The sequence below is a fragment of the Urocampus carinirostris genome, chromosome 14 (genome assembly GCF_059441175.1).
Source record: "Urocampus carinirostris isolate Australia breed hairy pipefish chromosome 14, RoL_Ucar_1.0, whole genome shotgun sequence".
Taxonomy (NCBI): Eukaryota; Metazoa; Chordata; class Actinopteri; order Syngnathiformes; family Syngnathidae; genus Urocampus; species Urocampus carinirostris.
In genome coordinates, this window is record NC_142362.1 from 20,236,877 (window position 1) to 20,381,055 (window position 144,179).

The window sequence follows — 144,179 nt, forward strand, 5'->3', positions numbered from 1 at the left end:
GCCGCTGCAAGCCAGCAGCCCGCAGTACGCATGAATACTACATTTCCCACAATGCAACGGGGACGCGCCGAGCGGGAGCAAAGCGGGAGGCGGTTTGATTTATTCAGCAGTCGATCAGCAGCAGTCATTAGCATAACAGCAAAAATTAGCCCACAGATACCCATCAACAATGGCTAAACGGAAGGTGGACACTGAAAACCGGGGCTTTCAAACAAGGTGGGAGTTGGAGTACATGTTCACGGAGGTAGCTGGAAAAGTATCAGCGTCAGCCTCAAACAAGTAATGTAGAGTTGTAGTAATACAGTACTGTATATAAATGTATGTAAATACAGTAATAATACAGTAATGTTTCCTGTGCAATTACACATTTGAAGTTTTTACTCCGTTCAAGTTTAAAAGTTAAATATGCACATAAAGAAGGTCTTGTTTTTTGTTGTTCCCCTCGGGAATTTTAAAGCTTTATTGTCTATGTTGACTATGTTGTTTTTGTTTGCCGACTCTGTCCTGGGAGTGTTTCTTGTTTTTCGGCTTTTCATGGAAAATAGATCTTGATGTGGACAACAGTCTTTTGATAAAATTGTCCTTTAGCAGAGAAAATGACTTTTGATTGTTATTATTTGTTAATCAGTAATTCCTTTTTTTCACACTAACCCAGAGAAAGCCCAGAAAGGAAAGTCAATGTACATTTGAGCAGGACAGATGAGGTCCAGTGTGTTGATTGCTATTGGTTTTAAGTAACAAGATATTTTTGCACTTTATTTTATTGTATTTCAAGGCAATATTTCTTTTTAATAATTTCAGATGATTGAATGATAGAAAATGGTTATGAGTTGTTGTTATGAGATATGTTATGAGTTTTTTATATAAAGGACATTTGTATTTTGTGCCTGCTGAAATTAAAAATGACTGACAGAGTCATAAGAAAATATTGCTTCATTTATACAATCATATTGTAATATATTTGTTGTGTTTTCAGTAGGTTAAATCTTGGTTTCAGTAAAGATTGGACAGTCCGGCCCTCGGCTTGTAGCCAAATGTTTTATTTGGCCCTCCGTCCATTTGACTTTGACACCCCTGTTTTAGGCCAACTTTCTGTACATGATTTCCGACGTGTCTTTCCAAAAATTTCAAAGTGTATATCAACATTTATTCTGTTTTTGCATTTAGAAGTCATTCTAATCTCCCAGTTGTGTGCATTGAGGTTTTTATTTATTTATTTTTATTCACGCAGACCTTACGTAGGAAATATTGCCTAAAATTATTCCAGGCCAACATTTTTGTGCATTATCTCATACGTATGTTTTAATCTAAATATAATAATATCATTATTGTCATTATTGTTGTTGTCATTACTATGCGTTTGAAATTGATCCTCATCTGCCAGATGTGCGCATTGGAAGAATTCACATCGCTTTTATGTGGGAAAAACACGTACAGTATATTTATTTTAGGCCTTTTTTTGCGCATTATTTCTTACGTATCTTTTTTTTTTTACTTGAGATGTATGGTACAGTGGGGGAAATACCTTAAAGAGGCTGCTTAGGGTCCTACAACCACTAGGGGGCCCACAAGAGAGGTGCCAACATTGTACACAATATCACTCAAAAATACTTCTACAGAAATACAACAAAAATTCTACACAAGAACTACAAAACTAAGTATCAAATATAGTGCTTGAAAACAGGGAGCTCATATATTATTTTGCTTTCATTTTGAAAATCCCAAAATAGTATAAAATTACTACAAAAATACTATTACAGTAATACTATATTACAAAATGCTACTACTGAAATATTTACTCCAAAAAATACTATAAAAAATGAAATATGAAAAAAATACTTCTGTGGAAACTGTACAAACATACTACTAAAATACTGCTTTGGAAATATATAAATTATACTTCTACTGAAATACTAAAAAAAATCTCGTACATAATACTATAGTACAAACAACTACTAGAGTTTCTTCCCCAGAGCTATCACCACCCTTAACACACACCGCACAAAAAACTGAAACTCTTGCAAACACACTACCTCATACAGATGTAAAATTGTATTCATGCCTATGCTCACTTTGCACAATGTTGACTATTTTTCACTATCACATATTGCACTAATACAATCCCAAAACTGTATTTAAACACCCAATTTAAATATCTTCTGCCTCTACATGCCCACACTTTCGTGTGTAAATATTGTGTAAATTATAACCTTTAGCTTCCTTGTTCCTTTATCTTCTTTGTTATCTTTTATCCTCACTGTAAAATGTGAACCTGGAGTGCCACGTCCAATTTCGTTGTCACAATATGTTCAACCCATTTTGTTAAAATGACAATAAAGGTATATTCTATTCTATTATATTCTATTCTATTCTATTCTAGAGAAATCTTACTACAAAATACCACTACAAGAGGATTACAACAGAATTATTGCAAATTACACTTATGGCGATACTACAAAAATTCTCCCATGGAAATATCGCAACAATATTACAAAAACAAAACTACAGTAACACTGTGCTACAAAAATGCTACAGAACACTCCAGATACACAAAAAAAAACATTCTAATATGGAAATTCTACAAAATACAACAGAAATAGTACCAAAAACTAAAAAAAAAAAAAAAACAATACTACAGTAATACTACAAAAATGATATAACTATGAAACTACTGTAATAATAAAAAAATACGACAGATATACAACAAAATTCGACGTCGAAATACAACAAAAGTACGACAGAAACACTACAAAAAATACTACTGTGGAAATACTACATAAAACTACTTCAGAAATACGACAAAAACTACAGCAACACTGCAAAAAACTACAGAGCTTCAACAAAAATCAGACTTCAGAAATAATGAAAAAAAAACTACAGTAATACTTCAAAACTAAATAACAAATGGAGTGCTTAAAACAAATATTTTTCTCTAGCATTATCGCAAACGTTGCTTAATTCAAATGTATTTTCTAAAATCGTTGCAGATTTTTTTGCTAACTTTCTGTTGTTTATTGTTTATTTTTAAATATATATCAAATGCATTTGCAATTCCTCGCTCTACGGGTTCTCTTTTTTACTATTTTATTGTAAAACTCCTCAAATCCACCGGCTTTATTTTTGTAACGATTCCTGCCAGCCACGAGAGGGCGACAACTGACACATATATTCTTAAAAGAAAACGAGATATTTCTTCAGAAGTGAAAGCATTGTTTTTACTGCAGTTAAGTGCTCGATTTGGACAAAAGAAAAAAGAATTAACAATAACTCTTTCAAAAAAACCTCCAAGAGGATGACCATATACATATTTTCTCTGAAGTATTAAAAATAAATGAGTGATACATTCATTTTACAGCGTATAACAGTCGTCCTTGTTTCAGTCATATTTGTACATAAACAAAATACACGCGAGAGCAACAAGCAGCAAAGCAAAAAACAAAAAACAAAAAACACAATAAATATTTTCACTGAAAGTGTTTTTCATATATATTTGGACCTGTAAATGTAATCTAGCTTACTTTTGGGTAGCAAGTAAATGGCCGCCTTTTGGCGAGCTTGTGCAGAAATAAAATCATCAAGCGATCGTGGCACAGTGCTTTTTCTCCAAAAACAACTTGGTTAAAGGGACAGTGTGTTTTAAATAGTAAGCAAACATACATACATAAACGTGCACGTTTTAAAATACTTGTAATTGGAGAAGCTTGCGTTTTTTTGACATAATATGAGCTGACAAGCTTACAACAAAAATGTTGCAGTTTGGTCACTTCGAGTCTCCGTAGTTTGTCTTCTTTTTTTTGCATTGTTTTTGGTTGCAGGTCAAAAACAGTGACATCTGGTGGTCAAATCATACACACTGTCCCTTTAATCCCAGATGGATGTTTGTGTTTTGTCCGAGTCGTAATCATTAAAAAATAGGTTTTGTAAAAGAACTGCAGGCACCAGAAGTCAAACAGTCCTATCTGTGAACAGAAAAATATTTACAAACAGTACATCATAATAATAAAAATAATAAAAAGACCCCTGTAACAATTGTCAATGACTACGTTTCCGTACAGGCAATAATCCGACTGCTAAGGGATTTGCGAAGAAATCCGAATTCATCGACGACATGCCTTCCAACAAATGAGTAAATAATCAAAGAACAAGGTCGAAAAGGAAATAGATGTTGTTTTTCTTTAAATATAAATTTTGATATTAAATCGAAAAGGATTTCATTCCTGTAACTCACTAAATTCACTAAAGTATCGTGCTAACAAAATAACATGCTCGTTTGTTGCACTCGCTTGTGGGGACCGGGAATCATAGGTTTACACTATATAGGGATGGATACAACAGTGGCATTCACTATAAGTAGATGCTTAACCATGCTTTACACAAAATAGGGGATTGTGCAATAATAGCGAGGGATAATTCCGTTCTTTATTTTAATTTAATTTCAAATATTATTACCCTTTACAAAGCTACCATATCTTATGTAGTTAATTACTGCAGTTAACTACAAATTACTGAATGGGAATCATTTACAAAAACTATGGGGAAAAAAAATAAAAAAATTTTGTTACTGAAATTGTATACTAAATTTGTACGATATAGTTATTAATGATAACTAATCTGTTTTTTTAAAGTGATAACATCATCTAAGATTCCAAAAAATGTCGCTTCTAAATGCTAAAATGAAGTAAAAATCTCAATCTGGAAAATTCTCTTAATCGATTCTGAAAGATGAATTTCATGTGCTCGTATGTTACTTGCCAGAAGTATGGACTTACTCTATATATGGATGGATACAACTGTAGCATTTTTGCCATGGTGGAAGAAAATAAAGGAGAGATAGCCCCTAGAAATTAGCTGATACACACAGCACTTTTTTTAGCAAGTCAGCTGGAGCTTGTGATCTCTGGACTCCCAGTCCCATAATGCTTTGCGACATTAAATATCCTAGATAAGGAAAATCGGAATACTGTCGATATCGTTTCATTTTCAAAGATTATTGCCTGCGTGGAAACATATCCAATGTTGACCGACCGTATCAGTACACACAAGCCCCCCCAAAAATCCAGCAGCCACGTTTTTGTTTGGACAAAAAAAAAGATGACATTTTGCAAAATAACAGGCAAATTAAAAAAAAACAACAACCCTGTCTTTGGTTGACGCTTCACAACTTGACTTTTTTTCCCTTTTTCAGGTAAAATAACCTCAGGCGTGACATTAAAGGGGACATGACCCTAAAGAATGTTCTTCTTTTTTTGTTCCTTTTCTGTAGTGCCCCGAATTTCCAATAGATGGTGCTAAAGCTCATGAAGTTTGGTGTCAACTTAAGTAGGGGTCGTTATGGAGTCTTCAACTAGCGTTGACGCCTAAAAAAGCCTCAGGTGTGACATTGAAGGGGGTTCCTAATGGATACCATTTTACGTTATTACTGTAGTGACACAAATAACCACTAGGTGGTGCCAAAGCCTTGGCTCATGGAGTTCGGTGTTAATTTTAGCCTGGGTCAGTAGTCTTCAATGAGCGTTGAAGCTACTGATATACATTTTTGGGGAAAATCATATTTTCAGTACTGGAAGTTGTTTACGTTTCGGATAAAATCATTTGTTTATCCAGAGCTAGTTTATTGCCAAGTTGATTGAATAATTAAAGACCTTGTTTGACTCTGGGAGGAAAACATATTTTACAACAAACAACACAAATGTTTGACGATGAATGAATCATTTTCATTATTTACAAAAGAAATCGGATACTTTCTTTATCCTGTAGTGTGGCCCGGGCTAAAATGAATGTTTTATGCACCCGTCTTTCGGTGTGCCAAATTGCCACTAGGTGGTGCCAAAGCCTTGGCTCATGTTGTCGAATTTAGCTTGGGTCCTTATGCAGTTTTCAACTAGCGTTCATGTTTGTAGTTCAGTTCTAGAAATTGTTTTAAATTACACAATCTATTATTGATTCCACTGCTAGTTAATTACAGAGTTAACTTGTTAATTTTAATACTTTTTGACTCTGCATGGAGAAAAAAACATATTTTTTTGCAACCAACCCGACAAAATTGTCTTTGTTGGAGTACAAATCAGATACTTCTTATCCTTGACGTTCCATCTGGACCAAAACGAAATGCAAATGTTTGTCATTCGTTTGAAGGCCACGCCTCTGTTTTCCCTTAGCCCCTCCTCTTTTTCCGCACTTCCACAAGTCCATTCTGGATTCCGTTCCGAAAGAAGCCGCCAAAATCGTTGCTAGCAAAGGCGTGTCAGGCATAGGGACAGGAAAAAGCAGAAAATAAGTCTTTCGGAAAGCGCTCATGGCTTTTGCAAAGTTAGCATCCTGGTGACGAAGCTAACGATAGCGCTAGCGGGCTGCTCGGGATCCATCTCGGCGAAAAGATGGCTGACGTTGTCCGTTGTGCTTCCTTGCTTGCGCGCCACAAAACCGAACAACCTACAAAACATCAAAATAAGTCAAACGGCGCCTTTGCGAAATTTGAAAACTAATTTGTCGCGAGAACTTACTTTGCCGTGCCCCCTTCTGGTTTGTTCCACCTAGGAAAAGGCATAAAATCAAGTTAAAATTAAAAATAACTGGAGTGAGACGTCCTTAAGAAGGGGATTACTTTTTATGGTTTAAGCAAAAACATCTGTCATTAAAAGTACAGCTTTGGCTTCTCTTTACATGACTAAGAAGGATCTCCGCATTGACAATTTGTAGCAGAAGTAGGAGCATCTGTCATCAATAGCACAGCTTTGGTGTCTATACGTGCCAAAGAACGTTCTCCCCATTCACAATTTTCAGCACAACCAAGAGTATCTTTTCTTAATAGTACAGCTTTAGTGTGCCTTTTCATCTCCAACATCTTCCCTAGTCAAGATTTTCAGTGAAAGCGAGGGACTCTGTCATTGATGGTACAGCTTTGATGTATTGCTTAAGAACGTTCTTCCCATTCACAATTTTTGGCGCTAACAACAGTGTTCATTTTACCTCTGAAAAGTGATGGGTCCTGGGGACTCGCATGCTCAAAAATCTATGGGTCCCAACAGAGATCTATGGGTCCCCAAGATTTTGTGTTATCGGGGTTAAAATTGTAAATCAGCGACAAATATATAATACAAATCGATACAGTATATTCATTCAGTTTTAATCATCACAGTTTATTGGTATTACAATTGAGTTATCAGTTCAAGATTTTTCAGTTCACAACAATATTGCACATTATACAAAATATTATTGCTGAAATAATTATATTAATCTATATTTTCATTCAGTTTTAATAATCACAGTTAATTGGTAATGCAAAGCAGTTATCACTTCAGATTTTTCAGTTCACAATATTGTACATTATAGATAATAATATTGCTGAAATACTGTATTATTCATGCAGTTTTAATCATCACAGTTAATTGGTAATACAAAGCAGTTTTTACTTCAGATTTTTCAGTTCATATATTCTTCGTGGTTTGCTGTCCCGCCACAGTTGTAATGCCTTCTCAAGGTCCAATCTATTATCATCCTCCTCATAGCGTCACCAGGAATATAATTGAGTCCATTTTGGCAGAAAAGTCCTTTTGTTGCTAGGAGTATTTTTTTGTTTATTTTCTTTCGTCGAATCGTTCGCTTTAACACACGTGTTTTCCTGCCTCCGCGATCTTCCAAAGAATTTCTCTGCCGTTTTTTCGTGCCGGCGTTATTGCCGTTGTTATCACTTTCTGCATTATGTTTCAACTTATTACTGACAGTGAAGAAATTACCAATTTTGTGTTGATTTTACTTAGCCTTTAGCTTCCTTCGACTACAAACACCAAAACAATGACGTAATCTCGAAGCGACGAGATCTCGTTTGCCGAGATCGGCTTGCAGACGAAAACTCAAACCGCAAGACCAAAACAACAATGGCGGATCTGCCTGACGAAGAGTTTGGAGTGCGGTAAATCCTTGTTTAAAAAAAAAGGTAATCGGATAATAATGTATATTTTGTGTCAAAAAAGTTGCGTCCCGGGGACGCACGTTGATTTGACACTATGCGTCCCCAGCAAAAATGATGCGTCCAAGATGCAGGGACGCGGGCAAACGGGAACACTGAAACAAGAGCTTTTCATCAATAGTGCAGCTTTGTCTTCTCTTTACGTGACTGAGGAATGTGTCCCCATTGACAAATTTCTTTGCAAGCAAGAGCATCTGCCGTTTAAAAGTACAGCTTTGGCCTCTCATTATGTCCCTTTAAGAACGATAACCCCATTGATGCTTTATCTACAAAAGCAAAAGCATCTGTTGGTCAATAGTGCAGCTTTGGGTTCTCTTGACAGGGTTAAGGACAGTATCCGTTAAGGATTTCCCGTACAAAAAAGCGAATCTGTCTCAAAATGGTACAGCTTTGCCTTCTCTGCGTGACTGAGGATGACCCAATTGACGATTTTAATCAAGCAAGAGCATCTGTCGTTTAATAGTGCAGCTTTGGCTTCTACTTACACGGCCATAAAAGCTTTTCCTATTGATTTTCATCTTAAGCAAGAGCATCTGTCAATCAATAGTACAGCTCTGGCTTCGTGTTAAGCTAAGGATAAACTTTGTGTAACCGTCTAAGTTTTGTGTTCTATTTGTACCTTACTAGCTACTGCTAAGCTAACATAACGCAACTGCTAAGCTAACGCTAAGCTAAAGTTAAGCCAACTGCGTGTAACTGTGATTTTTTGTCTTTTTTTGTACCTTGAAAGTTTACAGTTACCGCAAAGCTGACATGAAGCTACTACTTAGCTTATGTCAAACTAACGCAAAGCTAAAGCTAACAGTATGTGTAACTGTCAACACAAAACTAACACCAAGCTAATGCTCAGCTAAGGTTACACCAAATGCGTGTAACTGTTCATTTTTTTGTAGCGCAAAGGTCTGCGGCTACTGCCAAGCTAATATGAAGCTACTAACGCTAAGCTAACTGTGTGTATGTGAATCATTAACGTGAATGTAACGCTCAGCTAACTGTGTGTATGTGGACCTGTAGCGCTAAAGTAACCGTGTGTATGTTGGACTGTTGACTCAAAGCTAACACTAAGCTAACTGCGTGTACATGGAACTATTAACACAAAACTAATATTATTCTAACCATGTGTATGTACGACTATTAACACAAATCCCACCTTAAGCTGACAGTGTTATGTAGAACTCTAATGCAAAAGCTAACCTTGTGTAGCTGGAACTGTAATGCTATGCTAACGCTAGTCTAACCATGTGTATGCCGGACTGTCAACATGAAGCTTACGCTAAGCTACCGTATTCGTCTTATTCCTCTATTATAAACAAAGGGCACGAGCAGTTATTTATTTTATTTTTTAAACTATGAGCACTTATGAGACTGAAATTATATATTCTTTTACTCACTTTCTGTCCTGAGGGTCAAGATCACAGAAAGTGACAGTGTTGCAGGGGTAGTGACGTCGGAAAAAAACTCTGCAAAAGACAAATTACAATTACTCATATTCTGACTTAAACAGATGTCTATATAGACACATATATTTTGGGAAAAGCAGCATGAATTTGAGTGGGCAGAGTTTCACGCACTTCCTGTGATTGTCGGTTAGAGTGATGCCTTGCGCCGACACCTTGAAGTGAACCACTGTGGCCCCCGACGTGGAAGCGGCGCTAGTTAGCGTCTCCGATATAGCCTTAGCAATAGCTTGGGGGCCTGTTAGGGACTCCATGTCCACAGAGTTGATGTACAGCACATTGCAAGCTGCCGGAAAAAAAACAGAATACCAAAATACAGAGGCGTGTTCAGGAGAGTAATCAGACATGTAGTCGCTTGTTAATCGCTTGCCGCGCACTGCTGAACGTTTTGTAATCGCTCACTGTGATTGCCTTACTGATCCAAAATGGCCGACGACAGTACAATGGATTTCGTTCTACAGCTTGCTTTGAGCGAGTTGGCTTATATGAGCGACAGTTCGCATATTGACACAGTTAAGGTTATCCTAAACGCAGTGGAAGGGTCATACCTGTCTTGCATTGTTCACAAACATTACCAGGCAATGTAAGACGATATATTACATCGCCAACAGCACTCGTCAGGGTGAGATCCTCCATCTTCTGCACTGTCGACGCCATGTTGGAAATCAAAGTAAGCGGTCTTTCTCCCGTGATTACTCGGGCACGCGAGCGCTCAATAATCATTGGCCGTTCAGAAGCTAGCGATAGCTAGCGATAGCAATCGCTCACTCTCCTGAACACGCCTCGGGTGAGATTCTTTGATGCTGCAAAGCACTGTGGGACTTGTAGTACAGGATGGTCAATGCAAACTCTGTCTAACCTGCTAAAAAGCCTCTTTTGTATTGGTTGCTTTCTTCGAGACGGTCCCATTTTTTTAAGCACCCTCGGGGAAAACACCAGATATAGAGTATATCCGGGATATTTTGTTGCCGTAAAGCACTGTGGGGCTTGGAGTCCAGAGATAAATGATACACCCAAACTCCTGCTAACTCGCTAAAAAAGGCTCATGTTGATTGGTTGATTTCATTAAGACATTTTTATTTTATTTGCTGCCCCCACGATGGAAATGCCACAGTTGTATACATAAATATATTGTGTATATCCAGGACATTTCGATGGAGCAAAGTACTGTGGGACTTGTAGTACAGAAATGAATAATACACTCAAACTCTGGCTTACCCACTAAAAAGGACAGTTACGTTTTTTTAGCCCCCTCGGTGAAAATACTAAAGTTGTATCCATCTTTTTATAGTGTGTATCCAGAATATTTGGATGTGGGCCTTGTAGTCCAGACAAAAATAATCCACACAAACTCTAGTTTATGCACTAAAATAGCCACATGCTATTTGTTAATTTCTCCAGGACATGTATACGGGGTTATTTGTTCATCTCTAGTCATGTAAATGATTCATTTTGATTTGTCCTGGAAACAGAAGGCAGTTTTCCGAATGGTTCAAGTGTATGGCACCCTTAAAGTGACACCTGTACGCATGAATCTGCAGAAGTATTCAATAAAGAACAATTTGCGATGCATTGACGACATCAAACCCCGATATGGCTAGGGAACACTGTACCACTTGTCAGAGTGATTCAGAAGCCACAGTAAAGGGTTATTTGTAGCAAAAGGTCCAAGTGTCAGCTGTTTACCTGCTCCTTGTTTAAGGCGATCAGTCACAGGGTTGCTTTTGGCCACCTCTGGTTCTTGCTCCACGAGATCTACCGGAAAGTAACAAAAACATAGAAAAAGCGTCAATTAAGACCAAAATCCGAAATGTGACCAATGTCACCTGGTGGACCAAACAAGCCAACCTGTGGTAGGGATAAGCAGCTTGCAGGGCAGAGCCAGTGGTGTGATAGCGTGTTGGTACACCAATGCCGACAGGCAACCTGAAAGCAGACAACACGCGTTCAGGACATATTAAGAAGGCTGTGTGTCCTGAACACTCACCAAAGTAGGGTTCATTAGGACAACCCTTGAGCTTGACACCTTTGGGGCTGCTCTCGATCAGGAAGTGCCTCACCAGTTCGTTGCTGAGATCACCTGGCAGACCCACATAAATCAAAATTTAATTTTGATCCGACAAAAAAGTCATTTTGATTGGTACCTTTCTTTTGGGGATGCACGGAAGGTGGCGGGCAGGCAACTTTCATGGCCAGGCCGTAAGCCCCCTTGAAGGAATGGCTATCCCGGATAACGAAAGCACCAGGTTCTCGGTCTCTTAGCACGCTGATGGCTTGAAAGCACAGTTTTTTTGACAATCATTTTGAAGCTCCACAGTTAAAGCTTAAATCAAACATACCTTGCTCTCTGGATATGTTGGGCTTGTACCAGAACTTGGACGTGTCTTGGACAAACTTCACATTGAGTCTGCTATCGGGTCCAGCATCTGCAAGTCAACGGAAGAGCAAGCATGTGTAAAGTATATGTTCCGTCTGGCCAAGTTTTCATACAGACGGAACAATCCAGGTGGGCAAACATACATGAACCATGCTTCCTAATAACAAGAATGTCAACCTGTATTGGGGAGCCTGATGGAGCAGGTCAAAGGACTAACAGCTGTTTAGGTCTTGCTGCATGCACTAGCAAAAGCTAGTCAGCCTTTTAAGCTCTAAACAAATGTTAATTATTTTGTTTGATTTTTGAACAGTCTGCTTATTGTTTATATACATATTTCCTTTGGGCCACACAAAGGAACACATGCTGCCAGAAGACAACTTACAGTTATAGAAAATAAGACCCACCAATTGTCATCTTAAGCTGTGATTCTGGTCTCAGCCAGTCCATGGGACTCCACAATTGCCATTGTCCACCTGGAATGATTTTTTTCCTTCTAGAGACTGCCTTCTGTCCTGACTTTTTTTTCTTTATACTTTCACCAAAACCTCCCTTTCCGGACCGACTTCCTACCATTCATTCACAAGACCACTGACGCATCCTAGTATGTGATTAGATTTACATTGGTGTGATTACAGGGAATAATGATCTGATAAGAATAATGCCCAATTGTTTATCTGCCCTCAGACAGTTGTACCTTATGTAAGTTCAAGCAAACTGTGTAGTTTTCCCCTCTTTATGGTCAGCCAAGCCCCAGCATATCCATCCCTGTTTCTCTCCTATATCATACCTTTGAGTATTTAAGTGTGTGTTTGTGTTGATTAAAATGTAATGAACCTCTAAAACGGTACAAATAAGTCACGTTTTAATTGTGTGTGTAGCCATACATTAGATTATGTGATTATTTTATTCCAAGGTTTACCATCAGTTTTTTTGATAAAACTATATAAAACAGGTAGAAGGTTGAGTCAAAATAATCCAAGTAATTGATCTGTATATGAGAGACCCATTTGGAATTTGTTTTCACTAAACCATTTTTAGTATGTAACAAATTTGTTTTCAGTAAAGGTCCTTACCCGTCGTGTTGAAGCGCGAGAAGTCCGAGAGGGTGTGGAAGTAGCCGGGATTGTTTCCCAGGCTGGCCGGTGACACAACTTTCGCGTTGAGCGAGCCGTACCCTAACATTCCGTTTGGTCTGTCGCCGCTAGACATGCGCCGCTTTTCCGGAAGCTGAGGTTGGCCGCCAGGTGAGGCGCTTCCCAGCCGGAAGCCGACCGTACCTGTCATTTCACCGTCCTGGTATACGGCAGGAGAGACAGGGAAGGAAGGGGTGGGTGGTCCCTGGTAGCCTGAAGAACTGCTCTGTCTGGACAGGTTGCCATGACGCTCATCTGGCGTGGCATAGCCACTGTGCGTAAGTTGCCGATCTAGACTGGGGCTCCTTTGAGAAACTTGCGACAGCGAAGGGTGGCGGCCCAATACCGGACTTCCTTGGGGCTGCGAGATGGACGGATGTCGGCTCAGCACGGGACTGCTTGGCACAGACGGTCGTATGCTCCGTTGTTCCGTGGAGTTCTGCCTGAAGAACGCCTGTTGAATTGGACTTCCCTGCGACAACCGGCGGGCAAGAATGGGACTGCCAGCTGAGCCTCCTGACTCCAAGCCGTTCAATGCCGATCCTTTCTGGGCTACTACGTAAGCTTCTGGATAAGAACTTGGCAGCCTTTCTGAAACATCCCGGTTCTGCAACCAGGGACTCATCTCGAAAGCTTCCGGTGGGTTTCGATCGGAGGTAACAGAACTCTTTGTAGGGCCGCTGGGGCCTGAACTGCACGGTGTTGGAGTGGCAAGGCCAAGGTAAGAACAGGTGACCGGAACTGAATCCGGTTCAGAGTGATTGGGAGATGCCGAAGCCACGCTGGTTGGCGTCTGACCGTGAAAACTGAAATTGGTAGTGACTTGTGACAGACTGCTGCAGTTGCTCTCTTCCGAGGCCCCGTCACTAAAAGGAAATCAAACATTTTGTCATTGGGCAGGGCAGGCTTCAAATTAGTTTCTCCTCTGGTAGCTAAAGAAGTACGATGGCCTATGACTAAAATACTGAATACATACCCCCTTGAGCCCAGACGGCTACTGGACAACTTAGGATTCAGTGAGTGGGAGACAGGACCTGGACTCGATGCTTTCTCTGTGAGTTCTCCTTGAGGACTGAGGCTTCGGGGTATGCTAACTTGCTCTCCGTCACTGATGGCCGACCTTGCGACTGATTCCACGTAACTTCTCGGTACTGAAAATGACAGAGAAAGGAGTCATCATGAGCCCCGGACAACTTTGTAGGAAGGGATCATGAAACGTGGCAGCGGTCTAGGGCAGGGGTTGGCAACCTATGACACGCGAGCGCACGGCAAAATAATAATGATTATATTTTAAAAATGCACATTTTTACCTGAAATTTAGACAATTTCAGTTGTGCGCCGTGTTACTTAGAGGCTTTACGTTAGCACCCCTCCTCTGCTCTCTCCTCTCCTCTGCTCTGCGCGGTGCAGAGGAGAGATCCGTGTTTTAACACACGCGCCCGATAAATGAACAAATCATGACGGCTCCTCGAGCAAAAACTTCTCGTTATTTCCATCCATCATGGACAGACGGTTGGGGCTTTATGCATTATGCCTCGAGAGCGTGTTTTTTGTGTATGCGTGCAAGTGCCTTTTGCTTTGCTGCTGTTATTTCAAATTTTGATATTTTTTGCAACAAGATATCATTGATGGATGGTATGGTAGCTGTCCATAGCACTTGTTTTTGATTGTAGTTCATTCTGAATGAAGAATGGTTGATTGTGGTTAATTGTTGTGGCAAAAAGTTGAAGTCATGGATGGCTACAGGCCTTTCCACTTGTTATTCACATTCATTTTTTAGTTGATTGATGAACAAGAATAGTGGTAGATAAATTGGTCAGTTATACCAGTGTTTTTCAACCAACCGGGGCACAATAGTGTGCCATGAGACCTTGTCTGGTGTGCCGCTGGAATTTGCCCAATTTTATCCATTATTCCAAAAAAGCAGGCCATTATTCAGTATTTTTGCAATCTTCAGACAAGGAACTGTAATAGTCATCCATATCAGTAGGTGGCAGTAGATTTTTATGTACTTTTTATGCACTAATTATGTGCTCTTGAGGTAGCACGGTACTTTTAATAACTTAATTCGTTTAACAAAGCGGTTTAAGATTGCACTGTAAAAATAAAAACATAAAGCACATCATTCTTTTTTAAATATTATTTTTTTTTATTTTTATATACTAATTATCTGCTTATGAGGTAGTACAGTGAAATATTTGACACAACCTTTCAAATTTTCAAACATTTTCGACGGACGGTCTGCCTTGCAACTTTTTCATAAAGTGTACCTTGGTTCAAAAAGGGTTGAAAAACACTGAGTTATACGATTAAAATGTTTTCCATGTTGTAAATTTAGACTGGTGTAAAATGACAGCTCTGTTGGATATTAAAAAATTGTTGTGCGAGTCATTAATCATGGTGTGGCACACTGATTTACAAGGAAATTTGAAAATGGCACTCCACACCAAAAAGGTTGCTGACCCTTGGTCTAGAGATTGAGCCAATGATGAATGTGGGTAGGTGGGAGGCGTAGGTGACCATGTGAGCATCTCATCTACGATGCTTACCTTCTTGGTCTTCATCATCTGAGATGCATTGTTGGATAAAATTCAGAGAAATAATAGTTTAAGAGTGTATTACAAGAGCCAAGTGAGGGAATCAGAGTTTCTCAAACAGATGGCCCTGCTTTTACTCACGCCAAATCAAATCAATGTGTCACCAACCTGAGCCTGTTTGATTGAGTTGTAGATTGGCTGGATTGTGAGGTTTGAGTCCGAGGGCCGACAGGGGAGTCTTGGCGAGGCCTGGAGGTGAGCGACCTAAAATACAGGAATACAGTTCAAAGCACGTTGGTGGTTCGACCATCCCTGCACCTGGTACCAACTCCAAAATTATTTGCCTTGGTTCTGGGGTCATGCTTCATGCTTAGATCAGGGCAGTAAAACATGCATTAGTCGTGAAACCAAATCAAAATCAGCACCAAATGACTTTAGTGTCTTCCTTAAAGGTATTATTGCCTTTAATCAGTCGTTCTATGAGTTCAAAAGAGTAAGCGTGAATAAAAATGAAAAGAAACTTTGAATCTGAACTCCAATGTTCGTCAGGATCTGGAACGCCAACGCTGAACTGCGCACACTGGCTTCTAATCATTGTCTTAATTCTGGCAGTATACTCCGCGCTTTGAGACACCCACCCGCCCCACAAACGTAACAAAAGTATATGTATTGTTTTACAGTTTTAGGTCTAGTTCAACACAGCAGCAAATACTTGTAGCAGGGGGAGGGCTGGGGAAAGAGGGGCGGGCGTAACTGACAGGACACATGCATGCCTCACCAACCAAATGTGTTTCCAAGCAATTCCCGGACTCTTAAACAAATTGACCAAAACATGGTGCACCACTTGCTCATTGCCCAACATTAACAAGTTGAGCTATTTCCAGCAAAACTCTTTAGCGTTAACTCATGTTAACTACGTTTGCTCAAGAAAATCAAGGCCCTTGTTCCTTAACGGTGGCAGAGCATCACATGAGACAAATGAAGGTTGTTTGTGTAATCTAATAAAAATCTAGAAATAGTTCCAACTAACTAACTAAGAGTAGAAAAAGCTTACAAAAAAAGCAGGGGTCTCAAATTTAATCAAGGCCCTTACCAATAGTTTGCCTTAATATGAATGTTCATTTTCAGTGCGCCCCGTGCGAGTTTGAAACGGATGCTATGTCAGTACTAATTAGTTGGGCATGGCTCAAAATTAGGAAACATTTACGCACAAATATGGCTCCAACCACAGTTCGTGCGGGTGAAAAAAATATTAGTTCGCAAAACAAGAGTTTCATCTGCAGTGTGTTTTAAATGCGGTATTTGAAAGTCAGTGTACTTGGCCTGTCGCTGGAGTTCGGAACCACTGCTTAAAGCTTTAATGTAAAGCTTGATTTTCAGACCTACAGGAAGTGAGCGAAGCCGGAATGCTCCGGCGCCGCACAGCCAGTGGGCAAACTTACACAAATTGAAGTAAGGGGTTTGCGGGGAGCTGGGGAGGGCAGGGCTTAAGGGAAGCGCCTCACCACCGACTGTGTGGGTGCCGGACTCCATCTCCTCGAAGGCTTCCCGGTAACTGTGCATGTGTCTCTGACAAAACAAAAACACACATTAGAAAACTAGCGTTCAACCTGGGGACAAAATCGAAAAATCCTTCTCTACCTCTTTAGGCCGCCCGCCGGGGTTCATGGCGATGGCGTTGACAAACTCTGGCGAAACGCAACGCACGGGGGAGCAAAGCGGGACGTCGGGGGATGTGGTGTCATCTGGATCGGCATTCATGATATTACGCTGGGGCTCATCCACGGAGATGGTGCGAGAACAGACACCTGCCATGATAGCCAGGTGAGTGCAGGTTAGTACATATTCACATGTGTAGTGCTAATTATATTCTAATTTTGTACTTTTATCTGGGGCACTATTAGCCCATTAGCATAGGTTTTTCTCCCCCGCTCTCCAGCAATTTCAGGATCCCCACGTCAGAACAAAATCATGTTGTATCCCGGTGGTGCATTGCACTAAGGAAGTTAGTCAAAGGACTAACACAAACACACACTAGCTTTTTCGAATTAAATGCTATTTCAACACATAACATTTCTGAGGATTAGCATGCCTGCAGATTTAAACATGTGATGCGCAATCAGATGTTAGGCCACACGTTTCCATAGCAACGGGTCACGACAAAAGGCAGAAACACTGCACACATCTTGCAATCGGACGAGGCCACAAACCCGGAAACGGGAAAGAATGAGAAGATGAGCGTGTTCTGGAAGTGAGCCTTTGAATGCGGGACGAGAATTCTGGCAGAAGAAATGAGCTATGTTAACAATAAAATTCTGACGAAATAGGAACTGCCGTGAAAGTGACTGCTGAAAAGTCCTAACCGGCATGCAAAGAATCGGTACTTCTCGAAAGTATGTGACAGAAAAGTGTTTTGAGCTCTTACCTTCAACTCTTTGCGCCACAAGTCCTTTAACGTTAAAGACCTCCTCAGGCTGAGAGTCCCACAGAGTGGCCAAGGGGGCATCTTGGCACCTTCTATGGGCTCCAACCCCCTCATTAGAGTTGGCGTCGACCGACGTGTGGTCAACTGATGAAGAAGGACCAGTTCCGGTGCTTTTCAAGTCCAAGACTGAGGAGGGTTCTGCTATGCTAGCATGGATGGGTGACGAACGACCAACTTTGCCGGGAGTCGGAGGAGTGTCCACCTCATAGATCGTGCTACTCTGGCTTTGAGTGAAAGATGGCTGGTTTGTGACCACCTGCTTTTCCCACAATGGAGCGCTTTGCGACTTTGGTACAAAGGAACGTCCTGGCTCCAGGTCCAGCATGAGAAGGTTGAGCGTTTCGATTGATTTCTCAATTTCTTCTTGCGAAGCGCTATGTTGATTGGGAAACTGCGGAAGCGGCGTGCTCCCAACGGAAGGCAGTGTCCCAAAAGTTAGTCCGCGGGTGACGGGTTCTTCAGGGACGCCGAAGCGCTGCCAGATATTAAAACCGCGCTGGACCGCCTCCCTGCTGCTGGTGGACCGGGCAGGAGCTGGTGGCATTGCTTGTGCGTCACCACCAAGGGACTGCGAAAGGTACAGATTGTGAGTCGTCGGATCATTTGAGGTCCGGAGTAAAACGTCCTTAGTCAGCGTAACAGGTTTGTCCGTCAAACAGATCTGCGAAGGCACGGTTTCCACTGGGATTTCTGCAACACTGCGCTCTAGGTACGGCACATGGTCCTGGCTGTTTCCAGCCAATTCCGCCTGGTAGTAGAGATCAGCAGGCGTGGCCCGGCCCTCGTTGGACGAGAAGGTCCCCAGGCTGTCCACGCTGTTTGCCTTCTGGCTGCTCGGTAGCTCATCATCTAAAATGTCAGTTTCCCGGTCAACTGTATGGTGACCGTTCACGTGTATCTGAGCGGGTACCCGGTGGAGTATTCCACCAACAGCAGAGCTAGGGGAGGTCTGATATCCCTGAGGATGCATGGGCCCCTCCAAGCCACCCAAGAGCTGTTCTAGCTGCTGTTTCTCTTGAGGGCTGAGGTCTTGCTGGTCTTGGTGTCGAACCTGCGGCACTTCTTCAACAGTGGGGACACTTGGAAGGGTGATGGCGGTATGTCCAGCCGTCGCTTCATCCGTTTTGTCAGTTTTAATAGAGGTCGTGGAGTTTCCCGAGTCGCTGCTCACCGACAAGGCGTGGTCGACGGCTGTAAGGGAGTGTTCGACAGTGCTGGGTGGGATCCCGTTAACCGTCACCGTCCCATCGGACAACTCTTTTTTGCGCACTTTGGCATACAGACTCCCATCCAAAGGTCCTTGGGTGTGGATAACTTCTGCAAGAACAATAATGGAAGACATTCAAGATAAAGTTATCAAATGTTCTAAGACTGTCAAAGGTATAAGATACAAACTGTTAACATTGCCAGAACAGCTCGTGATTATTTACATCGTCTAATTGCTGTTTCTTTTCACAAGTCTTTTCTGTTCACAAGTAAAGCATTTTTATAGGTGCTTGATCGTGATAGGTAGACTCTTTTCCTGATGAGTTCAAACAATCGCAGCAAAAATTAAAAGCACGTTTAAGGCGATTGGAATTTGGGAACCTCGGTTCTGTTTGTGGGTCTAGTTTTGTTTTGGGTTTGTGTTCACACCCCTTTTTAAATCAGGTCAAATTCTGGATCACGTCTACTCATTCTACTGACTGCCGGAAATGAGCAAGCCCCGTGGCACAGAGTGCGGAAAAACTATTACATTATAGGAGTTGGCATTGTTGTTTTGCCAAACCGTTTCTGAATAAAATGGGGGTCGCCTAACCATCCCTAGGGTTGGGACCGCCTCTCAGTTTCACTTGGATCAAGTGAGGCATCACATCCCGGATTAGAAAAATCAGATCATGTCATTTGTTTTCAATAAATATAATGGCCAAGGGCGTATGTTTGGTCCTGGCATTGGTGGGGACATCATTTTTTTCTAACGATCACATAATATAGGTGGGGAAAAAAACAATGATTCCTCTATGTTGGAGGGGAGCCGTCCCCTTCATTCAAGCCAAAACTATGCCCCCTAATAGTGACTGTGTATATAGTGCCATTTTTAAACAAGATCTAAACCAAAACAATTGAAGGTTTTGTTAGATTTTTGGATATTGTGTCTATTCATTTAAATTTAAGGCCTTAAAATTAATGAATACTGATACAAAGCAAAATTTGTAGCACCTTCTTCAATTTACCTTAACCAACCAACACTGCCACAAAATTAAGCTGTACTAATTTAATCCTCCAAATGATTATAAATGGGTGCATTGAGCATGAAATTCAACACAGAGCTGACATTTGACATCAATCAAAGAGCATATGAATCTTCTAACCGGTTCCTTGCAAACAAAACGTTTCATTGAACATTTTGTGTTTGTACTTAAGGGCAAAAACAATCCGAACAAGGAAAACACTTCAATGTGATTTATGGAATAAACTCTGCGACGGAAGGTTGTGGCCACTCAAGCTGAGAACCGTGCAATTTAGCAAGCCAGATTTCAAGGAGCTTGTAAATAATATCTATGAATCAAATTAGGGATACAAGATAAAAGTTATTAATTCATTTCCCAGACACTTATTCCCACTAGGGTTTGCTGTCTTTAGGGAGTGGGCAGGGGACACCCTTAACCAGTTGACAGCCAGTTGCACGGCACACAGATTCAGACAACCATTCATCCACGAATCAACCTTTCAAACATGTTTTGAACGTGGGAGGAAACCCGAGCACCCAGAAAAAAACCCACTCAGGCACAGAGAGAACATCTGAACTCCACACATGGTATCTGTCATTGAACCCAGGACCTCTGAACTGTGAAACAGACATGCTAACCAGTCATTTGCCATGGCGTCTGCACTATAAAACATTTGATTAATTAAGAATGAAGTTTGGAACCAGATTTGGTTTGGGGAATTGAGACTGCATCACCAATGGATTGAAACAAGCCTCACTTTGTCTGAAAAGAATCTTAGACGTTACTGGAGCAGATCTCCAATTTAGGCTGTGAAAAAATTTCGGATTCCCTAAACTCGTTGCAAAACCTCGCAATCATATCCTATTGGATTGACGTTACCCTACCTCTTAAAGGCGTTCCTGAATAAAGTATTGAAAGTCTTACGCTGGAGTCCTCAGTGAGGATCATGCAGTAAGATCACACTCTTTGCGTTGTAGTCCTTGTACTGTCTCCTTGTCCCAGCCCACCTTGAACTGTCTGCAACTACAACTCTCACTTACTGCTGTACGACTCGGGCTGCTTTACTTGTGTGGGAGGTCCCTGACACCGAAGGGGGCTGTAGAAATGGAGGGGAGGGGTTCTATTTCACAGAAAGTAAAGTGCCTTGAGAAGAACACAAGTCCCTTGAGGTCTTGTAAAGACACATCCTAATGCCAGCATTGACATTTCCACAAGTGTTAACGTTTCCCTTCCGAGCGTAGACGGCGGAGGCCATTCGTATCTCGGCAACCGAATGACGAAGAACGCCGTCTATCTTGGTCAATACAGATGGAGAATACTGTACCCTCCCTCTTGTCACCTTTATTCTTTGGGACCACGATTTATGTGTTGGATTAGTTAGACCCTGGCACTTGTTGTCTGGAATTTTATCACTGAGACAAAAACGAAGGATCACAATGTTTGAAAGGCACTCGAACTTCTTTGGGTTGGGTCCCCGCCCCAGGAACTGTCAAAATAACAGTTAAGTGTTTGACTTGGGGCACCAATCAATCACCATGCAAGAATGTTGCAGTTGTGTGCAGAACAGCATAGTAAGGGTTTGCCCTAATCGGTCATTTCATGATAAAGGACTATTTTAAGACAATTACCTAAGAAAATATTACTCTGAAATAATGTAAATCGTGCCTGTCTTAGTATATAACAATAGTGTGAAATTCTTTCTTCCCGAAGGTCATCTTTTCTCTTGCAGTTGTCCTTGTTATTATTTTTTTCAGTATGACATTATTCAGGACTGACCACTGAAAATTTTCGTAATTGAAAGAAATCATATTGGAACTTCCAAGTCAAGTGATGTCACATTTTTTACATAACCCTTCATGGAAGAAAGTCTCAAAGGGCTGCAATACGTCCAATCCCCTGATCTGAAACCTACATGAAGGCAAGGAAAATACGTCCTGACATAATGTGTGTAGATGTATGGTTTACCATGTGCATATCAGCCAAGAGGTGATCATCACAGCACTGAAAATTGCAGACTGCCCCTTACCCTCGCTTAATGAACTGTACGGAGCTTGCTGTGTTAAGAGAGCAGACTTTTGTCCTGGCTACTCAACATGCCAAGCAGCTCAAGCTAATCAAGTGTTGTACACACCTTGTAGCAGTACCTGAGGTACAGAGATCCCAAAGAACGATATCTACAGATAGTCGAGAATTGCATCTTTCGACAAGTGACAGTTAGTTTCTACAGCAAGTGGGCTTAACAACCATTTGATAGCCAGGCGGTGTGGATAAAGTTAGCTGGTTAGCTTGGATCAATTCAAGTTCAATGATTTCCTTTCTCTGTGTGACGTGAACTCCTTTACTTAAGAGATTTTCAGCCATTCTCATCCTTTAACAGACTACAAGTGGAGTGGATAGACAGTGAAGGCCTCAGTAGTAGTGCCCACTGATTACGCATATTTTTCATACAGGATGGGGGGGGATTCAGGTAAAAAATGTATTGAATATTTTCAGAAAAGCTTCCATATCCTCACGTCTCGACAGATAGATACAGATGAAACCCGAACCGAAGCACAACTCGGGATTATGGACCAACAACAAACACAGAAATCCTGGAAGTTGTGGCAGATATTTGAAGGGTGAAAGTGCACCCATGTTGCGTGACCTTTTAATCCATGACCTGTGAACTCTGACCTGGAAGGCAACTGAACCCTCTTGGGGTGCGGAAATAGCACGCGTCTCAAAACCTGAGGACGGGGTCTTGGGGGTCCAACTGTTGTCTACCAAGCACTAGAGTTACACTTATCACACTGATTTGCCAGTCTGAGTAGTGTGATTACAAGCTCAGGAATCAAATGGCTTCAAGGAAGAGGAGATACAGTTGATCTCATCGATATGGTGTCCCAAATCTAAGATGTTTTCACTATACTGTTTTAGGTACGATTTTTTTTTTTGGCTTCTTTTTATAGCATTATCCCCACTATACCACATCTACAACCATTGATTTCAAGAGTCTGAAAACTCCGCGGTGTTGGTGCGTATGACGAGTTACTTTTTAAGATGCCTGTCTGCTATTGGAAACGTCATATAAAATGTTGGTATGCTATTTATTAGGGTCACGGCATCATGAAACCCTTTTTTCAATTCAGAATCTTGTAAAGACTCAAGGAGGCAGCAATACAAAACCATATTTTTTGTTCTGTATTTATTTGCTTTGTGTCACAAGGCTTACATGATAATCATGGATAAGAAGCTTGCGTCCATCAAATGTATGAAAATTGTTACCCTTGCTAAGGAATATGGCCGTAACTAATGAACAAACGGGACTATTATTAAAAGTAATGCAGGGACATTTTCTAAGGCAGGTGTGTGAAACTATGTTTCACTGGGGACCATATCGGTGTAATCACTGTCCTCAAAGGGCCTGATGAAACTTATGAAGTTGATTTAATGTAATAAAGTGGCATGTTAAATTAATGTAACTACGGTTATACAGTACGTAAGATAACTCATTACAAACATCATGTTTGCATTGAAGATACATGTCACTACACATACATCATTACTACGGTATATCCTAAATATATAAAAGTAGCAAAATCTTTGGACATTATTGGAATAATTTCATTCTCAATTTAACTCATTGGCATGGATATAAAAACACTGTTGAATAACTTATTTTTAATGTTCAAAAATGTTAAGCTCTCGCAGGCCACATAAAATGACGTGTCGGGCCCCATATGACCTTTCGCCTATGAGTGTGACACATGTATTCTAAGGGTATTACACTGTTTGCAAGTAAACGTTTTAAAATCTGTTTTGTTTATAATCTGCCCTTGGCGTCTTCATCCACCTCCTACTCCACTCGACCAGCTCAAGTCACATCACACCGAAGATAGATAAAAAAAAATTTTTTTCACATGTATATTTATCTATGAGTTTATTTCATCATACTTAATATATACCATTTTTTTTCAATTAATTTATCTGAGGTACCAGGAATTTCACAATCCCCACCTCATGTCATATCCCAGGGTGTACCGTTTCGACTTTTGACAGTTTTATTGCCCATGTAAAAAGCGCCCACTCATTGAGTGGGAATCAATAACAAGCTTAAAAACATGGTAGAATTTAGCTTGGCAAATGTAAATACAAAAAGCTTATTGGCCTCTTTGAGTTTATTAAATATTCATCAACATACGAGTCAATATTTCTGAGTGCACTTCGATTTGGACTGAAGGTTACGCTCAAAGTGGGCAAGAGAAGAAAGGTAAACGGGATTAACATTGAGCAAAAACAGATGTTTTTTTGTGCCGGTATGGAGTTTCCAAAATTAGCATTCAGTGTCTGGAAAGAAATGGATGCAGTGTTGCTAGAAAATTACGGGGCACAGAGAAATATTTGCAGTCACATTGTCAAATCACTGACCATTTTTGGGCTTCAATATGTCCTGTATATCTCTAGACAGAATATAGATAGCACAATGTCTGCACCTTCATGGCAATATTACTTGACAACTTATAAGAAAATAATCTTAAGTTTATGATACATTTGCTGAAATTAGCAGTACATTTGTTTTTATTTTGCTTGCAAAGAAGAATGCATGTGTTGCCAGGCTAGTTCTACTTTGACTGTTTAACGCTTTATACAAAGAATGATTTCAATGACAGGTTTGGTTTATTTCTTTGTGTTCCAAAATAAACAGTGGTAATATGATAAGAAAATAATTTAAAATGTATTTACACTTGTTTTTATTTTGCTTACTAAGAGTAGTCCTTTTATTGACAGGTTTAGTTTATTGCTATGTTTTTGTCAAATAAACAGTGGGTAATATGATAATAAAATCGTTAAACATTCTTTTACACTTGTTTTTATTTTGCTTGCAACGATGGATGCTTTTAATGCCAGGTTTGGTTTATTTCTTTGTTTTTATCAAATAAAAAGTGGGGAATATAATGAATAATTTATGTTCATTTACACTTGTTTTTAATCAGCTTTCAATGAAGAATTCTTAAAATTCCAGGGTTTGTTTATTTTGACAATATTTGAGTGCTTGCACACTCTTCGCATCATCGTCACTGTTCTTTATATGACTCATGGCTTTGGGTTGGTTTATTTTTAGTATTTAATACTTGCAAAAAAGATTGTTTATTTTGACTGTGACTAAGCGCTTCATTGTCACAGTCTGCCATCTTGCTGTTCTTTGATATCGGCACCCTTGAGGGTTGATCTGCTTTTTGTAGCCCAAGAGATTTTAATAAAAAGAAAATACTCAGGGGCGGACCTCTAGAACAGGTTAAATTTTTACATCTTGAGTGTTTTACACTGTCAAACTCAAAATTCCTTGATGTCTTCCCTCCTTGTTTTGAGTGTCTATTAAACTATAATCTTGTGAATAGAACATAGATAGAACAACTTCTACCCCTCAAGACCGGTGGGATGGGGCCCAGACTCTTTGATGACAAAGACCAGCCTCACAGTCCAAAGTTCTGCATGGTCTCCCTTTGGCATTTCCAGAGCGATCGGCCGAGTAAAGACAAACAACAGCGCAAAACGAAACCGGGCGGAGGTGAAGAATGTCTGGCCCACAGCTGGCTTTAAGACGTGTCCCCGTAGAAGCCACAGACCGACCACTTTTGCATTCCTAACATATAGGAAAAAACCTTTTGGTCAAAACAAACCCGCATCTTGGTATAACTCTCAAAATAAATATCATATATCGGCCAAAAGGCTTACCATACAATTTCTTAAAAAAGGATTTGCAATTGAGCAAGAACAACAACAAGAACAAGTGTCTGGTTTGTTCAATTTGGCCTCAAAAGCACTTTTATTTTATAGACTTGGCTTCCCTCAAAATCTCAACAAGTTGAAATTGATTGGCAACCACAAAAAGCCAGACATTTTGACTCAGAACCTCTTTGGGGTGAGGTCATGTTAAGAGCTAAATTTAACAATCTATAGAGATCCTTGTAAGGAAAGGAACAGAACCTGAGCCGATGCCAAAAAGCCAGTCTCGTTGGCCTGGTAACACTGCAGCCATTAGGAACATTTTTGCACAGTCAGTGCGAAGACAGAAAGGTTTTGCTTAGAAATGAGTGTTGAACAAAAGACAATACCAATTCTAAGAGTTATGATCCATTCCACGTGAAGGGCTTCCAAAATAACATATTATAATGTTCTACACAGGAAGAAAGCATTATGCAAACAGCAAACTAAATGCAATCATACAATGAAAACAAAATTGTAGTCATACTTTTGCTTACTCTTCAAAATTATTCAGTGATTCAAGACATTATTACATCTGATTACTTCGGGTTGATTGGAGTTCCAGCTGCTACAATATTCAATAGGAAATACTTTATTTGGATACGTGTCGCTGACTTAAATTCCAAAATATTGTACACAACGGTAATTGAACCCGGGTCCCGGCAGTAAGAGCGCCAACCCGTAACAACCAGGCAACCAGTGGACAAATAATATACAGAAAGGCATGGGATCTCATTGGTGCATTTTGTTCTGCATTTTGATAGGTTAAAGTCTCTCCATTTCTTCACCTGTGCTCTAATAACATTGTGGTTTAATATGTATATGTGCCTAATGACTTTCTTCTTTCTCCATCCTCTACCTATGGCTCTGTGAGTAAAAATGGTGTGAGCATGGGATCAAATCTAATGTCTCTTTGTGAGTCATCTGTACCACTAGTAGTCTCGTGGTGAAGTGTTCGCTTTCACATCAGATCCCAATCCTGTTGCATACAATAATTTCCAAGCAAGGAATTTTATCAATTGATCAATCATACGGCTGTATACTGTAAAACCTTGTGTGGTAAGGCACAACTCTAAATACTTTGTTATGTAAGGCACACAAAGTTATAAGGCCCGCTTTCAAATTTCTGGCCAATTTTGGGTTTAACGGTGTGCCTTATAGCCATACAATGACAACAAAATGATAGTCATGTTTTTGCTTACTTAAAATTAATTATGTATTCAAGACTTTATTCCATATCATTACTTCAGGTTGTTTGGAGTTCCATCTGCAACATCATTCAACACAAAGATAAAACCCCTGATCCTGTTGTGCGTGTGTTTGTCAGCATTGGGGTCAGGATGAATAACTTGGAAATACTCCAGCAGGGATATTGATACTCTACTCCAGGGGTCGGGAACCTTTTTGATCAAAGGAGCTATTTTTTAGAGAGCAACACCAGATATTTTAAAAAAACTCCGAACTCGTTCTCTAGATAAAAGCTAATTCTTCAGCGCATTTCATTCCACTGTTTAAGGTTTAATGATTTCATAAAATCTATGAATGCCAGAGCTTGTAAGAAAGTTGAGGCTTAATTTGTCTGTCACTTTTGTCCTAAATAATGCTTTCGAAACAGAGTACAAGCAAAGTTCTTTTGTAAAAATGTCACAAAATACTGCAAACGAGGATATCAACGTCAGTGCAGACGGCGCTGGGCAAAGGAGAAAGAGTGTACGCGTCATGTCCTGTGTATAGCTTCGGCCATTCATACCGCTACCCAAACAAATTGCTTTAGGTGCTTTGCTTGAGCTTCTGGGTTAAACATTTGTTTTGGGTTAAAGTTGGTTCTGTAAGTTTTCATCACAAAGTTTCTCAACAGTCAAACTAAATTGTTTAATGAGCTTCCATATAAAGGATGATTTAGTGATTTACAGCCAAAACGGGGTCCGCTGGTGTGACACCCCGACTGTATACTGTAGTTAAAGTTGTGTCCTATATAAATTGGACTAAACCCCTTGGATATTAGTTTTCGGTGTTGCATGTATGACACTTGGCTCAGCATGAAGCTGTATAAGAGAAATTTCGTATTACCTGTTTTATCTCCGAGCCATATGTACTCATGAAAAGAGCCATACATGGCTCACGAGCCAAAGGTTACCGACCCCTGCTCTACTCCTTTTAGCATATGAAGGGTTATGCCTATGCAAAAAATAAATGTTGTGCGCAATGAATGCACCCCCATGTTAGCGTCTAAATGCGGACTGCGTTTTCAGTAAAGAGAGCTTCAAATACCTAGTCTTGAGTGGAAGTTGAGAACTGACGTCACAAAGTCGCCTAAAAGCCCTGTGCAAGCACTTTCTCTTTTCCAGGGCACCAGAATCGCAATTGCCGTACTCTTGCCACATGCACCAAAAACCGTCTCAAAGACGAATCCTCTCCTAAACACATCGCTCTCTCGACCGAAGCAAGCCGGGGCTACCCTGTCTCTTTCTCTGAGAGAAAAAACTCCAGCTTATTGGAACAAACACTACGTTGCTCTCTGTCTCAAGGTATTTGTAGCAACTAAACAAAGGAAAAAATATAACTGCCGATTTAGTGCTGGCCCAAACACTACTACTAATTTTTTTCACAAGCTATTTTCACTTTACACAATATACCCGCCATTCCAGAAAACCCATCTTATTCCAATTTCCATCTTGCTGAAATGCTTGATTATTGCCTTTAGTTTGAATTACGTTAGTTTTTTGTTATCCATTGAGTGCTTGTCTTTGATTGAATTATTAACTCATCATCAAATCAATAAACTGCGTATTAATAAATAAAAGTGAAGCTCCTTCAAAATGATTAGACTGATCGTTATTTTGTAGAGTGGAGATCTGGCGTCCTCTCTTGGTAATCCTGATGTAACGGCAAGTGGCACTCAAAAATTCTAAAAGAAATATGTGATTCTAAAGATAAAAATGTGACGCAGACTTATATTTGATTTTAATCAAAATATCTCATGTTATATGTGGACTGTAGCATCAATGACAGAGTAAAGGTTATTGCTATAAAAGACAGCAAAGCATCCAGGAGTGCATAGGCCAAAAGACCGGACGTGTTTCTCACCCCTTAATGCTAAGAACCGAGAAAAAAGGTCTCATGTTTCAAAACAAAACACAGCAGCAGCAACTGACAAAAGACAAATGCTGTCCTCCAGGCCAACATCTACTTGGAACTCGAGAAAGGAATCTGCATGCCAAAAAGGTAAAACCAAAGAGCAAAACAGCAATGTCATTTGAGGTCCTTTGGTTGGATGAGATACAAGCGTGGGAAAGGGGACGTCCCGAATGTACCCTAATGTGAACTGAAGCAAAAATGAAAGGAGAAAGAAACAGAAAGCTTCTTGACTCTGCAAATTATTCCTGTTTTTTGGCTAAACAATAACTCTGACAACTTAATCTTCACCTTGCTAGCACACTTATAACTTGCCTTCTTATAACTTGGAACGCTATGTGACACACAGGCTTTGCAATTCCAATGATCATGTAGTAATTGAGCACAAGTTGTGACCCATTTCACATTAGGAAATTCTGAAGGCTCCTGAAGGATTTTATACATTTTACTATAAAGGATTTTCGACGATCAAATACAAGTTACATTTATTGAGTGCAATAAAGATTTTCGGGCAGCACGGCGGCGCAGTGGTTAGCGCATGTGTGGCACAGTTCATGTCATGAGTTGTCTGTCCCCGTGTGCCCTGCGATTGGCTGGCAACCAGTTCAGGGTGTCCCCTGCCCACTGCCCGATGATTGCTGGGATGGGCTCCAGCACCCCCCGACCCTACTGAGGATAAGCGGTGCAGCTAATGAGATGAGATGAGATGGGAATAAAGATTTTCACTGAGTGGGCTTTAGGTCACGCTGTTCCAAATGCGGAACGTTTTGACTAGGGAATTTTGATAACAGGACTCTGACGGACGACGGCAGGCGATGTTTGGAACAAGGCCCTGATGTCATGATGTTGTTTTGAGTTTTTCCAGACATGGAGGTGAGGTGGTGGAGCCGTGGAGCCCAGGTGGGGGCTTTCCTGGCATGCCCTCGGGAGGAGCCGCCACACCAGCTTGCAGAAAAAACGTGGGCCGAGAGAAGGAAGAGAAGATCGAGAGAGGAGGCTTGACAGAGACTCGAGCGATACTAATCCGACTAATTCCGCCATATTCGATTAAGTTAGCTTAGTTAAATTGTTTAAGAAATTAAATCAGCCCCCGTGAGAAAAGGTCGGCTATTCTTGTCCATCTTTCATCAAGAATCGAGCATGCATTGTTAGGTGAATGTAGGTTGTGTTTGGTTAATGGAGTCAGATAACTAATTCGAACAATTTGGTAAACGATACATTTTAATAATTAAAACCTAACACTCCCAAAATAACATATAACTATGTTCTACACAGAAGCAACTATTACACAATCAGCAATGTAAGGTAAATGCAGTCATAAAATGATAGCAACATCATGTTTTTGCTTACTCTTCAAAATATTTTGGTGATTCAAGACTTGGTTGCATTAGATAACTACATCAGGCTGCAACATTATTCAACATGGTAACAAAGATAAAATCCCTGATCCCAATGCTTCTTGACATTGCAATTCCTACTGGACTTTAGCTAAACAATAAGAGTTGCAACTGGCTAGATTAACACTGCAGTGCTTAATGTTCGAACGATTTTTTTTCATGAACTCCAATGTTTTGTGAGTTTTTTTTCATGAAATCCAATGTTTTGTGAGTTCATAAACATTTCCAATTTATGCAACTTGTATGCAGCTTTCTCTTCTGTGTGAACGCCACAAGTGTTCTGCATGCACAGAAGAGGACACACAATGCGCTCAGTCTTTATGGAAGTACTCATGGATGTTAGCGGAGCATTGTCTCCCCATAAATTAATTAAATCTAAAACCTTAATTGAATGCTCTTCGTGTGGCGTGATTTTAATGTAAATATTGTTAACTACCACTAGAGCTCGGTGGCCTTGGGGGTAGGGCGCCCGCTCCGAGACTGGGAGGTTGCTGGTTCAAGCCTCGGCCGAGTCATACTAAGACTTACAACATTGGTACTCATTGCCTCCCTGCTTGGCGCTCGGCATTAGGGTTGGAATTGGGGGTTTGGTCACCAAATGACTCCAAACACATCAGTTGGGTTGAGCGAGGGGGCTGGGAATCCCCTCCTCTGTATCAATCTCCCAGAAAGAGTCAGAAATATGTTCTTGACTCTAGCCACCTCCCCTAGGGGGATATGGCTCCGGAATATATATATATATATATATATATATATATATATATATATATATATATATATATATATATATATATATATATATATATATAATATAATATAATATAAAACCACTAGATAAGACTATTGCTTTAAGAATGAACTTGAACATGTTGTGAATTCAGTCAAATGTGATGCGATGTAGGTTGTTCCATGAATAAACAAGTGTTCATTTTTCACGAATGTGTGAATTCGTGACACTTTGTATTTTGGTCCGCCGTGGTTGTTGATTTTTCAGCTTTCTTAGACCTCGTTGAACGCAGAATAATGACATCTGTCGCCTATTGATGACGTGCGTGACATGAATGCATCTCGACCATTCACACAGAAGTTTGATTCCAAAAGATCAGATATGAATCGGATTCAAGACCAAACATGAAAGTGGCATGAGTCTGTTGTAACAAAATCGGAAATAAGCCTTCCAGACGGTCTTTCACTGATCGGTTACAGGTTATGTCCGTGCAAAAAAATCTGTCATATACCGGCAGTGTGAACCTAGCCCAAATCTTTACCTTGCTAACTTGCTAACTTTGCTAACTCAGTGTTTTGTGGCACACATAATTCACAATTGCAGTGATCATGTCCTTGTTGAGCATGACAGTTGTACTTCTACAAGTTATGATCCAGTCTACATTCAAAAGCTTCCGAAATAACACATAATTACGTTCTACAGAAGAAGCAAGCATTATGCAATCAGGAATAATACGTCAATACGTAAATCCAGAATGACAGCATCATTGTAGTCATCATGATTTTGCTTACTCTTCAAAATAGTTCAGTGATTCCAAAATGTATTGCATATCATTAATTCAGGTTAATTAGAGATCCAGATGCAACATTAATAAACACAGTAACAGAGCTTGAATCCCCAATTCCACTGCTTCTTAACACTGACAATTCTTCCTGGACTTCGGCTAAACAATAACAGTAGCAACTTAATTTTTACCTTACAAACTCTTTAACTTTGTGACGACTTGGAGCATTCTGTGTTTTGTGACACACACAATTTGCAATTTCCAATGATCACGTCCTTGTTGAGCACGAGACAATTTCAGTTCTACAAGTTACATTCTGGTACACAGAGGCTTCTGAAATTAAAAATAATAAAAGTCTACACAGGATGCAAGCATTATGCAATCACCATTGTAATCAAAGGTCAGTTGTGATTCAGGACCAGAGGTGGGTGGGTAGAGAGGCCAAGAATTTTACTCAAGTAAAAGTACAGTTACTTCAGAATAATATTACTCAGGTAGACGTAAAAGTAGTCATCCAAATATTACTTAAGTAAAAGTAAAAAAGTAGTGATTTTTTTAAAACAACCATCAGATCATCCAATTATCAAAGTGCATCCATTTAATAAGAAAAACAACATTTAATTTAAAAGTAGATTATCAACGTAAATTCAAGTACTTAAAAAACAATGAAATAAAAATAGGATAAATTAAATACATGAATTAAGCACATGTAGCCTTAAGTAGCACATTTAAAGCCCCAAACTGACAGTATCTCAACAGGCTCTGCAAGCGGAAAACCAAGCTAGCCCATGAACTCGAACAAAGGAGACATTGCATGTTGTAGCTGGTGTTTGGCACCCTTTAAGGGGAACATGCTTTTGAGGTGAGGCCAGGGGTGCTCCTCCTCTTCTGTGTTTTCATAGTCGGTATTGCTAAGCGACATTTTCCATTTGTTTTATCCATATACAAAATTTCCCCTGCTGAAGTTGGCTGCTACGTTTGAGTGGTTAAAGGTGGCAGGGCCTGGCGGAGTTCTGCGTCAAAATAAAGGATTTCAATGCGCCTTAGCGGAGACAGACAGACGCGAACCTACGTTTATTGATTAATGAAGTAACAGCTCCAATGTTGCCTAATGTAGCAGAGTAAAAGTACATTTTTTTCTTTATGAATTTACTAAAGTAAAAATAAAAGTATAGGGATTTAAAAAGTAAGAAGTACGAATCTTCCCAGAACTTACTCAAGTAAATGTAACGCCATTACTATCCACCTCTGTTCAGGACAGACAGAAGTTGACATAAATGTACATCATACACTGTATACTCACCATCACTAAAGCCTTACAGATTAGACTACTGCTTTTCTCCACTCTTTCAAATAAAAATAAAAGACTCAAGACTAGTATCTAAATTTATGGTTGTTTTATGAATAACCCACTCTAACCATTTTGGTAAAAATTATCCACCAACGGTTTTGAACAAGCAAATATTGTTTATTTGTCTTTAATATTCTGGAGTCAGATTGTGTTTTGCGCAATGAAATCAGGATTCATACATATTTTTCACGGCCAAATTCAAGCACTTGTTGAAGACTGTCAAAGCAAGTTTTTCAATACTATTAAAATAAGAAATCCAGAGTGAATATTATATTTTGCAGAGCCTCACATATATCTACTTTTTACATATGCAAGTTTTAATAATGCCTGTTAATTTATCAAGACATATGATTTTTAGATCTTGAATAAAGCCCAAAAATATTTGTGGATCCGAACGATACGTTTCTAAATATTTTTGAGACAAATCTCTTTTCGCGTATACAGATTACGGTAATATGTGGGAAACTTTACCTTCATGTTTTGCATGGCCCATAATAAATGTCTATAATTCATACATAATCCTTCGGTTAATACACATTTCATAGTGCCCTGTTTAAGTGTAGCACGCGCCTGTCCCATAGGGGCAATATTGTTTCATAGGACAAAGCTATTCAAATCAATGTCAGCTGCCGTTAATCAGGAGGGAGGAAACAATGCAATGGTAAAGAGAAGCCACCAGAGAGCAGTGTCAGCCTCATTTATATAGCAACAATTTCAAGCCTTTACAAGCACTTCACCAAAAATGCAACCACTTTTTAAACCTTAAAAACACAACATAAAACTTCAAGGACTTTCAAGGATTTCAAGCACCCATACAAATTCAGAAAAATAGAGTGGGCAATAAAATCTACTGTTTTTTTAATGTAGAAAGGTTGGTATGTATAGATTGCTAGCAGCTAGCTGGCTAATTGTCCGAATTATCAACACACTTTCAGGTTTATTGCAATAAAGGTTCTGGAATTTGACCCAGATATCGTTCCGATCAGTTATGTTCCTGAAATGTCATAATTTGACGATCAAACAAGTGATTCATTCCATACACAGTTGAACTTTTGAAACCAAAGTCAAATTCCAGGAGGTTTGGGTTTTAGAAGGGCACGTTTTAAAGCTTAAAAAAATATTTTGAGGCGACTTGTGCAACGTTGGCACGGTCCGACCGCAGCTGCAGCTGTTGCACATTTCGGAAAAATGCACCGTGAAGCTCGAAATACAGTTGCCCAAACCAGAAAGCATCCAGGCGGCACAACAATAAAAAATATTCAAACTATGAAAGAATAGTAGAAATAAGAAAAAATCCAGCCTTATAATGAATGTTCTTTTTGGTCATGATAGAAAATTGTAAAGGCATCTTTTTTCAGTACAAGTAAAATTAAGAGAAAAAGGGATGGATTGTTCAAAAGAAGAAAATAAAATAAAAAATACAATAGATTAATTATAGAAAATAAATATGTACATAATTGTATTATCACTATTGTTATGTGGTTTAAATTGGTTTCATTTCATTTGGAATCATTTTAAACTATTTTTTTAACTTTAAACTGTCGCTTATTATTTTTGGGTGGAAAAAAATATATGTATTCACAGAAAAAAACATTCAAATAAAATTTGAAAAGAAAGTAAAAATGCTTTACTTCTATATACCCTCTATTACTTCAAAATATAAGAATACATCCAATTTATGTTGGCGGGACAGTGGGAGGGTGGGGTATTTCACCCATATTTTCTGGAATTGCCCTGTGATATTCAATTTCTGGAGAAGTATTTGGACATTTATTTTCTAAGGCAAAGAAAATGATCACTGTTTACTGGTTGAAATTACAACCTCCTGACATAAAGCAATGGAGAGATAGGTTAAAGCAAATGTACATTATGAAAAAAATCATTGCAAGTCTTCAACTGAAACTAGATGAATATATTATCATTTTTTTGTTGTTTCTTTTGCAATTTCTGGGAATGTCAATTGTATAAATTTTTTGTTCGTGTTGCTGTATGGTGGGTGACTCAACCCTCTGTCAAATTGTGTGTGAGAAATAAAAAGTAAGAGATGAGATATGAGAGGAAAACATATTTTCAATATTTTTGAAACATGTTACCTTTTTTTAAATTTAACAATTTAATTAATATTCAATACACAAAAAACATCAAACCTTGTTGTGGAGGCAAGTTTTACAATTATTTTTTTACAGAACAAAAATGTAAAATTGAAATGTAAATGTTATCCTTAAATTATACAGGAACCTTAAAAACAATGAAAAATTATGATGCTAGAATTATTTTATTCATGTATTTACTTTTAGGAATTTTGGAAGTTTTTAAAACATGTTTTCACTCTTAAAAATATATTCCCCCCCCAAAAAAAATCAAAGTTTCAACATTGCTAAAAATAAATCAGAATTCTGTTGAGGAGGCGAGTCTTGAACATATTGTTTTGAAAGGAATCCAAAATTTAAATTTCAAAAGTTAATAAATTCCCCAAATGGCTCAAATGTTAATTCCCCATTAAGTTTTTTCTTTTCTTTCATTTTTCTTAACTAATATTTTAATTTTGCCTAAAAAAAAAACAACAACATCAAACAAGCTTTATTTTGACCAATCAAAAGAGAAAAATACTGTCTCGAAAGGAACTGGCTCTCGATTGGTGGTTCACAAGGTTTCTTCATTTATCTCGAGTTTTTCCTTGCCCTCATGTAGGTTTTAGATCAGGGGATGCTGAAATAATAGTCTGCGGTTTGCAATAGTCTGTGCAGCCTTTTGAGACTCCTTGTGATTAAGGGCTAATAAACATGACTTGACTTGACTTTACTTTCCACAAAGCCAAACAAGATCCAACATTTAGGGAGGTGCTTGCCCAGGATTCTCTTGTATAACGTCTTGTTTTAGCGTGCCAGGTCAGCAATGTCAATTAGCTCTCAATGGCTGTACTTAAATAAACCATGAGTAAATATGTGGAACCCAAAATCACGACAATAAAATACTTGAATTCCAGTTTTATAGACTGCCAGACAAGCAAAGCAGACATCGAAAACAAATCGCGTTGTGTGTTTTGGCCCAATAAATGCTGGACAATAAACGTGGAGTCATTATATCGAATTCGTCTGGCAGGAGCTTGTGGTTCGCAACCCAAAAAACGACAATGGCCAGTTTAAGCAAATTGTCTGAGCGCTGCAGGACGCGTTTTACTGGTTTTCCACACGTTATTTTTGCTACGTATTGTTTTCTGAGACAACACTCGACGAGCTTTTTCGGTCATTCTACAGAAACGGTCCATTGTTTTTCTTTTTTTAATTAGTATTTGGACGGCACGGCGGGTAGGTGGTTAGCGCGTAGCTCCTCGATGCGCGGATTCAGGGTTCAATTCCGGCTACCATAGCCTCCCCAAGTGGAATTTGAACAACCCCAGTAAGGATAAGCGGTGCAGAAAATGGATGGATAATTATTATTTTGGGTTCAGATCAAAATTTAAACGAAAGATGGAATTTAAGATGCCATATTGTCTGGACTATAAGGCTCACTGGATTATAAAGCGCACTTACGGATTTTGCTGCAAATGTTTGGGTTTTAGGTGTGCCTTATAGTCCGTACGATAAGGCAAACCTAAATAAACCAAAATTGTCCAGAAATTCTAATAATAATTTGGTGCGCTGTATAGACCGGAAATAGGAAAATGCAGTTACAATAAAATTCTTCAACATACCGTAACCACAATGAATGAATGAATGAATCAATTTAGTTTTGAAACCAGATTTTCCTAAATTTATGTCGTATGTTTTTAGTTTTTATTTAAGTTACTTTTGATAGATTAGCCCGGGCTGCTGTATTTATAAAAAATAAATACAAGTAAAGTCTCATAAAGGAATATTTTGAGAGTGCACCGTAAAATCAAGTGCACCTTATAGTCCAGTAAATACGGTAATCTAAGTCAAGGCTGGGTTTTACAGTCAAAATACTTAAATGTGGATTTTCTCATCCAGTCTAAATGATTATAAGTTCATCGACTTTTAACCTTAATTCAATAAAATAAATGATTTAACAGAATTTCAGAGTTACAATATTTTCAAAAATTGTTAAAAAAGAGACAAATTGATAACCTATTGAATGAACAACTTCAGCGTTTGGTTGCTCAAATTTAGCTAAAAAAATCTGTAATAATACTTTGTCAAATATATTTCGTATTTGTCTGAAATGTTCAGACCTTGATATTTTCTATACACAGTGTGAAAAAAATCTTACACATAATCTTGTTATGGGCCTTGTTTTCCCCCAGAGGGAGTTATATTTAGGAGGCCGGGAAAGACAGGGGTGATTGGATCAATTTAGGTGGGAGAGGGGGGCAGCTCTCTTTAATTTTTGATGTTCCTAAACACACTGTAAATGATTCTTACAATTGTTCTCGAAATAGGCTTTGTTTTCTTCTGAAGGGAGTTATATTAAGGGGGCCGGGAAAGACAGGGCGAATTGGATCCATTTAGGTAGAAGAGTGGGGCAGCTCTGTATGCATCTTTGATGTTGCTATACACATAGTCTACCTATGATTTCGCGATTTAGTATGCAAGATCAAAACAGTGCCGCGAGCGGCAGCCGTTCCAGCAGCTCCGTGTTGAATCGCACTTTTTGTGATTTATTGTTTTAAGTGTCTACTTCTATCTTCTGTGTTTTTTGTCCCGTTTGACAACGACACTTTGGATTACTTTCTATCCTATTGTTATGGAATCAACTCCTTGCCCTGAAGAATTCTCGTGTCGGCGTGATGAAGGGGGCCCTATCGCGGATGCAGAATTGGAGCTAGCTAAGCGGCTAGCGGCCTTATAAGTCTTCGGTACCATCCGTAATCATGGTAAATGTGAACTCTCTACCAAATAAGACCGACAAACTGGCTGTCCTGGCGAAAAACATCAAAGCGCACAGGGAGTGCAGTTGCTGTGTTTTACGGAAACGTGGCTCAAGTCTAGCATCCCAGACGCTAACTTGGCGCTACACGGAGCTACCCGGAGCTATCCGGCTTCAGCGCTGTTAGACAGAGACACGAAAGCCTGCGGGAAGCGGAGAGGAGGTGGACTCGCTAACACGAGGTGGTGTATCCCTTGGTACAAAGATTTCCATCTGCTGCAGGGACGTCGAACTTTTGGACTAGCGTGTGACGTCATCTACTCCGCTGTGGCTAAACTACAACAAAGCACCCCGAGGGCATCCTGTGAATCTGTTAATAAACAACACAGGAGACAGCTGGAAGTGTGAATTTACCTACTGGGATGAATAAAGTATCTATCTATCTATCTATCTATCTATCTATCTATCTATCTATCTATCTATCTATCTATCTATCTATCTATCTATCTATCTATCTATCTATCTATCTATCTATCTATCTAAGATGCCAAGCTCCATAGACTTTTCCAAGTACTATAAAACTTGAATTTTGCGATTGTATTAAAAAATAAAACCCATGTCCACAATGCAGTAGTCGTTCACTCACCATCCGCGACGTCCTCGTGATTCTCGTTGAAGTTCTCGTACGAGTCCCAACGAATGAGCGGATCTTGGGTGTTGTAGTCCACCGAGACGCTAGGCCCGTTCTCCAGGTGATTCATACCTTGACCAGCGGTACCGAAAGGCACAGCCGGAACGTGAATGCTCCACACACAACGGGAAACAACGTGCACGATGGAAGAAACAATCACTCGATCCTTACCATACATTTTTTCCGGGCCGAAAGAAAAAATGAACTCCACTTTGCCGTATTCGGGGAATCTCTCATCTGTAAAGAAAAAAAAGAGGATTTCAGTTCATGGTGGATGACAAAAACCCTCCATCCATCCATTTATTATCTGAAACGCCTATCCCAGCTATCTCCGGGCAGTGGACACCCTGAACTGGTTGCATACAGAGACCCCTAGTTCTGGAATTCTTCTAAATTGGAAGTTTTAGATCTAAACAGGCATCTGGTATGGTAGACCCTGGTATACGGCGTTCCGCTTTACAATATTTTCACTTTAGTTTAGGGGGCTGTCTTTGGCCCCTCTTTATAATAATAATAATAATAATAATTTCCTGGTATTGTCATTCTGTGTAACAATGTACACAGAACGAAATGTCGATTGCACCTGACCCGTTGTAGCGAGCCGATGCAGCCGCAGCCAACAGAGGGCGCGCCGACCACTTTTTAAGTCTGGCATTGTCCTCACTATACGACATCAACAAAAATCATTTAGCGTGCCCAAAATATTCCAACTTTGCAGTTATCATGAGGAAATGAGTCTCTCAGATGCCTCATTTCTATTGGACAACTCCATAAAATGCCGGTCTGGTATTGGTTGACCTCCTTCCTGTCACAAGCCAGAAACTGAGACAGGCCCCAATAGCGTTCGTTTTACTCAGTTTTTTTGATAGAGAGCTGTGCTTGCTTCCACGATCCAATGATCGTTGGACACGGGTAGCTGGTGGCAGGAACGCGGAAGTGGCACTTCCATGTCGAGCGAGGGTAGTCATAGGCAGCGGGAAAACAGGTCGATGGCCGGGACGGAGGAGCAAGGCAGAAACGGGTCCAGAAACAGGTCGGCAACCGGTATCAGGCAGGAAAAAACAGGGCAGGAGAATGTCGGAGAGTGCAGAGCTTGCCTAGCTGAAAGCATAGGTTTGCAGACGGTCTGACCGCTTCCTCTTGGGAGATGGGGGTTTAAAAAGAGTCAGGGAACCAATCAGAGATCAGGGCTGTTGGCGCCAACGGGGCAGCCGCAGGTGCCCTGAATCAGTAATCATGAAACTTCACACAATTGATTTTCTCTTCAGCGACTGTATTTTTTATACTGTACTATGTGTCCCAAAGATGTAAAAGGGAAAAGCAAAAATAAAATAACCATGTAAGTAAAGCTTTCGAAGATCAAGACATCTGAAGAATACACTCAAATTGCTACCCTCGCTTAGTGACGTGGCTGTAACCAATCGATAATCGAAAATATTAATAAAAATAGAGAGGCCATTAAAAAAACAAAATCTTCCAAAGGCTATGCTAGTGTAATTTTTAAAATAAGTTTTTGTTTGATTTGAATGACCATAGGTTTCTATCCCCCGCTTTATGGAAATGTCACCTTACAATCGGGACTATTATTAAAAATAAGGAGCTGTTTAAAGCAAGGAAGTCTTCTAAGGGTATTGAAGTTCAAGGACTCCTCCCCCACCTTTTACATCCACCTGTTACCTCAGTGCACCGGCTTAAGTCACTTTACACCAAAGGTAAATAAAAACTAATTTGTCCTTTTCGTGTATATTTATTTATTCATACTGTATACTATTTTTTTTCATGATTTCTTTTTAAATCTGGGGTACTGGGGTTTGGAGCTAATTATCATCACATTCTTGCCCCTGCTATACGTCTATATCCCTTTGTAATGCCCACTTTGGAACGGATTTACGTTGTATCCCCGGGGTTACTTTATAACTACCTTTTTTGTGTTTCCTCCTAAGTTTGATTATTCAATGTTTAAATGAATAAACAAAGAGATGTGGATCTGAATTTACCTTTGAAGGTCTCATCAAGTTGATCTTTCCCAAAGACGATGCCCAGGTCGTGAACGGCGCAAGTGTGGAACTGAACCCGGAAAATCACGTCCCGACACGGACCTCGATAACGTTTGTGGTAGCACTTGAGCTGTAGGGACAGAAAGATTGGATGAGATTTATGAGCAATATAAAATTTATAAGTATTAAAGGCAAATTTCCCTAAAGTGACAGTGCGAAATAATTCACGACTAGAGGTAATTGTAGCTTAGATTGTGTGTATTGGAAGACAACACTCCAAATAATCCCCAAGTATTCCACCTGGAAAAAAAATCCCAAACCTACTTTGAGATTTTCTGAATTTTGGCCAGCAAAAAGACACGGAAGCTGCTGTAAATTCCAGTGAAAATAAAAGCCCGAGAGAGCTGGTTACAACTGAAGCGGCTGAAAAGAACCCATAGCTGGAGTTGGTCCCATCAAGAGGCTAGCAGAATAAGCTACTGAAAATGCCAGTTAAGGGAAAGCTTCCTTTTCGCGGAGCAACCAACAATATTAATTCCAGCCGATAAATATCCCAGAATAATAAATAGCCTGCAGTCAAACGACTAAAATGCTAAAAAAGGAAACAGTGGAGTAAAAAGCAGACTATGCCAGAATCACAAGACTCAGTTGCTTTCATTAACAGCTGTGGAAAGCGAGTGACACTGAAGAACAAAGGACAATGGCGGTAAGCCATAGCTCCAGCTAAGCTGCTAACATGAGTGGCTAGAGAGGGAAACAGTGAGAAAAAAAGTAGATTCCTGAATCACAGGTCTTAGCAAAGTTTACTTGCATGATCGGCTGAAAAACAGTGGGAAAAGGTTGAAGATACATGCATCACGGAACTCAGCTGTGGAAGGTTGGTGACACTGAAGGACGAAACAGCTCACAATAACAATAGAAGTGAACTGAAGCCTTCAGCCAAGTGGCTAGAGAAGAAAACAGTGGGTTAAAAAAGCAAAGATCCCTGAATCACAGGTTTAAGCAAAGTTTGCTTGCATGATCAGCTGTGGAAGGCGAGTGACACTTAAAGACCAAGCAGGAACAGCTAACAATAACAGTAAGCCATAGTCTACAGCTCAGTGGCTAGAGAAGAAAACAGTGGGAAAAAGTTGAAGATACATGCATCACGGGACCCAGCTGTGTAAGGTTGCTGACACTGAAGGACTAAGCAGCTCACAATAACAATAGAAGTGAACTAAAGCCTACAGCCATGTGGCCGGAGAAGGAAACAGTGGGGGAAAATGCAAAGATGCCTGGATCAGAAATCTCAGCTGTGGAAGGCGAGTGACACTAAAGGAGGAGGTTGTAACAATAGCAGCTAGTGGCGAGCTATAGCCTGAAACCATGTGGCTAACATGGGTGGCAAGAGAAGGAAACAGTGGGGAAAATGCTAAGACGCCTGAATCATTGAATTCAGCTGTGGAAGGCGAGTGACACTAAAGAACAAAACAGGAGTAGCTAACAATAACAGTAGCGGCTGGTGTCAAGCCAAATCCTGCAGCCAGGAGACTAACAAGAGTAACTAGAGAAGGAGACAGTGAAAAAAATGGAAAATTTCTTTATTACAGGACCAACTGTATGCAGTATTTGGCCATTTGCTGCCAAAAGGAGCACCGTCAAAAGCTAGCTTAGCAAATCCTCATTTGGGCTTCCGTAGTAGCGAGATGGCAAGTTGTGTAACATAACTACACAATCTTCAACCAAAGAAGTCCTTTCACACCACGAGGCGTCGCTCTATTTTACACACTGGACCTTTAATGGAGGATTAAACCGGGAAAAAAATAAGAATGAGTTCTTTGTTTTCCAAGATATGTTTTTAGCATTTAAAGGAGTGATGCTAACTTATAGAACAAACTCGGGGGCGGGGTTACTTAACCTTCTTTTATAGCTGTTATATTAACAACAGACGCTCCACTCGTTTTTTTTAACAGGATTTTCTTATTACCAAGATGTCTCCTTTAAGAAGTAGTCCGGGTTCGATAGTGATGCAGATACTGGTCTGGCTGTCCCCTTGTACGTTACTGCAAGAGAAAAAAAAAAGTTATTACTGTACATCATCTTAGTATTTTTGAAGTATTTTTGTAGTATTACGGTAATTGTATTTTTGTTGTATTTCTGTAGTAGTATTTGTGTAAAATATTGTACTATTTACATAGTAGTATTTTTGTAGTATTTCTGTTGTATTTATATAGTAGTATTATTCCTTTTATAATATTACTGCAGCTGTAGTATTTTTGCAGAATTTTGTACTATTTACATAGTAGTATTTTTGGAGTATTTCTGTAGTAGTATTTGTGTAATATTTTGTACTACTTACATAGTAGTATTTTTGTAGTATTTCTGTAGTAGTATTTGTGTAAAATTGTGTACTATTTACATAGCAGTATTTTTGTAGTATTTCTGTTGTATTCATATGGTAGTATTATTCCTTTTATAATATTACTGCAGTAGTAGTATTTTTGTAGAATTTTGTACTATTTACATAGTCGTATTTTTGTAGTTTTTCTGTAGTAGTATTTGTGTAATATTTTGTACTATTTACATGGTAGTATTTTTGTTGTATTTCTGTTGTATTCATATAGTAGTATTATTCCTTTTATAATATTACTGCAGTAGTAGTATTTTTGTAGAATTTTGTACTATTACATAGTAGTATTTTTGTAGTATTTCTGTAGTATTTCTGTAGTAGTATTTGTTTAAAATTTTGTACTATTTACATGATAGTATTTTGGTAGTATTTCTGTTGTATTCATATAGTAGTATTATTCCTTTTATGATATTACTGCAGTAGTAGTATTTTTGTAGAATTTTGTACTATTTACATAGTAGTATTTTTGTAGTATTTTTGTAGTATTTCTGTAGTAGTATTTGTGTAAAATGTTGTACTATTTACATAGTAGTATTTTTGTATTATTTCTGTTGTATTCATATAGTAGTATTATTCATTTTATAATAATACTGCAGTAATAATATTTTTGTAGAATTTTGTACTGTTTACATATTAGTATTTTTGTAGTATTTCTGAAGTATTTCTGTAGTAGTCTTTGTGTAAAAATTTGTACTTTTTACATGGTAGTATTTTTGTAGTATTTATGTTGTATTCATATAGTAGTATTATTCCTTTTATAATATTGCTGCAGTAGCAGTATTTTTGTAGAATTGTGTGCTATTTACATAGTAGTATTTTTGTAGTATTTCTGTAGGAGTATTTGTGTAAAATTTTGTACTATTTAAATAGTAGTATTTTTGTAGTTTTTCTGTGGTATTCATATAGTAGTATTACTGCAGTAGTAGTATTTTTGTAGAATTTCTGAAGTACATTATGATTTTTATTTTCAACATTGAAGCAAACTAGTGTATTAGGTCCCTGTTTTGAGCACTGAATTTAATGTAAGTTTTTCTCTTCTATTTATGTAGTAGTACAGTTTTGTTGGCCTGGAGAGGGATGAGCGCCACCGGGCTGTACTTGCCCAAGACACAGCACAGGAAATGGGGCCCCTACAAACCTAGTGGTTAAGGGATCCACCCACCCCCCACTGCAGTAGTACTTTTGTAGAGGTATTTTTGTAGTATTTTCGTAGGTCCCCTATTTCAAGCACTAAACTGGGTATTTAGTTTTGTAGTAGTTTTGTAGTATTTCTGTAGTATTTAGGTAGTATTGTTTTTGTTGTACTTTTGTAGTATTCTTGTAGAATTACTGCAATAGTATTTTTGTAGCATTTCTGTAGTAATATTTCTGTAATGTATTTGCAGTGTTTCTGTGGTAGTTGTTTTTGTAGTATTACTGTAGTAGTGGTTCTGTTGTATTATTTTTGCAGTATTCATTTAGTATTATGTTTTGATTACAGGATTACTTTAATAGTATTTTCTGTATAATGTCTTTAGTATTTCTGTATCCTTTTCAGAATAAAAGCAACATAATACATTATGTCCCCCGTTTTAAGCACTAAATTTAATTTTGTAGTATTTTGTTAGTAGTAATTAAGTAGTACTGAAGTAGTGTTTTTGTTGGGGTATGTTTTTTGTTTTTTCCATAGTATTATTTTTGTTGTACTTCTTTAGTATTCTTGTAGTATTACTGTAATTTTATTTTTGTCGCATTTCTGTAAAAGTATTTCTGGAGTGTATTTGTAGTATTTTTGTGGCAGTTTTTGTAGTGTTACTGTTGTAGTTTTACTGTTGCAGTCTTTCTGTAATATTCATTTGTAATATTTTTGGATTAAAGTATTACTCTAGTAGTATTTTTTTTTTGTATAATTTATCCAGTATTTATGTTTTATTTTCAGAATAAAAGCAAAAGAATACATTAGGTCCCTATTTTAAGCACTAAATTGGGTTTTGTAGTATTTCTGTAGTAGTACGGAAGTAGTGTTCTTGTTGGGGTATTTTTGTAGTATTTCCGTAGTAGTGTAGTATTTTTGTAGTATTAATGTAGGTATTACTCTGTTGTAGTAGTCTTTGTACATAACTACTGGCTTTCATGTTCTGTGAAGCGTTGCTCCTCATCTGCTCCCAATTTCAAAGCTCTGTAATGGCAACTTCGAACCAATTTGTCGAGCGCTAATAGCGAGCATGTGTCGCTAGCAGAAAAAAGGGGTTCCATCCCAGGAATTTATAGAACAGTTTTTGCATGTACTGGTACGTATGATTTTGGGTTTCCCATCAGAAAGTTGCTTCCTAGGAAAGTTGGTTTCAATAGAGTATTCTATCTATCCACCAGGGGGTAGGGTTAAGGGGGAAGGGTTTAGGGTTAGGGTTTTGGGTTCAGGATTCAGGGTTTAGGGTTAAGATTAGGGATTAGGATTAGGGTTAGGGTTAAGGCTCTCTCTCTTTCTTAATATTTTTTCCCTCACTCTCTATACCTCCCTCTTTCACTCTCTCTGTCTCGCTGTCACTCTCTCTCTATCTTTGTCTCTCTCTCTCTTTCTCTCTCTTTCTATCTCTCTGTCTCTCTAACTCCCTCTCTCTCTCTGTCTTTCTTAATCTTTTTTTTTCTTTAACTCTCTATACCTCCCTCTCTCTCTCTCTCTCTCTCTGTCTCTCTAACTCCCTCTCTCTCTCTGTCTTTCTTAATCTTTTATTTTCTTTAACTCTCCATACCTCCCTCTCTCTCTCTCTCTCTCTCTCTCTCTCTCTCTCTCTCTCTCTCTCTCTCTCTCTGCCCTAATCTTTTTTTTTCTCTAACTCTCTATACCTCCCTCTTTCACTCTCTCTGGCTCTCTGTCACTCTTTCTCTCTCTCTGTCTCTCTTTCTCTCTCGCTCTCTCTCTCTCTCTCTGCCCTAATCTTTTTTTTCTCTAACTCTCTATACCTCCCTCTTTCACTCTCTCTGGCTCTCTGTCACTCTTTCTCTCTCTCTGTCTCTCTTTCTCTCTCGCTCTCTCTCTCTCCGCTCTTTTCTCAATCTCTGTCTCTCTCTCTCTCTCTCTGTCTTTCTCCCTCTCTCTCTCTCTATCCCCTAATCTTTTTTTCTCTCACTCTCTATACCTCCCTTTTTCACTCTCTCTGTCTCTTTGTCACTCTCTCTCTATCTCTTTGTCTCTCTCTCTCTCTCTCTCTCTCTCTCTCTCTCTCTCTCTCTCTCTCTCTCTCTCTCTCTCTCTCTCTCTCTGAGCCAAATGAGTTTGACACCCCTGCACTCAATAAGGCGCATGCGACGGGTTTTCTGTCGGGCATCATGAACAATTCCTGGGGGGAGGGGCCAAATCTGATTGGTTGGGCTAAACACGTCCCCATTTTTCAGACGAAAATGACCAAATTCAAGGCAAAATCTCAATATGATTCTTTGGAGCTACTCATGTGCGGTCCCTTCTCAAGGTTTCTTCATTTTCCTCATGTTGAGGTTTTTGAGTTTTTCCTTGCCCTCATGTCGGTTTTAGATCAGGTGTCATAAGATTCTGCGGTCTGTGCTGTCATTTGAGACTCTTGACTACTCACTAGATTCCTGACGTGTAGACGGGCTGCATGGCCTGGTAGATCTTGAGGAAAGGACGGCAGCCTAGCGGGTCCAAAACGAGATGTTAGAGCAGCTAGCTAGCGTGTCGCTACTAGCAAAAGCATGGCGCTAGCGCGTGTTTGTGTTTCTTACCGCCTTTGGACTCAAAGTGCGGGATGCCGTGCATGATGACGTGATGAAGGAAGAGCGGTTTGTTGTTGATCTTGATGTGGCCGCTCAGGAGGCCGCTAAAGTAGTCCACATACCTGAAAAAGGAGCGGCGCAAGCTAAGCTAAGTGGCAACAGTCCCGTGTAGTTGACTAAATATAGGCATCTTCTTTGGAAACTGTGAAAGTGGAAATAATATCAAGCACTGTTCGTTTTGCGTTGAAAATATGAAATCATGATATTCACCTTCCCACATTTTCCCTTTACTCTTTTTTATTCTCTTGTTTATTTCTCCCTCTCTTTTCCCCTTTTTCCCCTTTTTTATTCTGTTTTCATTTTTCTCCCGCCTGTTTTCTGTCATGATTGCTGATTCAGGGCACATGTGACTGCCCAATTGGCGCCGACAGCCCTGAGCGCTGATTGGTTCAAAGACTCTTCCAAGAGGAAGCCGTCAGACCGTTTGCGAACCTATGCTCCCAGCTAAGCAAGCTCCATACCTTACGACATTTTCCTGCCCTGTTTTCTCGTGCCTGATACCTGTTGCCGACCTGTTTCTGGACCCGTTTCTGCCCTGCTCTTCCATCCCGACCATTGACCTGTTTTGCCCTGTTTCCTGCCTGATTCCTGTTGCCGACCTCTTTTCTGGACTCAATACCGCCCTGGCTCTCCCGTCCCGGCTATCGACCAGTATCCCTGCTGTCTACGATTATCCTCGCTCGACACAGAAGTGCCACTTCCGCGTTCCTGCTACCAGCTGGCCGTGTCCGTCGATCATCGGATCGTGGAAGCAAGCCCTTCTCTCCCTCTTATTAATAAAACTGAGTAAACGAACGCTACTGGGTCCTGTCTCCATTTCTCGCTTGTGACATTTTCTCTTTTGCTTTTTCTCCATTTTTTTCCCCTTCTTTTCATTGTAAGTGCAGCGGGTTTTCTGTCGGGCATCATGAACAATTCCTGAGGGGGAGGAGGCCAAATCTGATTGGATAGGCTAAACACGTCCCCATTTTCAGACTCTACTATATAGAAAACGAAAAGGACCAAATTCAAGCCTTCTGTTTTCCTCTTTTCTTTTTTCCCATTCTTCCCTTTTTATCCTTTTCATTTTTACTCTTTTTTCCCTTTTTTCAATGTTCTCCCTTTTTTCTCTCCATTTTCTTTTTCCTTTATCTTCTTTTAAATGCCCTTCACACCCTGTTTCCTAGTTTTCAGTTTCTTTTTTTCCCTTGTGTCTCCTTTTTTTGCTGGTTTCCTTTTCTTTCTTTTCATTTTATTGATTTTATCTTTTTTTCAGTTTTCCCCCTTCTCCACCTTCTTTTATTCTTTTTTTATCTTTTCTCTCTTATCCCTGTTCCCCATTTTTCTTATATTTTTCGTTTCTCCCCTTCTTATTCTTTTGCCATTTCTCCCTTTTCATCCCTTTCCTTTTCACTCTTTTTCATTTTTTTTCAATGTTCTCCTTTTTAACTCCTTTTCTTTTTTTTAATCTATTTTCTTTTTTTGCCCTCAACACCCTGTTTTCTAATTTTCCTTTCCTTTTTTCTTTTTATCTTTTTTTGCTGTTTTCCTTTCCTTTTTCCTTTCTTTTCCTTTTACTGATTCGATCTTTTTTAATTTTTCCACCTTCTCCACCTTTTTTTCTCATTATGTTTTCATCTTTTCTCTCTTCCCCATTTTCCATTTTTCCCCTTTTTTATTTTTTACCATTTACCCCTTTTTCTCCTTTTCCTTTTTTAATTCTTTTCTCTTCATGGCCTTCATACCCTGTGTTTAATTTTTTTTTCCTTTTTTCTCTTATCCTTTTTTTGTCGTTTTTTTGTCCTCTTTCTTACATCCTTCCTTTTTTCTTGTATTTTCACTTTTAGTTATTTGATCCTTTTCTTGTTTCTCCCCTCATTATTTTATTTCATGTTTTCTCTCTTTCCCCCCCTCTTCCCTTTTTTCTCAATTTCTTTTCTTTTCTTTTTCTTCTTTCCTTTTTTATGTTGTTTCCCTTTCTTATCTATTTTTTAAGGTGATAACCTTGTCAAAGAACTACTTTCAACCTAAAAACAGCTCTCTTAAATGTTACCAAGGACCTCTTTCTCATTTCTAAAATAGAATTTTCAACATTTGACAGCTACGAGGACAGAACCTCTGTGGCATACTTCGACGTAGTGGTTCTCGGAAACTGACCTTCTTTGAGAGGGTTGTCCCACAGGGAGAACTTTGTCTTCGTAGTAGCGTTTCATGGCAAAGCGGTCCAGGGCTTGGTCGGCACTGCTTTGGACACATTTTCATAGTCAAGGTATGGGATGTGGAAGAAGACCAGGATTTCGAGAAGACCCACCTGGCCGAGATGTTGCTGTAATGCATGTAGGCGGCCACCACAACTCCGGTTCGGCCTCGGTTGCCCTGAAAAATCAACAGATTAAAGATTTCTCCTGAACTGGTTGCCAGCCAGTCGCAGGGCACACAGGGACAATTTGCATGCTCATTCACACCTAGGGACAATTTGGACCCGCCAATTAACCTGACAAGTATGTTTTTGGAATGTGGGAGGAAACTGGAGTGCCCGGAGGAAACCCATGCAAGCATGGGGAGAACCCGCAATGCCACACAAGAAGGTTTGATCTAATGACCTCATAACTGTGCTGCCTCTTTCGCTTGCATCCACCGGCTACTCCAATTAACCAGCTCAAGTCACGTCGATAAAATCGTATTTTTACTCTACTTGTATATTTATTTCTAAGTTTATATAATCATACACACGTATACTACACATACATGGGACTTGTCATATATTAGTTCTATTTATGGTTTGTTTGGGGTACCGGGGGTTTGTATTAGCTGAATAGCATAAGTTTATATCCTTCCCTGTTGGGTCTTTCATGTCAATATGACGTCGTTTTTTGTAAGCTCAATCCAAAAGACGTCAATCTTCGGTTTTGTCGGGATACATCTGGCATGACGAGGCGGGGGCGCCTTAGTTACAAGTAACGGAAAACCCTGTTCTTCAAAATAACAACAGTTGCCATAGCAACCGCCTTGTTTGCAACCTCCCAAGAGCGTATTTCTCGGAAGGCGGTTAGCGATGCCGCTCCGGAGGCTCATGCTAGCCGTGTCATCGCTCAATCAAACGTAAAAACGAAAGCTTCCGGAAAAAAAAACACGGGGAAAAAAATGTCTCCCGCAATGAGCGTGGCGGGCCGCAGGAATCGGGAACAGGAAAAGACTTGTTGGCTGGTTTGTCGAGAGGAAACTTCGCGGTAGGCCACAAAGTTTTGCCTTAAGGCTTCAAGGAGAGAGTCACTGAGCAGGGGGTCGCAGGTTCGATTCCCAGCTCCTCTTTTTTATATGTCAAAGTGTCCTTGGACACTGAATCCCCAGTGCCCCCGATAGGCAGGGAGTTGCCTTGCATGGCTGTCCTTGCTATTGGTGTGTGAGTGTGTGTGTGAATGGGTAAGTGTGAAGCACATTGTAAAGCGCTTTGGGAGGTCTTGACTTGAAAAGCGCTATATAAATGCAGACCATTTACCATTTGTGATTAAGGGCTGCACAAATATAATTTGACTTTTCCTTGTATTCTTTATTCCTCTTTTCTCATTTTTCTTTTTTCCTTTCTCCTACTCTATTCCTTTTTTTCCTTTATTTCCCTTTTGCTTTTCCTTTTTTTGATTTTGACTTCCCTTTTTCCTTTCCCGTCTTCTTATCTTTTTTCTTCATATTTCACTTTCTGTGGTATTTTTTTCCCTTTCCCCCCCTTTCTTTTTTCTTTTCCTTAGCTCAGGAGGTAGAGGGCTCGTCTTGGGATCTAGAGGTTGCAGGTTAGATTCCCGGATCCTCCGTGTTATATGTCTTGGTGTCCTTGGGAAAGACACATTCATTTACTTGACTTTACAGTACACCCCGGGATACCTTATAATGTTTTCACATTACGTTGTGGTTTCCATGTTTTTCTAACTTTTTCCCCCCATTACTGTAATTTGGGGATGTCGGACTCCTTTGGTCTCTGGGGCCGGATCTAGACTTTCTAGTCCGAAGTGGGCCGGATCAGTAAAAGTCAAGTCATGTTTATTCGTATAGCCCTTAATCTTAAGGAGTCTCAAAGGGCTGCACAGACTACAGATTAGTGCAAACTACAGACTATCAGTACACCATCCCCTGATCTAAAACCTACATGAGGGCAAGGAACAACTCAAAAACTTTATCAAATACATTTTTGACCGAAATCCTATTTTAAAACATTTAAGTTAATTAAAAGCTTTTTTTCAAATGTATTATATTTTATAAAACAAAATATATACATTGCGTATGCTAGCATAGCGATGCTTTGGCACACAAGTTAATTCGCCAATAGTTGCCTGTTGACACGGTTGTGCCCGAAGGTAATGCATAGAGGTATCAAGTCTTCCAAGTTAATTGTTTTAGATAGATAGATAGATAGATAGATAGATAGATAGATAGATAGATAGATAGATAGATAGATAGATAGATAGATAGATAGATAGATAGATAGATAGATAGATAGATAGATACTTTATTCATCCCCATAGGGAAATTCACACTTCCAGCAGTATCCTTTTGTTGTTTATTAACAGATTAAGAGGATGGGCTTGGGGTGCTGTGTTGTAATTTAGCCACAGCGGAGTGGATGACGTCACACGCTAGTCCAAAACTTCGACGTCCCTGCAGCAGATGGAAATCTTTGTGCCCAGGGTTACACCACCTCGTGTTCACGTAGATAGCGGGTCCACCTTCTCTCCACGTCTTGCAGGCTTTTGTGTCTCTGTCTAACAGTGCTGAAGCCGGGTAGCTCCCGGTAGCTACGGGTAGCTCCACGTTAGCGTCCAAGATGCTAGACGTGAGCCACGTTTTCGTAAAAAGCAGCAAACTGCACTCCCTCTGCTCTTTGATGTTTTTCACCAGCACAGCCAGTTCGTCTGTCTCATTTGGTAGGGAGTTCACATTTACCATGATTACGGACTGCACCGAAGACTTATAACGCCGCAAGCCGCTTAGCTAGCTCCGGCTCTCCATCCCCTCATCACGCCGGCATGATAATTCTTCAGGGCAAGGAGTTGATTCCTCGAATAAACGCATTTTTGTGCTTTAAAACCCATAACGATAGGATAAAAAGTAATCCAAAGTGTAGTTGTCGAACGGGACGAAAAACCCCGAAGATAGAAGCAGACACTAACGCGGAGCTGATGGAAAGGCTTCCGCTCACGGCGGCGCAGCTTTGATGTCTTTGTGCCCAGAATATTCTGTAATAAAAACCTGGAATGGGGCAGGGTTTCACCTTATTATGTATGACCACCACGTTGCGGGCATCGGCGCTCATCCAGGTGTCCATGGCCTTGCAAATGGCGCATATCTTCTCCAGCGCGGGCGCGTGATAATCCGGCCAACCAAAATCAAGAACTTTGGGATGAAGCTCGGCGATGTCGTAACGTTTCTCGCTCAGGTTGAAGAGCTGAGGCGAGGAGACGGCCGATGAATGGCTTATTTTGACGAAGGAGGCGGAGCTTAGCTCACCAGGTAGTGGTGTCCGTGTTTGGAGCGCAGCATGGACGCCACCTGCTGGAGGTCGGCGGCGTAACTCGCTTCCTCAACGCCGGCAGGGAAGGAAACGGAAATGATCCTCTCGGTGATGTAGAGGAGGTCCAATTGGCAACTCTCGTCCGGCGACTGCAGAAAACTGGCGCTCCTGAACACAAAAAGAAAAGGGAATATTTGTTTTTCACTGCCATGTATTAAACTCATGGCCTACGGGCCAAATGTGGCCCAATACATCGATTTATGTGGTCCGTGAGAAAATATTGAGGAGGCATAAAAGAAAAGCGAGGAGTTTTAAATATGTCCGCTGGATGTCGCCAAAATCAGCTGCCACTTGCAAAGCACCCACTTTGGCTGTATTTTATAATTACTATTAAATAGAGGTACAGTGCCTAGCGAAAGTATTGCCCCCCCCAAAAAAAAAACTTTTTGTCATATTGGCTGATTTCAAGCTTTAAAAAAACTGAAAAAAAATATACTGGACTGTCTCAGAAAATTAGAATATTGTGATAAAGTTCTTTATCTTCTGTAATGCAATTAAAAAAACAAAAATGTCATACATTCTGGATTCATTACACATCAACTGAACTATTTCAAGCCTTTTATTATTTGAATATTGCTGATTTTGGCTTACAGCTGAAAAAAACTCAAAAATCCTATCTCAAAATATTAGAATACTTTCTCAGACCAAGTAAAAAAATAATTTTATAACAGCAAAACTAAATCAAACATTTGAAAATGTCCATTGATGCACTCAGTACTTGGTTGGGAATCCTTTTGCACGGATTACTGCATCAATCCGGCGTGGCATGGAGGCAATCAGCCTGTGGCATTGCTGAGGTGTTATTGATGCCCAGGATGCTTCGATAGCGGCCTTCAGCTCATTTGCATTTGTAGGTCTGGTGTCTTTCATCTTCTTCTTAACTATACCCCACAAATTCTCAATGGGGTTCAGGTCAGGGGAATTAGCAGGCCAATCAAGGACAGTGATGCCATGGTCAGTGCACCAGTTACTGGTGGTTTTGGCACTGTGGGCAGGTGCCAGATCATGCTGGAAAATGAAATCCTCATCTCCATAGAGCTTTTCAGCAGATGGAAGCATGTAGTGCTCTAAAATCTCTTGGTACACAGTTGCATTTACTCTGGACTTGATGAAACACAGTGGACCAACACCAGCAGCTGACATGGCTCCCCAAACCATTGCTGACTGTGGGAACTTCACACTGGATTTCAAGCAACTTGGATTTTGCTCCTCTCCAGCCTTTCTTCAGACTCTGGCGCCTTGACTTCCAAATGAAATGCAAAACTTGCTTTCGTCTGAAAAGAGGACTTTGGACCACTCTGCAACTGTCCAGTGCTTCTTCTCCATAGCCCAAGTCAGACGCTTCTTCCGTTGTCTTGAGTTCTGAAGTGGCTTGACCATGGGAATACGGCTATTGTAGCCCATTTCCCGGACACGTCTGTGAACTGTGGCTTTTGATACCTGGACTCCAGCTTCAGCCCACTGTCTTTGAAGCTCCCCCAAATTCTGGAAGCGGCTCTTCACAATTTTGTTAAGGCTGCGGTCATCTCTCTTGGTTGTGCAGCGTTTCCGGCCACATTTTTCCCTTCCAACAGACTTTTTGTGGATATGCTTTGAAACTGCACTCTGTGAACAGCCTGCTCTTTGAGAAATTTCTTTTTGTGTCTTACCCTCCTGATGGAGGATATCAATGATGGTCCTCTGGACAGCAGTCAGATCAGCAGTGATTTAGTTTACTGAACCAAGCTGAGTGTTTTTAAGGCTCAGGAAACCCTCGCAAGGTGTTTCGAGTTAATTAGATGATTCAGGTGATTAGTTGAATAGCCTACTTGTATACTTTTTCATGATATTCTAATATTTTGAGATAGGATTTTTGAGTTTTCTTAAGCTGTAAGCCAAATTCAGCAATATTCAAATAATAAAAGGCTTGAAATAGTTCAGTTGATGTGTAATGAATCCAGAATGTATGACATTTTTGTTTTTTTAATTGCATTACAGAAAATAAAGAACTTTATCACAATATTCTAATTTTCTGAGACAGTCCAGTATTCTTTGAGTCAACATCATGTGAGACACCATTGTGAAGGGCAACCACATTTTTTCAACATTTTATATTATGTTTACAACGAAAAATACTGAAAAGTAGCTGTTGCAAATATATTCTGTTCTCTCAGCTCAGCCAACCGTTCTCTGGGTACAAGGAGCGCGATCCGCACAAAATGTTAAGTCTTTAGTGACATGGAGTTTTAAGAGAGAAAACAACAATGATGCCAGGTGAAAAATAAAAATAAAAAGTCAGCCTTACCCTAATGTAATGATTGACATTTTAGGCCCGAACTTCGGGTCGGGATCAAGATCTTGCCTCTACCATTAATCAACCAGATAACATCGAGGAAACACATTAAAATATTATTTTAGTTAAAATAAAATTTCCGTTTAAGGCAATACGAAATATTTAAAATAAAAAAATAAAATAGCACATGGGTGTCTTTGCCAAAGTTTAAAGGATCGTTAGCTCCTTTCTATAATAGATAATAGCAAAGTTACCATAGTTTATTAAACATTTTCATCAAAAAAGAAAAATATGAATGACTTTGAAATCATTCATACAAAACATTGAAATGACAATTTGCATGCTATTTTGTGCAGTTTAAATAAAGAGGAGTGGAAATTAAAGCACTTATTCTTTTGCCTTTAATTATTACAAAAGTACAGTTGATAAACACTACAACAGATTCAATCTTAGCAAAGGAAAAACATACTGAAGAAAAACTGCTAAGGCACACTTTTTACGCCATTCACTGATTAGTATGGCCCCAATGAGATACATTTTTCTACCATGTGGCCCCTGAGTTAAAATGAGACACCCCTGCCATTAACGCAGAAAATTGTTCCTTGATTTTGGAACGTGACCCACAAAATGACTTTGGGGTCAATTAGTATGATAATAAATAATACATTATAATAGTAAAATTGGGAAAACAATCCTTAAAAGGACACTGTGTAGTTAATTTGACCAATAGAGGTCAATGTATTTGGTAGGGCAGGTAAAAATGAGTGCCACAAAGCAAACAGATGAATACAAACTACGGAGACTCCCACTGCCATTTTTTATACTTTTTTTTTCTTTTCTTTTTTTTGGGGAGTGAAAGAAACAAAGACGCCAGGAGGGTTAACACAAAAGTGGCCGGCCCGTTGCAAAATATTGGGCTGCATTGTCATTGTTCGTCTCCTTTTTTATCTGTCTTGATTCCGCTTTTTTGTCTATTTTATTATTTATTTGGTAGTGAAAGATCCAAACACGCAAAGATTTAAAAAAAAATGTGTTCGTCTTTCCTTTTTTGTTTTAATTATTCTTCTTCTTTATTTTTTTTTGTTTTTTGGGGTGAAAGAAACAAACAAACCAAGACTATCAACGGAAAAGTGTCCGGCTCTGAGATGCATATCGTCGTTCCTCCCCCTGCCTTTTTAATTTATTTATGTATTTATTTGTCGTGAAAGAAACAAACGGGCCAAGAGGACTTACACAAACGTGTCTGTTCCGTTGCAAAACCTGAGTTTAACTGTTGTCGTTCCTCCCCTTTTTTGTTTCTATTCTGCTTTTTGTCGTTTTTTTGTGTAGTGAAAGAAAAAAAGAAGTTTAACAGAAGAGTGTCCGTCGTCGTTCCTTCCCCACTCTTTTGTTTTATTTCCGCTTTTGTTATTTTTTGTGTGGTGAAAGAAAGAAACAGGCCAAGAGGGTTAACAGTCAGTGTCCTGTTGCAAAACGAAGAGTTAAACTGTCGTCGTTCCTCCCCTTTTTAGTTTTGATTCTGCTTTCTGTCGTTTTTTGTGTAGTGAAATAAACAAGGAAGTTTAACAGAAGAGTGTCCGTCGTCGTTCCTCCCCCTCTCTTTCATTTTATTTCCACTTTTTGTTATTTTTTGTGTAGTGAAACAAACAAACAAACAAACAAAGAAAAGTGCTTGTCCAGTTGGAAACTATTGAGTTGCCCTGTCGTCGTTCCTCTCCCTCCCTTTTGTATTTGTTTATTTGTAGTGAAAGAAACAAACAGGTTAACAGAAAAGTGTCTGTTCCGTTGCAAAACCCAAGTTAAACTTTCTTGGTTCCTCTCCTTTTTTTGTTTTAATTCTGATTTTTATAATTTAACGAAGAAAATTGTCCCTCCAGTTAGAAAATATTGAGTTGCACTGTCGTCGTTCCTCCCCCTTCCCTTTTTTATTTTTTTTCTGCTTTTTTGTTATTTTTTGTATAGTGAAAGAAAGAAACAAACGAAGAAAATTGTACGTCCTGTTGCAAAATATTGAGTTAAACTGTCGTTCCTCTCCTTATTTTGTTTTAATTCGGCTTTTTGTTATTCTTTTGTTTAGTGAAAGAAAAAAACATACTAAGAAAAGTATTGAGTTGTACCGTTGTCGTTCCTCCCCCTTCTCTTTTAGTGAAGGAATGAAAGAAGCCAGGAGGTTTAAGAGAAAAGTGTCTTGCCCATCGCAAGTCAAGCATCAGACTGTAAAAAAATCGGTGGAAATAATCCAGTTCATGTGATTTTGTTGCATGTGCTTGTGGAGAGAAGAAAAAAAGTCACATTGTTTTATCTACTGTGTGACAAAAACACGGAACATTAGTTTGAAAGGACAAAAGTTCAGCATATTTATATTATATACATAAGTCCCATGGTTAAGAAAACAAATCACTGTACTGACTATATCTTAGCTGTAGACATTGTTTGCAAGAATGATTTATCAGGCGACCAATAAAGATAAATAGATGAATACATTCAAGGAATCAACAACCAAAAATTCAAAATCTTTTTCCGTAAGAAAAAAAAAACAAAAACAAATGTAACCGTGAGACTTTTTATGACTTGTGGAAAAATAATCGTTATCATTTATTATTTAATGTGATCAAAACCTTACAGTAGAAATATAATGAGAAACGTTTTATTATTATTTTATCATTTGTATTTCATATATTCTTTATCAACATGACACTTCATTAATCAAGTAATAAAGACAAAATATAATCTTTAGAATTCATATTTCTTTGATGAATATATATATATATATATATATATATATATATATATATATATATATATATATATATATATATATATATATATATATATATATATATATATACATTTTTCATTTGATTCTTGTTGAACATAGTGAGCATCAGCAGAGAGGCTTTGGCACGAGGTATGAACAATAGTTATAGAACCATCCATCCATCCATTCATTATCTGCACCGCTTATCCTCAGCAGGGTCACGAGGGTGCTGGTGCCCATCCGAGCTGTCTTCGTGCAGTGGGCAGGGGAGACCCTGAACTGGTTGCCAGTCAGTCGCAGGGCACACAGAGACAGACAACTTACTCGCTCATTCACACCAAGGGACAATTTGGACCGGCCAATTGACCTGACATGCATGTTTTTTGGAATGTGGGAGAAAACCGGAGTGCTCGGAAAAAAAACACACAAGCACGGGGAGAACATGCAAACTCCACACAAGAAGGTTAGATTTCATTACCTCAGAACAGTGCGGCACATGCGCTAACCACTGCGCTGCCATGCTGCTCAGTTATAGTACCAAGTACAGGTAAATATGACGTCACATTATTCCCGCCCGAAACATAGGGATTTAAAATCGTGTCACAGATATCAGCTCAATAACTGAAAAAATAAATTAAAATAAGGGATTCATGATAATTATACATCCAAAACTGTGCAAATATAATGTCACAGTAGTTGGCACAGTAAGAAGAAGAAAACCTAGTGATGCACGGTAGTTATAGAACCAAAAATGGATAGAGATGGTGTCACATTTATCAGCCTGATAGAGAAAAAAACTTAGTAGTTGTAGATCCAAAAACCAGCAAGTGGGGTTTTTAAGGGTTATTGATCTATCTTCGTTATTCATTATCCATTATCCGTTATCGGTCAGTTCATAATACGCTACAAAGCCTAGGAGCCGGGACACTTACTCTCAGCCAAAAGGCCAAGCTAAGGTCCTAGTCCTAAAGCCATGCTGCGATCATTGCGAATGCACCGTTCCCGGAGGTACTGCAATACCGGGCCGATGCGTGGAGTGGACAGAGCAAGCTCATATTCCATCTCCGAAATGCAAAAATCAAAGTTTACCGTGCTTGTTACAAGCACGATATGAAGTATGACGTCACAGTTATTGGTCCACTCACTGAAAAAAATGACTAGGGATGCACGATAGTTATAGAACCAAAGATGGGCAAATATGGCGTCGGTTATCAGCTCGATAGAAAACCTAAAAATAGCTACTCACAATAGTTGTAGACCTAGAAAACGGCCAAATATGTCGTCAGTTATCAGCCAGATAGGTAAAAAAATTAGGGATGAACAATAGTTATAGATCCAAAAACGTACAAATATGATGTCACGGTTATTGGCTTCATGGGAAAAAAAAACTAAGGAAGCACAATAATAAGAGAACCAAAAACGGGCAAATATGACATCACAGTTATCTGTGTGATATACAAAAAACAGCTAGGAAAAGTTGTACAATGAAAAATATGACAATTCGACATTAAAGTTATCAGCCCGAGAATTGGAAAAAAAACTATTGTGCCCGCTAGTTGTAGAACCAAAAGCAAGAAAAAATGACGTCGGTTATGAGCCTGATAAGAAAGAAAATAGGGATGCACAATAATTATAGAACCAAAAACAGTCAAATATGCCGTCGCATTTATCAGCCCTAGGAGAAAAAAACAAACTAGTAATGCATTGTGCACGATAGTTATAGAACTGAAAACAACTGTTGCACTCCTCTTATATTTACAAGGTTACAAGTGAAGGGGCCCGGGGTGTGGGGGGTTCAGGTTTTGAGACTTTACACTCTGCAAGCTTGATATTTCCCACATTGGTCAGGAAATTGCTCATAACGTGGGAGAGGAGACCCCCTCCCTTTGAAAAACACCCACCCCCTTCTCTTTTTCTCTTTTTTTACAGTATGCCGTCCACATATGGAGCTTCTCGAATTGCACTCTGGAGATTTTTCATCCAAGTTTTGGGGAGATATTTGTTTTTTTAGGGGCGTCATGTGTGATTTTCAACCCCCCCTTAAAAGGAATCCCGAGCATTTACTGTATTTGGCGGCTAGCATAAATGCTATAAAAGGCAATGGGGAGAGCGTGGAAGGTTACATAAGAGGCAGCTGCCGTCCGTTTATTTTGCTTCGCTCCGCTCGGGATACAATACACTTGTTCTGGAGACGGCAGGAAAATGAGGAAGTGTCAGATGCTCGCCACGTTTTGTGTTTATGAGTCATGGCGAGCGGGTCGTTTACAGGTCTGTCTAGGGCTTTTTTTGGACTTGAAGATACATTTTGAGTAGGTAAATGAGAAATGCATTATCGCTGTGAAAACAAAAATATCCCGTTAGAAAAAAATTGCATGATAGATAAAGGATGCACAACCAAAAACTCACAAAAATGACGTCACAGTTACTAACTTGATAGTTCAGAAAAATAAGGAAAAATAATGAGGGATGCACGGTTGTTATAGAACCAAAACCCGGCAAATATGATATCAGTTATCAGCCTATTGGGAAAACAAACTTGATATGCACAACAGTTATAGAACCAAGAACAGTCCGTTATCGGACCACTAAGAAAATAAATAGCGGTATATGATATTTGTGGAACCAAAAACAGGCAAATATGGAGTCAGTTATCAGCCCAATGCAAAATAGACTAGAGATATTTATGGAACCAAAATTAATATAGCATCACAATTATCAGCACGCTAGAGAGAGAAAAATAGAGATCCACCAACATAAAACAGGAAAATGTTACGTCACAGTTGTCAGGCTGAATGGAAAAAAACTACGAATGCACAGTAGTTATAGAACCAAAATCTTGAAATATGACATCAGTTATCAACCTGATAGTAAAAAAGAAGACGCACAACTATTATAGAGCCAAAAACGGGCGGTTATCAGTTCGATAATAAAAAAAAAACGCACAATAGCTATAGAACCAAAACTAGGCAAATATGGCATCACAATTATCAGCCCGTTAGAGGAAAAATACAGATCCATGATAGTTATAGAATAAAAAACAGGAAAAAGTTACGTCACAGTTGTCCCGTTTGAGAAAAAAAACTACGGATGCACGGTAGATATATAACCAAAATCTTGTAAATATGACCAGTTATCAACCGGATAGGGAAAGAGGAGACTTGCAACTGTAATAGAACCAAAAACGGGCGGTTATCAACTTGATAATAAACCAAAGAAATAGGAATGCACGATGGCTATAGAACCTAAATTGGGCAAATGTGGCATCACAATTATTGGCCCATTAAAGAAAAAATAGAGATCCACGATAGTTATAGAATATAAAACAGGAAAATGTTACGTCACAGGTATCAGCCGAATAGGGACAAAAGATTACGGATGCACAACTGTTATAGGACCAAAAACGGGCTCCATAATAAAAAAATAAAAATAAAAATCTAGGAATGCATGATAGATATCTAAACAAAATAGGCAAGTATGGCGTCATAGTTATCAGCTGGATAAGAAAAATAACCACATATGCACGGTAGTTATAGAACCAAAATGTTATAAACATGATGTCACTTATCAGCCTTATAGCAAGAAAGGAGATGCACAACTGTTATAGAACCAAAAACGGGCAGTTATCAGCGTTATAATAGAAAAAAATCTAGCAATGCACAATAGCTGTAGAAACAAAATGGGCAAGTATAGCGTCACAGGTATCAGCGAAACTGGAAAAATAACCTTGGATGCACGGTAGTTATAGAACCAAAATGACGTAAATATAATGCCAGTTATCAGCCTGATAGGAAAAATGGAGATGCACAACTGTTACAGAACCTAAAACCGGCAGTTATCATAAATTATAAGAATGCACGATAGCTGTAGAAACAAAATGATCAAGTATGGCATCACAGGTATCAGCCACATAGGAAAAAAACTAACTGGACGCACAACAGTTATGCATCCGAAAACGGGCAAAAATAATGCCACAATCATCAAACTGGTATAAAAAGAAAATCGGAGCAGTACATTATCAGTATCGATAGGAAAAGAATCAGCGTACATTCTCAATATTAAGCCTATAATTCTTATATAAGATGTTTTGTTTCGGGCTCAATGTACCCTAAAAAAGAAAATGTACCTGGAAGGTCTCCGGTGCGACTCCATGCTTTTTGAGGATTTGGTTGAACTCTGAAAAACAAAAATCGAGGAGAGAATAGTCAATTCCAATCGATAAAATGTCCTCATTCTATAATATTAATATATAATTATTTTCCTTCTTTCAACTTGCATTTATTGTCGTTTGTAATGAAGGATTTTATACATTTTACTATAAAAGATTTTATACGATTAAATACAAGTTACATTTATTGAGTGCACTGAATATTTTCACTGAGTGGGCTTCAGGTCACTCTGTTCCAAATGCGGAATGTTTTGACTAGGGAATTTTGATAACAGGACTCTGACGGAGGACGGCAGGCGATGTTTGGAGAACAAGGCCCTGATGACGTAGAAACGCTCTGTGTTGTTTTGAGTTTTTCTATACATAAAGGCGAGGTGGTGGAGCCATGGAGCCCACGTGAGGGCTTTCCTGGCACACCCATGGGAGGAGCCGGCACACCAGCTTGCGTAAAAAACGTGGGCCGAGAGAAAGAAGAGGGAGATTGAGAGAGCAGGCTTGACAGGGACTCGAGCGACACTTATTCGACTAATTCGGCCATATTCGATGGAGTTCACTTAGTTAAATTGTCTAAGAAATTAAATCTGCTCCTGTGTGAAAATGCTGGTCTCTTGTTCATTTTTCCATCAAAAAACAAGTGCGCATTGTTAGGGGAATGTAGGTGGTGTTTGGTTAATAGAGTCGGATAACTAATTCGTACAATTTGGTAAACGGTACATTTTATTATTTAATTCGTAACAATAAGCATGCACATATCGAACTAATTGACCAAAATTCCAACTTTGCGTTTTTGTGCAAATTATGTTGGGTTCTGGTGCAAAAAACGAGGGATTACGTTAGTCTGGGAAATAGAGAGCCATTTTCCTATTTGCTTTGACAAATGTTAGATGTGGTAGGGGGGATTTCTCTATGCTTGATCAGAAGCAGCTTATATTTGGGGGAGGGGTTAAATAGGGTTAGGGGCCAAAGTGCCTGGGGCTGGGCCCCCTCCCCCGCGGTCTTTCGGTCCTGTTATCAATCAAGTGGACCAGCGAAGAGTCCAAATGGTCTTGCAGGTGGAGCATTTTTGGTTTTGTGAACCTGTCGAGAGGCATTTTGTATGTATTTGTGAAGAAAGCACATGACAAATGTCCACGTTGTGTCACTAGAGAAAGAATTTCATATGCCAGGAAAAAAAAGACCCGCAGAACCCTGTGCAACGGAGCGTTTTCATTGGTCCGCTTACACTTCGATACCTTCCAATTTGGGTCACAATAGAGCGGGAGGACATTTTGAACAGAAGCTAGAAGGTCATTGGGAATTTCCTCAAGATTCGATAGCTTGATGGCGAGAAATCAGGATAACTTATGTCTTTTGTCTTTCCCTCTTTACCTTACTGTTTCACTTTTCTTTATCTTTCTTCTTTCTATAGCTCTCTTGCTCTCTCTATTCTTTCTTTCTTTCTTTCTTTCTTTCTTTCTTTCTTTCTGTCTTTCTTTTTTTCTTTCTCTCTTTCTTTTTTTCTTTCTTTCTTTCTTGCTTTCTTTCTTTCTTGCTTTCTTTCTTTATTTCCATCTCTCTCTTTTTCTCTCATTCTTTCTCTCTCCCCTTTCCTCTCTTTCTGTCTTAAATGAGAATATTGGTAAAAAGAGCAAAATTACATGCCCTTGGGGTTTCACTTTTTTCCTTTGTGTATAAATTAAATTTCACTATGTTTTTTTTTCATTCAACTTTTCAAGTCCTTGTTTTTCTTTCTTTCTCTTTGAGTCTCAGTCTTTCTCTCCCTCTCTATCTTTTCTCATCTCTTTCCTCCTTGCTCTCACTGACTCTCTTTGACTCTCTCTCACTCTCGGTGTTTCTTTATTTATTTTGCTTTATTTTGTTTTTTTCTGTCTTGCTCTCTATTACTCTCTCTTTCTTTGTCTCCATGTTTCTTTCTCTTTTCTTTCTTTCTTTTTCTGTCTCTCTCAAGCCCTCTTTCTGACTATCTCTCTTGATCGGTCTTTCTTTTCTCTAGCCTCCTGTCTCTCTCTTTCTTTTTTTCTCTCTATCCACCTTTTGCCCTCTCCATTCTTCTCTCTTACTTAGTAATAATAACATAGTAATAACATGATAAAAATGAGCCCGACCATTCAAAAAGGTCGCTGTGCCCTGATTTTTCAAATAAGAAGTGTTTTTTTTCCTCCCTTTCCCACACTTTGCCTTCACACAGAGCAAAATGAGGCAACATGCACGCTCGCCTCCCTTGGGCTTCGCCTAAACGTTCCCGTCTGCCACTCGGGGCTAACAAGGACCAGAAGGCTCGCTGGAGGTCAACCGTCATCAACGAGCCGAGAATAAGAAAGGGGTTGCCAAAATGGTGCCTTTTTGCACAATTCTCTCAATAACAATCACGTTTTGACATATTAGATAGATAGATAGATACTTTATTCATCCCCGAAGGGAAATTCACATTTGGCACTAGGCGGTGCTGAAGTCGATTTTGTAAAGAATAGACAGAAAGCTCAAAGAAAAAAAAACAGATTAGAAGAGTCATTGAAGAAATTGGGAGGTAGAAGGCCTTTTTGGGGGGTTGAGGATCTTAAAAGCCGGTTTCCAGATGTGAAGCATCTGTGGACACGAATTTTACGAGAAGGACGTCTAAATGAACCCTGGAAAGTGGCAGGCAGGGAAAGTCAAGTCAAGTCAAAAGTTTTTTGAAAGCTTTTTTGACAAACTATAATATAAAAATATGTCATTTAAATCGTATTTATTTATTTATTGAGAATTGTGTTTTGATTTAGCTTCATTTGTTTTTTTAAATGTAACTTTATTTTGCATTGAGTTTTATTTTTACTTTTTAAATTTGTATTTTTTGTTTGACTTTATTTATCTTAATTCGTATTCATTTGATTTTATTTTGCTTTATTTCTCTAATATATATTCATTTAATCCATCCATTATCTTCATCCTCAGTAGGGTCGCGGGGGTGCTGGAGCCCATGCCAGCCAACTTTGGGCAGTAGGCAGGGGAGACCCTGAACTGGTTGCCACCCACAGAGACAGACAACTCACTCGCTCATTCACAGCTAGGGACAATTTTGACCGGCCAATTAACCTGACATGCATGTTTTTGGAATGTGGAGAAAACCGGAGTGCCAGGAGGAAACCCACGCAAGCACAGGGAGAACATGCAAACTCCGCACAGAAAGGTTGGTAGCTGGATTTGAACCCATGGCCACAGAATTGTGCCGCACACGCGCTAACCACTGCGCCCCCGTGCTGCCTATTTTAAATCATATTTGCTTTTTTGTTTTGTATTTGTTTTTATAGGTTTTCTTTATTTAAAATATATAGTTATCGATTTTTATGGTGTTAATTATTGTGTCATTTATATCTGTTTGTTTTATTTTGATTTATTTCATTTTTGTAATTGTATTTATTGTGTTCTTTGCTTCACATTTATATCTTTGTATTGCATTTTTGTATTTTTTTGTTATGGTTTTATTTATGTTTTCTTTTTGTTTGCTTCATTTTTATTTATTTTGTTTTTAATTTGCTATTATTGTGTTTTTGTTCTTTTATTGTTTTATAAGCAGAAAAATGATTTTGTTCATGTATGATGGAGTTACTCAATTAGATGTGCAACATACAGTAAGAAGACTTTCCCTTTTTGACTACACTGCGGGTCATTTTGACCCAAAATCTACGCTTCATTTATTTTTAAAACCAAAACCAATGTTGGTAAGATCTCAATATTAGTACCAATATTTTCATTTTGTTGTTACTAACCTACCTAGTCAAATAAATGTACTGTAATAACTACTCTCAGTTACTTTGGTCATATTAACCCGCAGCATGTTAACCGGAGTGTTTTCCAAAAACCTGCACAGTTTTTTGTTCCTACCTTCCTGAGTAAATATCCTGTACTCCATCGCCAAGCCCCCCTCAGGGAGGAGAGCCCCCTCCTCAAAGAACCTTCTCTGTTCATCTCCGGCATTGAAACTTGCCCAATTTTTTGTCGGATACTCGGAAAAACGGAAAACAACGAGCTCTCTATTGGGTCCGTAGCATGTTCCAGCCTCCGACACCGCCGTCCTCCGTCTGGTCCTGGTTTTGCCCCTCGCTGGCTCTGACTCCCTTCCCCTTCCTCCCTGGCGTACTCCCCGTCTGGTTATCTCTCACCTCGCATTCAACTTTTCCCCCGTCAGATGAGTCGCCGCCCCTCGGCCCCCCTCCCCGTCGCTGTCTCGGGATCGGCATGTGAGATGTGCTCGGTCTAGGGTCCGGCCCCGTTCAGGACCGCAGTTGACACCAAACAGGCACCAAACAAACCGTATCCTATTCCCTTTTTTTTCACGAGCTATACAAACGTGGATCAAAACCAGGCGACAGTTTCCCTCTCCGGGTTGTTGACCCCAAATTTCACGGGGGGATTTGTGTGGATGTAGGACACACGGGGGCCGTTGTGGGAGGGAACCAGGCGTAGTCAGACATGCCGGGGGCTGACCCGATGATGCCCGCCGACAGACCGACTGGCAGAAAGATGGGAGCAGCTGCTGAGCGCGCCAAAACGGAACACGTGAAAGGACCACGGAAGTGGAAAGCCTGGGGAGATTCCCGACCCTGACTGTGTAGGCGGTGTGATGACTGAATCATTTCATATCTGAGAGGTTGTGTGTCCCAAATATCCTTGAGCAAGGGACTGAACCCTGAATCGCTCCTGATACTGAGTTACCGGAGTTCAAATGTAAGGTTTACGGACCTTGTTACGCGTAAAAACCCTACGTACCGTAAAATCCAGACCTGGATCACCTCACAACTGAACAAGGTACTGAACCCTGATTAATTCCTGATTTTGTGAAGCTATGGTTTATAAACTGGGTGCACCTTCTAAATCCAGATATTAGCAACAGGCAGTATGGAATGAAATCTTAAGGCAGGGGTAGGGAACCTATGGCTTGGGGGCCATATATGGCTCTTCTCATGAGTACATATGGCTCAGAAATAAAATGTAACTATTGCATATCTCTCTGTGGCGTTCCAAAGTCAAGTGATTTCATCCCGATTTTGGTCCATATAAAGTCGAAGCAACTTAATGCAGAAGTTTGATAAGAAACCATTTAAACTGATAAATAAAAACGCTGGTGAACGACTTTGATCGGGTGAGCAGTACAGGTGGGCGGATCCCTGCACACAGCGCAAGGCATTTCTTTCTCTCTCTCTCTCTCTCTCTCTCTCTCTCTCTCTCTCTCTCTCTCTCTCTCTCTCTCTCTCTCTCTCTCTCTCTCTCTCTCTCTCTCTCTCGCTCAGCGCAGTCTACACCGAAAGTGAATATGACGATATGCTTATCGTTTGCAGTAATTTGTGACATTTTTACAAAAGAACTTTGCATGCACATTGTTTTGAAACCGTTATTAAGGACAAATTTCATGGAAAAAAATTGCCTCAACACTCTTAACTTAAGGTGGAAGACAGATTGTAGATGGCAGATTTACATTAATTTGGGACACAGGATTTGTCATTATTATCATTTCATACATTTGATAAAATCATCAGATGACACACAGTGAAATAAAATGTGCTGAAGAATTCGCTTTTGTCTAGAGAGCGTGTTTGGCAGTTTTTTCAATTTTGTCTGAAAATATATGATGTGGCTCTCTCAATTTATTTTTAAAACATGTTTTGCTTTTATGGCTCTTTGGGTCAAAAAGGTTCCTGACCCCTGTCTTAAGGTATGTAACCAAGACCTTGAAAACTCTGGGTGCTTTTAGTTCATAGTCCAGTTTGTCTTCTGGATTTTCCTTTACAGATGTGAAGGTGAGGCTTCTAATCAGGTGCGCCTATAGCCCAGAAAGTAGTACCAGGCACAGTTTGAAAGACTAGTTGAAGTATGTTGTTAAGACCGTTGAAAATAATTTAAACGTTGGCGTTATTTTTCTTCAAAAATGTAATAGTGCGGCTTATAATCGGTTGCGCCATGAAGTCCAGTCATGAGTCGTGGGCAGATTTGAAAGAAAAGTTAAGGTGTGTTGACAAGATCAGGCAACTATGGTTCCGTCTATTTTTTTTCCCATACAAATGTATTGTTGCGGTTTATAATCGTTAGCCTTTTTGACAGTGACAAAAATGATTTGGCAGAGTGGTTAGCGCGTCCGCGGCACAATTTCGAGGTAATGCGATCAAATCCAGCTACCAGCCTTCCTGTGCGGAATTTGCATGTTTGCCTCATGCTTGCGTGGGTTACCTCCAGGCACTCCAGTTTCCTCCCACATTCCAAAATCATGTATGTCAGGTTGATTGGGAGGTCAAAATTGTCCCTAGGTGTGAATGAGCGAGTGAGTTGTCTGTGCCCTGCGACTGGCTGGCAACCAGTGCAGGGTGTCCCCTGCCAACTGCCTGAAGATAACTGGGATGGGCACCAGCACCCCTGTGAGGATAAGCGGTGCAGATAATGGATGGATAGTTAGACCTTGATAAGACTGGGCACCTACAGCTATTAGTCCAGGTTGGCTAATGGGTTTTCCTTTAAAAATGTGCCAATGTGTCTTATCCTATGGTACACTTTATAGTCCAGATATTAGTTCCAGGCACCGTTAGTAAAGATAATTTAAAGCATGTTATTAAGACCTTGATATAGCATGGCGTATAGTCCAGTTTGGCTAATGTTTTTTCCTCTAAAAAAGTGCCGAAAAGGCTTATAATCATTGTGTGCCTTATGGTCCAGAAATGGTACTGGAAGAGAGTACTGGAGTGGCTTTTAGTCAGATGCGCCTTATAACCCAGTACTGACATAAAAAGTGATTATTTACTATTCCTTGCATATGAGCACTTGTGGTTTTCCTTATTGACAGACTTTTCCGATGTTAGTTTGCTGCGAATATTTCCTTTTTGAGTCGCAGCATCCCACAAACTTGCGGTTTCGCGAACTTGTGATCCTTCGCAGGCGTTTGACACTTAGCTGAACCTTCGACAACTCGTATGTGCTCATGTGTGGTGGGGAGGAACAAATAAAAAACAGACGTGTTTTTTTTTCTTTTGGTAGCCGCAAATCAGCTGCTAATCCCGCTTTGTCGGGAGCGCGTTCGCTGCTGAGAAAAATGGTAGCGATACCGATTGAACAAATGCGGGAGCTCACCCAGACCACAGTTCAGAAAAACAAGGAACAAAAAGTCAAATATGAGAATAGGACAATTTCTTTGTTGACTTACGATGTGACAGACAGAAAAAATCCTCCACCAGCTCAATTTAATATACAGTATTTTATGTATTATACATCACTTTGGGGGCGGCACGGTGGGTGGGTGGTTAACTCTTACCTGTCAACCTGTACGTTTTTTTGCCGTACAAAGTAGGTTAATTATGCATTTTAAGACGTGTACGACGTACGAGAAAATCTGTACAAAAAAACGCAAATTTGTCAATTATGGGTACCATCCGGTATACACCGACTATCACGAAACAGGTTTCGCCGCAGTAGCCTCTATCTCGGTATGTTTTTTTTTGTTGCAAATGAAGCGAGCGGTTTGATGTAGTGAAAGGAAGTCTGTCTCTTTTTAGAGAAGCGGCTTTTTCGGCTCAACTCATTAAAGAGAGCCGTCTCTCCAACGGCTCACTTGCTTTGATGCATTATATTACCAATTATTATGTTGTATGAAGAAGTTAAGAAAAAAAGGAAGTATAAAAGGAGAAAGTGAAAAAAGACAGGTTTGTGGGTATCCCTTTAATCAGTATATCACCAAAAATAATTTAACATTACGCAGAAAATGAATTGATAATTTGAATAAGAAAATGTATTATTCTACTTAATTACATTTGCATGTATTTTTTCCTTCCACAGTGAACGTCCAAGCTACTTAATTTTTGAACTGTTTTCTATAATAAACCTTATTCATGTTGCACAACTCATTACCTCACAACAAAATGTTAATTAACAATAAATATCATATAACGAAACACACGTACAATATGTCATGTTAAACTACATAAATAAACATGTTTGAAAAAAAATATGGTGTAAGGTTATTTTGTATTTTGTAAGGGAAAATACGGCAGTTTGTAAGGGCATGGAGGCGTGGAGCTTGACAGGTATGTTAGCGTGCAGCCCCACAGTGCAGAGGTTCAGGGTTCAAGTCCAGCTACCGTAACCTCCCTGTGTGGAGTTTTCTTTAGAGTATAACTCACACCAAGCCCATCATGTCAAACAAAACAAGTCCATCCATCCATCCATTATTTGCACTGCTTATCCTCAGTAGGGTCGCGGGGTGCTGGAGCCCAACCCAGCTATCATCGGGCAGTGGGCAGGGGACACCCTGAAACGGTTGCCAGCAAGTCGCAGGGCACACAGAGACAGACAACCATCAACTTGCTCAGTCACACCTAGGGACAAAATGTTTTTGGAATGTGGGAGGAAACCGGAGTGCCCAGGGGAAACCCACGCAGGCACGGGGAGAACTTGCAAACTCCATACAGGAAGGTTGGATCTCATGACCTCAGAACTGTACTGCACACGCGCCAATTCTTTTTATATTAATATGAGAATCTGTAACATAGCATAAGTTCCATTTTTACTTAGCATATATGTTAGTTTTAGTCTGTCGTTGCAAGACTGCAAACAAAAAATTCATACCCCATTGCCAGAGAACTTTTTTTTTTTTTTCTGGGTGTGTATTTCTTATTTTATTAACATTCTTTTATTCTAAGAAAATGAGAAACAAATTATCTAAAACAAGGTGAATTAAATGGGAAGATATCTAATTATTTCTGTTTATATAGAGATATTTTATCAGGATAAAATGTGAAATGTTATCTTTAAAATAGTTTGAAATAAAATGAATTAAAGAGAGTATTAATGGGTCTTTTAACCTATTTGATGCTTATGAAATTAAAATAATCTGAATTAAAAAGAGGGGAGATGAAAATATATTTAAAATTAATATTTGACTTATTTTAAGATATTTTATCCTGATTACATGAGAAATGTCACGCCTAAAATAAGGTGAAATAAAAACAAATTAAAAATAGTTAGTTTTCTTATTTTCTGAAATATTTTCTGCCCATATTAAAGGTGAAATAATAGATCAAATCCTGAAATAAGAAGAACTGTAGTAAAATCGAGAAAACATTTATTGTCCGCAGCACACCTTATACCTCAGTTTAGTTGTTTTGGTTATTTCTGAAAATATTGCAATCAATATTGTAATTTAATCAAAAAGGCAAACACATTTATTTTATTAATAAATGAAAATAAATAAACACAAGTAAAATTCTAAGTACATATATTAAACATTTCTTAAAAAGGGGATGTGTTTTTAAATAAGTCAAGACAAGTCATTTTTATTTATATAGCCCTTAATCACAAAGAGTCTCAAAGGGCTGCACAGGTTATTTCACAGACTATTATTTTGGACTATTATTACACCATCCCCTGATCTGGAAACAACATGAGGGCAAGGAAAAACACGTCAACATGAGGAAAATGAGGAAAATGAAGCAACCTTGAGAAGGGACCGCACATGTGGTATCCCCTTTCAAGATTACCAGGCAAAGGATGTTGCAATTACAAATAATACGGAGCTATTGATATAAAATAAAAATAGAAATAAATAGAAATGTACAGGTATAAAAATGTAAACAGGGGAAGGTAATTGTTGATAAATAAAAATAAATACATAAATAGAAATATGGAGAAAAAAATGTAAAATCATCAAATTAAATTAAAAAAAATAAAAAATAAAAATTATTGTTAATAAAAATAACGGATAAATAAAATCTAAAAATATAATTGAAAACGTATATGCATATATATATAAAAAATGGTTTGAAAATGGCAAAAATATAAGGCAAACAGAGGTGTCATAAGAATTAACATAATGATGAGAATATGTGATTTATTGGCCGTGAAATTGAAAAATACTAATAAAAAAGAAGGGAAATGTTTGAAATCTAAAGAAATTCTGTTATTTGCAACATGTCTCATTTTTATAATGACCTTGGAAAGCCTTTTCCTTTTTTGTACGGTTTCTTAAGTAAAACGTGGAAAAAGTTTTGGACTCACCATGGTTTCTACGTGTTTGAGAGGCAGGTCAGTGGCGGGCGCCTGTTGAGGGAAAACAACAAATGAGATCATCCTTCTTCTTGAGTTCCCCCAGCATCATTCCTTGCCCTAATGTGGCCTCCAAACCAGACGTCGCTCCACCTCGTTCGCACAAATATTTACTTAAAGAGAGCGAGAGGGACGCTCGTCCATTAGCTGCCCGCGTCGGATGCCTTTTTCAAAGCCTTATACAGACATCCAACCTGCCCGGCAAAAGGGAGGAGGAGGTAGAACTTAAGATCTACATCATCTACTTGACCGTCAGCCAACTCCTCAAAGGTTAGAAATGAAGAGCTCTAATCATTCACAGCAGACATGGGGACTGATTAGAATTAGAATCGTTTTTATTGTCATTGATGACAACGTAGTGGACATGTTTAGAAGCAGTTGGGCACTCTCCGGCCACTCCCCTCTGTGGGGAAAATGGTGTGCCTGACACCTTCTTTGTAACCACAATACTATCAATAAAAGGCCCCTTTATGATTTGGGGTTGTCTAATATGATAAAATATCCAGCACAAGAGAAAGTCTTTCAGACATTTGCACTTCAAATGTTAAGACTGACATTTATTCTTTGGGAGAGATATTCATAAGATCTACAAAGTCAATTGGGTTAAAAAAAATGGCGTAAGGGCTGAGAGGGAAAGAAAAAATACAGATTTAATTTTTGGTATCTCGAAAATGAAACCTCTTCAGTACAAAAGGAAAGATATAAAAATATAATGTTATATCTTCTTAACCATGGTTATAAAAAAACTATTTGGCTGATTTTGCTTTTTTCATACATTGAATAAGTTTAATGATACTGTAAATTATTTTGCAGGAAGCCATCTTTAAAACAGTTTGTGTTTGGAAAATTAAAGACAAGACATACATTACAATCTAAATTATGACCATTCCATTTTTTGACTCTTTGAATTGTTTTATGAATGGATGTTCCTATTATTTCCCAATCTATGTATATCTTATGACTTATTTTGCAGATAAAATGTTTATTCGAAGATATTTGAGATCACAGGTACATTTCTGTTTATTTGGTTTGAATCTAAATTGCTTTTATTGCACATTCGATTCAGGCAAAAATATGTTTTTGAATGCCCCCAAAATACCCTTTTTAGACGATTTGCATTTACCTGTATGTACAAACAAACATGAAGCCATTTACAAGTACGTGTTATATTTCTGTTTCTTTTATGAAATTGTTTTAAAACCCTTAGAAGGAAACCAAAGTAATAAATGATGTCCCTTTTGAAAGCTATCCATCCATCCATTATCTGTACCGCTTCTCCTCAGTAGGGCCGCGGGGGCACTGGAGCGCATTCCAGCTATCTTCGGGCAGTGGGCAGGGGACACCCTGAACTGGTTGCCAGCCAGCCAGACAACTATCCACTCACTCATTCACACCTAGGGACAATTTGGACCAGACAATTAACCTGACAGTGCCCAGAGGAAACCCATAAAGGCAAAGGGAGAACATGCAAACTCCACATGGGGAGGCTTCTGTAGCTGGACTTGAACCCTGAACCTCTGCACCATGGGACAGCGCACTAACCACCCATCCGCCGTGCCGCCTTTTAAAAGCTATACTTATTAATGTGCATTGAAAACGCAAAAAGGCAATACAGCTAGCTCTTATCTTAATTGATAAAGAAATACATGAAAGAAAAATCAAGCTAGCTATTGGAATGTTAGGGACACTCGGGGCAAGAGGGGTTCCAAATCAAAACATTTTTATTAGTGGTACTATTCAAAACCATTTTGTACATCATTTCATTGTTTTTCTAACATTTTCGTTTGTCGGGCCTGATAAAAAAGCCTTTGGCCCGTAGGCCGTAGTTTGCCTAGTGTTGTTCTAGGGTCAACAAAATTTAATTTGACAAACATAATCATCATAGAGCTACCATTGCTTGTAATTAAGTCATCAACTCCTTAACCTTCCGACAGCCCGCCTCTGAAACACTCTATAATAAAATAGAATAGAATAGAATAGAATATACCTTTATTGTCATTGTTACAAAATAGGTTGAACATATTGTGACAACGAAATTGGACGTGGCACTCCAGGTTCACAATTAACAGTGATATTGCCGACAGATAAAAAAAAATGAGTCTAAAAGCATCCCTGCTTTGTTTGACAATCTTCGTTGTATCCGTCTATTTTGCTTCAGTACTCCCCTTTAAAAATAAACAGACCCAGCATATTATTTTCAATACTTCCGTTAGCCCCTGACCTGTTGATTGACACAACTTCTGGGCAATTGCAATTTATTTTTACTGTCCTTGGCCTGTGACAACTTATTAGAGCCTGTATTGAAAAAAAAATGTCATAACCAATTCCGCTGAAAAAATCTTTAACCAAGAGTGACCAATTCAAATGCCACATTGGCTAGCCAATAAATTCCCAATGTAAATATGTACATGTTTAAGGTATGTGTTAAAATCAGAGCCGAAGGTAAACGTGCGCAAAGCCGATTGTGATTTAGTTTTACGCACCATTATTACGTGCAAGAGTGCATAGATTCACTTCTAGAAAGAGAAGTCAATCATTTATAACTCTTTCACAATGTCTAAAAATTGGACAAAGTAAAATACACGAATGCAAAATTTAAAGGGGAACTGATTGTCTCCAAATGGCCACTTTTGGAAACAGCTAGACCTACAAAATGAGTACAATACAATGTTTGATTTTTCAGATTGGGATCAAATTTGACAAGTTACTAGGTAAGGCTTCAAGCTTTTGTTTCACCTCTGCTACACTCATCTGCAGGCATTTGATTGTAATAAATAAATTCAGGCAAGAAAATGTCTTAGTTCTGTGTGTTTCAACTCGGATTACTCGATGCTAGTAGGCTTTGAGACCAAAACCGCCCATAATTTCCAAACAGTTCAAAAACATCATTCAATTTACTTTGGGTAGGTATTGGATTAGGATTTTAGGCGAATTTTAAAGGAACAGTAACCCGGTTAATATAGAAACCCTAAAAATGTGAACCAAAAATTTCTGCTTGAGTTGATTACGTTTGTGAATGGCAACAAAAAGCTAAACTTCTCACGGGGCAAACTCAAAGATGACAAATAACGCTCAGCATTCCTTTGGTTGTAAAATGCTCCAGTGGACTAAATCCAGAAACCAAATTACAGTCTGGCTGAGGAAGACCAGAATACATTTTTACACACCCAGACCAGACCACTAACCAACAGAAAAAAAAAAAAAACCTCAGCATAACTCAATAGCTCGTGTTTATTCCCGTGATTGGGTAAAACCTCAAAAAATTTCTTGTAGAAAAAAATTTGTTTTTGAAGCTGTTAAAAAGTTAGCTAGGAAAAATATGTTAAGTTTTTTGGATAAATATACTGCTATTATTTAAACTTTTTATCATGTTCTCATTTTAAAGTCACAGCGTGTAACAACCGACCATTTTAAGTCAATGAGATAAAGCATTCGGAAAATTTGGAAACATATATTTTGATTTTCAAAATTTCGGCCAACGACCTGACATGAAAGCTATTCTTAATCCTACACAGCGACAGCAAAAGAACAAGCAAGCTGGATTTACTCGGAGCAACTGAAAAGAGCCCGTAGCTGGAGTTGATCAGAGCTGGTTGAAGCAGCTACTGTATATTTAGCAGCTAGCTGAAAAAGATACTAAAAAAAGGCCAATAAAATATTACAAGAGCAAGCTTTATCAACGGTAGCAACTAGCAGCGAGCCATAGCCTGCGGCAAGGTGGGTAACATGAGTGGCTAGAGAAGGAAACAGAGGAAAACAGTTCAAGAGGCGAGAATCACAGGATCTAGTGATGCTATCTTGTGATTGGATCTGGGGGGCTTCAAGCAACACCCAGGACATCAGCAGGGTTGGTAGGGAAGACTTCCCAGCCATCGTTCCGCCATTGGGAGATGTCCCGGGTTTAGAGGAGCGAAATATCAATGACCCGTGGTCCCCAGCTGATGACCCAGTCAGGCCCAAGTGTTCAGGCTACACTAGCATTCCAAAGGTGCCGGAGAAAGTGCTTCAGGCAGAAATGCCCGGCAGGAACACCACCATCCTGTATTCCCAATTGATTGCGTAGCCAACATGAGTGGCTAGAGAAGGAAACAGTGGGAACAAGTTTAAAAAGTGGGAATTACGGGATCTAGTGATGCTCGCCTGCATGAGCAGCCATAGAAAGTAAGTGACACTGAAGGATGAATCCGGAGCAGCTAACACTGTGAGGCCCCTTCTCAAGGTTAATTATATTCCCCATGTTGAGGTTTTTCAGTTTTTCCGTGTCCGCATGTTGGTTTAAGATCAGGGGATGGTGTAATTGTAACCTGTTCAGTCCTTTTAGACATTTTGTGTCGAAGGCTTTTACGAATACATGTGATTTGAGTTCACTTGAACAATAACAATAGCTGCGATCCATATCCTGCAGCTAAGTGGGTAACATGAGTGGCTAGAGAAAGAAACAGTGGAAAAAAGTGTAAGTTGCCTGAATCAAGTAACTTGGCGGCCATCTCATGCTTATTGGAACCAATACTGTTTTATTTCGAAGGATTTATCAGTTTTACTTCATTAGAGGTCGCTATATCATAAACACTGGTCCTTTAATATGACGTGTCTTGCTGTCTCCCTCCCATCGAGTGCAGCAAAAAAAAAACCATTTTTTTCTCTGCATGTGCTTCCTTTCAAATCAACACACAAGCTCCTTTGAGTTTGCTAATTACAGTCCACGTCCGCCGAGAAAGCGCCAAGAATCTTGGGAGTTTCCTCCCTGACTCGCAGGACTAAAATGAAACCTTTCAAGGGGGAGCGGCTAAATATACCACGCCTGGCCCGCCCTGCTGACTGTGGACGATGCTGTGTTGCAAACGGACACTTTTTGTGGTTGCAAACGTCCAAAAAGTCGCCGGCAGGGATTGTGAAAGGGTAAAAGGGGCACACAAAAGGCGTATTTTCAAAATAAAATGCTAATGACACGTTGTTTCTCAGTGTTTCATGTGGTGATTATATGAGCGGAAAAAGGAAGTGAAGGGGCGTGAATTGTGGCTAAGACAGGGGTGTCAATCTCATTTTAGCTTGGGAGCCACATGGTAGAAAGAAACATTTTCATGGGGGCCCGATTCGTAGATCAAAGAGAAAGAGCAAAAATGAGAGGGAGAGAAAGAGACATATAGGGACAAAGAGAATAAAAGGGGCGAAAAAGAGAGAAATAAAAAGAGCAAGAGAAGGAAAAAGATTGAGAGAAAAGGAGAAAGCGATGGTAAAAAGGAAAAAAAGAGAGAAATAAAGAGACAGAGAGGGAGACAGAGAAAGAGAGAGGAACAGCGAGACAGAGAGAGAGACAAAGAGAGACACACAGAGAGAGAGAGAGAGAGAGAGAGAGAGAGAGAGAGAGAGAGAAAGAGAGAGAAAGCACGAGAGAGAGAGAGAGGAATAAAAAGAGAGGGACAATGAAAAAAAGTAAAACAAAAGAGGAACGCGAGAAAGAAAGTCAGTGAGAGAAAGACAAAAGATAGAAAGAGAGAGAGAGACCAAAATAGAGACAGATAGAAAAAGAAAGGGACAAGGGTAGGAAAAAAGAGTAAAAGAGAAAAAGAGCGAATGAAAGAAAGAACAAAAACTAGAGAAGGAAAGAAAGAAAACAAACGAGAGGTAAAAGAGAAAGAAAGAGAATGAGAAAGTGAGGCTTTTAACTAGGACAAAAAAGTCCGATCACATCACACCGATTTTGGCTAACCTGCATTGGCTCCCAGTCAGCCTTAGATGCGATTTCAAGGTTCTCTTAGTATTGTACAAAATCATACATGGACTTTCTCCCTCTTATCTTTCAGATCTGATTTGCCCCTATGTCCCGAAGCCTACGTTCTGAGAGGGCCAGTCTTCTGGTGATCCCAAGAGCAAAGAAGTGTTCCGCTGGTTCGAGAGCGTTCTCCATCCGGGCACCGGTGCTGTGGAATGCTCTTCCCCCTGAGATCCGATCTGCAACCTCAGTGGAAATGTTTATATCTAAGCTTAAAATTTACTTCTACTCCATAGCATATGAATAACCTACTCTTCTCGTCGGCTGAAAAATAGTCTGTGTAATATAGTGTAATAATCTGTGAAGCCCTTTGAGACTCTTCGTGATTTAGGGCTATACAAATAAAAATGACTTGACTTGACTTGACTAGAAGGAGAAAGGCAAGATAAAAATGAGAGAAAGAGAGGGGAAAATAGAAGGAACATAAAAAGAGCAAGAAAGAGAAAGAGGGGAAGAAAGAGAAAAAGAGAGAAAGACAGAGAAAAAAGAAAACAACAGAATTGGAGAGCGATATATAAAGAGACAAGAGAAAAAGAGGGACAAAGTGAGAAAATGTGAGAAAAAAAAGATAAAGAGAAAAGAAGAAAAACACAATGGTGGGAAAAGAGAAACAAAAAGAGTGAGGGAAGAAGAACGAGAAGATGAAATAGAGAAAGAGAAAGAGGTGAAAATAAAAAGAGAGAAACAGAATGGAAGATGAGAGAGGGAAAGAGAGAAAAAAGACAGAAAGAAGAAGAAACAAGAAAGAGAGGGAGAATACAAGAGTCAGAGAAAGAGATACAATAAAGGGAGAAAGGCAGAGAGAGAAAAAAAGAAAATGCAAGAGAATGAAAGAGAAAGAGAGAAAAACAGAATTAGATAAAGGGAGTAAGAGAGAGAGGGGGGGTTGAAATTGAGAAAAAAGGAGAGACAGAGAGACAGACAGGGAATAAGAGAAAGAGAGAGCATCAAAGTAGATAAAGAGAAAGAGAGGGGGAAATAAATCCAGCTACAGTGTCTTCGTGAGTGACACCTGACTTTGGCGACATCGAGTGGACATATTCAAAATGGCATCTATTTTATCTCTTGTGCTTCTCTCAGCATTGTCTTGCAAGCCGGATTAAAACCCTTAGCGAGCCTGATGTGACCCCTTGACCGCATGTTTGACACACCTGGGCTTATTTTGTCAAAAAACACCCCAACAAGACGCAGGCTAAAACTCCTTGCCTCCCTTCATTATACAAAGATTGTCTCTCAGGGAAAGAGTTATCACTTCCTTACACATCCTGTTTATTGGATAGCTACCACGCTTTGCTATTCATCACTGATCCTCGCTCTTTCCAGACAACACAGCGCTCTCTAGTGGTCAAATATTACAAATTAGGCCCTCAAAATGTATAGCAGCTGTGGTTTATTATCTACTTATGACTTTAATTTGTTCTGGGAGAAGCTGAAATATTTGTAAGTCGAGACGCCTTTTCTATGTAAATGTCCTAATCCGTTCCAAGCCCCCCAAAAGTATGATATATTTTTTAATAAATCATAGCCTCAGAATCTGAAACAAATCATGTTAAAATCAGACTACCACACGATAACAGTCTTGTTCCACGGACAGACTGAGGAGATCACTTCTTACCCATGCTATGAGGCTCTTTAACTCCACCCGGGGGAGTAAAAGCCCACATCAAACCACACCCACACATTTGCAAATCACCCTATTTTTATTACAGCGTGTATTTTATGTAGCACTATCTAAATACTTTGTATCAACACGTTACATTGGGTAGTTATGTATTATTTATACATTTTCCTTTATTATTGTTTTATTTTCAACACAAGGATCTATCGATCAAAGCGGCGCTGCCACGAGCGGCTGCCTTTTCCAGCAGCTGCCCAATTGTTTTATTGTCTGCTCCTATCTTCGGTGTTTTTTCTTCCCGTTTTGACAACTACACTATGGATTACTTCTATCCTATGGACATGGGTTTTAACGCACAAGAAATGCGTGTATTTCAACTCCTTGCCCTGAGGAATTCTCGTGCCGGCGTGATGAAGGGGCCCATGGTGGAAGAAAAGCCGAAGCTAGCGAAGCGGCTAGCGGCGTTATAAGTCTTCGGTACCATCCGTAATCATGGTAAATGCGAACTCACGACCAAATAAGATCATCGAGTGCTTTTTGAAAACATCGAAGCGCACAGGGAGCGCAGTTGCTGTGTTTTGCGGAAACGTGGCTCACGTTTAGCATTCCGGACGCTAACGTGTAGCCACCCGGAGCCACCTGGAGAAATCCGGCTTCAACGTCGCTAAACAGAGACATGAAAGCCGGGGGGAATCGGAGAGGAGGCGGACTTGCACGAGGTGGTGTATCCCTGGATTGTCACAAAGAAAAGATTTCCATCTGCCGCAGGAATGTCGAACTTTTGGACTGGCGTGACGTCATCCACTCCGCTACAAGCACCCTCGGGCATCATGTTAATCTGTTAATAAACAACGGGGTAGACTGCTGGAAGTGTGAATTTCCCTACGGGGATGAATAAAGTATATATCTATCTATCTATCTATCTATCTATCTATCTATCTATCTATCTATCTATCTATCTATCTATCTATCTATCTATCTATCTATCTATCTATCTATCTATCTATCTATCTATCTATCTATCTATCTATCTATCTATCTATCTATCTATCTATCTATCTATCTATCTATCTATCTAACAATAAGACGAGGTGCAAATAATGTGAAAAACAAAGAATAAAGTAATATATGAATACAGATATGAATGTACTTTGTAATTTTAACTGGGGACACGAAGAGCATGCAGGGATTCACGCATACACACTGGTTTTCCAGGTAGAACTTGGGGAGTGGCAAATGGCATTGGGATTTGTACTGTATTTTGGACTTTGTATCCTGAAACAATATTTTCTTGTTCAGGTATTTCGTAAAGGCAGCATGGCGGCGCAGTGGTGAGCGCTTGTGCGGCACAGTTCATGTCATGGGAACCTGTCCTGGGTTCAAATCCAGCTCCGGACTTCCTGTGCGGAGTTTGTATGTTCTCCCCGTGCTTGCGTGGGTTTCCTCCAGGCACTCCGGTTTCCTCCCACATTCCAAAAACATGCATTTCAGGTGAATTGGCCGGTCCAAATTGTCCCTAGGTGTGAATGAGCGAATGAGTTGTCCGTCCCTGTGTGCCCTGCGATTGGCTGGCAACCAGTTCAGGGTGTCCCCTGCCCACTGCCCGGAGATGGCTGGGATGGGCTGCAGCCCCCCCTGCGACCCTAATGAGGATAAGCGGTACGGCTAATGAGATGAGATGAGAGATGAGGTATTTCGTAACCTGGAACTTTTGTATGAAAAGACATTTGTAAGTAGAGGTACCACTGTGTTCTGATTATTATCGTCACTCCATTAAAAATAAAAAACAAAGTCGGCCAACGCAAAAGAAAAATAAATCATAGGCAATGTTTCCTGTAATATTCCACGGGTCTGAGCGTTCACACAAAGTCGGTGAGCAACGCTTGAAACAACAGTGAGCAACAGCAACCCCAAGAGTGGCAACTAAATCATTATCAAACATGTCCAAAACTTGACATCAAGTTACATTTTGCTGAGTTTCCGGCAATGCAAAATTATTTTTCACTTTTGAGTGAATTAACTAATGTACAATTGCAAAGGTTGCTGGGCCTACGAACGTCATTTGTTTTTACAATTTTTTCACAAGATTTCCATTTCTTTTTTTTCCTGGTATCTTTTGTCGCATAATACTAACATTTTTGGGGGCTTATTTAGTCGGTTGCACGATACACATGTATTTAATCACATTTTTTAGTGGAAATACAATTTTGGCAACAAGATTCACTTGATATCATTGGAAATTATTTGAATGCAACACACACTTTTTGCTCCTTTTCCCTGTTTTTTTTCTCTTTTTTTTAAAATTCCTTTTAAAATCTCATTGTGTTTATTTATCTATTACATTTTTCCCTTTATTTGCTTCTTTATTTTCTTCTGTCTTTTTTTCTGAAAATTTCCCGCTCTTTTCTTCTCTTTTTCTCTCCTTTTGTTTGTTTTTTTTCTCAGCTTTTTCACTACTTTTTCATTTTGGTAATTTTTTCTTTTTTATTCTATTCCCCCCTTCCTTTAAGTCATTTTGTGCAGAATTTTACATAATAGTTGGTCGTGTAGGGATTAAAGAAGCAAAAACAACCCGAAGAGCCGTTTGGGACCCGAAAGAGCCGGTTCTTTTTTGTGAGCCGAGCCGAAGAAGCCGGTTCTCGAAAAACTCTACTGACTTTACTCAACTTCGTTCTACCATTGACTTCAAATTACCGCATTTAGAACACAGCGTCAGGGGAACCCGTGTATTTATACCTTCATGCATTGTAACTTTGACTTAATTCGCTTATTAATTAGCAATTTTAAGCCCTGATTTTTGTGAGCTGGCTAGATTTTCTTTTGCGCGGAAAAGCTCTGGGTAGCAACTTAGAGGGAACATTGATCAAAGGCTTGTATAAGCGTAAATATTGTGTATTCCTGTCAAGACCCAGGATTGACTTCCTGTAACTCTCATCTAACATACCAAGATTGTCCTTCTGGGAGGAGTAATCATTTCAAAACACTCTATTATATTTGGAAATCCGTTCACACGATTTTCATAGTTTTTACCTCGAATGACCGAGTCATCATGTAACATTTAGCCCGGGAAAGCCGAAGAAAAAGCAAAAAAACACGCAAATCACTTGTAAGGTCAACAATGTTCAGCTTACGAGTTCTGTTTCAGAAACATTCCTCCGTAAATCACGATTGTTTAGCGAGCTTTAAAAATAACATGATTACGGGTCATCAGAGTTTGCGGAGTGGCGCTCTTCTCGCACGCCTGCAGCTTTCACCACAAACGTAAACATGGACTAAGTTTGGACCGGTTCTTGTTCCCATTCCCTGAGGTTCTGCTCGGTCCGAATCCCTCAGGACTTTACCCCGAATTGGACCTTCTTCTGTGTGGGAACAGCTGAGAGAGCTGGAAATAATGAAGACCCCCGGGATACGGCGACATCCACCTTACAGCGTTTTCACATTACAATGTTTTTGTTTTTTTCCTCACTTTACCACAGCAACAACAAATTATATTGTGAGGTACATGTCTGCTATTGGTTTGTTCAGAGCCTCATTAAAACACTGATATGCTATTGGCGGAACTCCCTCCCACAATGACTTTCTCTCTTGCCATCCGATTTCTTTTTAAATGACTGTTTCAATCTATCTATCTACCTTGGTCATATCCCTCGCGAGGGGTGACCGAAAGCAAGACAAACACATACACAAAAACAAAGAAAAAAGGAAAAAGTAGCAAAAAACACAACACATTTTTACCATGCCTAAATACCCAAACACCCAAACAAGTTAAGCACGTCGACACCCAAGTTGGACATGCTTTCGTCCCTCTAGATGAAACGGGACACAAGAAAGCGGCCATGTCACTCGGGTCAGCGTGACACAACACACTCTTCAGCAGTGTCCGACAGCTTTCACTGGTTTACCCCTGCCACATCATACGGGTGCCCTGCCCATCCCTTAGAAAGTGTCCAAATAAATGACTATGTAAAAAGAAAAATAGCAAATACTGTAAATATTAATGCAAAACAAGCTTCATTTTCGTATAATGCTAAAGTTAATGCTAAAAGGGCCCTAGTTCAAAAAGTTGACATTAATATACCTCTTTTTTCAATCTAGAATTTTGTGTAACAAGCTTGAATTTATATGTCCCGACACTTACAATGAATCTAAAGGAAGAAGCAAAACCAAAATAAAGATAACTATGGCAACGAATCTTGCGTTCTGGATGAAATACAATTGAGGCACTCCAATCGCTTGGTGTCATGGTCGTAATTAATCAAATTTCAGAACTATTATTAAAAATAAGAGAACATAATGAAATCTTTGAAAGGGCATGCAAGTGGAAGTTTTAAAATCATTTCTCATTCGTCCACTGGCTTCTGCCCCCCTCTACATCCATCCGCTACTCTACTGTACCATCTAAAAGTCACGTCACATCAAAGGTAAATACAATTGCAGTTTTAATTTATTCATCATGTTATTTAATCACATATATTAGCGATAAGGAGTACTTATTATCACTTGCTAGCAAAAGAGGGTATTAATGTCTTGTTTATACATGGGTTTTCTGTATCTGTGTGCACTGCGAATGGCTGGCAACCAGTTCAGGGTATCCCCTGCCTACTGCCCGGGCTCGAGCACCCCCGCGTCCCTACTGAGGATAAGCGGCGCAGATAATGGATACAATTTAGATAGATGGATAGATAGATGTGTCTGTGGGTCTGTTTTCCAAGAAAAGAAGGAAATGTAGGTTACCCTAGATGTGAAAAATGCAAAAAACTGACTCAAAACTTTTGGTATTTGGTTTTGGTGACTCAGCATTAGTTTTATTTTTATTTTTGCACAAAAGAGTTACAGTCTCTTTATTAACTTCGGGTCTTCAGTTGTCTTGTTTTCTCCTAAAATTCTTTGCATCTTTACGTTAATTGTTTTCAAACAATATATATACATGGACAATGACATGTTTGGGTTGTTTCTACCCTTATTTTAAGATTTGAGTCTCTATCTGGATTCCTTCTCACTCTTTGGGTTTTCCATTCTAACGTCCCTTTTTTAGACATATTTCGATTCGTTTTCCCCGTTTTGAACTCTTTGCGGAGCATCCGAAAGAGTTGGAATCGAAAACAAGGCGAGTGCGAGCGGCACGTATTCCCGGGCTTCATGACCAAAAAAGGCAATGAGTCCAGTTAAGTGTGTGTTTTACTTCTACTCCAGTCTACTTCCAAAATATGTCATCACTGAACAGCACTTTCCCAGAACACACTCTCTTTTTTTCCTGTTGATTTCAGACCACTATTTTTGGATTCATTGCTGCAGAAAAAGGACACATATTTGTACAGTAGACCCCCGAGACACGTTAAAATACATTCTGAGGTGGCGAGCACAAAGTTAGATTAAAGCGGGGGATAGAAACCAATGGTAGTTATCTAATGTACTCCGAACACCATGGTACCCTGGATGGAAATATTCCAAAAACAAAATAGTATATAGTACTACTTGTGATAGCTGGTCAAGTGGAGTAGTGGGTGGATGCAAAGCATTTATGAAACGATGGATTCAAATGTAAAACCTCAACTTTCAAGGCTTGTCATTGTCACGAACCAGGACGGGAAACAGTAATGGAGAACCCAATCGCGTAACATACTCACGGTTTATTAGGGAAAGGAGCAATGCGCGCACACTCGATCTGGCGATCGATGGTCACGGAAGTGAATTGAAATCCGAACAAAAGAGTTGTCAAAATCAAACAGATCGGGCCAAAAATAAAACAGGATCAAACACAGGCAAATTCATAGAACTGGGCATTTCATAAAGAGTTTAACAGGAGTGTTGCAGAACTTTCACAGACGCTCTGACAACTAACGGCTCAACGGACCGCATTTAAGTACTCCCAAGGAGCAATCTGTCAACGCGTTTCAGCCGGTGTCCATAGGCAGGGCCAATTGGGCGCCATGGCAAACATGACAGTCATGTTCTTAGAATATGTCCATGTCTTAGAGCAGAGGTCTCCAACGTAGTGCCCGTGGACACCAGGTAGACCTCTGAAAAGCTTAGTAGCCTGCGGACCGGATCTGAAAATAGCTTACCAGTGCTGATTCATTGTGATTTTCTAGTGAAAAATATGTTTTTGTGTTTGGCTGAGTCTATTTAACCCTATTATCAATAATTAAACCTGGTAATAACAAACAGCACAGATATAACAGGATACGTTGTCATTATAGGAATGCATTTCAAACTGGTAGCCCTTCGTGCTAACTAGTAACAAAAAGTCGTTCTCAGCTGCAAAAATGTCCGAGACCCCTGCTCTGCTGTATCAATTTGTGTGCCTTGTTTGTATTTCCTAATAATCGCATCATTCGATTCCATGGTTATCATGTTTGCTTCTCCCTTTAGCATCACTCCAGGCAGTATTTTATTGCTGACTCCCTTTGAAGCACATAAGATTCTGAGTTTTTCTATTGTTTTTTTTTCCACCAATGGAGATTTAATTTGAGTGAACGCGAAATGAGCCCAGAAATACAAGATCTAGTAGAAGACAATTCACTTACCAGCTCATAGTTGGCCGTAGGAACACAAGGCGATGAAACCTAAAACAGGAATGAAAGTCTGTTAGATTACACATGACGATATCTGTTCTTGAAAAATAGTTCATGAGTCACTTCATAAACAACTTTTTAAAAAACAATAGACTCCCCCGGAAACTGCAACCCCGCCTTGCTGCGTTTTCTATTCACATTGTAGAATAAGATGTTTTTCGCCCCCTCTTTACAGCATTTTTCCCGCTTTAAGACATCAACAACGAATGATGAATTATGCTGATTTTGTGCGTAAGAGAAGCCCTTCATCTTCATTATACTATTGTATGATGGCAATAACGGCCATTCACTCATTTAATCACTCATTCATTCATTCATATGACCCCTTACAACTCTTAGATGCCTGTCTGTTATTGAATTGCTTTACGGCCTCGTGAAAACTCAGAAATGCGATATGCTGAACTACTTCCCATGATGCATTTATTTTCCTTCGTTTCAAAATCTTGTATGGTTTGTAAAATATTTGCAAGTTAGGAAAATACAATACTGTATTTTTCTACAGTATTTAATGGTCATGTGTCCCCAGGAAATGATGTTAAAGGGAGAAGCAAAAACATTCTAACCTAGTGAAAAACTACAGGAAACGGTTGATCTCTGTAATAGCAAACAAAGGCTACTGTACCAAATGTTAACATTCATTTTCTCGGAGTTCAAATACTTATTTGCAGCTGTAGCACACAAATAAATTGTTAAAAAAATCATGCATTGTGATTTCTGGATTTTTCTTTATAGTTTATCTCTTTCACAGTGGACATACACCTACAATGAAAGTTTCAGACTCCTTCATGATTTCTAAGTTGGAGAAATAGCAAAATAGGAATTTGATATTTGGTTTATAGAATTAATGTAGTTGTATTTTAAAAAACGCTTTTGTAATATTGCTGCATTAGTATTTTTGTAGCATGTCCTTATGAGTATTACTGTAATATTTCTGTCATATAATTTTTCAGGTATATCTTTAGTATTTCTATACTATAACTGTAGTTGTATTTCTGCCGTATTTCTCTAGTGGTATTTTTGTCGTAATATTTCAGAAGTAGTATTCTGGTATTACTGCAGTGGTATTTCTGTAGTATTTTCACAGAAGTATTTCTGACGTATTTCCATAGTAGTATTTTAGACACACAAAGGGATATTAGGGATAAAGTTGGAACAATAAATACATTTTTCATGAGTAGTACTTTATTTACCTGGAAGTTAAATAAGTGGAAGTTTTCAAATCATCTATTATTATAATCCGCTGATTCCTCTTCCTTCTGCATCCACCTGCTACTCCACAATACCAGTTCAAACTACATCACAACAAAGTAAATAGAATAGTGTTTTTCCTTTACGTCTACAAATAGTTATAATGTTTTAGATTAGATTATATATACATATATTACACATAAATAGCACTTATTACATATTATGTTGTGGTTTTGATGTTTTTATTTGGGTTACCAGGGGTTCCGAGACATAACAGATTTGTATTCCTTGCAGTTTGCAGTGTTTCCTACACCATCGTAAGTCCCTTGCTGGCTGCCAGGGTCTAGTTCATCCCGCCAGAGTCTCTCAAACTGCTTTTATTGAAATATATAAAAGTATTTAAAATGTATATAAATAACATTGCAATACCCACCGATTCATGTTGTAAACCAAAACGATGCTATTTGGTGAGTTTCACAAAGTTCTCTGACCACAGAACAAACAGGATGGCAAAACATTGGAAACCAAAGGGCAACTGAGAATTAATGTTTTGCAAGAGAAACCGACGACCTCAGATTTGCTGAGAGGGCAAAAAGCAAAAAAATAAGGGAGCGTCCGAATTCTCCAAAAGGAACTCCCGATCCATCTGTTGCTCAATGCCATTAGCATCATTTAGAAATGACAGGAAGCGTGTGGCGCTAATCGCTAGCCATGATTATCCAGACAAATGCAAGCCCACCATGGATATTTCCTTCCTGAACATCTGTTACATCTCACCCATTTTTGTTCTGTTCCAGATTTGAAAAAATATTTAAATCATTCTGGTAGAATGATATTGATTTGATAAAATCACTATCCTCATATCCACACAAACGGAATAAGAAGAAACTAGACAATTCCCGCGGCAATTGTAAGAGTTGTGATTGATCTGGAAGATGATCTCGTCATGTATATATAACCCCGGTTGTTAGCATTATGAGTTAGCATAACATTTTTAACCCAGAGAGATTTTTCTGTCATTTTTTTACTTGGTTCTGTGGGGGGACTCCACCCCTCCACACCCCCTCCGGTACTGGCAAGTTTTTTTCAGATGGGCCCATAATCGTTAACAACAAAGATATGCCTTGTGGAGGTCCAAAATTCAAATTCATGGTAAAAACATGGTAATAACACTGTTATTACACTTTAAAAACTTTTAAAGTATACATGTTCAAATAGAATGGGCCGTTCGATAGGAGTTGGCCCATCTGGAATCCATTGAGCCCATTAATTTTGCTAATTCGTTAGCATGTGGCCAAGACTGGGAGGTCGCTGGTTCGCGCCTCGGCCGAGTCATACCTAAGACTTATAACATTGGTAAAATGGCGACGCCCTCTGTTGGCTGCGGCTGCATTGGCTCGCTACAACGGGTCAGGTGTATCGACATTTCGTTCTTACAAAAAGAATGACAATACAAAGGAAATTATTATTATTATTATTATTATTATATAATTTTTTAGTATGACGCAGTTAGCATTTAGCCATTAGCATCACTTTTTAGCATGTATCTGTTAGCATAACTCATTAACACAAGGCCAATTAGAATAATTTGTAAATATGAAGTCGTTGAAATATAGCCATTACCAATTTTTTTTAGCATGAAACAGTTAGCATTTAGGCTTTAGCATGTATCAACTAGCATAACTCATCAACATGAGGCCATTAGCATAAATTGTAAATATGAATTCGTCAAAATATAGCCATTACGAAAAAAAATTAGCATGAAAACGTTAGCATAGCTGTTAGCATACTATCGCTAGCATCCACTCTTTGGAATTCACCAATTACCCATGTTAAAAGTAGTGTGGGGTTGGGCCCCCTCAAGCCACCCTGGACAGTCCCTGGTTCCTATTACTACCCTTTGGAAAAGCCTTGTTTACCATGGCTCCCCATTATATTGAATGGGCCCATGTATTCCGGATGGGAGACTCTCAAAATAGATTAGAGCGGATGGGGACTTTTTTCCGACTCGTATCGCTGTCAAAAGACAACCCACAAGAGTCCCGGTCGGGCCGGAATTTTTGGTACATGAATCGTTGGGTTACTCCAAAAGCTCTGGGAGGAGATACCCGTTAAATTTTGGCGGAAGAAGATAGATATAATGATAATATCTCGGGGGATTGTATTAGTTGTGCCTGCTTTTTAAAAAAAATCAATCAATAAAATAATGAAACATGTTCAACAAACTTTCCTCAAAAGCGAAACTCGCTGAATGTTACATGCAGAGTGCATCCACTGTCCTTTTAAGCTTCAGTTCAACAGTAGTGACCCTCTCCACCCCTGCCTTGTTCCCTGAAGTCCTTCAACTTAAGTGGAATATTTTGTACACAGCCCCAGAGGTCCTGGGTTCAATTCCAGCTACCGCAGCCTCCCGTGTGGGGTTTGCATGTTCTCCCCATGCTTGCGTGGGTTACCTCTGGGCGTGTCAGGTTAATTGGCCGGTGTAAAATTGTCCCTAGGTGTGAATGAGCGGGTGAGTTGTCTGTCTCTGTGTGCCCTGCGACTGGGTGGAAATCAGTTGAGGGTGTCCCCTGCTTACTGTCTGAAGATAGCTGGGATAGGCACCTCGCAACCCTAGCGAGGATGAGCAGCACAAAAAATGGACGGATGGACAGCTATTTTGTGAATACATTGCAAAAAATAAACTCCAAGGTGCATATGTTTTACTTTAGGCTTACGTATATCTTAAAATGTAGCATAGGAAAGAAAGTTGTATACTTCTTTCAATCTTCTGTTTCCAATTCAATCCTGTATCCAATCCTAGTTTGTGAAATTGCTGACATTTCTCTAGGCCAGCTAGAAGGCCCTGGATCCACCAAATCAGAATCTGATTGCTTAAAGCCCTTCTCAAGGTTTCTTCATTTTTGCATTTTTTTAGTTTTTCCTTGCTTTCATGTAGGTGTTAGATCGGGGGATTGGGTAATTGTAGTCTGTAGTCTCTGCAGCCCTTTGAGACTTCTGATCAAGGGTGTCACAAAGAAACAGGACTTGACTTGACTTTAAGCTTCAGTACAACAGCAGTAACTCTCTTTCCGTGCCCACTACCGACTCTCAATTTAAGTAAAAAAGTTGGAGATTAAAAAATGAAATTCATCAAGTTATGTCTAAAGTGCATCCACTGTCCTTTAACCTTTATATCAACAACAGTGACCATATTCAATTTCCCCTTTATTCAAGTGAAATATTTTGTGATTATACAGCAAAAAAAAAAAGAAATTCATTGAAAGCTACTGGCAGGGTCATCCACCATCTATCTTGTCCCAACCCGTCCCTCGCCATGACTAAATACAAGTCATATATTTTGAGATTGGTTGTTGCTTGGATCCCTTAACCACTAGGGTCATAGGGGCACCATTTCCTGTAATATGTCTTGGGCAAGTTCAGCCTGGTGGCGCCCATCCCGCTCCAGGCCAACATTTGTTTCCACCAGGTTAGGAAACATGCCAAAAGTTAGGTGCTAAGGACATCCACTGTCCTTAAAGCTTCAGTTCAACACCTTCTACCATCTCGTTCCCCTCCAATGCAGTTCCAAATTCCATGTTTACATTTGTATAAAATAGTTCTCTGCATCACCAAAAAATATGAATGGAACCCGCTGATTTCTTAAAACTTTCAGTCTGTGATGTGAAAACATTGCCATTGGTCGAACTAAGAACTAGCTAATCAATCAGATTGCAGGGTGGTCGTGAATCCATCTCAAAAATGTGTGAATTTGGAGCTCTGGCTAAGTAATTGGCACAGATGTAGGATATTAATAATCTGAACCTTCTAACATTGTCATGATATGACATGATCAGCCCAAGCAGTTGAGATCCGTTTTGTGATGTTCTCATCTAAAGTTTTTGTTTGACTTCCTCCACAAATATTTATGCTTGTCGGTACCCGGACAAGCAGTCCCTCGACCAGAGCTTCGATAACGCGTGAGGGCACCGCCGTGGAATGCCTTTCTTGTTTTTTTTTACCCACAATCACATCTGTCAGGTTGCCGAGGGGCTACAGGATCTTGGTGGAGCTCCAAGTTATTCCAAGGCTCCCTTATCACATTCGGGTCAGTTGGATCGGCCTTGAAGTGGCCGTCGAGATCCTTGAACTGTCGGGCCTGGTCTGTGTTTCCACCTGACAAGATTTTGGCTGAGAATCAAAGTCACGTTGGTGTTAGAAAAGCTCTGCAAGTCTTTTTTTATTTTGATTATTGACAGGGCTGAGGTTGGTGCTCCACCTACGTCCGACTGGCTCGCATTACTGCCTGGTCCTAGTGGACAACTTGTAGATCAAACTGTTGAATGTTTTTTCATGTAGATGAGTAATACTCAAGGACCATGCCTATTGCCGAACAATGATGCTTGAGCACTTATAGGTACTGTTTTGGAGATTTAGGATTGTGGTTCTCTTCGATCTGCAACCTCAGTGGGACTGTTTAAATCTAGGCTTAAAACACACTTCTTTTCTATAGCATATGAATAACCTGTATTTTATGTTGACAATATCTGTGTATTATTTGTTATTGCAACATCCATTGCAGCCTGGTCACCCTGGAAGGGGGATTATGCGCGCTCCCTTCTCAAGGTTTCTTCATTTTGCTCATGTTGTAGTTTGAGTTTTTCCTTGCCCTCATGTCGGTTTTAGATCAAGAAATGGTGTCATAATAGTGACCCTTTGAGATCAAGGGCTTTACAAATAAACATGACTTGACTTGGTTTTGAAGGCTTGGAGAACACAAGTTTGAAGGGCCACTAATGCCTAATTCCTAGAGAGGAACTGTTTCACCAACACGAATGGACCACTACGACCAATTGTCTTTTTGGAGACCGGTGCTGCTTGAGAGGACTGGTTCTGAAAATTTGGGTTGGTTTTTATAGTCTTGTGAAATAAGAATCAGGTTTTCTTGCTTCGTAGAGAAGGTCCTCTTGTGGTAAACTCCTGGAAAAAACTGGATGGATGTTGTAAATACCATGTCAACTGTTGGAGACTGATGGTTCTTGAGAGCTTCCAAATACTAAGTTTTGACAAACTCGAGTCAGTTTTCACGCTTTGAATAAAAGCAAAATTGAAGGCCCTCAAGCGTCCATCTCCTGGAACAAACTTGCACCAAAACTTATGCTGATTTGGAGCTTTCAGGGCTGGTTTTGGAGATTTGTAGTTTTGAAGTCAAAACAAATTTGAGTTTTGTCATTTCAGAAGGATGTCCTTCGGTGCCCAATTCCTGAAACAAACTTGATGGATGGACTCAATAAAGACCATGCATTTCGGGGACAGACTGTGCTTGATATTCCAGGACTGGTTTGAGAGATTTTAAAGTCTTGACTAACTTGTGTCAGGTTTCAAATGGAAGCAGATTTAAGGCCTTGTAGTGTCCAGCTTCTGGACAGTTGTACCAACATGAATTGATCTCATAAAGATATTGTCTGTTGGAGACTGGTGGTTCTTGAGGTTCACCAGAATTATTTAAGTAGATTCTGGTTTGTTTTGAAGTATTGGTTAAAACCAGCTAATTTTCTGCTCTGAATAGAAGGCCCCCTTGTGTCCAACTCCTGGTCAGTTGCATCAACATGGAAGGACCTCTTTAAAGCATTCCTGTTGTAGACTGATTAGTTTATAGGATTCCAAGAATGGTTCTAGAACTTTAAAAGTTTTGACCAACTCGCGTTTTCTCGCTTTAAGTGGAAGCGTCCAACTCCTTGTTGCATCCACATGGATGGACCCTAAAAATATTCCTGCAGGAGACTTATTGGATTAAGAGCTTCCAGGACGGGTTCGAGAGATTTTAAAGTCTCGACAAATTTCAGTCAGTGTTTCCGCTTCGAATGGAAGCAGATTGAAAGCCATCTAATGGCCAACTCCTGGAAAAAACTGTTGCGTCAACATGGATGGACCACAAAAAGACCTTGTTTGTTGGAGAGCACTTGAGATCGTCCAGAACTGGTTCTGTTAAATTCGTTGCAATTTCGTTACATTTAGATCAAGTCTTTCTTACATCTGATACAATTGAAAAAAGATCAACACATTTCTTATCCCACGCTGCCCAGCATGGTATCAAAAGTCAATTTCCAGGAGTCGCCAGGGCGTCTCTTCCAGAATCTGCCTCCACACAATGCCAAACATGCATATGTGACAGTTCCTTTGTCCTTGGCGTGGGAAGAAGGCACGTGGCCATTATTCAAAAGCGCTGTCATGTCAAAGAAGCTAATTGTGTCGTCACATTCCCCACATGCTCTTGTTAACGACATTAAGCCGGGCCTCGTTTCCTGCAGACAAAGGACCCAATCGGATCTTAGTGTAAATTACCGCTTTCCATCTCAAAGATTCACTTATTGTCTTAAATGCTAACAATAAAGTCCCTTTACCTTTCCTTAGTTCTTATGACCAGGTCCAGGTCTAGAACCTACCAACTTTAGAAATTCAATGGTGTACAACTGTAATCCCTCACTACTTCACATTTTCAGCCTCAGTGCACTACAGGTTGAAACATATCCGCAGGGCATGTTTGTCAGCTCTCGCAGCTCTTTTTTTGCCGTTCTATCAAAAACTAAGTGAACAGCACCTGTGTGACCGCAATTTATTATCGCTAAACGCATATTGCAGCAGGCGGGGACCGTGGCTCTTTTTTTCCCATTCTGTCGATCCAAAAGTAAAAATACACCTGTACAGCCATGATCCATTATCCCTGGTTTGCATATTTCTATAAACTAGGACCAGCAGAGCACATATTTGTCTGGCCTGGCAACTCTTTTTTTGCCGTTCGTGTAATTCCACCAAAAACGCCGTTCAGGGCCGACTAAAATACAATGCACAGTTGTGGCCGTGGTCAATTATCTCTGGTCTTTTGCTGAAAGCAGGCCCTGCAAAGTGCTTTTTTTTTTCAGTTCGGGCCGCTGAAAAGTGTTGTTATGGCCACCTAAAATGAACTGCACTGTTTTTATTAACGATTCCTTATCCCCAGTTGACTATAGTTGAGAGCAAAGGCCGATAATTTGTGTAGAGTGTGGCGGGGTTTTTTTTTCTGTTGTTTCCGCCTAAAATGAACAGCCCCTGTGCGACCGCGATCCGTTATCCCCAGTCACCTACTGGTGCGAGCGGGCGGCGGCAGACGCATGTTATAATTAGGGGGAGGCTATTTTGGGGATTTTCGCACATCTTGGGGGATACTGGTCCCTATTAATTGTGCCCAACAAGGGACTACAGTACAACCAAAAGAATGAGCAGTATAGCAAGAGTTAACTTGGCATATCGTGATAGTGAGTTGTCTTTACTGCTAGATCAGCGACGGCTCTCTTTGCTTAGTGAAAGAGTAAAATCCAAAAGGCGGGCCAAAGCACCTGGCCTTAAAAACGATTCCTGTCAGAATGCTGTTGATTTATATTTCACATAAACTAAGCCTCAAAAATAACTAAATGCCGTACTGATAAATGGGCTGGTCGGACCCACTAAATAATCTGGCTTTCGTGGTATAACCCACACAAAAAAACAAAATACGTTTATAACCTTCAACTAGTTTGTAACCACCACTAAATACTTTGATATTGTAAAATTGAATTTTTGGATGGATGTTATCAACGATCTTTTTTACTCAAAATAAGATCTAGAAAAAGGAAAAAGAAAAAAACATACAAAATACATTTGTAATGTAATAAAGAAAAGAATGCAGCAAATAATAAAGACTTAAAAATCTAAATATGTTGGTGGAAAATCAAACTAACAAACTTGTCTCAAAGGCAGAAACTCACACAAAGTTATGTGCAATGTCCATCTACTGTCCTTTAAACTTCATTTCAACAACGATGACAATCTCCTCCAACACCTCGGAAGCCCCTCGTTCTGTGTATTTATTTAGGTAAAATATTTAGCGATTAAATTGCAAAAAATTACGAGTATATTTTAAACTCAAAGTCACTTCCATGAGTCAAACCAGGAGGTAGCTAGCCAATCACATTACGGGGCAGATGTACACCGATCTGAAAACCTTAGCTTGTTCATTTTGAGCTCGACATAACTAATTAGGAAGACCGTAGCATCCATATCAAACTAGCGCGGGCGCACTAACATTCATTTCACATTTAGACGACAGTCACAAACTATTATCTTGCGAGCCGCAAATGGCCCATGGGCTGCAAGTTTGAGACCCAGAATCTAAACAATTGAATTTGATTGCTCAGGAAACAGAAGGCAGTTCTCTGATTGGTTTAAGTGTACCTGCGCTCCTAAGATGTCACCGTGATTCCAGAAAGTTCGTATTTATCTGCAGAGACTACATTGCCTAGCGAAAATAGTTCAAGGTAGGAATGCGGAACAAGAAGATTTCACAACATTTACAAATCTCCCAGAGCACACTGGGAGCAATAAAATCAAAATGAAGGGAGCATAAAAACACTACAAATCTAACAAAACCTCACTGAACCTCTAAACTTTGGGTGCAAATAAAGAGAAAATGAATTAGAGAAGCAATCAAGAGACCCATGATTACATTGGATGACCTACAGGCATACACAGCTGAAGTGGACCAATCTGTGCATATGACAACTAGAAGTCGCACTCTGCATAAATCTGCCCTTTATGGAAGAGTGGCAAGAACAAAGCCCTTCCTGAAAGAATACCATAAAAAGGCCCATGAAGCCACATGGGAGACACAAATGACATGTGGAAAAAGGTGCCTTGATCAGATTAGACCAAAATTAAACATTTTGGGATGAATGCAAAGTGTAACGGTTGGCGTAAGAGTAACCAATCATCTTAGACAAAAAACACCATCCCAACTGTCAAACATGGTGGCGGCAACATCATGCTCTGGGGTAGCTTTTCTTTAGCAGGGACTGGGAAGAGTTGATGGGAAGATCGATGCAGGCAAATACAGGGCCATTCTGGCAAAAAGAGTCTGCAGGAGAACTGAGAATGGGGCGCATGTTCACCTTCCAACATCAAGCAAAATCTACAATGGAATTAATACTAATATTATGAAGGTGTTTTCCTGGCCAAGCCAAAGTCCAGACCTCAATCTTGTAGAGCCTTTGTGGAAAAATATGAATAATGCCGTGCGAAAACGATTACCAAGGAATTTCAGCTGTTTTACCAGGAAGAATGGGCAATATTTCTGTTTAAAGATGTGTGAAAACATATAGAAACATACCTAAGAAGACTTGTGGCTGTGATTACAGCGAAATTAGGTTGTACATAGTATAAGCAATATTTAGCAACGCCAACTTTTAAATTTGTATCTGTAAACACAATATTAAATGGTTTCTTTCCACGATTTTGTCTCACATGTTCCTAATTATAAAAAAATATTTTGAGTTTTCCATCTCATCTCATCTCGACCCTAATGAGGATAAGCGGTACGCCTAATGAGATGAGATTTTGAGTTTTTTGTCAAAAAGTTTGAGGCCTGAAATATGGCAATATGTCAAAATGTTTTTGTGGGACAATACTTTTGCAAAGTACTGTATTCAGAGAAAAAAAACGGAAATGCACTGGGAGTAGGAAAATAAAGGGTGAAATGGCAAGGGAATACGGTACTGCTAGATCTGAAGGAGGGTTGCCATCCACCAGACAGTGGCTCCTTGTGAAGACGCTTATGAGTGGGTCTCTCATTCCATGTTTTCATTCCACAATGTTCCCAGCTGAACTTGTTGGAGTTTTCAACGCTATACAAAGAAACATGTTAGCTCAGCAGTGGAAATTTGGCTCATTGCAAGCCTCATCAAAAAGCAAAGGAGCTTTTTAAACATCTTCCGTTTGGAAGACGCGAGCCAGTGAAAACATTTTTCCGTGTGATGTCATCGCGGCCAGCTGCTGCTGTGCATACGAGCATGGAGGACATGGGAAAGCATGTAAGACGGCCTCTCTCTTGCCCTCTCGTCCTTTACTTCAGGGAGGGAGAAGTACACGCTCACTATGCTAATAACAACAAAATAAAACTAGCATTCAGAATAGAGGTAAGATCGGGCCTAAAATCCAGCCCGACCCGACCTGCGGGTTTATAAGCCCGAAACCGCCTGATTGACATTATTTCAGGGACCGAAGCTTTACTTCGGGTCTACTTCAGCTTCGCACAGCACCATAGTGCGCGTTTCGGCTGAAGGACGCAGCTTTAGGTCTACCTCAGGCCGAGTCCCTCAAATCAAGTGTGCACTTCGAAGTACAGCGCCGTTCATTTCAGCAAGGTGCAGCGAAATAAAACGAAATAGCACACAAATGAAATCAGATTCTGCAGATTACAAGCTGCAAATTAGCTATTGGAGAGAAACGGAAATGAGGTCTGACGTAAGGGACTAGGAGGTGGAAAGAGGAAGTGACGCATATTCTACCGTGACACCAGGGATGGAAATTTCTTTGGATTTAGTGATATGGAGTTAAACTGATAGTTTGGTAAGTATGTTCTTTATGACAGAGTTATCTGAATAATATAACTGCGACGCCGTAGTGTGTTACTCAAGTTGATATTAACGATATTTTTAATGTTTCAAAACTATTGAAAATAGTAATATTTGCAGACGACACTAACATTTTCTATTCAATTGATAACTATATTGATCTGGTAACCTGTATTCATCGTGAATTAATTAACCTAAAAGTATGGATGGATATAAATAAATTATCTTTAAATTGAAATAAAACCAAAGTAATATTCTTTGGTAATCGGAAGGCAAAGACGATTTAGAAGTAAAAATGGATGGTGCTGCAATCGACGCTGCATCAGAAATTGAGTTTTTAGGGGTCATAATAGACAATAAATTAGGCTAAAAAACACACATCAGACACATACAAACTAAAGTATCTTTCAATAGTTAATGAAGCCAAATTCATTTTAAACTATAATGCATTGTATTTATTATATTGTTCTCTAGTTCTGCCATACTTAACATACTGTGCAGACGTCTGGGGCAATAATTAAAAAAGTTCACTACAGCCCCTTTTTATCCTCCAAAAACGTGCAATTAGAACCATACACAGGGTAGGATATCGAGACCATGCTAATATTTTATTCCTGCAGTCCAAATGATCAAAATTAGATGATTTAGTAAAATTTTTCACTGCATAACTGCTATTTAAAGTCAACAAAAACATAGTTCCAGAAAACATCCATAAATTATTCATTCGGAAAGAGGGAAATTATAACTTAAGGGGCTGTAGTGAATTCATAATCCCAAAGGTGAGAACCAGCAGGAAAAGTATGTGTGTGTCTGTGTGTGGAGTCAAGCTTTGGAACGGTTTGCAAGACGAGATCAAACGGTGTCCAACTATTGACTTGTTCAGGTTTAGATACAAAGGAACATTCTTGCGGAATACAGAGATGATGAGGATGGGGTATGAGTGGTGCAGGAGATTAGAAATAGTGCATCTAGTTAACTTTGTGTTATTGCTGGTATTCTTAGAACTGTTATCATTAATATCATTACAATTGTGGTTATATCATTGGTATATTTGGTGGGGAAGATGAAGGGGTAGGGAATATAGGCATTTGCTTCTTACTACCCCTTTTCGAACATATTATGTAACATTATTTTGTTGTTGAGTTATTGTTTTTGTTCTGTTTTTATTTTGATGTTCAAAAAAAGTTTTCATTCAATTATTCAAATACTTTTACTGTAGAAAAATATTTGTCAGGTAGAAGGTCAAATAAGTCATCTAAATAATTACTTGAGTAAAAGTAAGTCAGATTGTGAGAGGGAAGCCGGCTTAACGATTGACATATGAAGTGCAAAATTCGGGTCGAGTTCGGGCTGGGTTCAGGCCCAGGCCCAAGTTTCCACCTCCAATTCAGACTGACTACAATTTCGAAAATCAAAATGTTACGTGAAGTATTCTTAAATCAAAAGATTTGTACGACAAGCAAATATTAGGACAAAATCTAGACTTACAGGGACAGTTTGTACGATATGCTAACCTGATTTGGCTGAACTGTGTCATGTAAACGAGTGCTAAAAAGCCCAAACAAGAATGTGACTAAACTGCACCATTTTTCTTCTCTTTTTTGTTGCCATGTTTTAGGATCAAAATGGCCGACAACTATGTCAGCTTGGCCAGGCTCATGCTCTGTCAAATACAGGCAAACAAGAGTAATTAAAAAAAATGCGCGTTTATATGATACTTCTTCACATGTTATGTAAATCAAGAGGTACATTCCTGGCTTGAAAACCGCAGCAGAGCCGTCAACATTTTAAAGGACTCTTCTTACCCTGAACTCCCCAGGGCGATCACCACCCTAAACAAGCGCGCAAAAATAATTCTTACAATGTATTTGTGATTTTTTTTTTTTTTTTTTTGGGTGCTGTGAAATGTTATTGCACTACTTTTTATTGCACAATTGTTACGATGCACTATTTTGTTCATTGCACTATTATTATGACTTGGGCCGGATCGAAGCACTACACTGTAAATGATTTTCCCTAATCTTATTTTTATCTTTAACGTTTTTATTACATATTTATACCCTGGAGTGCCATGTCCAATATCATTGAACACAAAAAATTCAATTCAATTCTTGGTCTTTTTTTTAATAAATAATTGAAGACTAGGATGGCACATTGTCCCTTTAGGAAACTAAATGTTGTCTAATATTTTGTTGGAAGTCTTGATAATTCCTTTTGCTATTTTGTTGTTCGACTTTCGCATCCATTATCTACACCGCTTATTTCCTCAGTAGGGTCGCAAGAGTGCTGGAGCCCATCCCAGCTATCTTCGGGCAGTGGGCAGGGGACACCCTGAACTGGTTGCCAGCCCGTTGCAGGGCAGACTTTCAAATCCTCGGTGCATATATCATGGGATTTCTGCATCACCTTACAAGCGCCTTTACTCAAAACCATCAGAGAACCGCCTTCCGTTTCCCGGGAGCAATCCCGATGAAGTGTTAACAAAATGAATAACCCCCGTATACATGATGTATACAATAGATCTGATGATGATGAAAGGATGATTGCATTTGTATCACTCACTAAATTCAACTAAGTATTGTGCTTGTTTGCTCCTAAATTGAGCTCCACTAGTGCCTCCCATCTGTTTACAAGTTGAGCTCGTACGTGGCTTGCTAGAAGCATGGACTTTACTATGGATGGATACACCGTATATGGTTGGATACAACTGCGGTATTTTTGCCGAGGGGGCAATAAAGGAATTGTCCCCTGAAAAAAAAATCAACTATTACAAACAAACAAATACAGGTTTTTGAAAGAATAAGTTTGCATAGAGCATTGTGGACTACAAGTACCACAGTTGTTTGGGACATCATGGTAAATGGTAAATGGTCTGCATTTATATAGCGCTTTTCAAGTCAATGAAGACCTCTCAAAACACTTTACAATGTGCTTCACACTTGACACCATTCATCATTTGCTTTCCTTTTCGCTGCTTCCACTACAGCTTTTACCAACCTTTTCTTCACTTTATACCATTAAATAATGTAAAAAAGCACGATTAAATAATGTAAAATATAAAGGTAAACAAATAATCAACAAATAATCTTGCACCTAAAATATAACGTGATATTAAGAAAAACAAAACAAAAAGTAATGCAAAAAAATTGATCAGTGTGTGTGTGTGTGTGTGTGTGTGTGTGTGTGTGTGTGTGTGTGTGTGTGTGTGTGTGTGTGTGTGTGTAAAATTTAGCAATATTTATTGGTGAACAAAATAAGAGTGGAGAACTTAAAAAAAAACGAATCCGGCTTCTATAAAAATATTTTTAGCATTTGTTTTTCACATTTTAGCTTCGTATTGATACACCTAAAAGGTGTTAATCCCTGATATACACATGTATGGATTAATACAACTGTGTTATTTTTGTCATGGGGCAGAAAATAAAATGTCTATGTCTTGGAAAAAAATCAACCAATATACAGAGGCTTTTTTAGTGAGCCGAATTAACGTCTATTATTTGTCTCTGGACTGAAAATCCAACAGTACTTTGCAGCATCAAACTATTACAGATAAGGGAAACTGTGCATGTAATTTGCACAACTAAACGAATTAATTGTGTTACGCTATTTATTTTAGATAGCTAGCTAGATAGATAGATAGATAGATAGATAGATAGATAGATAGATAGTGTCCAGCATGGTCGCCGTGGCACCCGGCTGGCCCCGCCCCCTGGGCACCAGCTGAACCAGATCGCCTAATTTGCGCGTCCGCTACTTTTGGGTTTTGCGGGTGCTGGCTCATTACATTTTCTGTTTACATTTTCCGTTCTGTTTTGCTCTGTCCTGTTTTGTTTGAGTCGGAAGAAACCTGTGTTTGCACGTTTTGAGTTAAAACTTGTTTTGTGAGTATTCCCTGGTCTTAGTTCCTGTTTGTCTGTTTGCCTTGTTTCGTTTTGTCCCATGAGTGTTGGACGACTTTTATTTTGCTAAATAAAAGTACGGATCGTTAACGCAAGTGAGTTCTCCCTTCCTGCCTCCTGCCTCCGTTTTGGTCCGGTCTCCTCCAGATAGATAGATAGATAGATAGATAGATAGATAGGGTTCCAGTTCATGAAAATTAATTATCCATAAGAGTATTATTTCAACAATAATTATGTATCATTATCAAAATCCTTAAAGGGACTGTGTGTAATATTTAGTGCCTCCAAGTGGCACAAAAAAACCCTTCTTCAGTTAAAAATTGATTTGAATGCTAGGCAAAAGTACATGAACAATCAAAATCAATACCAATCATGGTATTCATGGGTGGGGAAATTTGTATTTCTTATACGTAATGGACCATACCTAGTAGGAGTGGCCTTGTTGGTCTGGAATCTCTCTGCACTGGTTTTCATTCACATGAGAGAATACAGTGCTATCTAGTGGTCAAATATTACCACAATATACCTTGAAAAAAAGAAAATGTATTATATCTAGCAGACGGTATGTTATTTTGCTTATCTTTAAAAATCTATTCTCCCCAGGTTAGAAACACAAAATCAAATCAACCTCCTGCTGGACATTTCTTTCTTATTAAAAAAAAATGGATTTTCCCGGATAAACAAGTTCAAAAGTATTGAAACTAGAAAGAAATAAGCAATATTGTCTGCAGATGGGTTAAGATATGTGTTATCATCTTAAGTATACAGTTTGTTTTACCTGAAAAACAAGTTAATGTGTTTTAAAACTTGGAAGAAAAACCTCCATAAAAGCAAGCAAAATTTCCTGCCAACAGGATACAGTTTTTTTATCTTCTGCTTATTAGATATGAGCTGTGGTGTGTTACAGCAGGGTGTTTCTCCAAGCCCCTCCCCAGCTGTGAGTGAAGGCAGCGAACACGCAGCAGCAAGATCGGACCACACACAACGGCGATACCAAACAAGAAACATAACGGAAGCCAATTGGACCAGCACGTTTCTCATTTGCACTACTCCAAAAAAGTACTACTTACTTGGAACAATGCAGTGGCCATCCTGCTCACTTTAACTTTCCCAGTTTTTATGTTTTACGGACTAGCCCCAGATGGGTTTCCTCAGTCAGGTTATATGGTCTTGGTGTGGATGGTTTTCCTCAGGTTTCACCAGTATTCAGGTTCTACGGTCTCAGTCTAGAAGGTCTTCCTCTGTTTTCCTCAGTTTTCAGGTTCTACTGTCTCAGCTTGGATTGTTATCTTTTGTTCTCGCCAGTTTTCAGGTTCTTCAGACTTACTCCGATGGTTTACCTCAATTTTTTTCAGTTTTTAGGTTTTATGGTCTCAGTCTGGATGGTTATCTTCTGTTCTCGACAGTTTTCAGGTTCTACAGAGTACTTACGAATGGTTTTCGTCAGCTCTAACCTGTTTCCAGGTTCTACAGTCTCGGTCTATAATCTTTCCCTCAGTTATAGCCAGTTTTCAGGTTCTACAGACTTTCTCCAGATGTTGTCAGTTCCCATCAGTTTTTAGGTTTATTGTCTCAGTCTAGATGGTCTTCCTCTGTTTTCACCAGTTCTCAGGTTCTACTGTCCCAGTTTAGATCTTGACATCAGTTTCTGGTTCTACAGACTTGCTCCGGATATTTTTTCTCAATTCTAGCCAGTTTTCATACTCGACACACTTGCTCCGGATGTATTTTGTCAGTTTTCATTAGTATTCAGGTTCTACGGTTTCAGTCTGAATGGTTTCCCTCTGCTCTCACCAGTTTTCAGGTTCTACAGACGTCGTCCCGATAGTATTGCCTAGTTCTTGCCAGTTTTCAGGTTCTGCAGGCTCACTCTGGCTGTTTTGTGTCAATTCTCGCCAGTCTTCAGGTTTTACAGACTTGCTCCAGATGTTTTTTCCCAGTTTTACAGCCTAGAAAAGCTTGAGTGCATCCAAGAATCCAGGCAGGGTTGTCGGTTTTGAAGCTCAGAGCCGGTAGGTCTTGCTCTCAGTCCTTTTCCCCCTCGCCATTCCACAAGAAGTCCCAAAAAGTCTGCAGAACTGCCGCCGGAGTGTTTGCGAGTCCGAACATCCCGCAGCTGGAAACACGGCAGCACTCGCCGGACAAGAAAGTCTGGCGCTCTGAGTTACAGTTTTTTTTCTTGCAGCAAGTTTTTTTCTCCTCCCCTCATTGGAGTCACGAAAAGTGGCGAGAAAAAGAGAGAGAGAGAGACTCTAAGTGAATTTCCCAGGCCGGGATTTGGACTTGGGAAAGAGGGAGGAGGGAAAGAAAAGTCCATTCTTCATCCTGTCCGTCTTATCAAGGTCTCGAGTTACCGGTTAAATATAACTCCTCCTTTCCCCTATCTGAAAAAAAGGAAAAAACGGCTCGGTTTCCTGACTTTCTCTTTTCTTGCATGTGTCCGTGAAGAATTTGGTTGGTTTTTGCCGAATGAGGATGAATTGAAACCAGAATTTGAAGTACAGAACAGTGAAGACCTTTACAGGCAGAGAATAGTCGGATTAGGATCCTAATACTGCAGTTATTCCGATTGTTTAACACAAATAGAAATAAAAACACAGTAGACCCCAGGTTAAAATGTCATTAGCTTCCGATATTTTGAAAATATAATGTGGAATAAAACAAATTTGGGGCCCCTCATTTTAGCATTCTCCCCATTATACAATATCAGCACCTGTTTACGGCCATACCACCCTGAGAACACCCAATCTCTGCAAGTTAGGCAGGATCAGACCTGGTTAGTATTTGGATGGGAGATCGCCTGGGAACAATAGGTGCTATACATCGGTCATTTAGCGCACACTCTGCTGCGACAGCACTAACTGTACCCCCAACACTGTAGGTGAAAATGAATTTCATTGAAATAAAATAAATAGAACTAATGTAATTATCATTATTATAAAACACATTTAGAATATAATTCTACAGTAAAGGCCCGTCGTACGGATCACCCACTTTACGATATTTTAGCATTACAATGTAAAATATTATGTGTTTTTGGCCCCCGTAAAGGCATTCTTCTTCGAACCCCGCCGTCGGGGTCGCCGGACTGTTTATAAACAGATAGGTGTCTGTACAATATGACCAGTGACTGAAATACATCATGCCACACATCATTGGAAAGCTTTGACTCTTGGGATTCAAGATATGAATATTTCAAAATGTTCTCATCACAGAAACATAAAAATCTGAAACAGGATACGGAGAACTATAAAGCTGTTACAACATGAAATACGATGTGGAATACGATGTTTTCTCGGCCCCACTTTACGAAATGTAGTAAAGCCCTGGGTTACGGTGTCCCTATCTTACAATATATTCATGTTAGAAAATAGAATACAATATTTGATTGGCCTCTCGTTACGGTATTTTCCGCACCATACGACTCTAACGACACGTTTTTTGAGTGCCCAAATATTAAAAAAATCAAACACTTGCAGATGGTTTATTTCTTATTTTTTCATATCCAACGCCTGGCACTGCAGCATATAGCAGCCCGGCAAGAGGTACGACAAATTTGGCAGCCAGCCACCACCACAAACTACCACTACTTAGAATTCAGTAACATGGAGAAGGCACATTTTCCAACGTGTTTTAACTGATTTCAAGCAAGTCCAGAAGATACCACTGTACAAAACTGCAACACAAGGATCCTACCGCCTAAGGCAAGTTCAATTCCAAGATATTTGAAGACTTTTGTAATGTCTTTTGAAATCAAATTTAAGAGCAAGTCGACAAAAAAAAAACACAATTGAAACAAACAAAATAAAACACAAAAATATTTCTTGCACACAATACATTCTACAAATGACCTGGCACAGCTTTTAGCCCTAGCTAAAAAGGTTTGTCGGACAGCCACTTCTCATTAAATTGACACTTTACCATGGTCCAAAGTAAATATATCTGCCTGAAGTTTCTATGTGTATTGTTGGTAGACCTAAAACATGTGTCTGGTTGGAAAGACCCGACTGAAACCACATCACCGTTTTGATAGTTCCATTATAGCAGTCATGCAATGTTGCCACTATTTATTAAAAAAGACAATTTATAACTCTTACTAAATCGTTTGAGTTCAAACAAGTATAAAGTATATGACGTGTTCACATTCTTAAGACAGGGCAGCACGGCGGCGCGGTGGTTAGCGCGTGTGCGGCACGGTTCTGAGGTCATGGGTTCAAATCCAGCTACCAACCTTCCTGTGCGGAGTTTGCTTGTTCTCCCCTTGCTCTCCTCCGGGCACTCCGGTTTCCTCTCACATTCCAAAAATATGCATGTCAGGTTAATTGGCCGGTCGAAATTGTCCCTAGGTGTGAATGAGCGAGCAAATTGTCTGTCCCTGTGTGCCCTGCGACTGGCTGGCGACCAGTTCAGGGTGTCCCCTGCCCACTGCCCGGAGATGGCTGGGATGGGCTCCAGCACCCCCGCGACCTTACTGAGAATAAGCGGTGAAGATAATGGATGGATGGATGGATTTTTAAGACATTCGAAAATTGGATTTAAGACATTTTAATGTCAATTAAGGCCATGTTTTTAGAATAATTAATTAAATGCATTTTAAGACTTTTCAAGGATCCACGGGAACCCTGAACTAGTAGCCCCAAAAATACTTGAAAATTAAACCGATTTAATGAAAACAACGGGAAAAAATAGTTATATGTAAGTCAGAAGGTTTATCAGCGAAATTGGCGGGCAAGTTAGTATGTTTGGGAGCTGGTAACCGTGTTTTGTTTTCCCCGCACCGCCACGTGGAATTCCGCCGACACGCCAAAAACATTTTTCACGTTTGTTCGCAAATAAACACGTACTTGTTACCGGCATTTTTTTCACACGCAATGTGACCTGGTCTTGCATCCGTTCCAGACTCTCTAATAAAATAAATATATGTTTTATTAGTTTATGCAATCTTTCATAATGAAGCATGTGAGGTCTATTCTCATAGGTGACAGCTGTAAATCCAAATTGAAGGTTTGAGATGAAAAGAAAACAGGTGACATAGCATCTATGTCATATTCTGCAAAACATTATCACCGATCACATACTGCTGTGAGTGGGGGCCAGCAGAGTGCATTTTATCACACCTGTTAACTATTTTTTTGCCTTTATGTTCACCTAAAAGTGAACTGCACTCCTGTGTCGGAGATCAATTATCCCCGATTGCATAACGCGGTGAGTGGGGACTCGATAGTTGCCACCACCATGCTTTACGGTTGGCATCATGTTTTTTTGTCAAACGCTGTGCCATTTTAACGGCAGATGTAACGGGCTGCACACCATCCAAAAGGTTCAATTTTTGACTCGTCTGTCCGCAGAATGTTTCTCCAAAAGTCTGGACGATAATCAAGGTGCTTTTTGACAATATGAGACAACTCTATGTGTTATTTTGTGACAGCAGTGGTTTTTGCTTGGGCACCCTCCCATGGATGCCATTTTTGGCCAAAAGAGTGCTGTTTTTTGGTTTTGGCTGCTGAACCATGCCATTGAGGCCTGCCTAAAATGAACTGCACTGTTTTGCAATTCACCATCGTCAGTCAACTATTGCTCGATGCGGGGACTGAGAAAGATAACTTATCTCATGCGCGGGTGCTCGTTTTTTTCCCATTCCTTTTGCCTGAAATGAATAACACCTGTTATGGCCTGGATCCATTATCTCCAGTAGACTATTGCTGGGAATAGGAGCTGAGAGAAAGATTTTGTGCCATGCATAGGGGCTCTTTTTTCTCGTTTCTTCCAGTTTAAATGAGCAGCATTAATGCGGCCGTGATCCATTATCCCCAGTTCACTATTGCTGTGAAGCAGAGCACAAGTTAAAAATGTGGGATTTTTGCATATCATTGAGTGTTCTGATCCCCATTAACCGTGATAAACTAGGGTTTTCGGTACACAAATTATGTATTTCTAATTTTTGGTGTAATCTGATCTTTTTTTCCTCCCGATTCCTAAAGTTAACAAGCAGCGAGAAGGTCCCTGATTGGCATCGCGAGGAAGCGTCCCCTCCCTTGTTTGTCATCTGGTTAGCAAATTGTTTCCCGTGGAGTCCATGACACGTTCCTCTCAAATGTTTGCACAAGGAAATACCGCTGGGATTTTCCTCCATATGGAATGTTTCACTTTTGTATACACGAAAGAGACGAGTACGCTTTGGGGTCTTTGGAGCTTAAGACCGGGACAAGTCCCAGACCTGAAATGTGTTCAAGTCAGCAACTACTGTACGTGGGCTGTATTTCATTACAGCAAACCCCCAAGATACACCATTAAGTGGAAAATGCGGTATAGTGGAAGAAAGAAACCTATGGTAATTAGCACTAACCACTCATAAAAACATTCCAAAAAAATAGTATACAGTAAGTACTACTTATCTTTGATATATATGAATACAAAATTATAAAATGTTGTGTGTAAGACGTGACATTTAGTGGTTCGGTGGATTTTGTGAGTGGATGCAGAAAACTGATTTTAAACGTTCTACTCTTGAGGATTGTTATGCCCTTAGAAGATTAGCCTACTGTACATATATTTTCTGAGGGTTTTTTGTTGACGTTGTATTGTGGGGAAAATGCTGTGATAAAGTCATGAAAAACACTCATATTCCACAACGTAATGTAAAAACATCGTAAACCAGGGATGTTGTAAATTGGGGTGTACTGAATATGGATTTCTATGTGCGTGATTTTCACCTAAAATGAACTGCACTGCAGCCGTGATCCATTATCCACAATCACATATTGCTGAAACCTGTGACTGGCAGAAAGCACTTTTGTTTGGGCCTTTTGAGCCTGGCAGCATTTTTCTATTGTTGCTGTTTATCCCTCTAAAATGAACTACATTTGTGTGGCTGCAATCCATTATTCCCAATCCCATATTGCTGCAGGCGAGGACCATCAGAAATCACTTTTGTCGAGAGACATGGCATTCTGGGCAGCCTAAAATGAAATGCACAGTTGTGGTTGTGATCCATTATTCCTGGTTGACTATTGCTGAGAGCAGGGACCGGCAGAACACTTTTTTTTTCAGTTCACAACACTAAACAGAGCCATTGTGGACTGCCTAAAATGAACTACACGCGATCCATTATCCTAATTCGACTATTGCTGTGTGAAGGGACCAAGAGAGCACTTGTATATCATGTTTACAAGTAATTTATTTCTGTACATATTAAGTACACAGATGAATTTGTATTTGCTTCTTCCTATATCACTTGTGACCAGCTCGGTGGCCTTGGGGTATGGCGCCCGCCCCGAGACTGGGAGGTTGTGGTTCAAGCCTCGGCCGAGTCATACCTAAGACTTAAACATTGGTACCCGTTGCCTCCCTGCTTGGCGTTCTGCATTAAGGGTTGGAATTGGGGGGATTGGTCACCTAATGACCCCCAACACCTCAGTTGGGTTAAGCGACGGGGCTGGGAATCCCCTCCTCTGAATCATCTCCCAAAAAGAGTCAGAAATGACTTTAGCCACCTCCCACTAGGTGGCTATGGCTGTGGTATATATATATATATATATATATATATATATATATATATATATATATATATATATATATATAATATATCACTTGTAATCCAAAATGGCGACCGCTTAAAGTCAAGTGACCCTTGAAAGTCTCTGTAGCTGCAGGACAGTTTCACGAGGTTGTTGGTAAGACTTCTAAACGTTTAGGGACTCTAAGTTTATTACAAAATATGTGTTGTTAGTCACCGCCTTCATTCTTCCCCCCACATGGTATTTAGCGACGCTAGCGTGCTAGCGATGCAGCCGTGGCATTTCCTGTAAGTCCCAATGAGGACTTAGGGAGCGCAACTATTTTAATTGGAAGCAAACCGCAGCTACTGTAACTTTCCGAAGTAAAGCAGGTGTCGGGCCTCGTTCTTCCCTTGAACGGCATCAATCAAGTTAGCGATGGCTCCTCAAGGCCTCCTCAAGGGCCCCTCAAGGCCCCCAGGTGTTTTATTTCTACACTGGAACATTTTCACAAGTGTGTCCAACGCAAACACACACATTTGGAAGTTCTTTAAATGCTCTTCGGGACATCCGACGGGTCTTGGGGATTCTTACCTTGGATTCGCATTTCTTGTGGCAAGAAGTTCTACACACTGCAAGAAAAAAAGGGAAATGCTTAGAAAAACAAAGATAAGGAGAGGAATGACTAGTAATAACAAACATTATTAGTGGAAATGTTTTCATGCAGGCAAAAATCCCATTAGAAGTTGACTATTACAGTCCCATTACTTATTCCTCCCTCTTGTGTCATTGTTTCCATGGCATCCTTATTAAAATATGAAAAAGTTATCATATTTTGTAATTTTCTTTCATCTTTGTAATTTTGACAAAGATCAGATCCCATTTATTTAATTATTCCTCCCCCTCCTGTCATTGTTTGAATGTTATTCTCAATATAGAAACCTCCATCCATCCATTATCTGCACCGCTTATCCTCAGTGGGGTCGCAGGGGTGCTGGAGCCCATCACAGCCATCTCCGGGCAGTGGGCAGGGGACACCCTGAACTGGTTGCCAGCCAGTCGCAGGGCACACAGGGACAGACAATTCGCCCGCTGATACACACCTAGGGACAATTTGGACCGGCCCATTAACCTGACATGCATTTTTTTGGAATGTGGGAGGAAACTTGAGCGCTCGGAGGAAACCCACGCAAGCACGGGGAGAACATGCAAACTCCGCACAGGAAGGTCGGTAGCTGGATTTGAACCCATGACCTCAGAACTGTGCCGCACACGTGCTAACCACTGCCCCACAATGCTGCCCAATATAGAAACCTATGAATGTTTTTTTTGTTGTTGTTAAAACAGACACCTTTTGCGAGCCACACCATAATAAATGTGACAATTTCATTACTTATTCCTCCAGTGTATGTCATCGTTGACATGCCATCCTCATTAAAATATGGGAACATATAAATGTCTGATTTCTTGTGAGTTAACACATTTTGGGAACATACTTACAATATTAATTGTGACAGTTTTCGTTACTTATTTCTCCCCTGTGTGTCAGTGTTTGCATGCTATCGCCATTAAAATATGGAGACTGTATAATATTTTGGATGATTTTTAACGTAATCTTTTTGATCTGTGGGATTTTGACAATGATCCCATCACGTATAGTTAATTAATCCTCCCCCTCCTGTTATTGATCGCATGCTATCCTTAAAGGGAAACCCATAAATGTTAGGGTGAATTTAGTTAAAGCAGTGTGATTTTGACAAAGAATCACATTTAGTTACTTATTCCCCCCTTTCTGTCATCGTTTTCATGCTATCCGCATTTAAATATGGAAAATATAAAGGTTATGGGGCACTGCAGCGCAGCGGTTAGCACGTGTGCGGCACAGTTCTGACGTCATGAGATCGAACCTTCCTGTACAGGGTTTGCATGTTCTCCCAGTACTTGTGTGGGTTTCCTCCGGGCACTGTCAGGTTAATTGGCCAGTTCAAATTCTCCCTACGTGTGAATGAGTGAGTGAGTTGTCCGTGTCTGTGTGCCCTGCGACTGGCTGGCAACCAGTTCAGGGTGTCCCTTGCCCACTGCCCGAGGATAGCTGGGATGGGCTCCAGCACCCCCACGACCCTACTGAGGATAAGCGGTGCAGATAATGGATGGTTTAAGGTGCTTTTCAGTTCAAGCAGACACTGTTTTTTCATCTATGTCTTTTTTGCGAAGATCAGATCACAATATTCCTCCTGCTCCTGTCATTGTTTGCACGCTATCCTCATTAAAACACAGAAACCTATAAATGTTTGGGTGTTTTTTGTTCAAACAGACTTATTTTTTCATATGTGGGATGGACAAAAATTAGATCACATTTAATTACTTATTTTTCCCTTCTGATTTTACACAGAAATGCGAGAAATTTCAAAACGTTAACATACTTTTTCATAGTAGTATTACGAACTATATGGGGTTTATTACAGGACAATGGATTGTGTCCTCAAATGTCCTTGTCGGTACTTCCCCAGATGTCCCTCAAGACGTCTATTTAATGTCCCATGAGGGAGCTTCACGTTGTTCTTCCAAAAGTGCTCACAAGGTTCCACCATGTCAAGCAAAAGCGGGCTTTAATTGTTGATCCTTGGTGAATGTTGGTAAAAAATCACATCTGGGACCACTTTGAAATGGGGGTGTAATTTGAAAAAAACAAAAAACGTATAATACGTCTCTTGTAAAGCAAGAAGAGTTTTCACATATTGGACTACACGTTTGCAAACCACTCGAGAAATCCGATGACATCATCTTCATCGTCGTCCATTTGGTTCCCATTTGAGTTTTAGAGAATCGGGGAAAGTTTGTTGCGAGAGTGGGGGGAGGCTGTTGAACTCCAAGCATCTCGACTCGGTAATTATAGGTCATCAAAAGTGGGTAGCGACGGAAAATTCGGGCGAAAAAAAATACCATATCTCAAGGTCTTTACATGGTAATCTCGACCTGGACGGATAAAGCGAAATGTTACATTCAATGAAGGTGGGAAAAAACAGTGCTTTTCTACACAGCATTTTTCTTACAGACTCTGATGAAGCTAAGCGTTATATTCTCTAAAAGCGGAAAAATGCAACATTTTTCTAAAGACCCTCGAACATCACATCATGTTGTCTTCTCTGGGAGAACGAGAGCCATGACGGACGATAGGAAACACTCGAGCACACGGCAATTAAATAGACACTTGAGTTGAAACAAATACTAATAACCATGACAGAAGAATATACTCAACACTTTCTACCATGGAAATAAGGCAATGGTGTAATTGTAATCCTGTGCAGTCCCTTGAGACATTTTATGTCATGGTTGCCATGGCGCCCAATTGGTCCCCGCCGTGTGGCGCCAGGTTCTATCACAGTTGCCATGGCGCCCAATTGGTCCCAGCCGTGTGGCGCCAGGTTCTGTCACAGTTGCCACGGCGCCAAATTGGCCCCGCCCATGGACACCAGCTGAAACGCGTTGACAGATTGCTCCCTGGGAGTACTTAAACCCTGTCCTTTGACCCGTTTGTTGTCGAAGCGTCTGCAAAACTCCTGTTAAACTCTGTTGTGATATCCCAAGCTAGGGAACATCCGTTTTTGTCCGTGTTCTGCCAATGTTTTGTTCTCGCCCTGCATTGTTTGATTTTGACCACTTCCTCGTGGCGATCAATTTACTTCCGTGACCAACGATCCACGGATCGACTGTGCGCTCATTCCTCTTCTCCCCTACAAACTGTGAGTAACGTTCGCGATTGGGTTCTGCTTCCTGTTTCGTGTCCTGGTTTGTCACATTTTGGGATTAAGTGTTGTACAAATAAATGTGACTTGACTTGAGATTTAATCCTGTGTGGTGGGAAAGATTTAGAATGTTATCTTTTTTGATGAAGACAGAAGACGGCGGTGTTTATCTGCAAACTGGTATTGTGCCTGGGCACAATACCAGTTTGCAGCCCTCAGGTATTACTGGATTTGCAGCGAACGTTTTTTACAGAGATTGCGGTATTTGCGAGGAATTTTATGTTAAGTAAGTACAAGTCACAAAGACACTTAATATATATAAATTACCGAGTGCTACATTAATGTCTTACTGTTGCCAATTCTTACTACTTAAATAATCTTCTTTAATTGTAGTCAACCAGGGATTCAAAACAGTAATCCTGTCACGGTTGCCATGGCGCCCAATTGGTCCCCGCTGTGTGGCGCCAGGTTCTGTCATGGTTGCCACGGCGCCCGATGGGCTCCGCCCATTGATACCAGCTGAAACGCGTTGACAGATTGCTGCCGGACCACTTAAACGCTGTCTTGTGAGTCACCTGGTGTCAGAGCGTCTGCGAAACTCCTGCTAGACTCTGTTGTGTTTTGCCAAGCCCTGTGAATCTCTGTTTTTGCCTTTGTTTTGATCCTGTTTTATTTTCGGCCCGATCTGTTTAATTTTGACCACTTCCTTGTTCCGCTCAAGCTACTTCCGCAACCCACGATCTTCGGATCGAGTGTGCACTCATTCCTCTTTTCCCTAATAAACTGTGAGTAACGTTACACGATTGGGTTCTCATTCCTGTTTCCTGTCCTGGTTCGTGACAAATCCTCTTAATATTACATGAATTGAAAATTGTTATGTACTATAAACCATAAAGCTTATTATGTTGCAATGTTTTTTCTAGCACAGCGTAGCGAAGCAATGCATACCAGCTATTAAAAACTGGTAAACATCCAGACTTTTATAAGCTTTTAGATCAGCACGGGTGTATAGGGATACTCCATTTACGATATAATGGTACAGATGGTGTGGACTAATGTCAGGCTGTCTGGAGGATTCGGTTAGATTTGTGAATATGTCAGGGGAAGTCTGTATGGGTCGGTAGCTAGCATTGCTAATGTTTTCCTCAGACAAACTCAACTACTTCATCCGTCAGCTGTGAGATATTGGTGTGACTAGTCTTTTCCAATGCTGTTTAAAAGTATATATATTTTTTTTTTGTCTGTTTACTACAGTTTACTGCCGTCCATCATGGTGTTGTCACGTAGTTAGGTCACGAGTGTGTAAAGCGTTTTTCTATACGTTGTTTTTCTGTTCACCATTTTCCATATACGTTTTCTTATACAGTATTTTTGTACACAGCGTTTTTTTTCTACACTGCTTATTTCTACACGCCGTTTTTAAGGACGGTGTTTTCTAAATGCCGTTTTTCTACATGCTGTTTTCTATACTATGTTTTTGTAAACTGCGTTTTTGTACACGGTGTATTTGTACTCTCGTTTTTGTACACATTGTCTTTCTTCATGGCGTGTTTTTTCCACACTGAGATTTTCTACATGCTGTTTTTCCATACGCTGTTTTTCTTTGCACCTTTTTTCTAATTGTAATTTTCTATTCTGTTTTTCTACACTGCGGTTTTCTGTACGGCGTTTCTGTACACGCTGTTTTTCTACATGCCACTTTTCTATACAGGGTTTTTCTTCACGGCATTTTTATTCCTGACATTTTTATTTACGTCATTTCTCTTCACAGACTTTTTCTACAAAGTGTTTTTCTTCATGGCATTTATTCTTGGCTAAGAAAAAAAATGTACATTGTTACTTCAAACAGGTCCAGTAAAGCAAAAAAATTGACTGCGGGTTGAAAAATATGCCATTTTCTACACGTTTTTGTACAAGGAAATAAATCAATCCGACTTGCCTGTATTTCATGTTATGTTCTGTGTTTCTTTGTTTTTTGGTTGGGTTTTTTGGGGCCATTTTTTGTCTGTGACAGTCTTGACAATTTGTTTTTGTCAGGGGCGGCAGTGGCTCGGGAGGTAGAGCGCTCGTCTTGGGATCAAGAGATCGCAGTTCGAATCCCGGCTCCTCCGTGTTACATGTCCAAGTGTCCTTGGGTAAGACACTGAACCCCTAATGCCCCCAATAAGCAGGTTAGCGCCTTACATGGCTGCATGGCCGCTATTGGGAAATGTGAAGCACACTGTAAAGCGCTTTGGGAAGTCTTGACTTGAAAAGCGCTATATAAATGCAGATCATTTCATTTCATGCACATTGTGTTAAGTAGTATTTTTCTTCGTCTTTTTGGCATTGACCTTGTTGGAATTGTCAAAGGGTCTCATTGGTCATTAGTTCCTACTTTCCTTTTAGTTCCTTTTAGGTGTTCATGGGACTTTTCGATTCGTATTTTTAATCATTTTGTCTTTGTGTCAACCTGTGTTCCCTTGCCTGGTGTAGGCTTTGTTTGGCTTGCCCAAGTTTTTCGTTTGTATTTAGTTCCTGGTTTGCTTTCAGTTCTTGTCAGGTTTTCGTGGCATTTTACGCCTCCGATCATCATGTTTTTGTGTTCCACACCCTGCTCTCGGCCTTGTTTGGCTTGCCCAAGTGTTTTGTTTGTATTTAGTTCCTGGTTTGCTTTCACTTCCTTTTAGGTTTTTGTGGCACTTTTCGATTCATATTTTTAATCATTTTGTTTTTGTGTCAACCTGTGTTCCCGTGCCGGATGTCGGACTACTTTGGCTTGTCCAAGTGTCTTTCTGTAATTCGTTCCTAGTTTCTTTCAGTTCCTTTTAGGTGTTTGTGGGACTTTTCGATTCATATTTTCAATCATTTTGTCTTTGTGTTCCTTTCGATTCTTGTTGGGTTTCCGTGGCTCTTTTCAGTTCACTTTTTATCATCTTGTTTTTGAACCTCTGTTCCCCTCCATGGTGTTGGACATGTTTGGCTTGTCCAAGCGGTCCATTTGTTCCTGGTTTTCTTTCAGTTCTTGTTAAGTTTTCATGGCATTTTTGATTCATATTTTCAATTTGTTTTTGTGTCAACCTGTGTTCCCGTGCCAGACATCGGACTTCTTTGGCTTGTCCAAGTGTCTTTTTGTAATTACTTCCTGGTTTTCTTTCAGTTCTTGTCAGGTTTTTGCGGCATTTTTCACCTCCTTTATAATCATCATGTTTTTGTGTTCCTCTCCCTAGTGTCAGTCTTGTTTGGTTTGTCCAAGTGTCTTGTTTGTGTCATGAGTTGCTATGTGTTTAGTTCCTGGTTTTCTTACAGTTCTCTTTTTATGCCACTATACTTCAGTGTCTCAACATTCTTCTGTAAAAACCACACGATAAATAAATTATTCTGCCTGGCAACAGCCGGTATTTACTGTTCTGTTCTGTTTCCTTCTGCCTCTCGCTGCGCTTAAGTGGCGTCGGCTATTAGTGACGAATGTGAGAGGAAGGAAAGTATGATGGAGAGTTGGCCGATTTCCTTCCCCGTTCTCGGTCACGACTCCCACCGGGGTTGGGTGGGGCCCCTCCTCGGGCACCTCCCATCCCAGTACAGTATGTTCACAATGGGAAGGCGGGGCTGCACAATTTCCTCTCAGCTGCGCTTGAACACGGACAGCCTTAGTAACGGGGCGTTAGCGTCGACCGGCTCACAACACTGCGCCAGATTTCTCACCAGGAAGATATTTTTGAAATGAGAAACAGGGAACGTCATCAGAACATCAGGCCTTATACATACTAAAGTCCCTAGCTGCTTGTTGTTGTTAGATTCTTCTGCTCTGTCCTTCAGTGTGACTCATTTTTCACAGCTACTCCTGCATGCAAACGTCGCTGAGCATCAGGCATCATAGATGTTTTTCTCACCGTTTCCTTATCTAGCCACTTGGCCGCAGGCTAAGCCCCACCTCTAACTGCAATTCTTATCGTTGGCTGCTCCTGCTTCAGAATTTTGTGCTACAGCCATTTTTCCACTTTTATTTCCACTTTTATTTTTCCTTCTCCAACCACCCAAATTAGCCACTTTGCTGCGGGCTATGGCTCATCACCAGCCGCAATTTTTATTGTGAGCGGCTCCTCCTCTGTTCTTCAATGTCACTCTTCTTCCACAACTGCTCATGCAAGCTAACATTGCCAAGCCCCACGAGTCAGGAAGATGCTACTTTTTTCACTGTTTCCTTCTCTAGCCAATCATGTTAGCTACATGGCTGCAAATTAAGGCTCACAGCTATTTTAGCTCGCTACAACGGGTCAGGTGTATCGACATTTCGTTCTGTGTACATTGTTACAAAGAATGACAATACAAAGGAAATTATTATTATTATTATTATTCTCCTGCCTTGTCTTTTAGAGTCACTTGCCTACCACAAACGAGTTATGTGATTCAGTTATATTTGACACATTTTCAATGTTTATTCTCTAGCCACTTGTGTTAGCCAATTGGGTGCAAGCTTTGGCTTGTCACTAGCAGATATCCTTCATGTTGGCTTTTCCTTCTTAATCCTTGAGAGTCACTCCCCTTGGGACTTGTAATCAAGGCATCTGGCACATTTTGCTCCACTGTTTCCTTCTTGAGTCGCTCATATTAGCCCCTTGGTTACAAGCTTTACCTCACTGGTGGTTGTTATTGTTATCGTTAGCTGCTCCTACTTCATCCTCCAGTGTCACTTGTCTACTACAGACGGTTGAGCAAGTATACTTCGCTGAGTCCGGTGATTCAGGCTTTTTTCCATTTTCCCATGATTTCCTACTTTAGCCACTCATCTCAGCCACTTGGCTGCAGGCTATGGCTTGTCGCTAGCCCATTTTGTTATTGTTATCTGCTCCTGCATCGTCCCTATTTGTCACTTGCCTTCCACAGCTGCTAATGCGAGCCAATGTCACTGAGTCCTTTGATTCAGGCAAGTTCCATGTTTTCCCACTGTTTACTTCTCTAGCCACTCTTGTTAGCCACTTGGTTAAACTCTATGATGTACTGCAAGCTGCTTTCATGTTAGCTCCTCTGTGTAAATTAAGCTTGCTTCCTCCCTCACTGAGCCTTGTGATTCAGGTATCTTTTTCTCAATTGTTTCCTTCTTTAGCCTCCCATGTTAGCCACAAAGCTGCAAGCTAAGGCTCGCTGCTTGTTTTTGTTAGAGTCTCTACTTTTGTCCTTTAGTAGCTTCTCCTGCAGCTGCTAAAGTTGACCACTTACAACATCTCCGACCAACTCCAGCTTTTGGCTCTTTTCAGCTGGACTATCCAGCACACTCTGTCTTTTTAAGTTGCTCTCTAGCTTTCATGTCTTCTTTCTGGCTAAAATTCATTCTTGCTTACTTGAGAAAATCTAGAATTCGGCTTGGTAATTTTATCTTGTGGGCTTTTGGAGTGTGTCTTCCAATGTTTTAGCTTCATTATGAGCACCAGCGACTACTAGTGGTCATTTTTTGACACAATATCATTTTAAAACTGACTACAGTACTCTCTAAATGTAACCGAGTCAAAAAAAAGTGCCAGTGCTTGTACATGATTATTGGTTGGGGAGTCTCAGACCAATAAAAAGAACGTTGTCGCCATCTAGTGGGTTTCTCCAAAATGATATGATTTGATGTTAAATGCACGGATTTCACAAAATCATGATTATTGATCCAATTCCTCTGTAATATTTTTTTATGTAATTGAATGATCAAAAACAATAAATTTTTCCACAAGCATATGTTCATAATAAAGTGTGTGGAATTGCTTGTAATGACTAGCGACCCCCGCTAGACTGTACCCTCACTCAAAATTGCAGACTGTATAATACTAAGTAAATAATTTGCTGTGTGTATATTTAGTACATTATATTTGTGTATGAATAGTACGTATTCAATATATTTGATATCGGCTTAAAATCTCCAAATTGATTTTAGCAGAGTGAGCAACCCTTTTTTACACAAGCAGGTGTACCTTATGTAGTGTCTATAAGGTGGAGATTCTTGTAATGACGGCAAATGACTACTAGATGTCGCTCACGAATTGAATACAGTGTGTTTGCAAGGAATAATTATTGGGTAAATCAGGTTTCTCCAACCTTTTTCAAGCGCAGAGCTGCTTTTCGTTGCTAATTAGCGCAAAGGGCACACAGTTTGATATGACTTTAAAAACATTAATTTAGCCTGATGGCTTGCTAAAAAAAAGCTAAAAAGGAAGCTTGATAGTTAGCTATAAATGTAAACAAGAACAGCTAAAAGGGTTAAGTTTGTGAGGACGTGGGGAGTGGTTGGATGTGTGTTTTTATGAAAAATTTGCGCAATAATTTCAAAGTGGTGAATGCTTCTAGTCCTTTTTATAGCAGCTTATAAAACAGAATTTTACAATCAGGGTTAAATGGACACAGGGCTACTTTGATGGAAACTTCTGTTTGTAGTTTTTAGCACCCTCTGCTGGTCAGTGGGTCAGGGTTGTCAATCTCGATTGAGCCCTGGGTCCATGTAGCTGATGAGGGAGAGAAAGAGAGAGACAATGAAAAAGAGAGTAAATAGAGGGGAAAGAGACAAAAAGAAAAGAGAGAATGATTAAGAGAGAGAGAAAAACAAATCATGAGAAGAACAGAGAGAAAAACAGAAAGAGCAAGAAGAAGCAAGAAAGAAAAAATAAAGTGAGATGGAGTGACAGAGGAAAACGAGAGGGGGCCAGAGAAGGTGAGAAAAAGAGAAACAAAAAGGAGAGCGAGTGTAAAAAAAGAGTTTGGTAGAAATTTAAAAACAATTATATATATATATATATATATATATATATATATATATATATATATATATATATATATATATATATATATATATATAGATATATATAGATATAGATAGATATAGATATAGATATAGATATAGATAGATATAGATATAGATATAGATAGATATAGATATAGATAGATATAGATATAGATATAGATATATATATATATATATATATATATATATATATATATATATATATATATATATATATATATATATATATATATATATACATATATACATATATACATATATATGTATATGTATACGTATATGTATGTTATAGTTTGTATGTTCTCCCCTTGCGTGGGTTTCCTCCGGGCACTCCGGTTTCCTCCCTCATTCCAAAAACATGCATTTCAGGTCGATTGGCCGGTCCAAATTGTCCCTAGGTGTGAATGAGCGAGCGAGTTGTCTGTCCCTGTGTGCCCTGCGATTTGGCTGGCAACTAGTTCAGGGTGTCCCCTGCCCACTGCCCGATGATTGCTGGGATGGGCTCCAGCACACCCGCGACCCTACTGAGGATAAGCGGTGCAGGTGATCAGATGAGATGAGATGAGATGTGTGTGTGTGTGTGTGTGTGTGTGTGTGTGTGTGTGTGTGTGTGTGTGTGTGTGTGTGTGTGTGTGTGTATAGCTCTTTTCTCTTGTGCTTGGAGAGCCCTGATCCGGCCCCTGGGGCACATGTTTTGACACCCTTGATAATGAGCTGGCGTTTCACATCATTCTTTTCTCAATAAGACGCTCCCCCCCGATCAATTCATTGTGAAGTTAGTAAATAGATTAATCGAGTTAATTAACCAGGACGAGAGTCACCTCTGCAGACGAGTCCATCGTGGACGATGATCTGTTTGCAGACGTTGCAGTTCTTGGACTTCTTGAAGGTTTTTTCCCGGAAAGTGTGCGAATGTCCCGCCTCGCATTCCTCAGGCTGCAAAGACACAAAAAAATGGATATACTTGATCCACCACATCACGTTTTCGGTGGCACTTTCATGTGCTGGTCTACATTGAGACAGTGTAACGCCATGTATGAAGAATGTCTGTTTTTTATGTTCCTTCTGTAAAAAAACATGATGGAAAATGTTGTGTACGATGGGGTCATTCAACATTCGTCCACTAGAGGGGAGCACTTTTTTTCTTTGAGCAATTTGAAAGACAAAGAATGAATATTAAATTATAAAAGCTGGGACATTGTGTGAAGTGACAGTGAAATTTTTAGGGGGAGGGGTGTATCAAGCGTCACATGACGATTTTTTTTCCTGTTTTGTTCTATTTTTGTGTTTATTTATTTTGATTTTAGTTGTTTTGAGTTTTATTTTGGGGGATTAAGGTTTTTTTTTTACTGCTTTTGGTTTGGTTTCAGGGGGTATTTGGGGATTCTAGGGTTTTGTGTTTTGGTTTTCAGGGGGATTTTCTGGATTGTTTACTTGTCTTTTTTTGGTTTGTTTTGGGTTTTTTTTTTTTGGGGGGGGGGCACATGTTTTATTGAGGGTTTGGGGGTTTTCATAGTCTATTTTTTTGGGTGGATTGTTTATTGGTCTTGTTTTTGTCTCATCTCATGTCATTAGCCGTACCGCTTATCCTCATTAGGGTCGCGGGGGGCTGGAGCCCATCCCAGCCATCTCCAGGCAGTGGGCAGGGGACACCCTGAACTGGTTGCCAGCCAATCGCAGGGCACACGGGGACAGACAACTCACTCGCTCGCTCATTCACACCTAGGGACAATTTAGACCGGCCAATTCACCTGAAATGCATGTTTTTGGAATGTGGGAGGAAACCGGAGTGCCCGGAGGAAACCCACGCAAGCACGGGGAGAACATACAAACTCCGCACAGGAAGTCTGGAGCTGGATTTGAACCCACGACAGGTTCCCATGACATGAACTGTGCCGCACAAGCACTAACCACTGCGCCGCCCTGCTGTCTTGTTTTTGTGTTGGTTCGTATTTTTCTTTTTTGGGGGCACATTGTATTTATTGGGCTTTGGGGGATCTTTGGGGGATGGTTAGGGTTTTTTCTTACTGTTCTGGGGGATTATGTTTTTTGGGGTGGGTGTTGTTTGTTTTTGGGGGGTATTGGGTGAGAGGCTCCTAGGTTTGGGGGTTTTGTTGTTTTTTGGGGGGGTCTCTATTGGGTGAATTATTTATTTGTCTTGTTGTTTTGTGTTTATGGTGGGTTCAGGTTTTTTTTTGAGGGGGGTTGTTTTTTGTTTTTAAGGAGAGGGGGTGTTTTTTATGATGTGAGTTTTTGTTTTTTGTTTTTTGGGAGAGTTGCATATTAAAGAGCTGTAGGAAACATGGAGCTGTTTTACTCTCTGCCGCCATCTCTTGGCCTGTGTTATCATTGCAGCCCCGGTCAGCTCATTCATGATGCGCGTGCAGTTATGTGCATTTCTTAGACACGCTTCAACATCTTTTTTTTTATCTTTCTTAGCGTTTTGGTTAGTGGTTTAACTGTGCTTGAAATAGGACTCTTCCTACGTTCACGATTGTCTTGCTACACTGACAAATATACATTTTTTAAAGACCTACGGGTACAAGCATGACTTCACTCTTCAGCACTCCCCCGGCCCCCATACCTGATGTGTTCCGCCCCGAACAGCTTTGATAAAAGCACTGTATTTTTACCCCCATAAGTCTCATATTTTCTTCAAATTGTCCTGTCTCACATGCAGGATGGCGGATGGAGACCAGCTCGGTGGCTTTAGAATTGGGGGCCCACTCCTGAGAATGGGAGGTCACAGGGTTGAGCCTTGGCAGAGTCAAGCCTTACAACATATTTGGGTGAAATCCAACGTTTGGGTGAGATCATTCACAATTTCGACGGAATGCGACTTCTATGCACCCCCTTTAACTTTTAAGCATCTCTCGTTTGATGGCCATCGTATCCCGCTTGCATGAAGAGGAAGCGTCACACTCAAGGCGTCCATTGTTAGCGGAAGTGCTCATGGATGCTAACGCCGTAGCGTATCCAGTCATTTGAAAGTTAGTGTGTTACCGGAGGCGGGACAGAGTTGTACTCAAAAAATTGTCGGGTTTATGAAGATATAAACCCATTGCTGGCTATAGCATTCAAATAAAAGCATTTAAATAAGTTTTACTACTTCGCGAATGTAGGAGCCCGGCCCGGCCGCCATCTTGCTTGGCCGCCCAGGCCAAACTGACCACATCCGGTACAGTAAGTGTGGTTTATTGAAAGGTCGCGCATGCGCATTAAATGGAGTCGCACATACGTGTTACATTACATTACAATGGAAATTAGACTGAAAACGTATTACAAACAATGGAAATAGACTGATCTTTGAAACGTGACTATGTGTGTGTGTGATGATTACTTGTATATTAAAAATAGAAAAACAGGTTAAACAAGTTAATTTCATAGCATAGAGTCTGAGAAATACACAACTAAAAGTAGCTTACTTTACAAAAATGGATAAAATCCAAAACCTCACTTTCCCTCCATTGCAGGCTTTCCTTGTTTTCATCCACCGCGGTGTCTTGATTTCTACGCTACGTGGAAGAAACCGAGCATCCGCCACGAGAGAGTTAAAGATTAATCGAAGGTTCGCAAGTTGGAGGAAGCTGAAAAACGAACTCTGACAAGTTTTTACATGTGGGTTTTACTTTTGTAATCAAAATTTGAATAAACTGCAACCAAACTCTGCATGAAACTGTCTCCTCTCGCATGCAAGGGGCCCGGGGCCCTATGAGGCACGGTTCGACTCCAGTAGTGTTAAGTTCTGAAATAAAACCAACTACGGAGACTGCGCCCTTTCACTTGGTGTGCCTTATGGCTGTGATAAAAGCAGATAGGCACAGTGGAATTTAAAGCATAAGGGCTCTTTGAACTCAGTTGGGCTTCGTTAACACATGCTAAAAAGAGAAAACATTTAACTTTCAACTTTTTGAGGACAAACGACGTAGCCCACTTTTAAATAAATGTTTATGAGTTTTATTCTAAGGAGGGCGGGGTCCGGGGTCTGGGGTTTTAAAGCGCCCGTCTTGGGATTAAATGGTGAATGGTAAATGGTCTGCATTTCTATAGCGCTTTTCAAGTCAATGAAGACCTCCCAAAGCGCTTTACAATGTGCTTCACACTTACCCATTCACACACACACATGCACTGCCCCTAGTGGCCAAAGCTTGCATATCATGCCCATTGATATTAAAGGACACACATTCTTGATTTCAGGCCCTTTTCACACACAAAAAAATCACAAAATTATGTTCATCATTAGTTCTTTCAGTTTTACAAGTGTTTTGAGATACAAGCATGCTGCTAGATAGATTTCTGCTCTTTTGTATAAGCATCTTTTCCGTTTTTTCTCTTGATCCCAAGACGAGCGCTCTACCTCCTGAGCTAATGCCGCCCTATAATTAGAACGTTGCAGTTTTGATTCCTGGCTTCTCTGTGTTATATGTTGAAGTGTCATTGGGCAGGACACTGAATCCCTAATGTCCCCAATAAGCAGGTCGACGCCTTGCCTGGCTGACACTGCTAGCAGTATGAGATCAAACAATGTCCAACTATTCATGTGTTCAAATTTAAATACAAAAAAGCATTACTGGCGAAATACAGGGATGAAGAAAATGGGATATGAGGGAGATTGGAAATACTGCGTTTAAAACTATGGTTAACTTGTTGCTATTGTTGCTACCAGCTCAGTAGCCTAGATGGTAAGGCGCCCGCTTAGAGACTGGGAGGTCGGTGGTTCGCGCCCCGCCCGAGTCATTCCTAAGACTTAAAAAGTGGTCGGCGGCGCCCTCTGTTGGCTGCGGCTGCATCGGCTCGCTACAACTGGTCAGGTGCAATCGACATTTCGTTCTGTGTACATTGTTACACAGAATGACAATACAAGGAAATTATTATTATTATTATTATTATATTATTACATCAGAACTGTTATTATAAATATTATGTTTATTGTATTGTTGTTATTATCATTGGTGCCGCAGTGACATTTGGTAACTCAGCGCATTATGACGTTGAGGATGGGTATTACGAAGATTTGTGTATAAAATATGCGATTGTAATTATTACAGTTATTGATATCTGACCTATGTAATAAGTTTATCCATGATATTTTGTTATATTGGACACAAGAGGAAAAGAGGATTTATAAAATGTATTTAATAGGGAAGATAAAGGGGTAGGGAAAATAAGCATCTGCTTCTCAATACCCCTTTTCGACATGTTATGTGACATTATTTAGTTGTTGACTCATTGTTTTTGTCCTGTTTTTATTTTAATGTTCGAAATAAAAGTTTTCATTCATTCATTTTTTGGGGGTGGGAGGACACAGACTTTTATTGGTATTTTTTTCGTTTTTATGTTTGTTTTTGATCTGTGGAGTTTCAGCGTGTGCTTGCTTTGCTTTCTTGTCAAAACATCAGTTAATAGCGCACAGGTCTTTTGCCGGATTGACCGCCCAAAAGGGAGCAATGACGACTTTTGTGTGGTTATTTCAGCTGTTGTTTCAACCCCCGCCTCTTTCTCTCTCTAGGGCTCATCGACCGCCCTTGTGAGGTCCTCGGGTCAAACTGACCCGCTCCAAAGGTCAGACATCCCAAATGAAATTGCTCTTTAAAGAAAACAGTCTAAGGTTTTGTTCCTCATGCACTGTATTTTCACGTACATTCTAACCAAAGAAGACGATGAGCACACTTTTTCGTTTTGCTCCGTGTGACAGCTGCCTTGTTTCTATTTACGAGATGCCGGTGGTACAGCCCTGCCTCGGTGGGTGGGGGCCACTTAATGTAATTAGCTTAATCGAATTGGGCCCATGAGCCTGCGCAGCCAGGCACGAGCAGCAAAGATGCTTTCAGGGAAACGTAAAAAATGGAAAAGAAGCTTATACAAAAGAGCAGAATTCCATCTAGCAACATGCTTGTATCTCAAAACACTTGTAAAGCTGAAAGAACTAATGAAAGATAATAATTGTGTGAAAGATATCAGCATTTTCTGATTTTTTTGTGTGTGAAAAGGGCCTGAAATCAAGGATATGTGTCCTTTAATATCAATGGGCATGATATGCAAGCTTTGGCCACTAGGGGCAGTACATGTGTCAGAAGATGCAGATCCCATAAACCACAGGTGTCAAACAGGCGGCCCGCGGGCCAGATCAGGCCCGCTAAGGGATTGAATCCGGCCCGCGAGACAACACTCAGAGAAGCGCAATAGAAAAACAAGCTGCAGGTTGAAATATGTCAACTTGATGTTGCCAAAGCCAGGTGCCTCTCACAAAGACACTGTACTTGTCTTTATCTCTATCTCTTTATCTCTCCCCCCCCTGTCTCTCTTTCTCTCTTTCTCTCTCTGTTTCTTTTCCACCCCTTTTCTCCCACTCTGTCTCGGTCTCTTTCACTCTCTGTGTCTCTTTTTCATCCTTTGTTGCTCTCTGTCTCTTTCTCTCTGTGTCTTTTAACCTCTTTTGCTCTAACTTCCTTTTTTCTTTTTCTCTCTTTTCTCTTTCTCTCTTCATACCCTTTGCCCTTTCTTTTCTTTTTCTCTCCTTCTATCTTTCTATTTCTCCTTGGATTTCTTTCTTCTTCTCCCTTTCTTTTCCCTCTCTCTCACAACTTTTTATCTCTTGTTGCTCACGCTCTCTTCCTCTCTCTCTTTTTCTTTCTTTGTCCTGCCCTCTCTCCTTTTACTTCCCTCTTCCTTTTATTTCTTTATCTCTTTTTCTTTCTCTTTAATCTACTAGTCCGGCCCCCGACAGAATGTTTGTTCCATCGTGTGGCCCCCGAGTTAAAATGAGTTTGACACCCCTGCCATAAACATAGACCTGAATTGGTATCAGATAGTGTCCAGAAACAAAACAAGGAAGTTTTCCAGAATCTTCAAAGTTCATATACACTGAAGCTCAACAACACAACATCGACCACTCTATGTTGAAGCACTATGACAACGGTGAAATATAATATAGGCACACCAAGTAGCTTTAACTGCACAAAAACATGAAAGATAACAATGCGGTATATTTTGGGACATTAACTATACAAAACATGAAAGTAAGACAACGCAGGGCATACAGTATATCCGCATATTGATAGGTGATCATTTTCCCAAAAAAAAGATCCCTGTCAGTTGCATTTGATCAGGGATGACAATGTTACATCATAACTGTTCATAATATATAACTGAACAAGACATGAAAGTAGGACACAAGGAACATACTCACACATGGTTGGAAAAACTACAATACATTATGTTCCAACTCAAAACAGCTCAAAGTAAACAAATTAAATCCAAGAGAGACAATGCAGGATATTTTCCAACACTTAACAGCTCTAACTGAACAAAAACGTGAAAGAAACACAATGCGGTTTATTTCGGGACATTTGCTCTAACTGAACAAAACATGAAAGGTGGGCGCCACAGGACATACAGTATATCCGCACATTGATAGGTAATAATTTTCCACAAAAAATGATATCTGTCAGTTACATTTGATCAGGGATGACAATTTGCATCATAACTGTTCAAAACATGAAAATGGGAGGACGCAAAGAACATACCCACACATGGTTGGAAAAACTACAGTACATTATGTTCAAAAACCAACCAGCTCAAAGTGAACAAATACAATTTAAGGAAGACAATACAGAATATTTTACAGCACTTACCAGCTCTATCTGAACAAAAACATGATAGAAACACAATGTGGTATATGTCGGGACATTAACTAGCTTTAACTGAACAAAACATGAAAGTTGGACGCCGCAGGACATACCGTATACCCGCACATTGAAAGGTGATGATTTTCCAAAAAATTATCTCTGCCTGTTACATTTGATCAGGGATGACAATGTTACTACGTAACTGTTCATAATATATGACTGGACAAAACATAAAAGTAGGAACATACTCACACATGGATGGAAAAACCACAGTACATTATGTTCCAACACCAACCAGCTCAACGTGAACAAAACAAACGAAAGGAAGACAATGCAGAATATTTTAGAACACTCAACAGCTCTAACTGAACCCAACATGAAAAGCAGAAGAAGCAGGAACAATGACAGGAGTTCTATGAGGGCAAGACCATAAAAGATCAAATTTATCCTACCAAAGGCGATAAAGAGAGACACAGCGACGGGAGAAAATAAGTTACAGAGAAAAATAAACACAAAGGAAAGCTTAATGGAGCAAAACTCCTATCTGTCTATTTGTGATGCTCCACCCTTAGTATCCTTTCAGTCCAAGTCAAGTCAAGTCCCATTTATTTGTATAGCTTTTAATCACAAAAGTCTTAAAGGACTGCACAGGTTACAATGACACCAACCTTTGATCTTAAACTAATAAACCTCAGACAATTCAGCTAAAAACTCCAGATTACAGTAAATATCATCCTGTTTTTCTTGTTGTGAGTTAATAATTGTTTCCGCCTGTTGACACTTCACCAGATTTATGAATGAAAACTTTATTTCGAACATTAAAATAAAAACAGGACAAAAACAATGAGTCAACGACAAAATAATGTTACATAACATGTTCGAAAAGGGGTAGTCAGAAGCAGATGCTTATTTTCCCTACCCCTTTATCTTCCCTATTAAATACATGTTTTCTCCTCTTGTGTCTAATATAACAAAATCTCATGGATATACTTATTACATAGGCCAGATATCAACAATTATAATAATTAAAATAATCACATATTTTATACACTAATCTTTGTAATACCCATCCCTCAACGTCATAATGCCACTAGTTACCAAATATCACTGCGGCACCAATGATAATAACAACAATGAAAATAAACATAATATTTATAATAACAGTTATGATATAATAATAGCAACAATAACAACAAGTTAACCATGGTTTTAAATGCAGTATTTCCAATCTCCCTAATATCCCATTTTCTTCATCCATGTATTTCCCCAGTAATGTTTTTTTGTCTTTAAATTTGAGCACATGAATAGTTGGACATTGTTTGATCTCATCTTGTAAATTATTCCAAAGTTTGACCCCACACATAGACACACACATACTTTTCCTGGTGGTTCTCACCTTTGGGATTATGAATTTACTACAGTCCCTCAAGTTATAATTTCCCTCTTTCCGAATGAATAATTTTTGGATGTTTTCTGACACCATGTCTTTGTTGACCTTAAATAACAGTTGTGAAGTGAAACATTTTATTAAATGATCCAATTTTAATAATTTGGACTGCATCAATAACATATTAGTATGATCCCGATATCATACCCTGTGAATGGTCTTATTGCAAGATTTTGAAGGATAAAAAGGGGCTGTAGTGAACTTATGTAATTATTGCACAGTATGTTGAAAATGGCAGAACTAGAGAACAAGATAATAAATACAATGCATTATAGTTTAAAAGGAATTTGGCTTTATTAATTATTGAAATGCTTTTAGATACCTCAGTTTGTATGAGTCTGATGTGTGTTTCCCAACTTGATTTATTTTCTATTATGACCCCTAAAAACGATTACCAAAGAATATTACTTTGGTTTTTGTCATGTGCTGCACGGTTGTCATGGCACCCAGCTGGCCCCGCCCCTTGACACCAGCTGAGACGCATTGAACTGATTGCTTGTGGGGTACTTAAACGCTCCTTTTGGGACTGCCCGTTGCCAGACCATTTCTTTACCTGGTTGAAGACCTGTTCAAGCCTGTTTGATATGAGTAATGCCTATTTTGTAATTTTGATTGCCGTTAAACCTGTTTTGTTTTGTCTTTGGTCCGTTTGTGTGTTGGACAACTTTTATTTCTTATTTAAAGTGACAGATCGTCTACGCATATGAGTTCCGACTTCTTGCTCCCCGGTCCGTTTCTTGACAGTTTTATTCAAATTTAAAGATAATTTATTTATATCCATCCATACTTTTAGGTTAATTAATTCACGATTAATGCAGGTTACCAAAGTAATATAGTTATTATTTGAATAGAAAATGTTAATGACGTCTGCAAATAAAAGTGTATTGTTTTGGGGTTTGTTTTTTTTCATTACATTTTTTAAAGTAACTCGGACAGTTTTCGCAATCAAGAAGACCAACGCTAATATATATTTTTTGCTTTCTAGGTTCAAGGGCTTAAAAACTTCCCCCTAAAAATCCTTGTTAAGAATGCCTCAAAATAGGAAATGATTAAAGCAGTTGGACATGACGCACGGAACAACCACCCCCCACCAGCTTGGGTCCGGGTGCATTCGTAGAAACCCCCAGCACCTTCCCCCCACCCTGGGAAAAGACAAACTTCCCCTGTTTACGCATTCATCAAGTCCTGCTTTATTAGAACGAGGGGGCGTGTGAGGGGTGAGAATTTAATCACTCGTGATTATTTTTCCATGTGTGAAGGTTTTTTGAAAGTTTATGTTTCGTTCTGTTAGAGGTGGTTGGCGTTGGAACATTGTGTAGCTTTTTTATCCACAAGTGAGTAGTTCCCCGTGCCATTGTTCTTCCATGTTTTGTTCTTTTGGTAACATTATTCTTTGTTATTTGATGTTTTGTTTATTGTAATCTATGTGTTTGTTCAAAAAATATTCAGCGTTGTTTTGTTTGTGTTTTTGTTTGATATATCATGCAGTGTCTTTTTTCCATGTTTTGTTCAGTTGGGGGTAGGGTTTCATCATTTTCTTCTTATGTTTTGTTTTGTTGCAGCTGGTTGGTGTTGGAATATGATGTTGTTCCATCTACGCAAACCCTGGGTCCTCTCACTTCCATGTTTTGTTCAGTTGGATACAGTTGATATTACAACATATCCTGTGTTGTTCCATCCGGTTTTGTTCAATGCAGGCTAGTTTGTGTTGCAAAGTATTCACTGCTGTGTTCACTTCGTGTTTTTGTTCAGCAACCAACATTGTTCTGTTAGAGCTGGTTGGTGTTGGAAGAGTAGGTAGTATTGTGTACACGTTCCCTGTACCCTCTCTGTTCCATCTTTTATTCAGTTTGGACTGATGGTAGACCAACATATCCAGTGTTTATTTCATGTTTCGTTCACTGCAAGAAAGCATTTGTTCCAAAATATTCAGCTTTGTTTTGTTCAGTTTGAGCTAGTTAGGGTTCCAACATATTTCTTTCGTGTTTTTGTTAAGGATTAGCTCGGGTCCCAACATATCTCATGTTTTTTTTTCATGTTTTGTTTACTGCAAGCTAGTTAATGTTCCCAAATGGTCGGCATTGCATTTGTTTGTGTTTTTTTCAGTAAGAATTAGTGTTCCAACACATCCTGCGTTCTATCACTTTCATGTTTTCTTCTATTAGAGGTAGTTCGTATTGGTGTAGGTATTCTATCCGCGCTGTATCTGGGTCCTCTTACTTCATGTTTTTTTCTGTAAGATCTGGTTCGTGTTGGTGTATTTATTTTATATACACATCGTCTTTGTCCTCTTTCTTTTGAGTTTGGTTCAGTTCTCACCCATTTGTATTGCAGCATGTTCCGCATTATTTCCTTTTTGTTTTCTTCACTTTAAGCTCGTTCATGTTCCAAAATAGTCTGTTTTTGTTTCCTTTGTTTTATTGCTCAGTAAGAGATATGGTTTTAACATATCCCATGTTGTCTACCTATCATGTTTTGTTCTTTTTGACCAGGTTATGTTGTTCTAACCACATTTTCCATGTCTATTATTTCTGCTGTTTCTTTTGGTTATACTTAGCTGTAATTCAAGCAACAACTCCAAGAACGTATAAAAGAAACAAGCAAATTTCAAGTGTTAAATCTTTCTTTTTTGATGGAAAATCTCTTAGGTATTCCTTTTAATATAAGCAGAGATAATTGAGTCCAGTCTGGACTCGAAATCGACGCATTCCAGGAGGTAACCCGATGTCTGTTTTTCTCTTTCGACTGCAGAACTCGTTCCTCAAATGCTTCCACAAGCCTGACTCAGGAGTGATGTCATCGCAAAATTACGACGGATTGACAAAAACAATCGTTGTTTCCATCACAACGGCTGTTGGCTGGCGCCAACTCCGCCTGTCGAATTAGAATTGTTTCAATAGATTTGCAGTAGCAGCTAGCAATTTTAGCATTAGTGGTTAGTTTTCATGACACTAAATTAATTGGCCATAACTGTTAACGTGAAGTTAGCCACCAAAGCAAGGCTTTTTGTTAATGCAGCTTGCTGTTGCTAGTGCTTAACCCATGCAGATGCTGAGAAACGAGCATAGTGGCTAGCAATTATCGCATTGGTAGTTAGCATTTTCTGACACTCAAATTAGCTTCTAAATGAATTGCCTTTATATGTTAAACCGAAGCTAGCCACCAAAGCAATGCTATTTGATAACACAGCTAGCAGTTCATGAAAATACCAAGATACTAGCATTAGTGGCTAGTAATTATGGCATTACTGATTAGCGTTTGTGACATTAAAATTAGCTATGAAATGAATAGCCATCATCTTTTAGGGCGGCAGTAGCTCAGGAGGTAGAGTGCTCGTTTTGAAATCAAGGGATCCCAGTTCGAATCCCGGCTCGTCCGTGTTACATGTCGAAGTGTCCTTGGGTAAGACACTGAACCCTTAATACCTCCAATGGCTGCAAGGCCGCTGTTGGGAAATGTGGAGCACATTGTAAAGCGCTTTGGGAAGTCATTGACTTGAAAAGCGCTATATAAATGCAGATCATTTTATTTCATTTCATCTTTTAAAGTGATGCCAAAACCATGCTATTTGTTAATGCAGCTGGCAGTTGCTAACGCTAAACCCATGTATATGCTACGAAACTAGCATTAGTAGCAAGGAATTATAGCATTAGTGATTGGTGTTTGAGAATCCAACATAAGCCGCTAAATGAATCTGTGTTAACTGCTAAAGTGAATCCAGTCACCAAAGCTAACCTGATTGTTAAAACAGCTAGCAATTTTAAAACCAAAACCTAAGAGACTGGTATTAGTGATCTGTAATTATAGCATTAGTGATTAGCGTTTGTGATTACAATGGCAGCTTCATTAGCTGCTAAATAAATGAGCATTAAATTAAGTTCAGGTGAAGCTATTCACCAAGGTGATGCTATTTGTAGCTAGCAATTGTTTGTTCTAAATCCTGGCTAATAATAAGACACTAGCATTAGTAAAACATAAAATAATAGATTCAGTAGTTGAATTTAATTATTTTCCGAATTGTTTAAATCCGTCACGATTTTTGGCATCATTTCATCCATTTTGGTTAGAAGTAGCATGTTGGAGCTAATTTTTGATATGACCTGATAAAGTAAGAAGCTATCCACCAAAACCATACGAATGCTACTATCGATTGCTAGTGCAATATGCAAATTAGCATAAGGCAGACAAAATTTCAGAAAAATTCTTTGGAATTGGAAGGCCGATCGACAATGAAAATGCCGACCTCTGAAAAACAATTGTGCTGCGTCTTGAAATTGGACCATGACTGTTTGTTTTTGATCCGCTAATGGGGAAGGAGGGGGAGATTGAGTTATTATTTTCCACTCGCCACAAATTGAATTACGCCAACGATTTATTGCTAGGACGCCTGAAACAATTGTCCAGACAAGAACATGAAACTGAGGATCGTTTTGTCTGAACATGAGGACTTTTGTGTCTGGGCCACTTCCCAGCATCTAAACGGGGTTCATTATAAAAAACTGAATCCTAATAAGCCGAGTTTTATTGTTCTGGGCCCAGGCCGCCGCCCCCCATCGACCGAGTTAATCGGCGAGTTAGCGTGCCGACGTCTCTCATATGGGACACCATATGCATGGATGGACAAAGTGGGGGCCACTGTAGCCCCGCACTCATTTAGTGTCATGATCTAGTGTGTCAAGGGAAGCGGAACCCATAAAACTTGAGACAAAAGATTAAAAGAAAACGATTTGTTAACAGAAAAGGAATTGGTATCGAATAGTGCACAGAAACTGAACAAGAAAGTCTAATGGGATGTTCAGAATTCAAAACTACAACAATAGAGGCTCAAAGATGAATCCCTGCTACTTAATATTCTAACACTAACTATATCTAGATAAGCAAAACATGAAAGGAACAAAACATATGGTATGGCGTAATACCAACTAGTTCTAACTGAACAAAAGACAAATGCACGAAGACATAGGGAACATGTTCACATATGAAGAGAACTGAATAATTTTCCTTCGACCAACCAGCTCTAACAGAACAAAACATGACAGAGGAAGACCCTAGAAACATTCCCACCCATGGACATAACGATAACGCCATAAGGAAATGTATGCAGGCATGCTAACTATATCTAACTGAACCAAACATAAAAGTAAGACGATGCAGGATATGTTGGGACATTAACTCAACAAAAAATGGAGGGAAGAATGCATACTTGTTGATTATAAGACAAACAAAGGCCCCTGCAGGTGACATTTGACCGGGGGTTAAGACGTTACCTTGTCCCTCCTTTTTCTATTTTCTAACACAGGGGTCGGGAACCTATGGCTCGCGAGCCATATATGGCTCTTTCTATGAGTACCTATGGCTCAGAGACCAATTTGATTGCATGCAAAATTTCTCCATCTTGTTCAAAACCGAGATTGTCTATCCTATTCAGGTACATGTAAAGCCAAACCAAAGCTAAATGCAGAGGAAACACTTCGCAGTATATATAGGGCACGTTTTTCACTACAATTTACAGTCAAGGTGTCACACAAAAAAAGGGGGAAAAAAACTCGTTTTGGCTGTACAACGCTAAAGAATCCTTTATTTAAAAGTTCACTATATAATCTGTGTTCAGTGTTCAGATACTTTATGATGAATCCACAGAACTGTAAATACGCCAAAACACCGGAAGAGAACTTAGTCATTTGATTGGGTGAGTGGGAGGGATGGGTGGAGCTATGCAAAAAGTACAAGCATTCCCTCCCATCTCTCGCCAAAGGTAAGCACATAAGGCTCCCTATTCTCAGAATGTTGTGACGTTTTTACAAAATAAATGCTTGCATCTGGTTTTGAAACCAATATGTATGAAAAAAAGGGTCAAAAGGAGTTTAACCGATCTTGAGTAATTGCAAGAAAGAGACAAGTTTAAAGTGGTCTGTTTGTTGAATTTGGGACAGGGGCTCTGGCATTATTCTCTTTTCATAATTTTTATCAAATCATCAAAAATAAATGTGCTGAAGACTAAGCTTTTGTCTGGGGCGCGGGTTTAGCAATTTAGTAAATTTGTCTCATAATATATGGTGTGGCTCTTTCCCAAAATAAAATTAATATTTTTTGCTTTTATGGCTCTTTGAGTCAAAAAGGTTCCCGACCCCTGTTCTAACAGAACAAAACTCAAAAGCACAAGGACGTAAGGAAGAGATAGATCACGTTCCAACAATATCTAATTGAATAAAGCTTCATAAAGAGAAGATGAAAGATATGTTGAACTACCAACTAGATCTAACTGAACATAACACAAAAGCATGAGGACGCAGGGAATATACTCTCATGTGGCCAGAACAACCACATAACATCTCAACACCAAATAGCTTTAGAAGAACAAAACGTGAAAATGAGATGACCCAAGAAACATTCTCAAAACATGGACAAAACGAGACCACGAGGATGAGATAATTAAAAATACGCCAACACACTAATCAGTTGTAACTGAACAAAACATGAAAGGGGGGCAAAAGATGATATGTTTGGACTCTAACTGAAAAAAGATGGACCGAACATATACCTACAAGTTGATAGTTTATAGATAGTTAGACAGACAGACAGACAGACAGACAGACAGACAGACAGACAGACAGACAGACAGACAGACAGACAGACAGACAGACAGACAGACAGACAGACAGACAGACAGACAGATAGATAGATAGATAGATAGATAGATAGATAGATAGATAGATAGATAGATAGATAGATAGATAGATAGATAGATAGATAGATAGATAGATAGATAGATAGATAGATAGATAGATAGATAGATAGATAGATAGATAGATAGATAGATCTGTATGTCTGTTTTCCAAGAAAAGGGGGAAAGGTAGGTTTATGTTCGTCTGCACAAGTCACCCTCAATTTTGATCATTTGTTTTCACTAATTACATTTTAATTTCTGCGAGAAGATCCAAAAGTCGATCTTGATCCGATGAAACCAATCCAGCCGGTCATTTAGTTTTCCTTTTTGACATTGCAAACGTCGAACGTGTCGTTGAACTTGCTGTAGAAGTTAGCTTTCAGCTTGCTCAAGGCGTTTTAGAGCGTCGTGGTCTCTTCGGCAAGGCCCTTACCAACGTGGCATCATGGCGTTGAATTAGAAACTCAGTTGCGCCAGTCTGACCCCTGATCAGTCGATCAGGCAGTATTTTCAGCCGTATCCACAAACTCAGCATAAAAAAGCCGGGCCAACTCTTCTGGTAAGAAGAAATGGTCAGCAGATAAACATCTTCAACGCTTTCCAGTAGCGTAAGACACACAGGTCTGAACTTTGACCAACTGTCTTGAACATAACCGCTAGAATATTTGCCTTTTGGACAAGGGATTTGACTGCTTTCCGCTCTCCTGGTAGAAAAAAATCTTGTTGACTGAAAGCCCAACTTAGAAATTCCATTTTGGTAATCTTGTCGTACGAGCAGTGAGTTATCAGGAAAACTTAGAAAGTCTGATGGTCAATTTTCTGCGCTCTGTGTTGTGCTCAGCACATATGTAACTTAAACGTGCTAAGTCGTTTTCATTGGTTTGAGTTCAACCTTGAAAAAGACAATGCCATTTGTCTGTGTTCAATAATTTACAAATGGAGCTTCTCTGTAAGTTAAATTTGATATAAACACGATGACCTTAGCTCATCTTTGCAAAATCTGTTTCTGTTTTGGAACTGAGCAAACCACAATGGCACGAAGAAGCATGGAACATATTCATGTGTGGATAGAACTAGATCAACACTTACTAACTCTAACTGAAAAAACATGAATGCAAGATGCCGAAGGATATGTTGTAATTAGAATAGAATAGAATATACCTTTATTGTCATTGTTACAAAATGGTTTAACATATTGTGACAACGAAGTTACAACCAACTGTAACCAAACAAAACACAAATGAACAAGTATGGAAGAAACATAATCACATGTGGTTAGAACAAATACATAATGTTTCGAAATAAACCTGAACAAAACCCGAAGAAATTCCCACACATGGACAGAACAAGAATGCTATGAGGACGAGATAACAAAATATTATACAGGCACACCAACCAGCTAAATGAACAAAATATTACAGGAATACAACACAGAATATATATATATATATATATATATATATATATATATATATATATATATATATATATATATATATATATATATATATATATATATATATATATATATATATATATATATATATATATGTGTGTGTGTGCAGTCCCTGTATGCCCGGTGCCAGAGTCTGGTCCGCATTGCCAGCAGTAAGTTGGATTCGTTCCTGGTGAGGGTTGGACTCCGCCAGGGCTGCCCTTTGTCACCGATTCTGTTCATAACTTTTACGGACAGAATTTCTAGGCGCAGCCTTGGTGGGGAGGGAGTCCGGTTTGGGGGCCTCAGCATTACGTCACTGCTTTTTGCAGATGACGTGGTGCTGTTTGTTTCCTCAGGCCGTGATCCAGGACACGCTGGAGAGACTATGTCTCTGGGCTGGCCTGGGAACGTCTCGGGATCCCGTCGGAAGAGCTGGAGGAGGTGGCTGGGGATAGGGAAGGGACGTCTGGGCTTTCCTTTTAAGGCTGCTGCCCCTGCGACCCGACCCTGGATAAGCGGAATATATATATATATATATATATATATATATATATATATATATATATATATATATATATATATATATTTATTTATTTATTTATATATATATATTTATTTATATATATATATATATATATATATATATATATATATATATATATATATATATATATATATATATATAAAACCATTGATAATTACCCCAATATAATGTCTTTGTAAGTCAAATTTTACCAGAAATTATGACGTGAGTTCATCTTTCCTGTTTGTATTTTCTAACTGGACAAAACCTGAAAGGATGAGGATGATGTAATGAACACACATGAGGATGGAACAACTACATCATGTCTCAATACTTACTAACTAGAGTTGAATTAAACATGAGAGGAAAACAAAGATTAGGTCGGACTACTGTACCAACTAGCTGTACCTGAACAAAACACAAAAGACTGAGGACGCAGGAAACATATATCTGGATGTAACACTTTCATATGTTTCAAACATAAATCAGTTCTAACAGAATAATACAAGAAAGAGAGGCGACTCAAGAAACATTCCCACAAATGGACAGGATGAAAGTGCCATAAGGCGATAAATATAAAGAAGGCACACTAACAACCTTTGACAAAATATGAAAGAAAAGACAACATATGGTATATGTTGGGACATTTACTAGATGTAAAATAGTGATGATGCAGGACTTAATCCAACTCGTTGATATTCAATCAATTGCTAAATGAAGGGTCTCTGCAAGTCAAATTGGATCAGGGATGACGTTAGATTGTATTTTCTAACTTAACAAAACACAAAAGTGGAGGACACAAGGAACATACTCACTTCTGGCTGGACAGAAGAACTACATAATGTTCCAAAGCTAAAAAGATCTAAATGAACAAAACATGAAAGAACCACACGGCGGGATATATTGGGTCACTAACAAGCTCTAACTGGACAATACATTAAAAAAGGACACCACTTTTTTATAAAACAAGAGCCGGACTACTGTACCGGCACGGCAAGACCATGAAAAGATGAATTTGTCAGATAAAAGGCATGATGTACTATGTAAGGAGAGACATTTGGGGAGGCAGTAGCTCAGGAGGTAGAGCGCTCGTCTTGGAATCAAGGGATCCAGTTCGAATCCCGGCTTGTCCGTGTACATTGTCGAAGTGTCCTTGGGTAAGACACTGAACCCCTAATACCCCCAATAAGCAGGTTAGCGTCTTACATGGCTACAATACAAGGCCGCTATGGGAAATGTGGAGCAAATTGTAAAGCGATTTGGGAAGTCATTGACTTGAAAAGCGCTATATAAATGCGGATCATTTAATTTCATTTCATGGTAAGTGCTTACATTTGATTAAAGAACTACAGAACTTGCATACGGGAATTCAGGTTCCTGCTAAAGACGTTCTTTGGATTAAAGGTTCCTGGGCTATTTGGTGTAAAAAGGGATATTGTACCTTTTGCAAAGGGTTCATCAAAACCAAACCTGCTTCGAAGGGTTTATTTCAGTAACTCCAAATTGGAGATGGAAGCATCCCTGAAAGTCTAACACGTTCTTAGGACGACAATTCAGGAAGACTTGGACAGACCTTTTTCCTTCCTTCTTTTGTCCAGTGTCCAAATGGCTTTAGAATCAACTTTCACGTGCTTTTCATTAGGAGGCAGAGGGGGCGCGCTAAATGTACTCCAGGCATTCCAGTCTGGACTTGTTCCCTCCTTGCCAGCCCCCACTGGCGACATCCCCACCCTCAACATCTCCGGAAGATGGATTCTCAGGGAGGAAATGACCCATTCATGCAGAAGTATGGGAGGCGGCACACACAGCCAGAATCCAAAATCCTAGACTGGCAGAAGTTATGCAAAAGTTTTTGGTTTGAGAGGATCCAGTCCTCAATCGATTCAGAAAAAGCAAATGTGAGGTGTTCCAAATCCCAAATCCCAATATCTGTTTGAATAGATGCCACTGATTCAGAAGGACCAGACAGGGTCCGACACCAAAATCCTTTGGTGTGTTAGTGTTGGAGCCGATCTCGACTAGCTAACTAAGAAAAACTGTAGATGAGGCAAGGTGATCAGTTGTCTCCAGAGAAGATATTGCGCAGTGCCTATAACATTTAAATATTTACTTGAGTAAATATGTTTCTGATCTTTATTGAGAAAAGGTATTATAGAATGTTGCACCATTGCACATAGTAACTGATTATATTTGTTCTTTACTTTATGTACTTTAATGTTCTGTGTTTTTGTGCTTTCAGTGGAATTTCGCTACTTGGGTATGTTTTCATGTTTAGTTTTATGGTCTCGTCATCATGGCACTTTTGTTATTGTTCTATGCGTGTGTGAGTACATACATTGTGTCATCCCTTTCATGTTTTGTTCCGTTAGAAGCAGTTAGTGTCTCAAGATATTCTGCATATTCATATTTAATGTTTTGTTCGGCTAGGGGTAGCTAGGATCCAGCTTTATATTATCATTGTTAAGTTTTCATGACAATCTTGTTCTTTCATTATTTACTCAGCCAGTCTGTGTTCTAGCATTATGCTCCGTCGTCTCGTCATCATGTTACTCTCCTTGTTGTTCTATCCATATGTTGTAATGTCTCTTATGTTTTCTTTCTCTCGTTACTGTTCAGGCCATAAGAAGTTACATGTTCTGTGTCATCCTTCTTTTGATTTTTTTTTCAGTTGGATATAGTTGCTGTTTAAACATATCCAGTGTTGTCTTCCTTTCATGTTTTACTCAGTTAGCACTAGTTATGGTTCCAGCATTATGTTGCATGGTCTCTTATCGTCATAGAACTAAGTATTTAAGTTAACCAAGTATGGTAATGTTTCTTGTGTTGTCTTCCTTTCATGTTTTGCTCAGTTAGAGCTTGTGAGTGTTTCAGCATTATACGTCATGGTCTCATCATTATAGCACTCTAATTGTTGTTCTATCTACATGTGAGTGTGTTCCCTTTCATATGTTATATATTTACACCGTCTTCTTTTTTTCTCAAGATTAGGTAGCACAGATGTGCAGTCCAGCCTGTGTTGGAGTAGCTTTGACTTCTTTGAATTCATCATACTCGTGTTTTTGTCCTGTCCAAGTGTGGGGATTTTTCTTGTGTTTTTCCCCTGTTTTGTTTTGTTACACCTGGTTGCTGTTGGAATACTATACAGTTGTTCTATCCACGTCTGAGTACATTTCTCGCATCCTCATTCTTTCGTGTTTTGTTCTCTTAAAGCTAGTTTGCAATTCAAAATACCCTGAATCTTCCATCCTTCCTTCCTTCCTTCCTTCCTTCCTTCCTTCCTTCCTTCCTTCCTTCCTTCCTTCCTTTTTTCTTTCTTTCTTTCTCTTTTATGTTATGTTCATTTATAGGTTGTAAGTGTTTGAACATGATGTATTAGGGGTGCATAGTCAAGCCTGTGTTGTCATAGCTTTGATAGTCTTAGATTTCTAAAGATCCAAGTAAACTTTTTTGTTCTGTTCCTGTACAGTGTACACCATCTGATATGGATTCCTTTTTTGTAAATTAGTTTTTCTTAATTTGAATTTGTATTTACATTTATGGGATACCCTTTTCCGGGCACGCCGGAACCTGACAGCATGAAACATAAAGTAGAAGCAGCCCTCATGGGTGGCAGTGCCGCCACCCATGCCCACCCCCACCCACTGATTGTCCATTTTTGATCAATTGTGGCTCCTTTGACACGTTTGCTTTGGATGACTTGCATGAAAAATCCCAAACAAGGAAAAAGGGAAGTTCAACCAGGACTCGGTTGATTTAGGAGACATGTTGAGCTTTGTGTCAACCCCCTCCCAGGCCTTTCAGTGGCCGTGGTGCCCTCTTCCCTCCCAGCTTGGGTCACGCTTGACTGGCCTTCAACCTCCCATGTTTTTTGGCATGCGTGCTCACTTTTCTCAAATTTGATGCCGCCTGATCCAAGGAGCTTAAGATCAGTTATGTCAACTTAACTGCACACAAACTTGAATTCTTTTCATTCCCTTCTCTTGTGCCAAATCTGATCAAAATGTCTTAAAAACAAAATGTAGGGGGTACAAGATAGTAGACAAAAAAAGAAGTTGTCACTCATATTGTGTCAGTGAGGAAGGAAATAAAGTTCATTTACATTAAGAGCCTTGAGACACTAGATTTTAAAGGACATGAAGAGGATTGTGATCTATAAAAAATTAGAGATCAATTGATCTATTCTGTTACTTTTGCTATTGTAAGCCCTAGCCACATTAGCAAATAGCATCGCACACTATGTAGATCTAACTAACCAAAAAAGGAAATAAATACAACGCAAGATATTTTGGAACCAGGGTTGGGTAGGGTTACTTTAACTTGATTACTTTCAATTACTTTTGGATTACTCCAATACCAAATATGCTAATAAAAGACAAAATAAACTAAATATGAATAAAATTACTAAATTATGTGCAGGCTTGGGGAGTAACGGAATACATGGATCGGCAAAAATGATGTTGGCAAGCTGTTTGGATTTATTTTCATTTTGATTCTGTCGCATTTTATGTTAGTTTTGCCGGAGATCAAAGAGATCAAAGCCAGGGGAGAAAGCTTACCACGTGTTGTGAGTCATAATTTTATTCATATTTAATTTCTTTTGTCTTTTATTAGCATATTTGGTATTGGAGTAATCCAAAAGTAATTGAAAGTAATCAAGTTAAAGTAACCCTACCCAACCCTGTTTGGAGCACTAACTCTAGCTGAACAAAATATAGAAGGAGGAGAATGGATATATCAAAACACTAACTCCAATCGAACAAAACATAGAAAAAGACAATGCAGTATAGGTTGGAACTTGAGATAAGATCGGGCCAACAAAAATCCAGCCCAACCTGACCCGGGCCGTGGATATATAATCCCAAACCCACCCGAACCCGACCGATTAACTTGATTTGAGGGACTCGGGCTTGAAGTAATCCCCAAGCTTTACTCCGGGGCCGTGCGTACTTTGGTGCCATGTAAAGCTTTTGCTGGAGTACCTAGCTTCGGGTTTACTTCGGGCCGAAGTGAAGCGCCGAAATGAACACTTTGGTGCCAAAGTGCGCCTTTTGGCAGTGCAGCTAAATGAAACTGAACGAAAGGGCACCGAAAGGAAATTATATTCTGCAGATTACTAGCTTCAAATAGTAAATATGCAGTCGAAAAGCAAAACATTTTTAGAATTTGTAAGCTATTGGCGAGAAGCGGATTTACGTTTGACATAAGCCACGTTGAGGTGGAAAGAGGAAGCGGTGCATCTTCTACCTGGACACAGAGGATGAAAATTTCTTTGGATTTCTTGATTTGGAGTTCAAATGACAGTTTGGTAAGCATGTTCTTTATGATAGAACCGAGTGCGCGTTTCGGTGACGAACTGCAGCGCTGAAGTGTGTTACTCAGGTAAAAGTACTGTTACTTCAGAAAAATATTACTCAGGTAGAAGTAAAAAACAGTCATCTAAATAATTACTTGAGTAAGAGTAAGTGCATGTTGCGCAGATCCTCTACAAAGGGGAAAAAAACAGGGAGTTTGGGTCCAGGTACCTCTAATAGGAACACTAACTCCAGCCAAACAAAACATAGAAGAAATACATCTCAGGATATTTAGGATCATTAACTGAACAAAATCTTGAAAGAAGACGACGTAGGATATTTCGGAACACTAACTGTAACTGAACAAGAAGAAAGAGAATGCAGGATATGTTGGAGCACTTCTAACTGGACAAAACATTGAAGGACAACAATGCATATATTGAAACACTCACTAAATCCAATCGACCAAAACATAGAAGCCAAACCAGGATATATTGGAACACGAATCGAACAAAACATAGAAGATAGACAACAGATTATATATTGCAACACTAACTATACAAAGTGAACATGACACATTCTTTCCCTTCTGCTAACTTACAAAGGCCTTGTATTTGATAAATTAAGGCGGTCTCTAATGGACAGAAATAATTATTGGTTTTTCCTCAACATGACCGCCCCAATTTTACATTGATCTGTGATTATTTGGCAAGAAGAAAACCCAAGGTGCTGGAGTTTCCCGGGTAAATAACTGACGATTGATTCTGAACTATGACAAATTTTAAAAATAGCTAGACTAACATAAGTACAGGAGAAGTCACTGGTATTGAAAATGAACTATTTCCAGTTTACATAAATCTTGAGTATCCTCGAAGATGTCCATCCATCAGTAGTTAACATCATCTTGGAAAACCAATGATGCAACCAATGAACCACACCAAGGTCTATTTAATTCACGTTTCAAATACAGCAACCGGCTTTTGTTCAACAGATCCCTGATCCAGTCAATCAGTGACCCAAACGAGGGGGTTGAGCGCTCCCAGGGTCTTTTACAACCCCCCTGCTTTCACCTCGCCTCGGAAAGGATTGTAATTAACTGATGAAGAGCTCTGGATAATGATCCGGTCACCGGCACAGTTCTGAGCAAGCCCAAGGGAGATCCCAGTTTCAGACTTGTTTTCGGTCCATTGAAAACGCCGGAAATGAGGAATAAGGGTCAAGTCTGAGCTCATTTTTCTTTTCATGTTGTCGGTCCACGGTGCTTAAGGATGTGGAGCCGTGAAACATCTGCTTGCACTTTTAAACTGGGATTGCACAAACAAACCCTCGCGGGAATGCGCGGCAGATTGAATTAGACAAAAACTGCTGCTTGACCCAACCACCTCAAGGCGGTCACAGGGGGACACAAAGGCAGTTGTAGGTATGTTCTCTCATCTCCAGCATCCTTTTGAGATGTCCCAAATTCCAAAGTGTCACAGGGGCAAGACCCCCCACAGCCTGAGAGCAACGCCTTCACCCAACCCCCGGCCGGTAGACCACCCAATAGCTTACTCAATCTGGATCTAGTCTAAAACATCACTTCTGAAATTTCAAGAAAAACCCTTTAAATCACCCTAAACCAGGCCAAAGGGTTGTCACCTTGCATGGACATTTGGAATGGAAGCAAAACAAAATACTAACAAGTTGTCCTGTCTCATCCATGACATAAAAACAACAATGCTGTGTCGATTACACTCAACAGCTTACTTGATCTGGACCCAAATATTACATGTGAGATACAAACCCCCCTGAAGAACTCTGAACCTGGCCAAAGTGTTGGCTTCTCATGCGGACAATTGAGCATGAATACAAGACAAGATACTAGAAAGTGGTCCTTTTTATTCATAACACAAACACAACAGGTTTGCAAATTAACTTATCAGAAAAAAAATCCCTTTAAATCCGTCTGAATT

General features: G+C 39.6%; 1 protein-coding gene and 1 pseudogene across 1 annotated transcript; both read right to left on the bottom strand.

The window, feature by feature from the left end:
* Positions 1 to 3,201: 3,201 nt before the first annotated feature.
* tns1b (tensin 1b) lies at positions 3,202 to 103,433 on the bottom strand. Its single transcript, XM_088353585.1, has 29 exons — positions 102,305 to 103,433; positions 85,697 to 85,735; positions 71,731 to 71,772; positions 61,678 to 61,727; positions 52,461 to 52,632; positions 52,225 to 52,398; positions 49,273 to 49,337; positions 49,119 to 49,202; positions 46,932 to 47,044; positions 46,781 to 46,841; positions 42,789 to 42,864; positions 40,823 to 40,952; positions 38,997 to 39,062; positions 38,781 to 38,897; positions 17,899 to 19,275; positions 17,115 to 17,281; positions 16,916 to 17,042; positions 15,642 to 15,737; positions 13,913 to 14,087; positions 12,877 to 13,802; positions 11,766 to 11,852; positions 11,571 to 11,699; positions 11,414 to 11,506; positions 11,275 to 11,352; positions 11,113 to 11,181; positions 9,541 to 9,712; positions 9,361 to 9,429; positions 6,504 to 6,533; positions 3,202 to 6,432 (listed from the first exon to the last, which is right to left on the bottom strand). Exons 1-29 carry the CDS (start codon positions 102,323 to 102,325, stop codon positions 6,294 to 6,296), a joined length of 4,944 nt encoding a protein of 1,647 aa, XP_088209711.1. The 5' UTR covers positions 102,326 to 103,433; the 3' UTR covers positions 3,202 to 6,293.
* On the bottom strand, positions 58,541 to 58,687 carry LOC148352924 (U2 spliceosomal RNA; annotated as a pseudogene).
* Positions 103,434 to 144,179: the final 40,746 nt, after the last annotated feature.

Excerpts from the sequence above, each read along its gene's own strand:
- tns1b (XM_088353585.1), bottom strand. The coding sequence starts at position 102,325 with ATGGCCACTGCATTGTTCCAA. Across the intron at positions 49,338-52,224 it reads TGGTGGTCATACATAATAAG|GGCAACCGAGGCCGAACCGG; the intron begins GTGAAACCCTGC and ends TTGATTTTTCAG. Across the intron at positions 9,430-9,540 it reads CTAACCGACAATCACAGGAA|AGTTTTTTTCCGACGTCACT; the intron begins GTGCGTGAAACT and ends TGTCTTTTGCAG.